This window comes from Cantharellus anzutake (assembly GCF_015039405.1).
Source record: "Cantharellus anzutake strain C23 chromosome Unknown EI90scaffold_43, whole genome shotgun sequence".
Classification (NCBI taxonomy): domain Eukaryota; kingdom Fungi; phylum Basidiomycota; class Agaricomycetes; order Cantharellales; family Hydnaceae; genus Cantharellus; species Cantharellus anzutake.
In genome coordinates, this window is record NW_024066993.1 from 547,677 (window position 1) to 682,667 (window position 134,991).

A 134,991-nucleotide genomic window follows, 5' to 3' on the forward strand; every position below is an offset into this window, starting at 1 on the left:
AGGGACTACAGTCCCAGATCGGGCCCGTCAGTACGCGCGCCCGCTTCGTCCCCCGAGAGGGTCCCTCCGCCGGGCGCTACAGCCGGGCCCCCTCCACCCCAGACGCGTCCCTGACAGTACCAGGGGAAATGGACAAAAAACAACAAAACTATGACAGACCACAGTGGGAATAATAGGGAAAAATATACTATTAAAGCGGAGAACACTAACACCTTTGTTTGTTCAATTCTTAACTCTTTTTGTTCTAAATTTGAACCATTTCATTCATTTATCATTTCAAGTCCCATTTCAACTAAATGTCACTGAATAAAAATAGAATAAATCAGCTGAAAGTCATAGTGCAGCCATACATGCAGTTGTTAGAAACCACCTCCGCCTAATGCGGGCATTTAGTGTAATGGTAACACACTCAAGGTACCTATGCAGGGCTCTGCGGTTCGACTCCCAGAATGTCCATATTTTATGCATTAAGGTTCCTGAGACCACGTGTACAAATTCCAACAGCAGTAACATGCAGTCTGAATTCAGAATGACCAAGTCATAGCAAACTTAATGGTAAACAAGAAGAATTTGAAATAAAAAACTGCAACAGATGCAGCACAGTCAAGTTCTAATAACTGGTGGGCGCCGCCTGACATGGCAGAACCTGCTACTCAACCATGTGGGTAATTCATTCGGTTCAGTATGGAGTTTACATTGAAGACAGAGTCCCACGGCGTCTAAGTAGTCCCACAATAAATCAATCACTCCCCCTGTCGATGTTTAAGGAAAAACTACCTTGTACGCACAACCAGACATCAGATGCACATTTTAAAGGATCAAGGACAGCGCAATCCTCACCAAAGAACCACCATCATCCCCGTCACCCCTCCCCCATCCTGTTCGGGTTGGAGGTGTATGGAAGTCACAATCTGTCGTGCCATTCCCTTGAGTCAAATCCGTTTCATTGTATCGAATACGCACCAGTGTAATGTGGCAATAAGAGAGCCCACGATTTTGAGTCTCAATCATGTTGCAGAGAGTGCACACGATGTGAGAGGTGCAGAATGTGGAATGGTACTCAGGTTCGAGATATATAAAGGCCCCATTACTTTGGAAACCCAGGTGCTGTCATATCCATCCCCGGCCATCGACTTCCGGTTCCTCCGTTCCCTCCGGTCTAACTCCGCTCCTCCCTCACTAACCTCGGAGCTCCCGTATTCCGCAATCCTCTCGGTACCCCTTGATGGTCACCACCCCCTCATTTCAATTTATTACCTACGCCTCCCTAAGTACGGAGCCCCGAAGACTTCTGGACAGCTCCAACGTCCGCTAGCGCACTCCCACCTCCGCTGGACAATACACTCACCTGCCCTGCAGAGCCCACCTTCGGGCCTATCCCTCCTTTCCATTTCTGGGTTATCGCCTGCCTTTCCACTAACCCTGCGACCCGACTCATCGGTAATATTCAGTCGGCTAATGTTTAAACCCCGTTAGCTCCGCTCCGTTCGGCTCTGCCAATTGCGGACCCATCTTCGCTGTAACCATATATATATCCCACTTGTACATAGGTTACACCCCAGTAATAAAATCAACTAGAGTTACCCCCCCTTCGGTTCTGATTGCCAGTCAGTAAGTTAGGGCACGGATGTGTCACTAGGCACAGCGCTCTTGGCAGAAGTCGCTGAGGCCAAAGCCCTCCGTCATGGAGACTCTCCCTCGTCTCGAATCTGGTCTCTGACAGGTGCGAGATATATTAAGTGCCCAATCGATTAAAAACCCAGGTTTGCGATATATCAATCCTCCCTTACTTTGAAATCGTAGCGGACATTTGTAGAGAGCATATCAGAGAGATTGAATTTTCCCATTACAGGTTAATACGCAAGACAAACAATCCAGTAACTTTCTTTGGGGCAACCCAAATGCCTCATTCGAAAAAGGAAACAAAAGTTGAGAACACTGGCGAACAGCCACATTGCTGCAGTATACAATGGCTCAGTCAAAATGCAAACCCAAACACCGTTCCGTAGATCTGAGATGAGATCCTTTTGATATGGGGCTTTTGGTAACTTCACCAAACCTAAACTGCCATCCCAATTTCAGCCATAGTGAAAAAGAGAGTCCGAAGAACGGTACTGACACCTAAGCCCAATCGTTTGCCATCTTCCCTTTTCCTTTCTCCTCCCCTGTGTCCATTCCCTCCATACCGGACTCTTTCTGTGAGAAGAAAGGACCCTTCTTGATGTTCGGACTTTGGAGAAAATCCTCAGCAACGCGTTTGGCCCCGGCTTTAACAGGCGAGTTGTCCACAGAGCAAAGCAGGTTGGTTTGACCGACAATCTGAATGGCCGTCCAGTGGCACTGGAAAGAGCGGATCTCCCCTCGACCGGTATTACGAGCGCGTGAGCTAAATCAACAACAATGAGTACTGGGCTAAGCCAACAGACACTCCAATGTGTTCCACTGTGCTCACAAATGCAACGTAGCGGTGCCAATGACTGCCAATCCTTCTTGAAAAGTGAGTTCCAGCATATTGCGAGGAATCTCAGCTCCGTCCTGATCGAATGCCCCCACCTCAATGAGAAATTCCACCTCCCTCTGACTGGCAGTGGAAGGGATCGCCCTGCGGAAGTGGCCATCAGGGTCCCACTCAGGCTTTGAGAAAATCGATGGTGACTCAACCATGTCCAACGTAGAAGACCTGGCAGTCGAGGGACCATCTGCGAATCCGCTTCATTCACACAAACCGAGTGGAAGTAGTGACACGTACCGTTGAATGCATCGACGACGCTAATCTTTTTGTTCTCCTTGGCAACAGGAGCTCTGTTTTCTTTGAACATAGTGTGTTGCAGATGAAAGTAAGGCACATCCTCGTTGTCCAAGTAGTTCCAACCATATTCGTCATCATGAATTTCGACCACAGACTCTGTGAAGAACTCATTAATAGAAACTACTCCAACTGGGTCATAGTATGCACCTTGGACGTGATGTCCCAGCCCTGACACGTTCTTAATACGGTTCAATGCAATGAGTTGATCGGCATATTTCGATTTGATGCTGGCAGGGGCACTACGGGGCATCCCCACATGGAGTTGGAACTTGGTGCTCATTACCTTCATTCGCTACATGAGACTCTGAATTAGCCGAAGGAGGGATGATTGATCACGAAGGACCACTTACACCTTGCTCTCTCCAAGAGTTGAAGGGAGCGGAATGCTGATTGCCATAAGGTGACAACTCCGCTTTCGTAATAATCCCGATAAAAGCCACTTCAAACACTTGCGTACGGTCGTTTGCTGCAGTCCAAGTGCCCCAAATCGATTGACCGTTTGCAGAAGCCAAAGAACGGTATGAAAGGTCTGAAGGGTCCAACATACCCAACCAATTTTCTTTCTGACAGTGTTCCAAGAGACGATTCTCAATAGCGGGAAGCATTCCAGATGACTCTGGGAGGAAGATAATCAAAGGGGATGGGGAAAGAGAATCAGCCACTGTGGTGCGATCTTATCAGAACAAATCCGCGGTCGCCCATGACCAGAATGATATACTGAGACTCATGCGCCATGGAGGTTACTGATGCGGAACGGGAAGAAATTAAAGATATGAAATCAGTAACCAGGAACAGTTAAGGTCAGTCAGATAACTCACCAAGCAGTGCATGAAATTGAAAGGCACCAGAGCATGTGAGCCGGGTCAAACACCAACCTGTTAACATCAACAGGGAGAGCACGTGTGTAAAGGGGCACGCTCACATGGACCTAATGGAAGCCACTGGATTGGACCGAAAACGTTACCCTCAGGTTGCGACCAATCAGAAGGCCACAAGTGAGGGTGGAGAGTGTTATGCATGTCAGTGCCTTTTCTGTCTGGATTCATTTGCATCGATCTCATTCTCCATTCTCGGGTGTAAACGTGGATTTGGCATGCCTACGTGGTTGCAGAGGTTGTGAGATCCAGGCCGATTCAGATAGCCAATGCATACCTTGTCCTTGTGTGGCATTGGTCAGGGAGGCCTTTCGGATCAAGGCCTCCTGATGCCGAAATTGTTGCACAGGGGTTCGCAGGATTGTTTCACATTCCAACAGTTCTAGACGATGTAGCTCCACTCTGAGATCTCCGTTCATATGAGAAATGATCCGCCTCTGATTGAAAGGGTGCAAAATGAATAACCGGTTGAATGCAGTGGCCCGAGACAACATAACATAAGCCAATTGACAGGAACGAGCACTTTCCAGGTCTACAATGACATTTGGAACTGATCGACCTTGAGCTTTATAGTCAGTCAGTGCAAATGCAGGAAGCAAAGGCAGCTGACAACATTTCACAGTCAAGCAGCGGTTGGTGAACGGATGGGTCACTTTTATGTTTATAGTCTTTGGTAGCACCATGCAATCATGTGGAGGGAGGAGTGTGAATGGGTCGGGGGATGAGTCAGGAATGGACACCACAGCGCTAGTCGCAAAACGATATCCATCTGGATCCTGGATGTAATGCATGTGTTTCACTATTCCTTGACTTCCATTGACAATTCCTCCTTTCACATCCAAATTTTCACCGATGATGACCGGCATTTGCGGTAGCAGAGGCAAACGACCGAGAGTGTATCCAGTCTGGGATTCAGAGGTTAGGTCCCACAGTGAGTTTCTCAAGTTTACGTCCTCTATCTGTTGATTTTTATGATGGTCCTTTGCATGATAAAAATGCAGGGGTACACCCTGTCAAGCAGCGAAAGAACGTACAGCGGCCTCATTCAATGCATCCTTAACGCGGTTAGAGGCTGTAATAATCGGTGCATATTGCCACTGTGGAGAGGAGAAATCATGGGTTGAGTTATTCTGTAAAAGTCGTGTATCTAACAATCTCTTATCCGCTGCTGTACAAATCCTGTACCTCAATCGATTCAACAACTCTCGGAACCTATGATTTTCCAGCCCATCCTGTCTCATATTTTCTTTTAAAAACACCACCATTTGAACGAGCATCCATAACAAACAACCTTTCAGTTTTTTTTGACGTTGATCCGATAACGAATCGGCCAGAGAGACAGTCATCATTTTGGAAGTGGTGTACAGACAGGTATTTCCAATAGGAGGTAATTGGCAAAAGTCCCCTGCAAATATGATGCTGATGCCACCAAGGAGAGAATTCTCCTTAGCGAGAGACAATGCAAGACTGATATCTGCCAACAACTCACAACCTATCATTGAAACTTCATCAATGAACAAGTAGTGGACGCCATTCCACATTTGAACTAACTCCGTGCGACTTTGACCAGTTGTTGATTTTAGCATTGCCAACAGTTGAGACAGATTGAGAGCGGAATGCAATGTACACCCATTGATGTTTCTCGCAGCTGCACCTGTAAAAGCACACAGTCGGAGTTTCCGAGACTGACCTATGCGATCAAAAAATGAAGACCATGCTTTGATCACTTGTGATTTGCCTGTTCCCCCTGCTCCTCCCAGATACATGTATAGTGGTTCACGCGCGCCATCAGTGCCACAGCAATGTTCAGCGAGTAAATGAAAAGCGTGAGATTGTTCCAAGTTCAGGGAGAAATAGTTATTCACCCACTGCATTACTTCAATGGGGCTGACATCATGTGTGGCATGTGTGTTGGAGTAGGTGTAAGCTTGTGGATCTGCAGTGGAGTTTGAGCCAGACTCAGAGTTCTCAGTCCAAATAGTGGCATCAGATGAGTGGACAGAGACCAAATTTGAGAGAGTGTTCAAGGAGGAAGAAGCAGAACTCAAGGCAAGTTTCGCTGCCGCTTTTCGTGATTTGTAATCATCAGCCCATTGGAGTTCCAGAGCCCCACTGTCCTGAATTAGTTGAGCAAATCCAGTGGGAGACATTAACAGGCCAATCACTGAATCGGGATCCAGCCTCTCACTTTCCAATTCCACAAACAGGCCTGAGGCAGTCGCATGATGCAGCGCATTGGCGATCTGTAGACTTTCGGCATGATGATTATTTGACTTCAAGTGTTCACATTCAGCTAAGTGGAGTAGCAACTGTTCATCATCACCCTCCTGCGTGTGTGCCACCAAATCTGAATCACCCACTTCAGCTGACATGTCCTTGGTTGAAGGAGGTGGAGGACGATGTGCTCTTCATTTGGCATAATCGATGTCCTACTATCCTTACACTCATGTAATACTTGGATGTTGTTAATCACTTCCTGTTGATGAACAGAAGTGGATTTGAGCCAGTGGTGAAAAGCATCAGACCATGATGAAGCTAGACCTTGAAGATCTGAACCAGAGCGCCACGGTTTGAATAGTGTGAGCATCACTCGACAGTAATACTCATAGGAGGCAGGATTGTCACGACGTGGCAATGCTGGACCAATCGGTACAGGAATCCCAGCCTGTCGACGTTTTCTCAATATGTGCGTGTGATGCTGTGGATGAGTGGAAGCCAATGAGCACCAAGGTAAGCGAAGGCTAGATTGTACATTCTCTCCGCATTCTTCCTCTATGTCCTCTGTTTCTAACATTGGTGAACGTTTGCTGACTTTGTCAACGCATGCCACAGACTCCCATACAGACATTCCTTCAAAAATGGGGGAGTGATCTTGAGCTAAGTAATCCATGAGTTGAGAGCCTGAACAATGAAAAGCCCCTGTATACTGATTGGCCTCAATCATGGTCTGGTCATCATTCCAGCATTGAGTAGTTTCATCAGTGTGTGTGGGCAGAGGAATGACTGGAGAGAATGACATAGGAGGTGCTGAGGCGTCAATTGAATCAATGTATGACACAAAGGACAACCAAAAGAGAGAGCGAAAGCGATGGCTTGTGAAACAATCTTCAAACCCTAAGAGATAAGAAGCCACTTGGGGAGCACTTAGCTCCTGTTTTGCAATTAAAGCATTGGCACATTTCACCAAAGTGCTCTTGCCTCGATCCTTGGCAGATGCAGCAAAGTCAGAACTGTCTTGCATCTTTTTCACAGCAGCTTGCACAGCAGCATATGCCACTTCTGTTTTGAGAGGGGTCTTGGTGATGTAGTACAAAATTCCTTTGGCAGACATCCCAGATCCAATGAACTTGATATCCATGTTGCAACGCACTGCTTGTAGAATGGTGTCGCAATAGTTATTGATCATGCCATTAGAAATATGCAGCTTGAGTTCTCCAGTGTCCATGTCTACAGAGGATGTGGTATTGACAACATCAGGGGAAAGACCAAATCGACAGACACCATCCCCTCGTTTGTAACAAGTACCAGTGTGACGATGTGATTGACATTTCTGGACCAACTGATGTAAATCATTCTGGATTTCAGCAGGTGTGTGAGAAACTGGATCACACTGTATGCTACAAGGATGCATGTTGCCAGGGATGCAATCAGAAGTAGGGGTCTGGATGGGGATGTCATTGCGAATGGTGTCATCCAAGAAATCTAAGAGTTGTTGGCGCCAAAGACTGTGAATATTGTTCAATACTCATTCCTTGATTTGTTGTGGATTCAGAGCCCCTTCAATCCATACCAGCATGTGACAATGGAGAGTGCCTCGTCCTTGAGCTTCCACAGTTCCATAATAAGCTTTACATGGACCTAGGATGCCGTCAGCACAGATCCCATCCATATTAGTGTGACCTAACAATGAGACAATGAATGCTTGTATGAACAGTCTAAAGAAGCGAGTGGCAATGAATGGATTACGAGCAACAGTGGAAGCTTGTTCCCAGTAAGGAGGGACATCAGAAGGCAACATGTTGTCTAAATCAAAATCATGTCCAGACAGGAACTTCACTATTGGATTATACACATCAGCAGGGTTAATGGTGACAAAGAATGATGGGGGACCACGTTCAAAGATGAGCTCTGATCTCGTTACGCATCTGTGTCCGGGTAGCTTGAGAGCCTGGCACTTTAGCAGAAATGAGGGAGACATCACGCATGAGTTTTAATACTGCACGTTCATCATCAGTAGTGGGGGGAGTGTGATCACCATGGGCGACTCGATGGATGACAGCATCAAATGTCTGGGATGAGACTTTGCTGAGCGTATGGATCACTTGGTCAAAATTGGAATGTGTGGTTTTCAGTTTGGTTTGAAAGGAGGCGATTTGCGTTGGATGATGTTAAAGACAACAAACAAGAAGGAGTAGTGCTCCTGAAACCGTTGGTCACCAAGAGAGAACAAATGTTCAGCCATTTTCTCCAAACTCAGGGTTGTGCGACGATTGTGATGGTAGCCACCAACACCGAAAGGAAAGAGAGTAGGATACAGGAGAGGGAGCAAATTGGGATCAGAGTAGTGATTGACTGGATCAGGTGAATGTTTCACCTGAATGTGGGCACCCAGTTCTCCATTGGCACGTTTAAGATGCCTGATGGCAGCAGCAGTCATTTCAGCTGTATTAGCATCTCTCATGTCTATGTCACTGACCACAACATTTTGGAAGATGGGGTCTGTGTTTGGAAGCATTTGTGAGATGGAAGGGGGGTATTTGTCATATCGAGAACCGAAGCAGCACTGGCAATTGTGGGAGACTGTGTGTGAATTGTGATGGGTGGGACATCAAATAAAGGCAGTTGATTGAGATGCTGTTCATGCAGAGTGACATCTGCATACAAAGGGTTATGGCATATTAACCATTCAAGAGCAAGTCGCACTTTCTCTCGTCTGACTATTAAGGGATGTGCATTGTTTAGTAACCATTCTTTGGATGGTGTAGTGTGACCAACAAATACCACACAAACAGGGGTAATGACATCTTCCAGAGCAGGAGGCAAAAACGTTGCCAATGCTTCTGGTTTGGCAGGGAAGACAATCACATGACCTTTCAAAGCCGCTGAGCTGTGGGATTGGAAGCAGTGGAGGGAGGTCCAATAGAATGACCTGTGGAGGAGACTTCATCATGCAAATGGACAATCCAACTTTTGGCCCATCTTCGTGCGATTAGGGCCTCTTCAATGATTGTCAAGTCGGCCAGCTGTGAGGGAATGGGTCCGAAATATAAATCATTAGCTATGGCTGTTTTTGGGAGACGACCTCGCTTTAAACAGTGGTGACATTTGCAGCAAATTCGAATCATGACATTGGAGGTGGACATATCCACAACCCCTTCAGGACATAACATAACATCTTGTAACAAAGCGTGATTGGGGAAAGGATGAGGGGCAGCTGGTGGATAATGGCCTTTAAGTAAAGAGATATCATAAGAGAAGAGTGAAATGGGATCACAAAGGACATCAGAGGGAGAAAAAGCCCCACCACAGATAGCACATACAGTCATTCTAAGAGAAGAAGAGGATAATCTGTGGAAGAAATTACTTATCATTTGTTGTTTGTCTGCAAGTGGAATTTGAGCTGGCCAACGAGCGGCACACCAGGCATGCCATTGCTGATAAGGATCATCAGATGACAGAGAGGTTGAAGGGGAACAGTGTGGATACATGGATTGCAGAAGTAAGATGGAGCGATGGAGACCGTTCAGATTCGCATTCGGCGTGGCCGGAATATGGAAATGAGACAAGACGTGATGAAGGAACTTGGCAGTTACATCAGTGTGAGCGATGTCACTCAGAAAGAGAGAAACTCCCCGCCCAGATTCAAGGGCTGACAAAAGACACACGACGTTGAAATGGGTGTGCCTCCGAAGTCACATGGTTGAGGAGAGGCAATGTTGTTATGGAAATGGGAATTTCCATTTTAGACTCTTATGGGTTCTGTATCATGTGATTTATATAGTAATATAGTTTAACCAATCAACAATTACCAAAAAACCGCTGTGCTAACATCTGTTAAACCTCATGTCAAACCATCTGTGAAACCACCTGTAAACCATTATGTCCAACCCCCTTCCCTATTCCTGCGCCAGAACGGACGAAAATGGGCGCTTCCGGCCCCATTTTTGTAACAAATGTGGTTGAACAACTGTGTGCGCATTTGCTCATGATTAAGCGGTGGCAGGCAGAGATATGGGATGCGGTGGAAAAAACAGAGAGCAGATAGATCGGGGGAAGAGATGGACTCGAAAGTTTGAATGATGAGCTTTCGATCTGGATAATATCTTGAAATTTGTTGGAAATGAAGGAGGGAACCTCGCATGTGATCGGCGTTCAAATCATGAGAGCGTGAAATGCGCAAAGCATGGCAGATGGTTTTCAGATATTGAATGGGACAGACTGAGGAGTGCGCAAAGGAAAGTACATCTACAACATACTGGTCATAGAGAGGAAATTGAGTTGAGTGCGAGACACAGGCAGGGGAAAGGGTCAGGAGGTCGAAAAGTTTATAACAATCACCCAAGAGAAGATGGGCAACTAAAGAGTCACGAATATGGGACTCATTACGAACATTGAAGAAAATGCCATGATTTTGAGCAATCGAAATCAACTGGTTGGGAGACGCCAATATGGCGGAGGATAAAAACGAAGCAGAGGCGGGCCCTAAGATTGTTCAGTGAAGAGAACTGAGTGGAAGTAGAATAGAAAGCGCACCTGGGACCGAACTTGAAGCTACAGATGAACTGGAAAGCATTGTGTGTGGGGGGGACGGGGGGAAGCAAGATAAGAAGCAAGATAACAGTTGGGTATAAGTGAGAATATTGGTCACTGATTGGCGGACCCTGGGTTATGAAAAATTGGCAATAGTGGAGGACCTTGCCAGAAAACGAATTCAGTCCCGGGCGAAAAATTTGCAGGACCCACTACAGAGTAGCAGGAATTAAAACAGTAAAATAGCTTAGGCAAGGAAGGACAATGAGAATTCTAGGCACAGTCTGACTGCAGCAGGGCTGCAGTTCAGCACAGCCAAGCTGAAGGGTTGCTTACTTATTTGGGGACAGTAACATTCCATTCCCCTGTTCGCCTCAGGCCTCAGATGGTCTGTCTAAATATAAGCTTTGATGGACTGTATATTCAATGGGGTAGAGGTAAAAGGCTGCTGGGCCTTTACAACTACTCCGAGGTATATATATGTAAATTACATATCCCAGCACAAATAAATGACAAAATAACAGCATCACTATAATTGTCAAAAACCTGGATCATAGGGGAAAATGCGTGAGTCCAAATGCAGGCAGGGCTTAACTAGAGGGGATCTGAGAGCTCCGGTAGTGAACCAAAGCTTCTCCAGGAAGCCCAGTTCTGCTGGGTGGTACAAGAGGCTCTAAGAAGGATGCAGCCTCAGCGACTCGGAGGGAGCACTGTGCCTCTGTTATGTCTCAGTTAGTCCTTGTATTTCTTATGTCTGAGGTATCTTGTAGAGAGGGGTCAGGATTCACTCAGAGGGACTTGGGGGAACATTTTAGTCGAGATTAGAACTGAGGAACTACAGGTCCTAATCTACAGGTATTTATATGGAGGGGTAGAAAGGACTTTAGTCAAAGTCCGAATGATAATAGAAAAACACTGAAAGGTGCCGAATGATACCAAGAGGTACTGAAAGGTGCCAAATGATATCCTTAATGGGGAACCGAGGTGTCGGGTCAAGGAGGGCAGAGTAAGAGGCCGGAAGATTGAATGGGAACGAGAAATGGGTAAGAGGGGGGTTAGCCAACTGAATGGTAAAAGAAGATAGTCGTGCTATGAATGGAAGGTGACTAATAAGTGATGATGTGAGTGGGGTCACCGAAGGATGCAGGTAGCTCCGAAAGCGGAGTTACGTATCCAAAGGATGTTGGGTGACTCCAATAAATGAAATGGGTGGGGAAAATGGTTTAGGGGTATGTCACAGGATGTCGGAGGTCCGTTGGGATATTGGAGCAAATCCAGAGTCTCCGAATGTTTCCGACTCAGGACCGAGCTTCCGGGATGGGAGTGGCCAAGGTTTGGTGTGCTGCAACCAGGCTGGGGCTGAGACAGTTAGGAAGGAAGGTGACCTGGGGGGTGGGGAGTCATGGTGTAGGGGATGGTGAAGTTGTTAGGAAGGTGTGGTGTGGTGTGGTGGGAGAGCGCAGGGTCGGGATTCCGGGATATGACAATAATGGGAATTATAGTGAAGTAAGGTTAATCCTGTTAGAGACCAGATTTGAGACAAGGGATACATCTCCATGGTGGAGGGCTTCAGCCTCAGCGACTCAGACCAGGAGCGCTGTGCCAAGTTACATGTCCATGCCCTAATTTACTTACTGGCAGTGTGTCAGGGACAGCTCCAAAAGCGGCGAGGTCCCGGCGTGCAGGACTCGGTGGGATGAATAGCAGCTGTGCGTAGCGGCGATCCCGTTGTGGGGTGAGCGTCCCCGACCACTTAGTCTGAAGTGGGAATGTGAGTTATCATTAAAAGGGAAGGCTACTTCTTCGGTTCCCACCCCAGCTGTTATTATATACATGCGGGATTGGTCACATGGGGTGCACCACGTCACCCTCACACACAGCTGTGGTTCTCCGGGTGCCTCCATGAGAGATCCCGAGAGGGCCCACTGTGGGTGCGGGGCGAGTGTGGCGGCGGTAGCGGCGATGTAGGGATGGTAAGATACAGGAGGGGAAATGGGCATGCATGCCGGTAGTACATTGAACAGCAGGAAAGGTGGTCCATGTAAGAGAGAGAGAAGGAACAAAAGAGAGAAAGAAAGGAAGAAAGAAAGAAAGGAGAAAGGAAGCGGTGCGGAGTGGGGAAGTGGAGCGGGGAAGTGGAGCGGGGAAGCGGAGCGGGGGTCGGGCAGGGCGTGCCGGTGTCATATCCATCCCTGGCCATCAACTTCCGGTTCCTCCGATCCCTCCGGTCTAACTCCGCTCCTCCCTCACTAACCTCGGAGCTCCCATATTCCGCAATCCTCTCGGTACCCCTCGATGGTCACCACCCCCTCATTTCAATTTATTACCTACACCTCCCTAAGTACGGAGCCCCGAAGACTTCCAGACAGCTCCGACGTCCGCTAGCGCACCCCCGCCTCTGCTGGGCAATACACTCGCCTGCCCTGCAGAGCCCACCTTCGGGCCTATCCCTCCTTTCCGTTTCTGGGTTATCGCCTGCCTTTCCGCTAACCCCGCGACCCGACTCGTCGGTAATATTCAGTCGGCTAATGTTTAAACCCCGTTAGCTCCGCTCCGTTTGGCTCCGCCAATTGCGGACCCGTCTTCGCTGTAACCATATATATATCCCACTTGTACATAGGTTACACCCCAGTAGTAAAATCAACTAGAGTTACCCCCCTTCGGTTCTGATTGCCAGTCAGTAAGTTAGGGCACGGACGTGTCACTAGGCACAGCACTCTTGGCAGAAGTCGCTGAGGCCAAAGCCCTCCGCTACGGAGACACTCCCTCGTCTCGAATCTGGTCTCTGACAGCCGGGGCATGCCCTGACACAGTGAGAACTAAAAGGGGGGATCAATTCTAGTCGATTTTATCACTAGGGTGTAACCTATCTACAAGTTATGTATATATATAGTTACAACGAGGGCGGGCCCGTGAATGATAGGGCTGAGCGGAGCAGGGCTAATGGAGTTAAATGTTAGCCGACTGAATATTACCAATGAGTCAGGTTGCAGGGTTAGCGGAATAGTGGGCTATAACCCAGAAACGGAAAGGAGGGATAGGCCCAAAGGTAGACTTGCAGGGCAAGCAAGTGAATTGCTGTCAGGGCACACACCCTGACTAGCCCGGACCCGGACCCGCATCCGGACCCGCTTCCACCTGCTGTGCTTCCCGCATGTGCGCACGCTCCGCACACCGGCCCGGTTCCTACCCCTTCATGTGACTTCCGGGTATCCCCGGAAGTTTTGCTGATATTGGGGCCACTGTGGGAAGATGAGAAGTTAGCTTCCTTCTCATCTTCTTACCCACAGTAGGATTGTGCCCTGGATAGGGCTGGCCAGACCAGAGGCTGTGGACCATAGGGGAGGGTCATGGGGACCCAGGAGTCGTCCCCTGACAATTGCCCAGCGGAGGCAGGAGTGCGCTAGCAGACATCAGAGCTGCCTGGAGACCTTCAGGGCTCCATACTTAGGGAGGCATAGGTAATATATTGAATTGGAGGGGTGGTGACCATCGGGGGGTCGGAGGTGATTGCAGAAACTGGAGGCTCCAAGGTTAGTGACAAAGGAGCAGAGGGAATCTGGAGGAACAGAGGTGGTGAGGATGATGGCCATGGATGGATATGACACTCTCCTTCCTGCCTCCTGCCTCTTTCCTTCTTTCTTTTCTCTCTTTCTTCTCTCTTCTTTACTTCATTCTTCGTATCATTCTCTTCCTGTTTATTCCTTCTATCTATATGGACCACTTTCCTTTGTATCAGTGTATCATTGACCTGTCCGGCTCAGACACCTCAGACAGCTTCCTGCTGTGCCCAGCATGCACACTGTAGGTGGGATAATTGCCCACATGCAGAGCTGGCTTGGATACCCGCTTCCACGATTAGAAAACCCCTTCCATTCATGCGACGACTCAGTACAGATTTGGTATCTAAAAATAGTGCTAATTCGTACGATTCTGACGATACCAAGAACGTCCCAATCGGTGGAGAATTGATGGAGTTCTATGCTGGGCAAGTTAAGCATGGCAGGTCACGAGCATGCATGGGCGTGGGAATCTCAAGCGGCAACCCAGAATTCCAGCCTCACTCGTTCCCACAGCGTCTAATAAATCGGTAAAAATGCTCATTGGCCGCATAATAGTTCTATTCAGTCACATTTCCAATTTCGGCTCTTAATTCTGTAAACCCATTGAGATATCGCTTATTTTCTTATATTTTCATATTTTTGCCATCATTTCAGATATTGATTGATATTCTTTTATTGTTACTGTTACCCTTTTTTATTATTTCGCCTAATAAGGTATGCAGGCACCATATGGTACCAATATTCACCATCTATCATTTCTAAAAATAATTGTTCCTTATATCCTGTACATACCGGATTCTGGAATAGAAGTTCTCCCCTCCCCCAAATTCTCTAAGGTGCTAAGATGTGCTAGAGAGGGTGTGAGTGAGTGGAATTCCAACAGTAGGAATAAGGGCAACAATCTAGCCTGCAACAAGTGGGTAGTGGATTTGTTGAGCCTGGACCTTGTGGAAATCCCAGAGAACCCACTGCAGAGTTAAGGATCGAGAGCATAGCAAGTTTAGTCGAGAAAGTAGAGTTTTGGAGAGTTGGGCCCCACGAGCTTAGTCGGCATAGAGAGCTGCTAGCCCTCTTGCAGCACCTGCAGCAGATGCTCTTGGGATCCCCCATCGGGATGCCCAGATGGCCACAGCTGTCTCCAAGGATGACGTGGCACCTGTCATGTGACTCAAGCTGCATGTACATAAATGTACCTGAAGTGGGAACCGAAGAAGTACATAACCTTCTTCTCACCTTTTCCACTTCAGTCTGAGTGGCCAGGGACTGCTGTCCCTTCCAGACCCGCCAGTACGCACACCTGGTTTACACCCTGCAAGGGCCCCTCTGCCGGGAACTACATCTGGACCCCCTCTACCCTGGACGCATCCCTGACATCATCATCCCCACTTCCCCTCATCCTCCTGCCCCTCTGGGCCTCGCCCTTCCTACCTCCTTTCGGATGTATCACAGGTCCTGCCTTATGACCTTCGGTACCGCTCCGCTCCTTCTACCCTTTGTTCCCGTTCGGACGTCTTCGTTCCGATTCAGTTACCCTTTGTTCTCCTTGTGCTTTTGCCCCTTCCATTATATATATCGGCGCTTGTACATACTCGTTTTGGTTTAGTCCGAAATCAACCTGAAATGCCCCCTAGAGACTTCCTGCTCACCTACTGTGAAATTAAGGACCAAATGGACAAACAGCAATGGCACAGCGCTCCGCTTGAGTCGCTGAGGCCAAGGTCCCTCCACGCTAAGTCTCCAATTCCACTCCAGAGTCGTCTGTTTCCGCCCGTTCTAACAGGAATAGGGTAGGACTCTGGAGGTGGTGGAGAGGGGTCTGGGAGTCAAATTGGGATCAGGTATGTATGGATATGACAGGAAGCTGGGGTGTTCTCCCCAGCTGTTAGCTCCTCAAAGTCACTGAGGGGGCTAGCCTCAGGCTTCACAGGGAATGAGCTGAGAAGAAGGGTAAGCTTTGAGGAAATTTGTATCCGGTGCAACTACTGGACTTATCTGGAGCTCCAAATTCTTATGACGTAAACCAGCGTGACTAGACAAATGACATAAAATGGACAAGCCTGGTATCAAACCCAGGACTTCTAGCGTGCATCCATACACTACTCGCCCGTTATGCCAGGGGGGGGTACCCCTTCCCTGATGGTTTGGGAGATCACTTGATCCCTTCCTCCAACAAGCTTCTCAGTCCCCTGTGAGGCCAACACAAAAGGACCCTAGGAACTATACAGTTCCTGCTTGCTGCTGACCTTCCATAATGAGTGTTAACCATGGGAAAATTCTGGGCAAGCTGCTTGCCCAGAATGTTCCCACAGTCTGCATGCATGCATCATTGTGTGAAACAATGGGGAAAGAATAGGGGGGGGGGATATGGGGAAAGGGTGGTCAGGGAAGGGGAGAGGGCATCTGAGGGTGAGTGAGGAGGAGGGCCATGCCCTGACAGGCACCAACCTGTCCAGTATCTCACAAGGCCAAGGTCCTTCCCCATTGAATCTCCAGTTTAATCTTCCAGAACCATTTCTAACAGACAATACAACAAATACATGTGAGTTTACATGCAGCCAAGCTTATCAAGATCAAATGATAGATCAACACTCAAGACTTGACCAGTTCTGGATCCAAAAGCCACCAAAGATCCAAGTGAAGCCCAGGTAGATGGTTGATAATTAGGAGGTAGAGAGAAAATATATAATGAATCAACACACAGCCATTGTCCATCCTTAACAACCACAGCAGACTTTAAAACCCCATTTTGGAACACAAAAGGGCCCAAGCCAGAATCCCCACAAGAATGGCCCTCAAGTGTCTTGAGGTTGCTCCCACTGTGAGGGTCCCACAGCCTGATGGTATGATCATTTGACACTGATGCCAGGAATCCATCTGGGGAGAAGGCCACAGATGTAACCCAATGAGAATGGCCCTCAAGTGTCTTGAGGTGGCTCCCACTGTGAGGGTCCCACAGCCTGATGGTATGGTCATGTGATGCTGATGCCAGGATGAATCCATCTGGAGAGAAGGCCACAGATCCCACCAAATGAGAATGGCCCTCAAGTGTCTTGAGGTGGCTCCCACTATGAAGGTCCCACAACCTGATGGTATAGTCAAGTGATGCTGATGCCAGGATGAATCCATCTGGGGAGAAGGTCACAGATCTCACAGAATAAGAATGGCCCTCAAGCACCTTGAGGTGGCCCCCACTGTGAGGGTCCCACAGTCTGATGGTACAATCATCTGATGCTGATGCCAGGAGGAATCCATCTGGAGAGAAGGCCACAGATCTCACCCAATCAGAATGGCCCTCTAGTGTCTTGAGGCAGCTCCCATTGCCACAGTCCCACAGCCTGATGATTGAATCATCTGATGCTGATGCCAGGAGGAATCCATCTGGGGAGAAGGCCACAGATGTCACCCAATAAGAATGGCCCTCAAGTGTCTTGAGGTGGCTCCCATTGTGAGGGTCCCACAGCCTGATGGTATGGTCATGTGATGCTGATGCCAGGAGGAATCCATCTGGAGAGAAGGCCACAGATCTCACCAAATCAGAATGGCCCTCAAGTGTCTTGAGGTGGCTCCCACTGTGAGGGTCCCACAGCCTGATGGTACGATCTTCTGATGCTGATGCCAGGAGGATTTCATCTGGGGAGAAGGCCACAGATGTCACCCGATCAGAATGGCCCTCAAGTGTCTTGAGGTGGCTCCCACTCTGAGGGCCCCACAACCTGATGGTATGATCATCTGATGCTGATGCCAGGAGGAATCCATCTTGGGAGAAGGCCACAGATCTCACCAAATGAGAATGACCCTTGAGTGTCTTGAGGTGGCTCCCACCATGATGGTCCCACAGCCTGATGGTAGAATCATCTGATGTTGATGCCAGGAAGGATCCATCTGGGGAGAAGGCTACAGATCTCACCCTACCAGAATGGCCCTCAAGTGTCTTGAGGCAGCTCCCACTATGACAGTCCCACAGCCTGATGGTGAAATCATCTGATGCTAATGCCAAGAAGGATCCATCTGGGGAGAAAGCAGGCCTTGCTGAATGAGAATGGCCCTCAAGTGTTTTGAGGTGGTTCCCACTGTGAGGGTCCCACAGCCTAATGGTACAATCTAGTGATGCTGATGCCAGGATGAATCCATCTGGGGAGAAAGCCACAGATGTCACCCAATCAGAATGGCCCTCAAGTGTCTTGAGGTGGCTCCCACTGTGAGGGTCCCACAGCCTGATGGTATAATCATCTGATGCAGATGCCAGGAGGAATCCATCTGGGGAGAAGGCCACAGAATTCACTGTGCCAAGGTGACCAACCAGAGTGGCAAGACTGAAGGGCCATTCTGCACTATGTCCAACATGAACAGTTACACTTGGACTACGGACTTGTTGGAAACCCTCTAACAGCTTGCTGTTGGTGGGAAGGGTTGGCAAGACAGACTGGCTGATATGTGCTGAGCTGGCTTCAATGGTTGGTGCATAGGTTAAAATCATCCAGAAGGCTTCATGTAAAACAAGGGCAATGTGTGCCAGGTGTATTGTAGCCCTCTAATTTGAGTCAGTACCATGATCCTCTGGTATAGAGTATGTAACTAACCATCCATGGGAGAATGTTGTATAGGCCTCTGGCAGCATCACCCACACAACCAATCATACCCATCACCCCAACCCATCGCAGCAAAAGGCCCTTCCCATCAGTCCCTAGACCAGTGAACTTCTCCAGTGCATCTCTAACTTCATCATCCACAATCTGAAGCTTTCCTAGATGGAAGGTCCAAAAGCGGCATGCATATTGCACTTCTTCCCCCACCAGTGAAGTGAGCTTCACACTCAAATCCTTCACACCCACATTGAGTGAGTAACATGGCACAATTTCATCTACAGCAGGAACAAGCCCAGTAATGAGCAGGTTCAGGCAGCGGAGAGCCATCCACCTCTCATGCTTCACCACATCAACTCTGAGCTGGGAATCCTTACACCGTTGCAGGAGAAAATCAGGGAAGGAAGGATGGTAGACCTCAACTCTGTCTTCAGGCTGTGGAGGCAGTGGTATGATGGATTGGATGCGAGTCAGCATTGATATGGGATTAGAAACCATTGCAAAAGCACCAAGTGCTTTCAGGGGCAATGGATTGTTGAGCAGAACAATGGTATGTAGAATATGGTGGAACTGGGCAAACATGCCAGGTGGAAGTTTGGCAATGCAAGCAGACAAAACCATTTCATACAGCTTGTCAAGTTCTGCATAAGGACCCACATCAGCCCCATTGAAGTCATCATTCAAGAGGCAGTCCAGTTGATACATCGGATCCTGAACATCATCATCACCAATGAATTTGATAGCTGTAGCAGCCCAGATGAAGAGGCGTCCAGCTCTCCTTGCAAGGGCTGAGACCATAACAGTTGTTGGCCATGAATCCTGAACAGTGTCCCTATACCGATCACAAATTGACTTGAGTTGATGGTGAAGATATAACTCAATGTCCTGCAAAGCAACATGCTTGTCAACTTCATGGATCACAATCTTGTCCACATTCACTGCTCGGTTCAGATCTGCAATGAGATGGGATTCTGGCCTGCTTGTCATGAGCATGCGAAGACTGGGGATGTCTGTGCAGCCAGGAATAAGGCAACGGAGTAATTCTTTCACTCCATCCACATCATCTCGCGTACACTCATCCAGGGCATCAATCACAAGGAGAAGAGGCTTGGATAAGTTGAGGCCTTGGAGGGGTACAAAGAGGAGTAAGGAGCATTGAGTGGAAAGTGAAGCATAGGGAAGATTCTCTTCCTTCTTCATTGCCTCCACAACAGCCGCACCGAATGCAGGAAGTTTCTTAGCAATGTTCCGCACAATTGTTCCAAGGAAGAACTTCGCATTAGACAATTGGGCATGCTGGCGGACAAAGAAGAAGCTAGAACCAAGGAGGCCGCGCTTGTCGGCGTACTCCGCAATAGTATGGGCAATGGTAGACTTGCCGATCCCGGCTAGACCATTGACCCAAAACACAGGTTTACTTGTATCACTGATTGGCCGGTGTAGCCACTGCATGATATGATTGAGAATTTCGGTTCGTGTTCCAGGGAAACAGTTAGATGGGGCACCGGATCGGTTGGTGTCATAACCAGCGCCGAGGATATGGGGAAGTTTGTTGAGATAGGATTCAAACTGCATTGCTTCTCCCTCCAGAGTTTCGTCGGGTTTATGTATCCAAACTAGTCAGAACATATGATTTTCATGTCCATAGATGGATAGCTACCTTGATAAGGCTGTCAAGCCGCTAAAATATTAGTTAGTTTAGGAGTTTGAGAGAGCTGGGGCAAACGTTGCCGTACCTCAGACTGAATCTGGATATCTTCCTGTACCTCCTTCACTCCTTTCTGTACCTCCTTGATTCCTAAATGGATTTGGACAACTTGCGAAGCCTACGTCCGCGACATTAGCATTCAATCTCTGGTATATGCATAGCAGAAGGATACCTACTTGGAAGGCCCTCACAGCATCGCGTATCTTCTCCCCGGCCTGGCGAACATTCCCTTCGATGTCATCACGATTCGCCCATCGGGAGACAGAATTTTTGTCGAGAAATGGTTGCAATAGTGTAGTAGTCTCGGCAAGTCGACTGGAAGGAACGATTAGGTTGTTCTGAACCCGATAAGCACCCAGAAATGTGGACACACGTCGATAAAGCCTTAATCGCCTCATCAATCCTTGGAGGAACGGGATTCTTAGAGTCATAGTGTTTGAGAGGCTCGGATACTGAATCTTTGAAGAATTCGATGTTCTCCCGGAGCTGACGAATCGCATCGGTATTCGCTCCCACTTTCTATAAGAGTTTGAACATGGTGTCCTCACTAGCGCTTATGGAAGAGCACACCTCTAATTGGCTGACTGCTTCAAGGAAACCACCGATCGCGCTTTTGAGGCCGGGAACAGGGACACTATCCAGACTCGTCTGCGCAATGCGCAGCACGCTCTTAACACCGTTCCAAATGGTACTAGCACCTGCGTCGCCTTTAGCGTCACCCTTGGTGTTTCCCTTGACATCGTCCTCGATGTTCCCTTTGGGGGCTCGTTCATTATCCGCCTTGGGGTTGACTCTGGTGTCGTCCCTAGGGTCGGCCGACGACGACGGCAAGGGTGTGGAGGAAGGCACCGAAGCTTGTTTGGTGTTTCCCTTAATGCTGCCCTTGGTGTTTCCTTTGGGATGTTCCCCGATATCTCCTCTGGTGTTGCTGGACGACGATGGCAAGGGTATTGGAGAAGGCACCCTTGAAACTTGGTGACTTTGCGATGATGCGTCTGTCTTCGAGAATATCTTCATTTTCCCTTTGGTTTCTTTAGTGCGCTTCATGTCGGATAGATTGTGATGAGGATCGAGCAAGATTCAACAGTGTCGGTGACTTTGTGCAGTTATGACCACACAGCCCTGAGGCCGACTAATTGGGAAGTCCCTCACGCAATAAGCGCCTGCTCTTGCAACGGGTGTGAACCCAATGTACAGTTACTCGATATGGTCCGACGAACAATGGCTATGATCCCACGGACAGACCGCGGACGAACCGTTCATCACCTGCGAAGCTCTGAGCACTGCAGGTCCGCAGTGGCCCAGTATTGGTCAATTGACTTCACGTGTGATAGGAGGACCGTTCCCTGGTTGGTTTAATATGTCCATCGCTTAGGTCCCCATCGCTGCACAAAAACGTAACATGCGGTTTGCCTTCTTCTTTCCCGGGTCAGCGTGCGAAGCGCAAACTGGCGCGCTTGTAGTCACCCTTACATCCACAGCGAACCCAAGATGAAAATTCCCCGATGTAAAGGGCATCCATCGATAAGAACTAGTACGAATCACTCCAATGACTTGGACCTTCTAAAACTAGGCAAGTTAAACAGACTAAACCTAAGGAACGAGTCCAGCCTCCTCCTAGCTAGGGGTGCCACGGTTCGGTTCGGTTCGGTTCTGGAACAGTTCGAACCAACTTTTGATAATTTCAATGAAATATTATATTTTCGGCGGAACATTCTAAGTGTCCATAATGAGGCCCACCCGCTCTGCGCGTTCTATCATGAGATTTGCCACATAACCCTGCCACTCTTGGACCTTTGCTGCATCTAATGCCTTCCTTGCCTCCCTCTCCTTGAAGTAGTTACGCTGCATATCGGTGTTAAATTTCTTGGGATACAAGCGTACGCTGAGGCCAACTCACGTTGTTGATGTTGAGTCTTGCGGCGCTAAGATCTACTTTGTTTCCCTTTTTTGGATCAGTTGTTACTAAAGTCAGTGCGCATTGATAGCGCCTGACTATAAAACACCAATTTTTGGACCTTACGACTTCTCCTCAGTTCACGCATAGCGGACTGAGGTGAGTCTAAGTTCTCTCCTTTCATTTATGTGTTTAACAACTTGTATCTAATATTCATACACCAGCGACAACATCGCTAGGTGAATACCTCCAATATATTTCTAGTTCACGCATAGCGGACTGAGCGACAACATCGCTAGTCCAACATTTCGTCTTATAATCGGCCTTCGCGATTTGAATAGCCCCGAGATGCTCGGGAGTGAGACGGTTCCGACTGTCAGTGTCAGTGTGTTTAGCGGCAGAAAATGCCCTTTCACATGGAATAGAGGATGCTGGGACTGAGAGCAGATCTCGGGCGATGGAGGTTAAGACAGGATATGTAGCGCCTTTTTTCTGAAAATTAGTATAGATAAGTTCGAAGTTAAAGCGTAGTTGAGACAAAATACTGGTACCACTCACCATCCAAAAGTCGAGGATGTCCATTCCAAGCAGTTCAAGTGGGTCGTTGAGATAGCGTTCAAGTTCCCCACAAGGATCATCACTTGATACTTCTATTGGAATATCAATGTCCATGCGTACTGATATTTTCTTTATTGATGTGATATCAATTGAGGATATCGTATATACCTTTTTGTCTTGATGTCCTCTTCATTGCCGGTTATAGCAGGCAGTCGCTATAAGCGATATTAGCGCTAGGTGTATAAAACACACTGTGCGCGGAAATTTTTCACACCCCCTCAGTTCTCTTGTTGGAGACTGAGGTGATATCCTTTTTCTTTTACTTTATTCCTTGTATGCGAGTTCTGACTGTATTTACAGACTGCGCATATAGGTAAAGGAACAATAAACTTAGTTCTCTTGTTCGAGACTGAGACTGCGTGTATAGCTTATTTACTTTAGGTCATGAGCCCAATGTCTTCTACTGCAGCAAACGATGCTACTACGACTAAAGGTCTCCACAGTATTGATAAGCTTAAAAATGACAGCTGCAACTATCGTATGTGGGCCGTCCGATGCCAAATGGTTCTCATTGATCGAGGACTTTGGGATTTCGTCGATCCCAAGTCGAAGACCTCAGACCCCCCTCATCCTCCTACCTCTACTTCCTCCTCATCTTCCTCATCCTCCAATACCTCCTCTGACCAAAAGGCTGCAGCTCCTGATCCTGTGATTGTTGAATGGGACAGGAAGAACAACGTGGCTTTGACTCAGATTGCACTTACCATTGATGACACACCACTCGCCCTCATCGACGGTAAACGTTTTGCAAAAGAGGCTTGGGTTCAGCTATTCAAACGGTATAACGGTGTTGGTGCCCTAGATGCTGCAAGAGTAATGACACAACTTCACCATTATCAACTGGACGATTCCAAACCGTTGGAACCTCAACTGATCCAGATGCGTGAACTTCGTGATTGATTGGCGAGTCTAGGTGATGACTACACTGACGCCAAGTTCGCCATGATAGTGTCAGAGGCACTCCCAGAATTGTATGACATGCTCAAGCAGATCGCCCTTGCGGATCTTGATGACGCCTCAACAATAGCCTGTGACAAGCTCATAGCCCAAATCCTCAGAGAAGAGAAAAGGAAGAACAAACCTGCTTCATCAACTGCATTGGTTGCCAAAACCGTAAAAAGCGCTGACAAAAGTAATGGTAAATCTGATGGGAAGAAGTCAAAGAAAGAACGCCCGCGCTGTACCAACCCAAACTGCAAACGGCAGTTGGGACATACCTTCAAACGGTGTTGGGCTGAAGGTGGAGGTTCCGAAGGGCAACGCCCAGCCAAGTCTGGCGATGGGCAGAGTTCTCAGAAGGGTGCTAAGAAAAAGGATGCAAAGATTGATGTCCTTCTCGCGGAAGAACATGCCGCGATCGCAGACAGCGATCATGCGCGAATGACTGAATGGGTTATAGATTCTGGAGCGTCATCTCACATCTGTGCTAATCGACTCTGGTTCTCGACATACTCACCTCTCCTTCCTCCACGTCCAATCTATCTAGGCGATAAACGTGCCCTCTTTGCCATTGGTCAAGGTCAAATCGAAGTCATTCTGCATAATGGAACCAATGACCGTCAAGTTATCATCAGTAACGTACTGTACTGTCCAAAGATTGGCACAAACCTCCTCTCCATGACACAACTAACCTCAGTTGGAGCACGAGTTTATTTCGCCCCCAGTAGTTGTCAACCCCTTAATCCCAGTGGTGAACTCCTTGGAATCGGGAAGGCCTCTGGCGGCCTTTATAGGTTGCCTTGCATTGTGACAGGTTTAGAATCCGCATATATCTCTAGGTGTGCCAGGGAAGGTAATGTTGAGGCCACGCTGGTTGCTCATACAACTACTGCGACAGCTTCACTTGATGTCTGGCATGCCCGCCTTGGACACATCTCGTCACAATCTATTCTAAAGATGGTCCACAGCGGTATGGCCAAGGGAATGGAAGTAGTCGGGGATATGAAGGATGGATCAGCCTACTGTGAAGAATGTGAGGCATCAGGACACACACGTTCCCCTATCCCGAAACAAACTCTTACCCATTCTGGTGAAATTCTCGGACGTGTCTTCTCCGACGTGTGCGAAGTCCAAACCGTAACTTGCAAGGGCTACCGATATTTCATCACCTTCATTGATGATTACTCCCGTTTCCTAACTGTCTATCCTATCAAGAAGAAAAGTGACGCTCTTGAGACCTTCAAAGATTTCCTAGCCCAAGCCGAACATCAATCAGGCAAGAAGTTGAAGGTCTTGCGCACTGATGGAGGCGGTGAGTACTTCTCCAACAAGTTCTCTGAATACCTTAGGGACATCGGGATTGTCCATGAGAAGACAAATCCTCACACGCCACAAGAGAATGGTGTGGCCGAGAGGGTCAATCGCACACTCGTCACGATGACAATCGCCATGCTTGAAAGTGTCAAGTCACACGTTGGCCGATCTGCCTGGCCATACACCCTCCGACATGCCGCACTCATTAAAAATATTGTTCCCCATTCCACTCTCCCTGATGGTACTTCACCGTTCCAGCTCTGGATGGGAAACAAGCCGTCAGTTTCTACCATACGCACCTTTGGCTGTAAAGCCACCCTCGCTATTCCTGAAAGACAATGAGATAAACTTGCTGCACGTTCCATCACTGGGATTCACCTGGGAATGGCTACCAGCAAGAAGGCTTTTGTGATTTATGAGCCTGAAACTCATAAAATTCACGAATCCCGCGATGTTCACTTCTTTGAGGAATCACCTGAACCCGAACAGGTGACAATTGAATCCTCGTCTGTGGATTTGTCTTCACACATGGTTGATAAGGATGATATGGCAGAGGGTGATGGAAGCGTTAGAAAGGCAGTGGAGGAAAGTGTCAGGGCACACACCCTGACTAGCCCGGACCCGGACCCGCATCCGGACCCGCTTCCACCCACCGCACTTCCCGCATGTGCGCACGCTCCGCACGCCGCATGCTCCGGGCCCGGTTCCTACCCCTTCATGTGACTTCCGGGTATCCCCGGAAGTTTTGCTGATATTGTGGCCACTGTGGGAAGATGAGAAGTTAGCTTCCTTCTCATCTCCTTACCCACAGTAGGCAAGTGTATTCTACATTGCCTTTATCTATTCATCTCCTTACCCACAGTAGTTGTGCCCTGGACAGGGCTGGTTACACCACAGGCTGTGGACCATAGGGGAGGGTCATGGGGACCCGGGAGCCGTCCCCTGACAGAAAGTGGTGAGAAGGGAATAGTGGATGGAGAAGTTGGGAATGGTGGACTGGACGAGATGGAAGATGATAATGATGGGGGATTGGAGGTTGGCACGTTGGGAGAGGAAGAGGACGAAGTGGTGCCGGAAGCTCCCCGATGGTCAACGTGCAAACGGCGTACACGGATTCGAGATGACGACGATCGATATTTTGTCAATTCATACGATAGAACAGGTCAGTACGCCAAACGAGTGGGCGAAGAGCACGCTTGCATTGCCCAAACTGAAGTCCCATGCACCTATCATGATGCCATGAATCGCCCCGACTCCGACACCTGGCTCAAGGCTTGCCATGACGAACTGATGTCCTTGAAGGAAACCCGAACTTATGTTGCGGTTAGTACTGATGAGGTAGACGTTCAAAATGTCGTTGGTTGTCGCTGGGTACCCGCGTTGAAAAAGGGGGCAGATGGATCTGTTGAACGTTACAAGGCTAGAATCGTTGCCAAAGGTTTTGGTCAGATTTATCAAGTTGACTACGACGAAACCTTCACACCTGTTGTCAAGTGGGTATCAATCCGAATCCTACTCGCTATCGCCGCACAACTCGATCTTGAGGTACACCAGATGGACGTGAAAACCGCCTTCTTGAATGGCGATCTTGAACACGTTATCTATATGAATCCACCTATGGGGAGCACCGATTATGGGAAGGAGAATGTCATTTGGAAGTTGGAAAGGAGTCTGTACGGCCTGAAGCAAGCTTCAAGGTCGTGGTATGAGAAGGCAAAGAAAGAGTTTGCAAAACTCGGCTTCCGCCGGTGCAACTCTGACCACGCTGTGTTTGTTCTTCGTGGGAAGGACAAAGTTTTTTGCATCATCGCCCTCTATGTTGACGATCTCATGATCCTTTCTAACGACCTCAGCCTTCTTAATCTCAAGAAGTCCCAGCTCATAAAAACGTTCAAGATGAAGGATCTTGGAGAGATTCACTGGTTTCTAGGACTCGAGATTACTCGCAATCGAGCTCAGCGCCTGATCTACATCTCCCAAACCTGTTATGTCAAGGATATTCTTACTCGTTTCCATTTCACTAATTGTCGTCCAATCTCTACCCCGATCGCATCTAACTTCAAGTTGCCCCGACTTGATTCACCTGAAGTTGACGTCCGCGATTATCAGTCACGAATCGGCAGCATTATGTACGCGATGCTTGGCACACGTCCCGATATCACCTATGCAGTGGGCGCTTTGAGTCAATATTCCGCCAATCCTGGGAAGGAACATCTTATCGCTGTCAACCGCTTGTTCAGATACCTTAACTATTCACAGAACTACAAGCTGGTTTACAATGGTAAAGCTCGCGATAACGACTTCACAGGTTACTCTGATTCTGATTGGGCTGGTGACCCACGTGACCACCGATCTGTTTCTGGCTTTGTATTCAAAATCGCTGGAGCCGCCGTGTCCTGGAGTTCAAAGAAGCAGTCTTCCACTGCGCTGTCCAGCACGGAAGGGGAGTATATGGTGCTTACCCATGCTGCCAAGGAGGCAATATGGATTCAACAACTTATCGGTGATGTTCTCAAATCCCGCTCTATTCCTCATACTATTCTTGGTGACAATCAAGGTGCCCTCGCCTTAGCCATCAACCTTGCTTACCACGCACGCACGAAGCACATCCGTGTTAGGCAACATTTCATCTGCAAGTGCGTCAACAACGGTGATGTGGATCTTGACTATGTCCCGATGGCTGATCAAGTAGCCAATGTTCTCACCAAAGGACTTGTGCAGATCAAACACGAGAAGTTCACCAAAGGGATGGGAATCATTAACGCCAATGTTCATTGAGTGGGCATATTGGAATATCAATGTCCATGCATACTGATATTTTCTTTATTGACGCAATATCAATTGAGGATATCGTATATACCTTTTTGTCTTGATGTCCTCTTCATTGCCGGTTATAGCAGGCAGTCGCTATAAGCGATATTAGTGCTAGGTGTATAAAACACACTGTGCGCGGAAATTTTTCACACCCCCTCAGTTCTCTTGTTGGAGACTGAGGTGATATCCTTTTTCTTTTACTTTATTCCTTGTATGCGAGTTCTGACTGTATTTACAGACCGTGTGTATAGGTAAAGGAACAATAAACTTAGTTCTCTTGTTTGAGACTGAGACCGCGCGTATAGCTTATTTACTTTAACTTCCTGAGCCCATTGAGCTTGGCTGGCTGCAAGATGGCGAGAGAGACCAGAAACTTCATCAGCTGAAGTGGCAACTGGCAGCGCATATATGGAATGATACTCAAGAAACTAGTAATAGTCTGTGACAATCAACACTCTGGGAGATGAATGGCACAACTCACAATGTTGCGCACGCTCTGCATGTGTGACATAAGATACTAGCAAGGTTTGGAGCATGACAACATTCCTACGGTTCTATGGTTCGGTTTGGTTCAGAACCGGTTCACATTTTCCCCCTAACTTAGAGAACTGTCACGACCGACAAATCCCGGGGCTCCATCAGCGGCAAACCAATGCCGATAGGCGAATCCGCCGACCCAAAACCCATCCTAACCAGCCCCCAACCCCATGTCTGGCCCCCTGCCTTACTGCGTGAGACTTGGCCAAGAATCAGAACCTAGACCCTGCCGGTATTCCAACCTTACCTCCAGTTCCTGACCCCTTGGTGCTCCTGGCATTCAGTCACGCCTGCCTTGTCTCCATCTGAACCACACTCATCGCTTCCCGCTATGTGGTCACAGCCATGCCCCGCTTCCGTCCACTCTGCACCCTCTGCCCACTCCGCACCCTCTGCCCATCTCTGCACCTTCTGGCCACTTCTGGTTGCCCTTGACACCTCTGGTCAGGTCAACACTCCCACTCCCCTCTGTACCTCTGTTGGCCTTCATGCTGTCCTTGTGTGACAGTGCTGGCAGATCAACTTCTGTTCGCGGACTTGTGTCGGCACTGCACCGACCCCGCTTATTTGCGGACTTGTATCGGCGCCGCGCGCTGACCTCCGCTTTTCCTCTGGCCATTTGTCACTTGGCAGCTTATCATTCATTCCTTGCCGAGTGCCATTTATTGTTTGCTTCCCTGCCAATATCGGCATTTGATCCCCTCTTTATTGGCACTAGGTTATTGATCTCATTCAGTTATTCATCAATAACCCTTGCCACTTATTGTTTAGTGATCTGTTCCTCCTTTCCAGTTCCCGGGCTCTTGTCCTTATTTAGTTTGACAATTCCCGCTTATCTCCGCGCCGGACTGACCGGCCTTTCTATATTCCCTCTTGCCTATTTATATACCTTGTAAATACTTTCGGGGACCCCAGTCTGAAATCAACTAGAGTACCCCCCCTGTCTGTTCTGAGTCTCTTCTTCTGCAAAGGGGCTTCCCCCCTCTGAGTCCGTGCTCGCGGAGTCCGCGCTCCTCCTACAGGTCCGCTCCGCCTGCAAGTCTTGTTTGAAGTCCGCTGTGAGTGTCAATCCGTAAATATGGGATCTCCCCCAAACGTCAAGCTCAGGGCACAGCGCTCCACCTGAGTCGCTGAGGCCGCGATCCCACTCTGCTAACCTTGAACAGCACTTCCGGACGCACCGCATATTTCCGCCCGCATATCCGCGCGCGCGCTCCAACAGACCTCTGCATCACCTCCGACCTCAACTCAGACAGAACCCAATCCATCGTCTATCTGTCTTCTGACAGTCTGCCAGACTCCAACAATATTCCCAGTCTCTGACAGCATCCCAGATCTCTGACAGTATTCCGACTCCGACAATAATCCCGTCTCTGACAAGAACCAAAACCAAACCATCAGAGAACTGGGTCAAAACCGAACCATGGTTCGGTTCTCGGTTTGGTCCTGGTTCGAACCAGTTCTCTGAGAACCATGGCACCCCTACTCCTAGCCCTACTGAAGAAGGATAAACATCGAAGTTTGCATGTCAAGGTCAAAGGACCAGACCCATATAACAGTGAAGCCAACTACAATAAGTTCAAAGTTTGACTGGCAGGAGTAAGAACTTATTTTGAACTAAACAAAGTACACAGATGAGATGAGGTCAAACACCTCCAACACATGTTGAGTGGCAAGGCCACAACATGGTTTGTATCAACTATTGCTCTGACTCTGCAAGATTGGACTCTCAAATCAGCTGTCAAGGCACTGTTTGATGAATGTTTCCCACCAGAATTCCGACAAATTCAATGAGATCATTTCAAATGTTGGATGCAACATGATTCCTCAGTTCAGGAATATGTCAGGGAAATGGACCGCATCAGAAACAGAATATGCAACATCACAGATAAGCAGTTTGTGCAACAGGTGGTTCAATGGACTGGATCAATACTATCGCATCAAATTATTAGATTATGGGTTTAGTCCTGACACTGGGAACATAGATGATTTAAAAGCGATCACCATGAATGCCTGAAAGAGCCAAGAAAATGGTCAGATATGAAGAGAATCACAAAAGAAACCAGAACCGACAAGGTGAACATGGGAAGGACAAGCACCCACCTGAGAAAGAAAACAAGAAATCCAAAAAAGATAACAAGCCCACTAGGCAGGGTGGAGACAAAAAAGAAAAAGACAGTGACAAAAGGTCTGGAGGGTGCAGGAGCAGATCCTCAAAAACAAAACTATTGAAAGAAGAAAGTGATGAGCTAAGGGCCAAGGGCCTATGCTCTAATTGTAAACAATCAGGTCACTTGGTGAAGGACTGCCCAGTAACTAAAGAGACCCACCCCCTCATTTCAATATATTACCTAAGTACGGAACCCCAAAGGTTTCTGGACAGCTCCGACATCCACAAGCACACCCCTGCTTCTGCCAGGCACTCAGTTGCCTTCCCTGCAGGTCTACCTTTGGGCTGATCCCTCCTTTCCATTTCTGGGTTATAGCCCATCACCCCACTAACCCCATAACCCAACTCATTGGTAATATTCAGTCAGCTAACCTGTAACTCCGTTAGCTCCACTCTGTTTGGCCCCACCATTTACAGGCCTGCCTCCTATGTAACTATATATACATAACTTGTAGATAGGTTACCCCTTAGTGATAAAATCAACTAGAGTTTCCCCCTCTTCTAGTTTCCTTGCCAGTCAGTAAATTAGGGCACTGTCATATCCGTGCATACCCGACCCCGACCCGACTTCCGGACCTCCACCCTCTTCACCTCCGGAGTCATAACCTACCGCTGCCGTTCCAATACTCACCTTCGGTCCTGGCAACACACCTCCTCCTTACCTCTCGCCATGCTCCTACTACTCCGCTCCCCCTTCACAACACCTCCACCCTCCCATTATCCTCCTACGCTTCCCCCGTCCGCTCCGATACTCACCTTCGGACCTGACTACTCTCCTTTCCGCCACTCCCTCTTCCTTACCTTTCCCCTCTGTTACTCCTCCGCCACCCTTCCGCCAAGTTACGACCTTCCACTGCTGTTCCGTACTTCGCACTCGGACACCGCTCGTACCTTACTCCGAGCCTCCATCATAGTCCCTACCTCGGACTTTGACTCCACCTCGGTCTTAGTCCATTGCATTGGTGACCTCATACTACATAAACACCATTGCCAATATCCCTCGGATTTTCAACCCCGCCTCCGTAACCTCCATAAGCTCCGCAACCCCTGAGCTTCATGGACCGCTGTCAGCGACTGGATTATTGTCGGAGTCGGAATACTGTCAGAGATCTGGGATGCTGTCAGAGACTGGGGATATTGTTGGAGTCTGGCAGACTGTCAGAAGACAGATAGACGACAGATTGGGTTCTGTCTGAGTTGAGGTCGGAGGTGATGCAGAGGTCTGTTGGAGCGTGCACGCGGATATGCGGGCGGAAATATGCGGCACGTCCGGAAGTGCTGTTCAAGGTTAGCAGAGTGGGATCGCGGCCTCAGCGACTCAGGTGGAGCGCTGTGCCCTGAGCTTGACGTTTGGGGGAGATCCCATATTTACGGACTGACACTTACAGCGGACTTCAAACAAGACTTGCAGGCGGAGCGGACCTATAGGAGGAGCGCGGACTCCGCGAGCACAGACTCAGAGGGGGGAAGCCCCCTTTACAGAAGGAGAGACTCAGACCAGACAGGGGGGTACTCTAGTTGATTTCAGACTGAGGTCCCCAAAAGTATTTACAAGGTATATAAATAGGCAAGAGGGAATATAGAAAGGCCGGTCAGTCCGGCGCGGAGATAAGCGGGAATTGTCAAACTAAATAAGGACAAGAGCCCGGGAACTGGAAATGAGGAACAGATCAATAAACAATAAGTGGCAAGGGTTATTGATGAATAACTGAATGAGATCAATAACCTAGTGCCAATAAAGAGGGGATCAAATGCCAATATTGGCAGGGAAGCAAACAATGAATGGCACTCGGCAAAGAATGAATGACAAGCTGCCAAGTGACAAATGGCCAGAGGAAAAGTGGAGGTCAGCGCGTGGCGCCGATACAAGTCCACAAATAAGCGGGGTCGGTGCGGTGCCGACACAAGTCCGCGAACAGAGGTTGATCTGCCAGCACTGTCACACAAGGACAGCATGAAGGCCAACAGAGGTACAGAGGTGGGCAGAGGGTGCGGAGTGGGCAGAGGGTGCGGAATGCACAGAAGCGGGGCATGGCTGTGACCACATAGCGGGAAGTGATGAGTGTGGTTCAGATGGAGACAAGGCAGGCATGACTGAATGCCGGGAGCGCCAAGGGCTCAGGAACTGGAGGTAAGGTCGGAATACCGGCAGGGTCTAGGTTCTGATTCTTGGCCAAGTCTCACACAGTAAGGCAGGGGGCCAGACATGGGGTTGGGGGCTGGTTAGGATGGGTTTCGGGTCGGCGGATTCGCCTATCGGCATTGGTTCGCCGCTGACGGAGCCCCGGGATTTGTCGGTCGTGACAGTCTTCGGCACTCTCACCGCCTGTAATGTATTTCTCGCATTTTCCCTTCATCCCTATTTGGACTACTGCTTCTTTCTATTCTAGCCAGTTAGTCATCATCCCCACTTCCCCTCATCCTCCTGCCCCTCTGAGCCTCGCCCTCCCTACCTCCTTTCGGACGTATCACAGGTCCTGCCCTGTGACCTTCAGTACCGCTCCGCTCCCTCTACCCTTTGTTCCCGTTCGGACGTCTTCGTTCCGATTCGGTCACCCTTTGTTCCCCTTGTGCTTTTGCCCCTTCCATTATATATATCGGCGCTTGTACATACTCGTCTTGGTTTCAGTCCGAAATCGACCTGAAATGCCCCCTAGAGACTTCCTGCTCACCTACTGTGAAATTAAGGACCAAATGGACAAACAGCAATGGCACAGCGCTCCGCTTGAGTCGCTGAGGCCAAGGTCCCTCCACGCTAAGTCTCCGATTCCACTCCGGAGTCGTCCGTTTCCGCCCCATTCTAACAGGCACAGACATGTTACTAGGCACAGCACTCCTGGTTTAGTCACTGAGGCCAAAGCCCTCTGCCATGGGGATGTCATCTTCGTCCCAGATCTGGTCTCTGACAGAATATGTTATTAACAACATTATTCAGATATGACAAGGTAAAAGAGCAGGGTACCAAATATGTCAAGGCACTTGATGCAGACGTAGTTGACATCTTCTTGGGGTTGGGGATAGTGGGATGGTGTGGAGGAAGGATTGGCAGCTTTGAACTCAAGGTATAGAGTAACCAGGTTGCCCAGCCGCTCTCCCCAAGCTGTGTGCAGTTACTGCTTAGGGAGTAGAGAAGACATCACCATCAGGAGTTGTTTGCTCAAAAGCCCTTCATCTTGAAACAGCCCAGCATCTGCCATTGCAGGTTCATCCACCCAGTCACCTTGATCATTAGGCTCAGGTGCAAAACCAGTGTCCTGGAGCTCCTCAAGGTCCACTCTAACTTCAACTGATGTCCCTAGTCATCAAGCTCCATGTTTGTCAGTGAGTCCAACATGCCACTAGCTCCCACATACCTTCAAGGATTCTTGCCTGAGTCTCTACCATATCGAGTTGTGCCCTCTTCTGAGCAACTAGTCCATTTTGTTCTAACCTCCCTGTACCCATCAAGTTAGTTAACAACAACGTTCCACCATTTTTTTGTCCATCCCATCAGAATGAAAGATTTTAGCAATGCCTGGAAAAATCAGTGTAGTTAATGTTATTCCAGACTGAGTTGGCACTCACGAAAAGCAGCAACTCAAGGCTCAGGGGCTGAGCTGGATCAGAGTGTGTAGAGCAGCACTGGTACTGTGAAAACAAAGCGTGATAACTGTGTGGCGATGCAATCAGGGAATGTTCAAACCACACACTGTCATGCCACTTGACACCCAACACCAAAGCACCATGTCCAAACCGAAACTGAGGGTAAATGAAAAGAAAATGGGCAGATGATAAGAACTCACCATGATTCTAGATTCCACCTTGCATCCTGAAGCCCAATGTGTGTTTAACAGTTTCGTTTGGGGCACTCAAATGAGATATGGGCTCACTGAGAAAGAGGTGAAGGGAGTTCTTCAGTTAGTTAGTGATAAGTTTGTCCAGGACTTCAGCCTTGCTTGTCAAGCCAGTGGTAAGTATGTAAACAAATGTAAAAATTCTGCAGAAACTCATGTTCCATAGACTGGATGCCCATTTGGGGCCAAATGAGCCTAGAGACAATTGAAAAAAATGTGCTGACCCATGTATTTACTACAGAGATCAGTGCCAACTTGCTGCCCAGCTTGAGGAGGTTCACATGTCTGTGAGTGATGCAGCAGTGATAACTGGTATAACTAAAGAAATTCTTGCATCATGGAAACAGGCAAATATTTTGGACCACTTGGGACAGCCAGGCATCATGTTGGTTGATGGTGGCCAAACATTGCCTGTGACGATACTGGCCTCACAAAGTGTTGAAGAAAACAAAGGGTGGGAAGCACTGTGCAGCGAGATCCTACACCAGATATCAGGGCAGATGAACAAAAACGTCAGGGCATCAACTGAACCTCCTTACCACACTCCTGCTTCTCGCCCTTCCACTCAACTGGGGATTCAACAGGCAGTCATGGGGCCCACGGCTCTCTGTGTGGACACTGCAGTAGCTTTGCTAAGGATGGGGAGGTGTGCACAGTCACAGTCATGTTGGGTGGAATCACCAGTCTGACAGAACACTTCGAGGGCCCCACTCCCTTCTTGGAAGATGCCTGACCCTTTAGCAGTGTCTCAGGTTGAAGACAGGAGACTTACAGTCTCCAGTTCATCAAGTATCCATGATCAAGAAGCAGTCTCCACAGAGCTGGCTTTGTTCATCAATGAGCTCAACCTTACCACTAGCAGTTCTCTGGGAGGCATGCCAATGAATCCCCCCAAAATCATTCCACCATTCACTCGGTCTGCCACTTCATCTTACTTGACAGAATTTGACACTGTGGCCACAACCCGAATTGCACCCAGCATCCAGTCCAACTCAGCTAGGCCCACTGCCACTCCTAGCTCCACTTTGTGGCTTCAAAGTGTCACATTATCAGACCAGGCCAGTGCCTATGCTGATCCAGAACCTAGAGTGTCAACCCAACGTCATTGTTGTGGGGACAAGTCCATGTGGGTTAAAACAAGCCTCATTGCACACTTCACCCTTTACTGCATCAGGGATTAGGATTGGTGAGTCGGGGTAATAGTAGGAGTTGTAGAGGTTGTAGAGGTGGTTCTGACGAGTCTAAGATCGTTAGATTTGGTTGGGTTGTTGAGGAGATATGACATTTTCTTTATTATCTTTACTATTGTCATTCATTCACGCATGTGACTTTCCTTTTCTATTTGTATTGGACTCTTCCGTGACCCACTGTACAGTTTGGTAGAGAGTTATCAGCACCGTACTCCCAAGGACCATCCTACCTGAGAGATAGAGAGATACCTACCCCCCCCCCCCAGACCTGAGTCACAAGTCTAGTTGGATAGACCTGTTACATTGTCTCCCATTAACTCAAGCAAACCTGGAATGGTTGACATCATCTTCATTGAGTAGAGTACCTGACACTCAGGGGGTTGCCACATGGGCAGGAAGTGAGTCAGCACTTTCATCATTTGTGAAGGTGCATACAGATTTGGGGCCCAATGAAGTTGAAGTTATTGTTCTCATTCGCAACTAAAAAACTTCAACATTGACAACTTCCACTCTATGCTCATAACACCCATACTTACACAGAAGCCAGCTTGCTTGCCAATCTGGCAGCTGCAGGGCAGAGCAAGTGATGGAGAATCAGCGATACTCCCATGTTACTGCCTCCTAAAGTCAGTGATTTGTGCTCGAAAAAAGCCTGTATTTTCGCTAAATTCAATGTCTATCATTTTTCCTTATTCCAAATATGGAAATAACTGTTTACCTCTATTTGTTTACCAGTTTGAATTCCCAGTTTATCCAACTCACTCCCAGTGCAACCAAGCCCCAGCAGATGTCAACACTGCCCACAGGTTCACTGATGCAGCCCGGATTGGGAAGTTCAAGGAGTGGGAAGTGACACGCTCTGACAAAGTCAGGGGATAACGCGTTGGTTTCTGCCCCACTATTGAACAATGTGAATGCTTTGGTCCCATTGATCTCAACAAGACCAGTCAGGGTGCGACGTAAGTCGGCACTCCGATCGGTAGAGTATTTACCTGCCTCACACAAAAGTCTGAACTTTGCGTCGAACATAGGCGGGTTTTTCTTTGTTATTTTTGCTGGGACTATATCAGTCTCCGGCTTTGGGAGAGGCAACTGCCCCTCAGTCTTAAATCAACGAACTGGTTCGTCTACCAGCTCAGTGACAATTTGCTCTTCAGAGAGGAGCGAGTTGGCTCTTTGAGCTGACGCTAACTTAAGGGCATAGTTGTCCTCAGATGGGTCAATAATACCCATCCCCTGTAAACTTAAGCGCCCGAAGACGACCTCGTCTTCAGGTTCGCTGACCGTCTCATCAGGAGGGCCAGCCGGTTCGTATGGGTCCTCGACGAATCGATTGTCAGGATTGCCATCTTCAGCGGTAACTTCTTCTTCTGGGGCCTCCCCAGACGGATCATCTTCATCTCCCTGACCCTCTGGCTCGTGGGGAGGGTCTTGGTCCTCTTCTACGCCCAGAGCGTATAATTTGGCTCTGGGTGGATGGTTTGGACACTTGAAAGAGTATCCAATCTTGCCACATTTGTAGCAGAGGGGGTTGCCCTTCGAATCCTTCAAAGGGCATCGTTGGGTGTTATAAGAATTACCGGTATTTGAAGAATACCGGTTGTTTGATGAAGAAGGGGCCTGGAGAGTCCCTTTGGCATGTGAAGAAGGTGAGCCTGTAACAGGCTTCGTCGTGGCTACAGCAGGCTTCTTATTACTAGAGTAAGAAGAGAAATTCGGATAGCCCCTCATTGGGGCTATCCTAGGAGCAACTCCCAATGATCCCCTTGTGGATGGAGTTGAGTTGTTGGATACACTCAACTTGCTAGTCGGGTGTGTATTGGTTGATTTGGAGGGGGCAAGCCCTCCTTTATACATGTTTATTGCATGCATTGAGTCCATCATGTTGTCAACGCAAAGAACAGCCGTCCACAGTTCATCTTTGGACATGAAGTCGACCAAAATTCAGTCACGTAGTACGAGCTCTTCCCTTATATGATAGGGGAGAGCATTTACAAAACACTCATTGAAACTTGCCTGGTCAGGGCAAGTGATCATCTTCTCCGATGCTCGGAGAAGCTGAGTATAAAAATGCTTAATCCCCTTTGCAGGGTCATAAGCGAGCATTTTGAAGAGTTTGGTGGCAGGTACTGCCGCTGACCTCTTCACATATGTGAGCATCAGCTTTGTTAAAAGCTGAGTAAAGGTGGGGATGGTCCCACTCTCAAATCCTAGCTTCATTTCGTGAAGCACAATCTGTTTAGGATTGCCATCTAGGGCGCGAGCAAGAGCATCTATGTGGAGCTCGTTGTAGCTCTCGCCCTTCCACCCATTTCCTGAAATCCAGGAAGTGAGTTCGACAAGCCAACTCTCGAATTTTTCGAGATTGTTCTCCCCAGACCATAGGGTCATGGGGAATGGAACAGAGTTTTTCTTTATTGCCATTTGCAAAATTCAAGGCAAACTCCGAAATTCAAAATTCCGCAAAATCTTTCGCATCACTGCTCACTCAAAACTCGACCGATTTTGGTGATTCGACATGCATTGGAAAGCGTCCGAGTAGCGCTTCATGATTGTTTGGATGGCGCAGCAATATGAGAAGATTTTTTTCTTGCCGATTTGCACATGAATGGTGGAATAGTATCGTGATTTGAGTGCAACGTTGTGCGCACATGTCCTTTATTTAGAGCTTTCTGAACATCACCACATTAATATTAGATTATGGAGGCAATGGACATGACATTAGCACTGGGGATGAGTCTGCCACCAAAATGCGCGACAAATTGGTAAATCATCTGAGTTCGGATTCTCACAACTGTACAGTTCCACCTCTCTTCTTACTCCCATCTACATGTCCACATGGTCACAACAAGAGGAATGCGACAGGCAGCAGATGCGCCACCACTGAGCGAATCTGATCCCACCACCACTCACACAGTAGTGACTGTGGCTAAGCCCATCATGGTGAATCAGAAACAACGTGGTAGGCGTCGAAAAGTGGCTTCAGAAATGCCACCGCCTGAGATCATCAACCCCCTTCCTGTGGGCCTGGCGGTTGAGGAACCAAGTGAGCCCCAGGTTGTTTCCTTGGTTCCCGCCCTTGTTTCCCCCATTCTCACCCCCATTTCTCCTATTCTCACCTCTGCCGCTGACCCTCCCGTCGTGAGGAAGACCAGAAAGTCGCACACTAAAGCCAAGGCAATTGAGGCTGACCAAACAGAGCAGATCGGCATTCCAGAGTACACAATTGCGGTCACAAATGCGCAAATAATTCAAGAAATGCCAAGGCACCCAGCAGTCCTGCCACTTTGGGTGCAGTTAACCCAAAAGAAGTTATAAATGTCAAGCACGAGAACAAAAAGCTGCAAGTTGCAGCAAAAGTTTCCGCTGTCAGAGACCCGATTCGAGATGAAAGAATGTCTCCGTAACAGAGGGCTTCGGCCTCAGCGACTTCTGCCAAGAGCGCTGTGCCTAGTGACACGTTGTAGGCGGGATAATCGCCCACACGCAGAGCCGGCTCGGATACCCGCTTCCAACATTCAGAAACCACTTCCATTCACGCGACAACTCGATACGAATTTGGTATCTAAAAATAGTCCTAATTCGTACGATTCTGACGATACCAAGAACATCCCAATCGGTGGAGATTTGACGGAGTTCCGTGTTGGAGAAGTTAGGCACAGCAGGTCACGGGCATGTGCGGGCGTGGGAATCTCAAGCGGCAACCCAGAATTCCAGCCTCACTCGTTCCCACGGCGTCTAATAAATTGGTAAAAATGTTCATCGGCTGCGTGAGAGTTATCTCCGGCTTCATTTCCAATTTCGGCTCTTAATTCCGTAAATCCGTTGAGATATCGCTTATTTTCTTATATTTTCATATTTTGCCATCATTTCAGATATTGATTGATATTCTTTTATTGTTACTGTTACCCTTTTTTTATTATTTCGCCTAATAAGGTATGCAGGTGCCATATGGTACCAATATTTCTCATCAATTATTCTAAAAATAATTGTTCCTTATATCCTGTACATACCGGATTTTGGAATAGAAGTTCTCCCCTCCCCCATTTTCTCTAAGGTGCTAGGACGCGCTAGAGAGGGTGTGAGTGAGTGGAATTCCAACAGTAGGAATAAGGGCAGCTGTCTAGCTCACAACGAGTGAGTAGTGGACGCTGAGCCCGGACCTTGCGGAAATCCCGGAGAACTCACCATGGAGTTAAGGATCGAGAGTTAAGCAAAGTCTAGTCAAGAAGTAGGAGTTTAGGGAGAGTTTGGCCCCACGAGCTTAGTCGGCATAGAGAGCCGCTAGCCCTCTTTCAACGTCCGTGCCCTAACTTACTGACTGGCAATTAGAACCTAGGGGGGGTAACTCTAGTTGATTTTACTACTGGGGTGTAACCTATGTACAAGTGGGATATATATATGGTTACAGCGGAGACGGTTCCGCAATTGGCGGAGCCGAACGGAGCGGAGCTAACGGGGTTTAAACATTAGCCGACTGAATATTACCGACGAGTTGGTTCGCGGGGTTAGCGGAAAGGCAGGCGATAACCCAGAAACGGAAAGGAGGGATAGGCCCGAAGGTGGGCTCTGCAGGGCAGGCAAGTGTATTGCCCAGCGGAGGCGGGGGTGTGCTAGCGGACGTCGGAGCTGTCCGGAAGTCCTCGGGGCTCCGTACTTAGGGAGGCATAGGTAATAAATTGGAATGAGGGGGTGGTGACCATCGAGGGGTACCGAGAGGATTGCAGAATACGGGGGCTCCGAGGTTAGTGAGGGAGGAAGCGGAGTTGGACCGGAGGGATCGGAGGAACCGGAAGTCGATGGCCGGGGATGGATATGACATCCGCAGTCATTCCTGACTCCGACTATGCGATGACGAGTGAACTTGAAGATCTGTCTAGTGATGAATCTGAGATCACTGGTGTGCTGGGTGCAGACGATGCTCCAGCGCTAGTCCAAGAGGAGGCAGTTGAAGGTGAGTGCCAACTCTCATTCCTCACCCCGCTGAGACTGGTGTCATTCGTGTTTACCTACTCCTATAGACTACATTATAGACTTCGAAGTTGAGACTGACGATGTCATCAAACTTCTTCGACTACCCATATCTATGTCATGGTGGACATTCCAGGATCAGATTGCTGAGACAATGGGCTGCCATGAGACCCGGCTACACTTGGGCTATAGGCTCAGCACTGCAAGAGTGGGAGAGAAGGCACACAGCCTTGAGACACTGGATGAGTATTCCGAAATGCAACAAGAAATAGTCTCGGAACACGAGAAACGGGTGGTCCTCCAGAAAAAGGCGTCCAAGATGAAGCCTCCGAAGGCATTGAAAGTATTGATCAAGGACAGGCAAAATAAGGCTGAAAAAAAGGTGTGAGAGTAGATAAATGTTCAAAAATCTCATGCAACGCTAATACTAACAATTTTATAAGACCATCGCAAAACCAAAAACTGCCTCAAAAACTTCTTGTGCTAAGCTCAATAATAGTGCCGATCCAGACTTGGTCGAGTCCACATCGGCAATGTATATGTGGCAACTCACAAACAAATACGGCAACTGTAATCAACATGGCTGTTTTGTCCGGCCTGATGGGACTCATCGGCACTTGACCATTGCAGAGCTCACTTTGTGGGCAATTTCCATCGTAAGTCTGATATTGGTTTGCTTGCTATGTAAAACTTATGAATACATAGGAATTGCACTGTGCAACCCTCTCAGTTCCTCCTGACTCGCTCAAACTTTCAAGTGAGAACGATACTCGTCCGCCCAAACTCAGCAAGTCTAAACAAACACCTGGTGCAACATCTGGTTATCCTCCACCACCAATTCCAGGTGCCATGTGGCCATATCCCACAGGATTTGCGCCGTTCAATACCGCCGTGCCTCAGGCATATGCAAGTCACGATGCAGGTGTAAATCCCGGTGCAATTCCAATCCATCAGTTCGCATTTTAGGATGATCTCATGTGTTGCTCACTGTTGCTTCTGTTTATAGCACTAAATTTACGCTACATGTCAATTGAAAGACTCCTTGAAGTGCTTGATGAAGAAGAACTGCCGCCAAAATCTCACCTTGCGATGAAGTACAAAGAGCAGTTTGCATCACATGGCTTTCACACCATCTACGATTTGACTGATACCGATTATCTCAGCCCCAAAGTACTCAGTGAACTCCTTGAGCCTAAACCCCCCTTTGCAACCTGTGTATGCATTATAAGGTGTGCGAAGGATGAAGTACAACACACTCAAGATGCTTATTTGTCTGGCAATAGGTCGGTTCTCATCTAGTACTTGATTTCACAACCGCTTCACACCCTCGGTTCCCCATTCACACTCTTTTCCCGTGCAAATATATACCTTTCATGTAAATACCTTGCATTTCTCATTTAGTTCGTGCTCCCCAGGTGGTGGATGATGTTTAGTAATTATGACCGATCACGTGTTACAAGCCTTGCCTGCCACTGTCACAAGCAAGGGGACATTGGAGCCACAACTCCACACCACCTCAGCCATCATCCTCCATTTCACATCATGTATCACACAGGCCCTGATGGGATGGGCGATAGCCTTCATGGCCGTGAGTTCGGAGATGCCACACAGGCAGGTTCATCAATAGCTCATGCCCGCTCATCCTCCGTAGCATCGACCAGCTCCCGTCACCACTTAAAAGGCTACCAGACCCCGTCCTCTTCATCACTAAACCTAACTAGCCATTTTATGTTGCGAAACCGGTCTCATACCCCAGATCCTCTTCCCTTAGCCACATCACCCACCTTGTCAACGTTTTCAAGTCCGTCTCACATGGCGGTTAGCTTTGCAACCTCATCCCACCTGTTGATTACCCCTCCCCCTACGTCTCCGCCTTGCCCTCTTAGGCGTTTGCGCAAGAAGTTGCGTCCACAAGATTTCGACCCCAATGCTGCGAATTCCTATTCTGGTGATTCGTCGGGATTGCGCTCATACACTCCCTTCAGCTGTGTCGATCAAGATCAAGATCAACCGTTATTCGATGATATTCCTGAGGAGCATGTATCGGGTACCATCACTCCATTACCGGTGTGAATAAAGTCTCCGAGTCCCCGACTGATGTCCAACGATTCCCCTGCTGCTTTTCCGGTTCCAATGCCATCATCTCCACTGACAAAAGCCCCATTGCTTTCCTGTATCAGCTCCATGAAACATTGGCGATTGCACCGATCTTCTCAGACCAGCAAAGATTTCGCTGGAGACATTTCTGTCGATTCCGGTACCAGCATCCCTTACCAACCACCTAAAACACCAGAGCCATCTTTCTCACAAGCTGTCACCCCAGCGTCGCCTTCAACGAGCCGAAATTGGCTTTTTAGGATTACTCCTAGCCCCAACTCAAAGCCAACGCCAGATCCCGGGCTCCATCTCAGCAACAGCAACAGTGCGTATCCCACGTCCTGTTTCAGGAAGCGGAGCTCAACCACTGCCAGTTTCATTCACCTATATGATCTCGAAACTGGCACATGTGTCTACATGAACTGTATCAGCGGCGAAACTGTCTTCGTTACTGCAGAACATGAGGCCACTAACAGTATTATCGGGGTTAATAAGCAGGGCCCGGTGTTGAGTGTGAGCACTGACGAGCAGACCGTCATCCCTTACATTCTTACCGTTCTGAACAACACTGAGCTGGCGGTCAAATTAGCTAGCCGGGCAAATTTACCTGGTGCTGACAAGCTGTACATTCAGCAGTATCAGCAGCTTTTCGCCTCCAGCCAATATAGTGAAGCTGCCAAGATTGCGGCCAATTCGCCAAGAGTGAGTGATAATTCGACACTCTTATGTTGTTACGCGCTGACGATTGCTCTCAGGGCATTCTTTGTACACTACAAACCATAGAGCAATTCAAGCAAGTTCCTGTTCAACCAGGCACTCTTTCGCCCATATTTCAGTATTTTGGTATTTTACTCAAGAAAGGCAAGCTTAACAAGCATGAGTCACTTGAATTGGCACGCCCTGTTCTTGCCCAGGGCCGTAAGCAACTGCTTGAGAAATGGCTCAAAGAGAACAAGGTAACAACTCCTCATCCAGCGTGAGCATAGAGGTTGACCACATAAATTGCTCCAGCTTGAATGCACAGAAGAACTTGGTGACATTGTTCGCTTACACGACATGACCCTCGCTCTCTCGGTATATCTTCGCACCAACATCCCCAATAAGGTTGTCGCATGCTTTGCCAAGACGGGCCAATTCAACAAGATTCTATTGTACACGAAGAAAGTCGGCTACCACCCTGATTATGCAGCGCTTCTTCAGCACATTATGCGAGCGAACCCTGAGAAGGGTGCCGAGTTTGCAGCCCAGCTCATAAACAATGAGAATGGGCCCCTTGTAGATATCGAACGCGTCATAGACATCTTCATGTCACAGAACCTTATTCAACCCGCCACGTCCTTCCTCCTCGATGCCCTCAAAGATAATAAACCTGAGCAGGGTCATCTTCAGACTCGTCTCCTCGAGATGAATTTAGTTCATGCTCCCCAGGTGGCAGATGCAATTCTCGGAAATGAGATGCTCAGCCATTACGACTGACCACATATTGCCAACTTGTGTGAGAAGGCCAGCTTATTGCAGCATGTATGCGATTCTCAAAGTTAGACTATTTTTCACTGACCAAGATTCCGCAGGCTCTCAAGCATTACGAGGATCGGATCAATATGCGCAAAAACCTTCAGGTGGTGGTCCAGATCGCAACCAAGTATTCCGACATTCTTGGTCCAGTCAAACTCATTGAGTTATTCGAGTCATATAAGAGCTTCAAGGGGCTATATTACTACCTTGGCTCAGTCGTAAATCTCAGTCAAGACTCCGAGATTCACTTCAAGTACATCCAGGCCGCTACTCAGACTGGCCAGATCCGCGAGGTTGAACGAATCTGCTGTGAGAGCAATTACTACAATCCAGAAAAAGTCAAGAATTTCCTCAAGGAGGTGAAACTTTCCGATCAACTCCCGCTTATCATCGTCTGCGATCGCTTCGACTTTGTGCACGATCTTGTTCTTTATCTCTATCAAAATGGATTGGTCAAGTTTATCGAGGTTTATGTTCAGTGCGTCAATGCGGCCCGCATGCCTCAGGTTGTGGGTGGCCTCCTGGACGTTGACTGCAATGAAGCGACTATCAAAAGCCTTCTCACCTCTGTTATCGGGATTTTCCCCATTGATGAGCTCGTCAAGGAGGTTGAGAAACGTAATCGCCTTTGAACATTCTACAAAATGTAATTACATTTACGGAACCATGAATGTGCAAGTTCAGGTGTGATACGGAAAATATATTCATGCAAACGGGTGATTGTCGCAATTTTGGCATCATCATTATCAGTGATGCACATATCCTCACGAAGCACCTCATCGCATTGAGTCAAACCTTTCAGCCAACCAAAGGATGGTTCGATTGGGCTGAAATCAGGGCTGTAAGGTGAAAGATAGACAACTTTTTTGCCACTAATAAAGACTTGTTAGCGTCACTTGTTGAAATAGAAGTAGACATGTATATACCTTGATTCGATCATTGACTTGATGTGTTCCCCTTTGTGAATACAGCAATTGTCCATCACGACAACTGAATTCGGCCCAGGAAAATCGCTCATTTGCGCCAGTAGCCCATTGATGAAATCGGTGAATAGCTCGGCAGTGAATGAGCCTTCCACAATCTTCAGCCAAATAATGCCATCGAGGCATAAAGCTGGCAAGACAGAGTATCTGAGCCTTTGTATGAGATTATTTTCCACAAAAGATGAGAATTATTCATACCTTCGACCCTGAATGAAGTGGCAGCGCTTTGTTGCGCGCTCCCCACGGAGAGACCAACCATAATCCCGATATGTAGTACGCTTATCAAATGAACTCTCGTCAATGAAAACCAGCTGCTCTGGCTTATATTGTCCAATTTCGAGTAGAAAATTGGCCCATTTGACTTCGCTGCGCTCAATTGCCACCTTCGTCATCTGTCACGAAATCATGGTTAATAAATACAAGGGAAATGGGTATAAATAGCCACCTTTTTCCATGTCAATCCAGCATTCTGTAATGCATGCCAAATGGTGGAAAGGGATACATCAAGATCCCGGAACTCATGCAGGTGAGCTTGGAGTTCTTCGAGGTAAAAATCTTTGCGGAATTCCAACAGACCTAACAAGTACTAACCTATGTACTTAGAGAGGCCAGGAATATAGTGATTGGAAAAATACTTACACTGATATCATTCTCTTCTATGAGGCGTGGCCAACCAGCTTTGGATGGCCCATGTGAAATTCTGAATGCGCCACCATTCGCCTGGCAGTTTTCATGTACATGATACACTGTCCATAAGCTCACACCAGCTACCAATGCAATCTGTTCAGGATGGACATGGAGTGCCAACATCCTTGCAACATGTCAGGAACGTGCCAGAAGCGTATCCGGGTGACCCGCAAGGCGCGCGAGGTCGTCCGGGCTCGTAAGGTCAGAGGGGCGGGACTTTAGCTTCAGCGACTCAGGTGGAGTGCTGCGCTTCGTTCTTACATTGGTGTCCCAATTTCAGACAGAAGCCTTACGATGAGGATAAGAGTTTAGAGGGGGAATCCAAGTCGATATACGAACTGAGGTACATCCGGTGTAACCTACACGCGTTATAAACACAAGTAACTAAATGAGACCGGCCCGGAAGGAGTGGCGGATCAAGCATGATATTAATGAATGAAGAAAGGAACAAATAGTTAATATCGGCAAACTTGATCAACAAAAGGCAAGCAAGGAACAAAAGGAAAGAACAATAGTCCATAAGCGGACAAAAGAGAAAAGGCCATCCGGCCGTCTAGCAAGCCATCCGGCTGGGGGCGGACAACAATGAAGCGGGCAACCTAGGTTGGTAGGTACGCGCGCGAGGGAGGAAGTGCGGATGAGGGTGACGGGTGGACGGATGGGTGGACGGATGATGATGATAGCGGGAGGGATGGACCAAGTGGCACTAGGGCGCATGGAGGGAAGTGACGGATATGTCAGGTCATGACAGTATCCCCTTCTTAGGGCCGACGCCCCTGGAGGCCCAATTGGTGCACGTGGGAATCGTTCGGCCAATTCCGAATTTGAATCCACGTGTGAAATCAAACATTCGCTCCATCAATTTGACTAAGTCCAGTCATTACTCAACAGTTCTACTCAATACCCCGCCTTCCATGTCCAAACATCTTGACCTCCTCAACATTGCGTCCTGGGAGGAAGAGGATATCCAAGAGGCGATGGATGACGAGCCTGCCATGATGCAGGCTAAGCTCAACGAACGGGTGAGGCGCAAGGCGGCCAAGAAAGTGGCCGAGGCAGCTAGGCGGGCAGCCGAAGAAAAGAAAAAGCGTGAGGAAGAGGAAGCCAGGGAGTGGGAGGCAGAGGCGAAGCGCCAACAGGTGCGGGCAGCTGGGTCGTCCAAAGGCAAGGTGAGTAGCCAGCTTCTTTAATCACTTACTGCCACGAGATCCCTGAGTCTAACACAAGTATTTTTTTTGTTTTTGTTTTTTAGCGCAAGGCCTCAGTCGACCTGCCACAGGCTGCAAGGGAAAGGCCCCCTTGTGGTCGTTGCATCAAGTCCCAGCTGGTCTGCGAGCAGGGCAGGTACCAGGTGTGCACGAACTGCACGCGCGCCAGGGCCAAATGCGACCTGGTCACGATTCGAGTGGGGACCACGACGCCCTCACAGCAAAAGAAACCGTGGGTGATCTCACCCAAGGCGCCAGTACACACGTCTGAGGATGGGGGAGATGATACGGAGGACGAGGAGGACGATTGGGACGAGGATGGGGGTGATGTGGAGAAGTGGGGTGAGGCGATCGTGGACGCCCTCAAGGAGCTGACTGACGCTGTGAGGCAGTTGCCCAGCGAGGTCGCCAAGATTACGCGGGAGGAGAGGTCAAGGAAGAAGAAGGAGAAGTCGGAGGGTGGGGGAGCGGGTGACCCGCCCACGTATACTTCCCGTGGTGTGGGCACGTCGCCCTGAAGTTCTCTTTTTTTTTTTCATTTTTGTATATACCTCCACCATGCCATACCCTAGTCAAAACATGGCCAGTTGACGCGTGAGCACTCTAAGAAAAGTGAGGGCCCGGTTTGTCAGGATAAAGCGCGTGGAAGTCAGAAACCAAGTCAGAGGCATGGCCAAGCTCCGTGGCCGGCAACCAAGAAGTCTCCTCGTCCATCCCATCATACCCAAGCCAACGTACCAGGTACAGTAACTTACAGTTACGACGCCTACGATCCAGCTTTGAATCTAGTATTTCAGCAATCTCATACTCAGGTTCACCGTCAATCTCAACGGGCGGAGGCGGAGGTTGTACGCAGTTGGGGATGGTGTTGGGGACGGCCGGTTCGAGTTGGGACACATGAAAGACCGGGTGCACGGCTCTCATAGTCTCAGGAAGGCGGATGGTGCGGGAGTGGGTTCCTGGCGCGGCGATGATCTCAAAGGGCCCGAGGTTCTTTTCTGAGAGTTTCTTCGAGGGTCGGGTGGATCTAAAATACTTAGCCTTAACAAAGACCATAGTACCAACCTCAAAGTCGGGTGCGGGTGAACGTCTAGCGTCTGCAGGGCCCTGATAACGCCGTTGCGCTGAGGACATTTCCTCACGTAGGAACTGATGTAGGGAATCGAGATCAACCGAGTACTCTTGGGCACGTACTGAAGTCAAATCTCGTTCCAGATGGATGGAGAGGGTCGGATGGTATCCCTTGTTGGCAAAGAACGGAGAGACGCCAGTAGTAGCATTAGGGGCATTGTTGTACGCAAACTCAGCCAGGGGCAATAGCTCAGCCCAATTATCCTGCTGGTAGTTGCAATACACCCGAAGATACTGTTCTAACGTCTGGTTCATCCGCTCGGTCTGACCATCCCCTTCTGGGTGATAACCCGAAGTGAAGTGAAGGCGGATGTCAAGAGCCTTACCTAGAGAGCGGAAGAAATGGGATACGAACTCGGATCCTCGATCCAAAGTGATGTGAGAGGGTACGCTGTGTTTCGAGAATACATGGAGGAGGAACAGCTTGGCGAGACCAGGCGCATCAATGGTATCGTGCGTAGGAATAAAGACACACTGCTTAGAAAGGCGGTCAACGACTACCAGGATGGCCGTGAAGCCAGAGGACGGGGGAAGCTGTTCAATGAAGTCCATGGATATCGAGTTCCACGGGCGACCGGGGACAGGGAGTTGTTTCAGCAAGCCATAGGGCTTGTGATGAGGGACCTTGGCGCGGGCGCAGGCAGTACAGGACGAGACGTAGTCCTTAACAAATGAACGGATACCCGGCCAAGTGTACTCTCGACGGACCAGATCCAATGTGCGGTTCTGACCAAAGTGTCCGGAGAGTGGATGGTCATGCTTGTATCTCAAGATCCTGAGACGAAGATCGTTTGCGTCCGGTACGTAGATACGCTTATCGAGCCTTAACAGGCCGTCCGTGTCTAGGGACCAACGAGAGTCTGCAGGGATAGGATCAGAGAGATATTCGGCAATGGAGGGGTCGGATGGCAGGGCGGTGAGAATGTCCTTGTGGATAGCTTCGACGTCAACCATAGAGCTGGCCTGGAGGACTGGAGTGGCTAGACAAGTGGCTCGTAGGGAGGCCGAGAGCTGTTCTGTGGTAAAGACAGGGCGAAAATTCTGCGGATTGATGTGGGCGTAGTCCCTATCCCCTTCTTTGGGGTAGACGTCCCAGCGTCTAGTCAACGCATCAGGCTTCGCACCAAGTCTTCCCGGACGAAAACAGACAACCATGTTAAACTGCGAGAGAAACTCTGACCAGCGCGCCTGCCTGCGGGTCAAGAGTTTGGTAGTGGTGAAATATTCCAAGTTCTTATGATCCGTGACAACGTCAATAGGAGTGCCAGAGCCTTCAAGATAGTGTCTCCAAGAGCGGAAAGCTTCAAAGATAGCCAGGAGCTCCTTATCATGGGTATCGTAGTTGAGTTCGGGCGCTGTCAGCGTTCTCGAGCAAAAAGCAACCGGGCGAATCTCATCATCCTCACAACGGATGGAGAGAATACCTGAGATTGCATAGTCGGACGTGTCAGTTTCAACTATTAGCGGACGATCGGGTACCCAGTGTGTAAGGATGGGGGCGGATGTGAAAGCTTCTTTGAGATGAAGGAAGGCGGAACGACACTCATCAGAGAAGGACCAAGCCACATTTTTACGGGTGAGTCTGGTCAGCGGAAGAACTATACTGGAATAATCATGGATGAAACGGCGATAGAAGTTTGCAAATCCCAAGAAGGACTGGATGTCCTTGACCTTACGGGGCTCAGGCCAATCCTGAATGGATTGAATCTTTTCAGGCAACATGGACAAACCAGTCGGCGAAAGGATGTAGCCCAAATACTCCATAGTGTCAGTTGAGAATTCGCACTTCTGCGGATTGGCAAATAACCCATGCTTGCGTAGCCTACTCAGGACCTCCCGGACGTGATCCTCATGCTGAGTCTCATCTTCCAAATAGACCAGGATGTCATCCAAGTAGACTACCACGCAAGTGTTGAGAAGATCAGCAAAGATGGTATTGACGAAGCGCTGAAAGGCTGCGGGTGCGTTGGTCAGACCGAATGGCATGACGAGCCACTCGTAGGATCCGTAGCGCGTGCAGAAGGAAGTCTTCCACTCATCGCCCACTGCTATCCGCACCAAATGGTACGCATGGCGGAGGTCGAGCTTGGTGTAGATCTTCGCACGGCTAGGAACGTCTAGGAGATCAGAGATACGCGGCAGTGGATACCTATCTTTCTTTGTGATCTTGTTGAGGCCCCTGAAGTCCACACAAAGACGTAGAGAACCGTCTTTCTTGCGGACGAAGAGTACTGGTGTGGCGTGGGTTGAAGACAAAGGACGGATGAAACCGGACGCCAAATGCTCGTCAAGGAATGTATGGAGAGCCTCAAGCTCAGACTGGGAAAGGGAATAAAGGGTGCCAAGGGGAGGATGGGAGCCTTCCTCCAACTCGATCTTCAGGTCATATTCACGGTGCGGCGCGAGAGTATTGGCTTTACTCTTACTGAAAACATCCGCAAACTCGTGATACGCCTTAGGAACAGTTGAGAGGTCGACGGGGTCAGAAGAGGTGGATGTCGAGCGCAACTCTGCTAAAGTGGACAGATTTTCCAGGCAGAAAGTGATGGACCCATTGAGTCGGGCAGTCCGGGCGAACACAGCCAGACTGACGATCTCGATGGTGATTGCCTGATGGACGGATGCACACTGTGGGTCGGAGGTTGGATTCCCTTGCGTTGGGACTGGGTCCACAACTACGGGAGGAGAGCTCAGGGTGGTTGGACTGGATTGCACAGACGTCCGGAAAGTTATACTGCTCGAGACCCAGTCAATCAACGGATTGTGTCGGGTGAGCCAGTCATGTCCTAGGACGATAGCGCAAGAGCCATCCAACGATGTGACATAGCATGTCGTCGGAGTAACCTCACCAGTGGCGAATCGGATGGGCAGATTGACGGCTTGGGTGATCATGGAGTTCATGGAGCTGTCAAATAGTCGGAGTTGCAGAGGCGTGACAGGGTACGTGGAGATGTGATGTTTATTGACGAAGGATGTATCTACAAATGTGTCAGAAGACCCTGAGTCAATAAGAGCGGAAAAGTTTCCAGATGGAAGAGAAGAAGGAAAAGACATATTTTTACGGGGTTCAGACCCCCCGGAAGAAGAAGACAGAGCAGAGCCGGGAGCATTCTCCCTTGAAGCGGAAAATAGATCAGAGCCGGGAGCACACTCCCTTGAAGTTGGAAATCGGCCATCATCAGAACAAGGAGAAAAAGAGATCAGAACAGAAAGAGAATGGAGAGCGGATAGCCCAGACGCGTTCAAGCACAGGACTCTAGACGTACGAGGAGGGTCAGCGTGACCAACCGGTCGTACGGGGCCCGGAGGGTCACTATCTAGTTTTTTTCCTCGTCCGAATCCACCACAGAATCCGCGACATCCTCAGCCTGGGCTGCCCTAGCTTTGGCCGCACGGGAGGAGGACTTGGGACACTCTTTGGCCACATGCCCAGAGCGCCCACAGAAGAGGCAGAGGTTGTTCTCGAAACGATGCTGGCGTTCTTCTTTGGTGAGCTTGCCACTCTTGTCAAGCTTCGAGGACAGGTCAGAGTCGGGTTGCTTTCCCTTAGACTTTTTAGGGTCCTTGGTAGAGCGATCAGCAGAGGTGGAGGGGTCAGACGTAGAGTCAGGAGGGTTGGAGGACTTAGAGTACTTCGGGTTCTTGCCTGATTTCGCATTCTGCTTGGAGGAGTCGGGTGAGGTAGCTCGATCTCTCAGACAGTGCGACAACTCGCCCTTGCGCTCCCAATATCATCCATCGATATCTTGGGCAAGAGAGCACATGTCATGCAACGAGCGTGGCTTACCGTAACAAGTGATCTCATCCTTGATCCTATCCGGCAACCCATTATAGAAATGGTGCCTCAAGGCAACCTCACCGTATCCGGGTAGCTGTGAAGCATTGCGATTAAACTCGACGACGTACTTGGCGATCCTGTGATTATCCGACATAGTCAGAGTACTCAGACGACGCTCAGCATCACCAAAGGGGTCGTGCAGGCCGAAGTTCTCTTCGAGTTCTCGGACGAAGAGTTCATAGTCGTCCATCCAACGTGGACGGCGACACGGGTTACCATGTAGAAGTTCAGGCTCAAACCAACTCAGAGCGATCCCCTTGAGGAAGGACGTAGCGTAGATGACTTTTGTACACTCGTTAACAAATGCTTGGGGGCGGTTCTGGAAGTTGAGTTCGCACTGAACAAGGAAAGTGCGGAGTTTCTGAGGGTCAGTACCGTCAAACTGGTCAGGCTCACGAAGCTTCGTCCTACGGCTGGGGTCTGGAGGTTGACGAGTGGCAGTGGTTGAGCGGGCCAGGGCGGCAATAGCATCCGTCAACTGGGCCAACACACAGCTACCTGGGTCATCTGGCAGCTGATCCTCAGGCGGATCATCACCACCGTCATCATCACCACCACCATCACCGTCACCACCACCATCACCATCACCACCACCATCACCGTCACCACCACCATCACCGTCACCACCACCATCACCGTCACCACCACCATCACCGTCACCACCACCATCACCGTCACCACCACCATCACCGTCACCACCACCATCACCGTCACCACCACCATCACCGTCACCACCACCATCACCGTCACCACCACCATCACCGTCACCACCACCATCACCGTCACCACCACCATCACCGTCACCACCACCATCACCGTCACCACCACCATCACCGTCACCACCACCATCACCGTCACCACCACCGTTACCACGGTTGGGTGGGGCATCTGGCGGGTCCAGAGGATTAGCGGGATCAGGACGTGGAGTAGGGTTACGAGAAGCTTCGGGGTCATAGTCATCAGCTTGGCTGTCCGGATCGACATCTCTCTCAACAGCAGCCGCCTCGTCATGGTCTTGGAATATGGAACGACGGAATCGACGGGAGGGTGCAGGAGTGGAGGAGGAAGTAGGGTCGTCACGGTCAGCCGTAAAGCTTTGGAATGGCGGACGTTCAGAAGGGTCTAGATCGTGTCTGCGCAAAAGTTCTTCAAGCATCCCGAGACCTGGAAGCCTAGAAGAACCAGGTTCGGTGCGTGTCTGTGAATGGGTTTGATAAGCTCTAGACATAGTTCAGTGAAACAATGATAGAGCAAGGAAAAAACGTAAGAGCGATTTGAGTTCGTATATACTGTCAGGAACGTGCCAGAAGCGTATCCGGGTGACCCGTGAGGCGCGTGAGGTCGTCCGGGCTCATAAGGTCGGAGGGGCGGGACTTTAGCTTCAGCGACTCAGGTGGAGCGCTGCACTTCATTCTTACGTTGGTGTCCCAATTTCAGACAGAAGCCTTACAATGAGGATAAGAGTTTAGAGGGGGAATCCAAGTCGATATACGAACTGAGGTACATCCGGTGTAACCTACATGCGTTATAAACACAAGTAACTAAATGAGACCGGCCTGGAAGGAGTGGCGGATCAAGCGCGATATTAATGAATGAAGAAAGGAACAAATAGTTAATATCGGCAAACTTGATCAACAAAAGGCAAGCAAGGAACAAAAGGAAAGAACAATAGTCCGTAAGCGGACAAAAGAGAAAAGGCCATCCGGCCGTCTAGCAAGCCATCCGGCTGGGGGCGGACAACAATGAAGCGGGCAACCTAGGTTGGTAGGTACACGTGCGAGGGAGGAAGTGCGGATGAGGGTGACGGGTGGACGGATGGGTGGACAGATGATGATGATAGTGGGAGGGACGGACCAAGTGGCACTAGGGCGCATGGAGGGAAGTGATGGATATGTCGGGTCGTGACACAACAACATTGCCACGTTCCTCAGTGATCCTCTGGACACCTGAAGTCACCAAAACAGTAGGCGCACTTGTAGGTGCACAGGGGACAGTGCCACTCAGAGGATGGTCCATGGTCTAGCGGGTTTGTTCAACAATGGTGACTTTGCTCTCGTGACTATGATATTAGGAGTTGTCCGAATTATATTATGCTTACGCATTGTTATGTTGTTCCCTTTGGCTTTCCAGGAATTAAACCAAGTCATATGCTCTTTGTGTAACCTGGGGCAGGGCTGATTCAGACTTTCAAGACCTCTCAGCACGGAAAACACGAGAAAAAAAAAATTTTTTTTAAACAATTTGGTTTGCACCTGCTTCATGCACTACTCGGACGCTTTCCAACGCATGTTGAATCACCAAAATCGGCCGAGTTTTGAGTGAGCAGTGATGCGAAAGATTTTGCGGAATTTTGAATTTCGGAGTTTGCCTCGAATTTTGCAAATGGCAATAATAACTCTGTTTTTACATCAGCAGGAAGAGGGGTCAGGATCCTTATCCTGATCAGGTTTGCGATTCAGCAAACCAGCTCCTCCATGAATCCCTCAGGGTCACTGGGGGACAAACTACTCAGGTCCCTTGAATAAGACCTGAGAGTGGATTCAACGAATCCGTCATGGGGGATAGTTGAGCTCACCATCCGAGGGTGGACAGAGCTTGCAACACATGGAACTTGGGAGCTAGGCTCCCTTTCCCTCTTTACTGGGGAAACCACTATGGGATGTGAAGCCCCTCCAAGAGGGTCTTGGAGGGTACGGATGGTTGGCTGTGGGGTCGAGATTTCTTGTCTCGATGCCCTGAGAGGAATTTGTTGGGCATCCACCCGACTGGGCCAATCTTGGCCTAATCTTTCAAGGGCCCCACTTTGTGGGTCCTGCGTGGTAAATCGACTGTAGGAACCTAGCCTACATCTGATCTCCCGGGCATGATTGTCCAGACCTTCAGGTCTGTGCATGTAGACAGCATCGCCATCCATCTGTGTCCCATATTCCACGGACGTCTCACTAGGTGCACAGGGAGCAAAGATGGTTCTTTGCTTTTTCTTTATTTTGCCCTGTGCGTTCATGACGAGGGCAGGCCCGGAACCGTGACATAGGTTCCAGGTCAATCGCAGATCGCGATCAGTCTCCCCTTCGTCCGTTGAACTTTCCAAAACAATGGGCGCTTCAGGTGCAGGAAGCAGCTGAGGAAGTGGCTGTGTCCTTCTGAGGACAACAGGCAGGCCCTGAGGGCCCCAATTGACACTCTTTCCCTTCAGATAAGAAGGGATTCTCTTTGGTGATGGGGTCGAAGAACTCCCAGGTGCGGGTTCATCAGCGTGAGGGATGTATGTCGTCATCCTCACACTGGGATGCCCGGGCACAGGGCGGTAGGTGGTCGTCCTGACATAGTCTTCATCAGCAGAGACTTTGTCCACCAGTGAGTTTCGTCGCTGGATGGGTTCTCTGTCCCGTCCCCTGACTGGTACGGGTGGAGGCACACTTGTTGCCTCAAACTGGGGTGAGTTTAGAGGGATTTGGCTTCCAGCCAATCCAGGGCTAGGGTGATAAATCCAAGCCCGTAAGTCCTCTATAGCCTCATCATGGCAATTCAGTCATTGATCAATGCTTCTTAGCATCATCATCAATTCATCATGCTGATCGTTCGACAATCCAGGAGTTTTCGCTTGTGGTTTGGTGCCACCCACATTGACAACTTCAACTGAGTTGTCAGGGCCATCACCAAGCCCTAACGCTTCACCCGATCTGAGAGGATCAGGGGAACCAGGCGCATCAGCGAACGGATCAGGTCCAACTGGCATGTTGGGTGGGTCTTCCTCAAGGGGAAGAGGTGCGACCACAGCAGGTACAACCGTGGTCGTGGATTGGGAAGGGCCCAGCGCATCCAGGTCTCCTGGTGGACCTGGGGATGTGTCGGGGTTGTCTGTCTCTCCTGGATCGGGAGGGATATCAGGCGTGTTAACGCTGGGAACCCCTGCACTATCCAAAGTCTGCGCGTTGTTTTGCACAGCCACCCTCGTCCTCTTTGCAGAGGGCGAACCCAAACCTTTCTTTACCATGGTGGTAACGAAAAGTCGGGAACTTCAATTAGATCGGTGCGCTTCGCGATGTTGATCGAAGAAGTTGAAAGGTTTAAATTTGTTTGCTCACCAAGTGTAAAAAAGTGTAAGCATTGTTTAGGTTGAGTTCACGAGTGATCTCGCGATAGTCAGATTTTGCCTTACACTCCCAGTCTGCTGAAGTACGCTGTATGAAGCTGTATTTATCAACGGGGGGGGGGGGTAAAAGGCTGGGGAAGCCTTTACCCCCCTCACATGTAGGTTAAATACAATGTTGTATATCCATGTGATAGTTGCAGCTTGGGACCGCATGGTAGAAATGAAGGGTTCGGGAATAGAAGTGTCGCATCGGGTACAAACCCGACGCGATAAATAAAGAATGAAGAATGAATAAGGTAGGCCACGAGTATGCGGCCTATATCCCTTACAATGACCTTATCCACAGAGTCATTACCTTGCCGCAGAGTGGCAAGCTTCTGTCATGCGGTGGCTTCCCAGTTGGGGTCTTGGAACATGGCATCAAGTTCTGCCATGAACTTGTCCATGATGATCATGGGGGACCCCACCATCAGCAGTGCAATCATGCATTGTGTCACCCATGCTCCTGCAGCTCCTCCCTTCATGTACATGTCAGGGCACAGCCCTTGACCCCACTCACCCTCAGACACCCTCACCCTTCTCCTAACCACCCTCTCTCCACATTTCCCCATTTCCCCTTATCCTTCCCCCCACTGTTTCACATAATGACGCGCACGCGCGAACCCGTGGGAACGTTCTGGGCGAGCGACTCGCCCAGAAATGTACAGCCACAACCGTGGGAACATTCTGGGCGAGCAGCTCGCCCAGAACTTTCCCACGGGTCACACCCGTTATGGAAAGTCGGCAGCAAGCGGGAACTGTATAGTTCCTAGGGTCCTTTTGTGTCGGCCTCACAGGGGGCTGAGAAGCTTACCCTTCTTCTCAGCTCATTCCCTGTGAAGGCAAGTGTACTTACCCGCTTTTCAATGAATACCAGCTCATTCCCTGTGAAGGCTGAGGCCAGTCCCCTCAGCGACTTCGAGGAGTTAGCACCTGGGGAGAGTACCCCAGCTTCCACACCCGGCCTCGCCCTCTGGCCACTCCCAGCTGGGGTCCGGATCCTGACAGTACAACAGGACAAAGAGGATCTGGGACAGGGTGTCAGGAAACTCTGCAGCGCGGACATGGAAGTAGATTCTGCATTCCACTTTGAAGCGGTTGAGGTCCTCACTCGTGCCAGTGAAAGCAGTGGGGGGGGCAACCTTGGGTGCTTTGGGCTTGGGCACAGGTTTGGCTATGGGTGCAGGTGTGAGCAGGGCTGGTGGGTTTTGGACATGACCCTCAAGGATGGCCTGCAGTTCCTGGAACCTGGTCAGCAGGTCCTGGTACTGCTCTTCAGTTACCATGCTGGAGGAGGCAGGGGAGATTAGGTTGAAGCCTTCTTCTGCTGTCAGGGACGGCTCTGAAGAGGTGGGGGTAACAGTGTAACGCTCGGTGCTAACAGCCCAGACAGTGGTGGGGCAGTGAGACTGTATGGTGGGTAGCCCTCACTCAGGCTGATGTCCCTGTGTGGCTTCTTAGGCTGAAGCGGGAATGGATTGTTATTAAGATGAAGAGCTAAACTAGGTTGAAACACTTGCCTGAAGTGGGAATGAGAAGAAGGCTGCTTCTTCAGTCCCGCTTTGGCTAAGTTTATATACATGTGAAAATGGGTCACGTGGAGGTGCCATGTCAACCTCAGATGGAGCTGGGTTGTTGCAGGCAACTCCACAGTCAATCCCAGGTGTGAGAGAGGAGAAACACAAGTAGGGATGTGCAGCGCATCCGGCATCATGGTACCCATACAGGGTGCTCAGTGTTGGACACATCTGTATAAGGAGAGAAAGGAGGAAAGGAGGAAGGAGAAAGAGGGAGAGAGAGAGAGCGGAGAGGGGTGCAGTGCAGCGTGCCCTGACATGCATGCAAGCGTGCATCATCCATTCCTTACAGAGCTGTTCCTGGACCAGCCAATCTCCTCCTGATTCTCCCAGTGCTCTCCATACTCCAGAGCACTCAGGAGCATAATGATGTTTTGCTGGTGTCGTGTATGTGTTGCTGAGGGTTGGAACCTCAGCTTTGTCTATGACTAGGTTTTCAGGCAATACTTGACTTGGACTGACAAGCAATCCCTGACACTGAATGCACATTTCAATCTGTGGATATGGTTCAGATTCTTGGATTGGGTATGGAGTTTATTAAACAAAATTTACTGCAACAAATAGATTATTATAGTCACTTTTCTAACAAGAGTGTGCTGTGAAAGCACTGAATGGACCATGAAGAATAAATTAGTATATTGCCTCTAAACACTCTGCATACAAATGAAGATGGCATATTTAATTTGGAATGTTAGAGGGTTCCTCCCAAACTGGATGGCCAAGCTCGCAGTGCAGCACCGAAGGCGCTGCAAGCTCGGCCATCCAGTTTGAGGGGAACCCTCATAACAATTGTAGCCTGGTCCACCTTCCTCTGGTCACATATTTCGGAATTACATATATAGAAGCGACAGCAAGGAATTACATAAGCATGACACAACGAATGCGATACTTTTTTTCGAAGCACTTTGACCTAGCGGTGGCCTCTTGCAACCTAGAACCGACGCCATCGACGATTCCGCCAGACTTGGAAAGGCAGTTTCCAATCTGAAAATTGTAATGAAGTATGGAAAGCATTGAAGTCAACGCTTTCCAATCTGCTCAGATATGAGGCGATGGGTACCTGGAAAACAAACAGTGTTGATGAAGCGAAAAGAAACACGCAACGCCACTTACTCCAGAGAGGAAGATGGGTAAAACCTCGGGTGGTACCTTGACGATCGAGAGTCCATCCCCCTTAAAGGTACCTTCGGCGAAGATGGATCGTGCTACATCGAGTCCTTCTTTCGCAACGCAAGCAAACTCGTACACTGCATCACTGACGCCCTTCGCGCTGCCTCCATAGCGAAAGACATCTTCATGAGAAACACTGTGCTTTGCAGTGACCTCAGTAGGTATTGGCATATATCGCTTCGAAGCATGATAAGGAAGGGAACGAATGAGAGTGATGATAGTCTGTGCAAATCCCAGATGAGATGCTGCATGTGAGAAATCGGAAAGTCGGGAGGCGCCAGGTCCCTGAGGATGAACAAGCAATGGAATAAGGATATATAATATGGTGGACGACGTAGATTCGGAGTAGGCGCGAAGAGACTCCATTGTCATATGATGTGCATTATCGAAGTCTTGATCCTAATTCAGAACCGGGGCCGTTAGGTATGTATACACATATGACCGATCCCTCAAATACCAAGTACACACCCTAGCGTCAATGATGCGATTCAAGTGATATTCCGGGATATTAGCTTTTCGCACGGCGTCGTGAAGCGCAAGTGCTACAGGGTGTTGAATGGGCGAGGGCTCCTTTAAAAACAAATGGACAAGTCAGTAACGAGATCGATAAACGAAGCGCGCCAGATAGACCTAGCTTACCCTATACAAGGTGTTCACCGTGTCTCTCCACCATTGCATACGTATACGTCCGAGCGCAGAGTTGGAAACCTGATCCTTCACTGTCGCCGTTTCTATCTTATCAGTAATGAGACAACGCCATGAGGCTGGAAAAAAAACCGATGCGAAGCTTACATTGAACGCCCGAATAGCGAAGAAAGATGGTCGAATGCTTGGAGGATAAAAATATGATGTCAGAAAAGCATCTCTGTCAAGCCTCTGAACAAGATTTTTGCAGTAATCGGCAGTCTTCACAACCCTAGGACGCGCAGAAGTCCACACTAAGCGCGAAGAAGTTCCAAGCGCGCTTGTTCGAGCACCTATTGATGACGTACTTAAGAACATCAATACTGTTTGGGCCGCAACGACCCTACACATGTGACGAGCTGAAAAGCGCGCGCCAAACGCTTGAATTGACACAGCACCGAATCGAATCGAATCGAACAGAATGCCCTGTGGATATTTGGGCAGTCGCAGAATATACCAATGTATGCACGGTCCGACTAGGGTAAAAGGAAGAAGAAAAAGAAAAAAGAACATTCGTCACTTTAAGCCTCGATCGGTCGATCAGCGAAAACTGGCCATCAGCCAAATACACGAAAGTTTAGGTAATACATGGGATGAGACTGTAAGAGAGCTTGAAGGGGACGAACCTACACAGCCTAGCCGAGAGGAATGGAAAGGATACCAAGATAAAACGCAGACACGATTTGCAGGATGCGGACAAATAAGCAAATGAGACAATTCGCAGACCCAAAGCTCCAATAGGAAGGAAGTATAGGATTCATATGCGTATTATGCTTTCATTCACCATGCATGGGGGGTCCAATGCACCGATTGCACGACTAGAAGAATGATTAGGAGTAGAGTGTGGAAAGAGGAAGCAGCGAGCGCGAGGAAAACACTAGAAGGGGACGTGTGTGTCATTGTAGGGATTACGAAGAAATGCTTGGCCTGAAAGACTTCCACATCCGATAGGCGCCTTGGTCGTATCCATTAGATCTTCCACTTGACAGCAGCACTCGGCGTGTAAGGTCCCAAAGCTACTAGGATTGGTTGCCCGGATTCGCACCCGGCGGAAGTGAGCTCTTGCGCGGGGACTGAGGCCCGCCCTGCTCATTATTTGGGGTAATGGGGGAACGCATATCTTTCAATGAAGGAGGGGCTGCGATGAGAGGCGATCCAATACTAGTCGGCTGGCGATTGGTGATGGTATTGGATGCAATGTTAAGAACGGGGCTTTGATCGTCGCTTGATGCTTGCGACAGGTCATCTTCCACCAGGGCACCATCCCCCTCTTGTCCACCCCTATCTTCGTCAAGTTCATGTAGCTGCGCCCGGAGCGAAGATGTCTGATCCCGCTGAGGCGGAGCATGAAGCCTCACCGGGCCACTAATGACCCCATTCAAACCTGCGTTGCGGAGTATAGCATGTAACGACTCCTCCGGGCTCTCATCCATGAGTTCATCACCACTGTCCTCAAAATCTTCTTCGTCATCGGGCTCGACATCGTTCCCAGCACCGAGACCCCCACCCGTGAAACTGTTTCCAAGATGGAGAGGGGAATTAAATCGGTTCCACAATCCACTGGGTCGTAACAAAGGTGTGTGTCCAGGCGAATCCTCGCCAAGACCGCTGCGTACCGCTGCAGCATGTGCATAACGGGAAGCTGAGTACAGCGGGCCGAAGGAGCGTGGGGTGTCGTAACCGACTTTCTTCTCCACCCGATCAATGATCCAATCGTACCATTGATCCAAGGTTCGCCCGTGAAGAAGCGCAACGATTAGGATCGTCATGTTATCACATCCGACACCACCAGCAACATCGGAATCGGGAGAAAGACAGCGGGTCATGCAATCTTCGCAAATCTGTTGCAACGATTTTCGCTCCGTGATCTGATGTCTCACCCAACTCATAGTATCTTGGGAAGACATACAGTCCCATATACCTAAGAAGTGCAGTGATGAGCATCACAACTGGGATTCAAAGAAGCTGAGTTATCGTACCGTCACAAGCCATCACAAAGAATTCATCATCCGAGGAAATATCATGAACTATGATGTCGGGGTCCGAAGTCACGATCTGCCTTTCGGGGGGTAGGGCGAAATTTTGTTTGAACTCAAAGTCACCAATGGCACGCGACAAGGCAAGGTTGCCTTGTGTATCATGCCGGATGAGAAATGACTCATTGCAAAAATACATCCCACTTACCGTTCACGCGATTAAACTCTACGTAACCCCCCGCAGAATTGATGCGGCTGGTTTCGGCTAGAGCAACCTTCTACTGAGTGCAGGAACTCAACAATACGGAAATTACGTACACCAGTTCTGAGGCTTGTGGTCGTAACTAAGAGGTTTGGCCTCCCTCTAATCGACAGTACTGCACGAGAATCACCCGCGTTGGCCTGGACGAAGGTTAGTTTTGTGGGGAAAACGACAATTTCGTGAGAACCGCTTACACATATTATCTTGTCTGCCGTGACGAGGGCCGCGACCGCAGTGCACCCGGATGGATCATGAAAATAGGTCGGATCTGAATTGAGGTAGGCAACGATTATTATGATCACAAAATCGGAAGTATGGTATATTACCAGCTCGAAGGTCATCATCAGTGCCCAAAAATGTTCTCTTGAAAGCCGTAAGATAGTCTTTCGCGATGTAAGCATCATCAGACGCCAATCGTTTATGTACGTTCTTCCCCGCATATCGAGCGATCGTCCCACCTATCAAAATAAAATGGTGCATGAGTACCGCGAAAGACGCGACCGAGTCATGCTAATACCTCCGTGACCATCGTACACAGCAAAGAATGAGTTATGTTCACTCTCATCAATATCAAGCTCTATAGCATGCGCATCCTCCATCGCTACAAAACCATCAGAACCAATGCGAAGCTTTCTGTGAAACGCACAGGCGCGAACTACGCACAGATTCGCCACCCTTGCATTTCCGACACAGCGAACGCTAGCCTATCGTTGCTGCCAAAAGTCGTTTTCTTCTCTTGAGCTGAAAATGAAGAGTCACCCAACGAATCACCAAAATGGTTATTCACGATTCGGGGTCGTAGCGGATACGGTATTAGTGTTGGCGCTTCTGGAACAGGGCAAAACAGTAAAGTTATATCGAAAAGTTGACGCACAAGGTTCGGAGAGTGTTTGACCCTGATCGGCAATTAGAAATGCATCGGAACACAGTCTGAAAAATGCATGCAACCGATGAACGCACCATATCTTGCGAAAGGAAGTTTCGGAGGAGGGTGGAACGTGAGAGAAAGTATCGGGGAAAAGAAATGGGAAATGGGTGCAAGCGCTCTGAGCGACTGTCTTATAACTGGACTAGATGTCCTCGGAAGGCACAGGCGCGGATGGGAGGAGAGAGACAAAGCGGTGCCAGTTGTGCACGCGAGTTGACGAGAAGACAGAAACGATCGCAGGAAAACTAAGTCAACTGTGTTCCCTCCGGATGCAACTTCGCATCCAGGCGCCCGACTTGCCTGATTTAATGTCACCAACCTTGCTTCGAGGATCAGATCGATCGTCTAGTACCTTCTTGCCTGCGTTTTGCTTGCGTAACCCTGCAGGCTTGTGTCTTGTAGTTTTACTTAGCGTTTACATGCAGTTTGCAGCATGGGAACATTCATTGATCCCTATCTCGGCCATGCCTTTCCGGGCATTGTTGGCCCCGCTCCGTGGGCGCAGTCGAATCTTAGTTATTGATGTCTCCACATAAATATGTGCCCCTGTAGGGTATCGGGAAGAGACCCCTAGACGGACATGCCTCAGCAGGCGCCAGATGCCGTCGACTTTTGTTTTGTGGATCGATGGACTAGTATTGACGACACAGCATATCACAGCCAGTAGTTCTACACGATGTCCTGGACAATGACGAGCTCATTCTCGCACAAGCACACGATCGTGAACTTGTCTAGACCGTTGCTACTCAGTAACCCGGCAACTCCCAACAGTGCTCCAGCAGTGCCACCCCTACTTTCAACACAGCCTGCTTCGCCCACTTGGCTCCCCTTTTGTCAATGCCGCGATAAACATATGCGTTTCCCCCTCCGATTGGCGATGCCGCCCCGCTCTCAAAAGCCACAACAACCTTATCACGAAGGTGAAACGTGAACCGAGTGTCTCGCTTTGAGGCAAGGACAAAAGCTAGAGCAGAAAATGTTGAATCGTGTTTCCATGCAGGAGATTTGCCTTCCACTGAGGCATCATCGCAATTGAATAATAGGCCATCAACTCCGTTCTTAATTATGATGCTCCACGCCCCCAGAGCCTTGGCATCATGGTCGGGGAGTGGCAACGGCACTGGGTGGGAAAGTAGATCGAGTGGCCACTCGTATCCACCTGGAGGCAACAGGGCAACGCCATCGTCCGCCTCCCTCCACATCATAATCAAGCTCCTACCAACGTTGTCGTCTATTTCGTCATCCACCTCTTTCCGTGAGAGACTCGGGAGACCTCTGCCTAAATCCAATCCACCGGGGTCCTCACCAGACAGGACGGCACTCGTATACTTTTCCAATGCTTCTCGTGCTGCATACAGCTCGGTCGGGTCAAGCGTTTCTGGGACGTCCGAATCTTCATCGTCCGGGGGTCGGCCATCTGTAGAAGTTGTCCCGGATGAAGCGAATACATGAGGCCAACGAGTCTTTTCGTGTCGTTTTTCCAGATACAGTGTTAATACACCGATCGTAGGTCCTCCGGCATCGAATCCAGAAGCCGCGGCATACTCTCTGTCGCCATCCTTATCCCACGTCCAAAGGCTGGCGCTCGCATCGATCTCGCCCCACCATGGTTTCTTAGCGAAGAACGGAATTTTTAAACCCATATTTTTTGCGTCCGCAAGGCTCCCAGTCGTATCGATGATCAGTAGGGATAGATCCCTGGATCTGAGGGTGGCGCGAATGGCAGTCTTTGGAATGGTAACGGGAAGAAAGAACGCGATAGTGAGGGAATCCTCGTTCTGAGTCCATGAATATGGTGGAATAGACGGAGGAATAGGCGTCTTCTCCGCATCAAGATTCTCTTGAGCTCTTGGGATTGGTGCAATCTCTTCCGGAAGTGGATCGCGTGGCGGCAAAGATGTAGTCGCCGAGGGTATTGATGAGGCACCAATGTATGCGGATTCTGCAAGGATCAGGTAACTCCGGAGCCTTGGGGAGTATCGAACGTGCGCTGGAAGGTCGTCGCCAATTGCGGACCACAAGACTGACACATTCCTTGGCCCTGTCACCTCATCCATCGCATCTTCTGCCACTGGGCGGGGCAGCTGCAAGGAGATAGCAGAAAGTCTGAACTGGATTTTATGGTGTGATCTCGCTTTTTGTTTCCTGCCCGACTCAGAAGTAGAGATATCTTGCTCTTTAACTACTTTGTGGGATATCAGGACCCGGATAGTAATTTCATTCCCTCCAACGTCACTTGGTTGCACTGTGTGCGCAACATGCAACCGCATCGGAGTGGTAGGCTCATCGATGTCATCGTGAGGCACGCTAAATGCAGCAAGGAGAACCCCAACAGGGTCTGAAGATTCGGAAGGAGCGGTTGTCTCCTTGACGATGTAGAGGTTTCCTTTACCGTCGGAGATGATCCAGGTATCTCGATCCAGCGCTTGGAGGCAAGGATACTCAGCAATCAGGGTATGCGGTCCTTGGATGATTTTTGGGATTTCGAAAAAGGACGTGAAGTGCGGTTTCCCGTCCTGGCCCTACTGAGGCCATGTGTATATGGATGAAAGAAATCTGAAGAGATGACGACACTCACCAGTCGTACGAGAATCGCCATCCCGTCTTTATCAATATATCCAAGCGTAACCCCGTCCAGTCCAGCAGAGAGGTGGTTGAATGCAATCCGATCCTGCACTTCTTTAAATGATAGTTGAGGATGGAGACCTGCATGTGTAGAATTCGAACCAGTAACTTGCGATGCCCCACCTCTGGGGAGAAGAAAGGACGAAACACAGTCATCTTGGTCGAGAGAACCAAGTCTGTACCCCTCAAATTTGGGATTTATGAGCGCCTTGTCTGGTGTGAACGGGAACCCATCTTCGCTTGACATCCCGATTCCCTGCGCAAGCGCGTCTGATCACATGGTGGCTGTGAAATCAATTGTGGCCCAAATTTCGGTGCTCTCCACCCTCCACTTGGCCACGATGAGTGGGCCACCTGTGAAAGTCCGATACAATGCTAAGGCTCGTGGAGCTGAACCGGGGACATCTGGAAAACGGATGAGGCACACAGCAAAAAAGGCCGCCCCGGTCATTGACAATGTTGATCAGAGTGTTGAAATCAATTCAAGCTCCGCGCAAGGCCCTCCGTCGGAGAATGCTTTATCTGGGAAGGAAAGGCATGAAGCTGAGTGGCAGAAACGAAAGGAAAAAATGAGGACAGAGGTATTCTTCCTATGGTTTTTGGTGAACCATTCCTTTGAAATGCTGACGATTTCCCGGGACGGTAGCTTGTCAACCCTAATAAGAAGATGTCAGGCAAGAAAAAGAAACTTCTGAACAAATATATAGCGAGTGAAAAAATTTTCCTTTCCAGTTCTTTTCCTCATGCTTTTGGCCTGGATTGATAGGAGAAGAAATTGAAGAAAGAGGAACGCCTAACGCTATTCCAGAAACTCACGTATGTGTTACCGAGATACGTTTGCATGCTTACATTATTCAATTCCCCATCGCCAGTGAGACACAAGCCCATGTTTCTCCACTGCTTCTTCAATCTACAGCTACCCTTCACTCCGGACGACCACAGACTCATGCTGAGAGGCTGGCGGTGAAAGAAGATAGACAAGTCCGCCGCGCGATAGATGGGCACGGTTCCTCGCGCAAAAAACGCCGGAAACTTGCCTATTCTGGGATATATGAAGAACCAACCGATGAGGAAGGGGAAGAACTACCATTGGAGCCAACATCAAGGGCTGACGTTCGACAAGCGGCATCGCCGGTCCCAACAGCTTCAGCGCCGGGACCTCCACAGGGTCAGCGCTGTGTATCCCCATTGCACCCGTCATCAGATGCAGGGGCTGGAGTAGCCAAACTGAAACCACGGCATGCGTCCGGGCCCAAGGTGGCCTTAGGAGCCGGCTTGAAGCGTAACGTGGACGGGACGGTCGTTGCCCCACGAGTTGTACCAAAAAAATCGAAAGAAAAATCGAAGGTTCGGCTGGCGGTATGTTTCTTCACCGAGCTGTTCGACTTCCTCCGTTTATTGATTATTATTAGGCGCTAAGGGGAAAGAAATTGCCATCCCCTCCCTCCGACGTTGACATGCTAGGCTCCAGCGCTTCCTCCGAGATTGGGAGCCATGACAAGAGTCATGACTCGACGGAGGAGGGCTCGGGGCACATGTCCTCGAATGAGGATAGCAGTGATGTTGACTCCTCCGAAGTAAGCTCCAAGGATAGTGGAAGCGAGGATGAGGGCGAGTCCCAACCAGCTCCCAGGCCAAATTTCAAAGACTGGGCCAGACGCCAGATGGAGACTGTCAAATCGGCAGATGCACCTTCCAACGAGGCTGTCCTACTCCCTGATGGTTCGGTGCAGCTTGCTGAAAACCTGTTCGAACGACAAGCAGTCCCGCAACGGAGATCAGCGGACGGGGCTGATCAAGTTCCCAAGGGACCTCTAGGCGAGGATCTGCAGCTGCCGCAATCATCATTTGCCCAGGCAATGACCACTCTGCCGCCAACCAATGCCGACGCTTCGGGTCAGGCTGACACCAAGCCCGTAATAAAATATGTTACCGTTGAACGCCCTGCGAGCATACAAGCGCAACGGCTCCTGTTGCCAGTAGTCGCGGAGGAGCAGCCAATCATGGAAGCAGTGAGACTTAACCCAGTTGTGGTGATATGTGGAGAGACCGGTAGTGGGAAAACCACACAAGTCCCTCAATTTTTGTACGAGGCCGGTTTTGGTGTTCCTGGTTCAGGTACGCTTCTTTGAACTGTTATCTTCGAGCCGACTCATTAGGATTTGATACGATTCTTAGAAAACCCTGGAATGATAGGGGTGACGCAGCCGCGGCGTGTTGCCGCGGTGTCCATGGCTGCCCGTGTCGCGCAAGAATTAAATCTGCCCCCCTCGCGCGTCTCCTATCAGATTCGCTATGATGCCACTGTTTCCCTCGCTACGTCCATCAAATTCATGACGGATGGTGTCCTTCTCCGAGAGTTGGCAACGGACCTCTTACTCACCAAGTATTCGGTTATCATCATCGACGAAGCCCATGAGAGAAGTGTGAACACTGACATTCTAGTTGGGGTCTTAAGTCGCGTGATTAAGCTGAGGGAAGAGTTGTGGGCCAAAAAGGAGAAGGGGGCGAAGGTAAGTTTGGAACCAACATGAAGCCATTTTCATTCTGACGTCGAGGCGCATTGGGTTTGTCTCCACCTTCAAAAGCCCCTTCGTCTCATCATTATGTCTGCTACGCTTCGAGTAACAGATTTCACTGAGAACACGACACTCTTCGCTAAACCCCCTCCCGTTATCGATATTGCCGCTCGGCAACATCCTGTAACTGTACATTTCAACCGTCGTACAAACGGGGACTATGTGGCAGAAGCCGTACGCAAAGCATCGAAGATTCATGCGCGGCTTCCCCCAGGAGGCATCTTGATCTTTCTCACTGGACAGAACGAAATTAATGGAGTTTGCGCCAAGTTGGAGAAGTTATATGGAAAGAAGGCGCTAGGTGCTAAACGCAAGAACAAGGCTCAGAGGGAGCGGGACAGAGTCACTTCTGCCGCAGGGGGGGCTGATATTGATATGAGTCACGGTCAGCCCGATCAGACTAAGATAGGTGCGTGAACCGTCTCTGCAGGTCGCCTCGCATTGATTTCATTTTGCAGAGATCGAACTAGAGGACATTGAGGAAGCGGGAAATAATGTTGACCAAGTGGGACTTGTTGACGAGGGTGAGGGTGAAGAAGACCCCGATGCCCTTGACTCGCAAGATGAATTGGATATTGATGAGCCTTCAGACGGTGAGTATGAGCGCAAGATACCAATAGCTATTTGCTACAACTGTTTTTCTAGAACCCATGCATATCGTCCCGTTGTACTCTATATTGTCCAGCGAGAAGCAGATGAAGGTGTTTGAACCTCCACCTGAGGGCTCACGCCTCGTAGTGGTCGCCACCAATGTCGCCGAGACATCTCTCACAATTCCGAATATTCGATACGTCGTGGATTGTGGACGTGCCAAACAGGTGAAGGGAGGGTCTTAAGGACGAAAACATCGCGCTGACTCCAGTTGATCCCAGCGTCGGCATGATATTCACAGCGGTGTCGAAAGCTTTCAAGTTAGCTTCATATCAAAGGCTTCTGCTGCTCAACGGGCTGGACGTGCTGGTCGTGTAGGGCCAGGTCATTGTTACCGCCTATATTCTTCAGCTCTCTACGAGAATCACTTCGAGCAATTTGCTCAGCCGGAGATTCTTAACGTTCCAATTGAAGGCCTGGTGCTTCAAATGAAGAGCATGCATATTGATGCAGTTGCCAATTTCCCCTTCCCAACACCCCCTAACCGCCTACATCTTCAGAAAGCTGAGACTATCCTCACGCATCTCGGCGCACTGGACTCCGGCGCGAAAGCGTTACCATGGTCCCCATATTCGGCCATTGGTGGGCAAATTACTGATCTAGGCAGGACTATGTCTCTCTTTCCGGTTTCGCCTCGTTTCTCGAAAATTCTCGCTTTGGGGAGGCAACATGGGACTTTGCCGTACGCTATTGCCCTTGTGGCTATTATGTCAATTGGGAGTCCGTTCCTGCATGAGGATGCACTGGACATGGACGACGGCGATGACGACAATGAAGTTGATGGAAATGATGCTGAAACTCACAACCTTAGCGAGATTCGTAGTGAAGACCTGCTAGCGAAGGAAAAGAGAAGGATAAAAAGAAAACGATTCTTTCAGGCGCAGCAGGTATGCAATACCTTTTACTCTCCGTGAAACGCACCCACCGCTCTGGACAGGCGCATTCGCAGCTGGGGGTTGGTACCAGCGATTTCTTCAGCAGCTTATCTGTCGTAGGCGCATACGAATATGCGGGCGGTGGGACAGCTTTTTGTGCAGAGCATTTTGTAAGGCTTAAGGTAGGACGATCTCCAAATTTAGTTGAAATGTCCAACTCATGCAAATCAGGCTATGGAAGAGATCCATAAACTCAGGGCTCAACTAAGTAGCATTGTAGAGTCAAGCTTCCCCAAGATAAACGCCGATTTCTCCCCCACTCTACCCCCACCATCTGTCTCTCAGGTAGATGCGTCCTCTTTGTTGCACGACTCTGGGCTCATATTACTCTTAATCACGACCCACATAGCTTAAGATTCTAAGGCAGCTGATTGTCGCGGGACTTATCGACCATGTGGCAGTGCGAAAGGATCTGGCAATGAAAGATTCAGGGGTTAAGTATGCCAATGCGAGGAACGTTCCTTACATGACTCTAGACGTGGATGAGGATATCTTTATTCATCCCTCTTCCATCCTTTTCGGTGGGCCCCCACCTGAATACGTGGTCTACCAAGATATTGTTCGGACAAAACGTGTGTGGATGAAATGTGGGTTGCATACATTCCTCCAGAACACTGGTTTAACACCCTTCCAGCCCTGACGGTCGTAAATCCCGCATGGCTAGCAACGCTGGGACGCTCTTTGTGCACCTTCTCAAAACCCAAGGAGGTTCCTGCAACTTTGAAAGCAGGGACGGGGGACGTTGTGATCCCCAGTTATGGCGGCAAATTCAAACTCCCACCCATGAAAATATAAAACTTGCGATACAAGATGTCATTATGAGCGGACTGCATGAACAACATTATAGGGTTGGACTTGGGGAGTGTTGGGTACTGTTCAAGGAACGTGGTGGTGTGATGCATGACCAGCTGTGGGTCATAAAGGAATAGTATTTATTTACTGTTTATTTCCTTTGGTTCTACCAGGGGAGAAGGTAAATAGTGTTACTGTTTACGACAAGATCTCGTTCACCTTTTTTGGAATGAACAAGCTAGGACCAGGTTTCTGTCGCTTCCCGTTTGATTGCCCCATTGATTGGGGGTTGAGGTTTCGAGATTCCTGCGCGTCGTCGGGTGCCTGGCGCTTGGAGGGAATACTTGACACCGTTGAACTTTCGCTCTGAGAAGCTGGGACGTTTTGTGGCGAAGCCCCAGATGCAGCATTGGGCTGGCTCATGTCACTAGGTCGCCTCAATGGCAATGTCTGTATTGTAGCTATCTTCTTGGGACTGATTCTCGCTTTGGCCACTTTCGGCTGAGGCCTCCATGAGGCCTGCAAATTCCTCGTTACACCGCCAATCTGTGCCGACTGTAGCATTTCATCAACATGGTGGTCTAAACTCTTTACAAATCATGGCTTACGTTCGTAAAGCAGCTTCGTTCTCGAGCATCTTGGACTATCTTGGCCCACATATCATTCGAACGCTCTAACGTTGCGGCATGTCCAAGGATGAACAATGAACATCTAGCACGGGTCATGGCGACATTCATCCGCCGGATATCAACCAAGTGTCCAATCCTCTGAACATTGGGTCCGGCTCGAACGCAAGACACGATGATGATGTCTTTCTCTTGCCCCTGGAAGCCATCGACTGTGCCAAAATCAATGCTGCTCAGAATGCTCCGGGAGAACTTGGCTGAAAATTGCCGTTGGAGTTCGTTCTTCTGAGCATCATACATCGCAATAATACCAACGCGTTGATCAAGGTCTACCCTCGATGAGAACACGTTGCGGAGGCGTTCGTAGAGGCTGACAGCAAACTTGACTTCAGTCCTGTTAAGCAGAGAATGGCCCTTAGCCATTTCTTCTCTTCCATCTGCCACGTCGAAAAACTGGTATGGTCTAAATAATGAATCAGAATGCCATGGCGTCAAACGCTTTGCGGCCATGTCAGGTCCATCTTTCAGTCTCCCTTCATAAAATAGATTACGGGGCAACACGCTGATTTCAGGATGCATTCTGTATTGAATGCTACGCCGATGTGCGACGTCAGCATCAACCCAACCGACAATTCGAGCACGTACCTAAGGAGGTAAGCAGGCTTATGTCTGTTAAGACGGACAAACAGGCTCTGATTGTACATGTGCCTTGCTGCTAGAGGCGAAAGGACTGTGGGCGGTAACTGCATCGGATCTACAAATGAAATTCAACATCAGGCTGAGAAAAGAGGAGCATCAACCAACCTCCAACGAGTATACATTGAGTGCACCGGTACTTGAGAGGGATCAATGAGCTTAACTCTATTGACTGTGCCGCTTCATCAATAATGACGGTCTCGAATAAATACGGGGCCAAGGAGGCATGGCCACTACTTGAAAGCGTGGAACAAATCACATCAGCCTCGTGTAAAATCTGTGCCTCGAATTTGCGAATGTTACTATCCCGAGCACGGCTAATGTTCGTATTGGCGTCCTTCGCAGCATCTAAATTCCGCCCCAATTTCGTTCGTTCACTCTTGAGCTCGTGTAGTTCACGCTGCAGATCAGAAGTTCTGGATGGATTGTCCTTGAGAGATTCCAATTCCTCCAATTTTACTCGGATTTTGTTACCAATCTCTTTCAAACTTCCCCGTAGAGCGGTGAGATCCGTTGTCGTCGGCTCTGCCCCCATTTTCGCGGCCACCAGGACATTTAAGGAAATGTCCTTGATCGAAGGGTTCATTTTCTCCTCTGCGCCAATTCTAACGATCTTGGGGATGTAGAGACTCCCATCAGATTTGCGGAAACCTTGTTTCAAGCGTTGCGCAACTTCATCGATAGCGGCGTTGCTCGGTGCACAAATCAGTAGCTTCTTGGGCGGCTCCTTATCCTCGGAGCGAGACTCGCGACCTACAAAAATTGCGGTGGCAGGCCTCCGTCGGTTCAACAAGAACGTATATGCCAAAGCCACAATGGTGGACGTCTTCCCCGTCCCAGGAGGCCTAGAACTTGACATCAGCTGAGTAAAGCAGCAGTCGCACGCGACAAACCCTTGAATAAGAGAAAAGCCACGGATCTGCAATGACCCTACAATTGCGTTCGCCTGAGGCTCATTGACTTGATGCCTCGACATGCATTCCTTAACGCGTTCGGGCGAAGCCTTAGGAAGGACTCCTCTCTTTGGATGAACTATATCTTCAAAGAGGTCATAATATTGTAACCCTCGGAGCGCTGCGTATTCCCGGTACACGGTACTTAAGCTTGTTTGCACATTTAAGAAAAGGCGATCCGTGTGCTAAGCGGCACTCACCTCATCAAACGAGTCAATTTCCATCTGGACCGAATCATAAGCAAAGAGTCAACCGACGCAAGAGCGTTTGTGAAAGGGCTGCACCGCAAGCCTATACTCAAGCTTTCACGTGCTAACTTTGATTTCTTCACTTTGCATAAAATACTCTTTGGTCCATCCGCTTCCCGCAGAAGAACAATATCGTTCTCGGTGACATACCATCCAGGGGAAATGGCTTCTGAGATAGAGACTTCGAGGTCAAGCCATTTGTCTGTGCGACCTCGTGCGGTGACTTCAGCCTCGAAGGTTGTCGGGATTTCTTCCTTCGTCTTGATGAGTTGACTCCACGTTTCGAGAAGGATAAGCGGTTCGAAGACCTTTGAATATACCTCCATAGCATTTCCAGGAGGGAAAGAATCGGGAATCTTGGAAAATTGTGGTTGGACATCAGGAGGCTCGGAGCCTGCAGAGTCATAGTCCCATTCGAGCCTGCATAATCGCAATCAACGTCTCAGGTATGGATAACTGAGATTATGCGTACACATGGCGGTAGAAAGCACTCAAGTCGGGCTTTAGCCTCAACTCAGTTCTACGAGCCTCCTCCTTCCTTAACGCCTCTTGGTCAACTGTTTGCCGAATCGATTGATTGACCACTTTTATCTGACGGCGCTCAACCTTCGCTATTTTAGGGGAGGGAATCTTTGTGCGCAATTCGTCTGCCCCTGACAAAGCAACCAAATTAACTGTGACGTCGCACTGCGATGCAGATTCAGCCCACCGTTCTCATCTTCACTCGATGTGGCCTCCGAAGACGAGGAAACAACTTCCGGTGCAGGTGCTCTCAACTTCGATTCGATCTTCGATGGAACGGACGGAGTGATGGAGGGACCCGCCAGGATGCCATTGCTTGGGATACTCTCCTTGCCAGCTTGCTGCGCCTTCCTGTAATTCTGAATAGCAATTTCGGAAGGTCGTTCAACTTCAATCGGTTTGTAGGACGGTCTCCCTTTTGAGATTTTGGAAGTTTTCGGCGCGGCAAGTTTTGTGACGAAGTTGGACATAACACCCTTGGCCCCTAGAGTCGAAGGGGGGATGACGACAGCAGACTGAGTCGTAGATTCACAGGGGTGAGTGTTTGAGGGCACACATAACAGTACTGGCCACGTACCATTCGCAACCTGGATCGAGAATCGTCCCGAGACGTCGATTCGGTACGCAGACTTTCTGGAACGACTCTTTGAGACTCCTTGCGTTCCGCGGGACCGCTTGAAGTCCCCAAGTATTCGATATCATCATCATCATTACTCGTTGACGCAGGCGTCTTTGGAGTAGATCTTAGCTTCGGAGGCTGAATAATGGTTACATCCTGGTCTAAGAACGGTTCCATGACAGCCATAAGCTCGGCCAATTTGCTGTCATCCAGCTGCGTCTTAGTACCCTTGGCCCGCATCGCGTATCGCTCCAATAATGTGACAGCAGAACGGGGAGGATTTGTCTTTGACAACGCAAAGAAGGCGAACAGAGACTTCAATAGTTGGTGGGACTGGTGCAGAGTCTCTTCATCGGTTAATTTCAACCACTCAATGAGTTCTAACAGGATCACGCAAAGATCCGCTATGAGGTTGGGGGTCTCTGCATCTGATGAGGACGCCAGCCGGGCACCTGCACGATTTGTGGCGGTTTGCAAGACCTCGACGACGGCAATCATATCTCGTCCAAAGATCAGCGCATCACGCATCCAGACCACCATCTCTTCATAGGGATAAAAAATCGACCACGACTTCACTAAACGGAAAATAATCGAAAGACCATCCGTCATGCGTCTCCAAAGCTTGGGAACATATGCAAAGAGCGGTAGATTTTCCGAGTCCCCGTAATCATCATCGAGCAAGAGTCCCGACGCTGCATCTCCAAGACACGATAAAATGTCTGTCATACTGCGGACAACATACTTTGATGTTCCACAAGCCTCAGGCATCGCGGAAGCATAGTGGTTGAATGTTGTAAGATAAGATATGAGTCCTTTGAATGAAGCCGTAGGATGGTTTTCCAGGAAAGCCTTATAGCATGCAGAACGTTCCACCGCATCATAAGCGTTCAGCCCGAGCGCCTTCGCGGCCCCATTCAAAGAGTCTATAGGGCACAGCATAAGCTGAATGGCATCCTCCGTGACTCCTTCTTTCGACAAGAATTTCACCAACGAGTCGACTCCGGCTAACTCGGCAAAGGACTCGAGGGAGGGGCCAAACGAGTCTCGAATAGTCCCCAGTGCACCCCAAACGTTATGGGTACATCGCACAAAGCGACTTCGAAGCGCCTGGTCTGTTTTGAGAAAGCTGGACGAGAACGCTTCATCCGGGCCTATCCGAAGACGATCAACGTGCGCGACGCGAGTCACTGCTGGAAGCACCAGAGCAATGCCGTCCGCATGATTCGGGTGAAGTCGACCATACACGCTTTCCCAAAGTTGTGTGTGAATCATTACACCCTGAGGTAGAGGTGAACATGCTTCAACCGACGACACTGAGGGAGCAGCCGAGCGTGATATGAAGATCCTGGAAAGATCCCTCCGCGCACGACAAAGCTCGCTTAGACATTGTAAGGCAGCCTCTGCATCCCTCATCAACAAACGTTTGAGGACTGTCTGAGCTGTCTGCCGAGGATTGTTCCATGCGGGTGACTGGTACTGTGAACCTAAGGCTACTGCCGTTATCACAGCCGAATGAGTTTCGCATAGTCGCAACATTGTGAGCTGCTGTACTGCATTCGATTCTTCTGTTGCCCGTCCGTGAAGTGTCAATAGAACCTGGAGGGGAACGATTAGTTGGATCTCGATAGATTGACATGATGATACTGACCTGAAACAATGTCTCGAACGCATACACATGGACACGGTCGCTGTATATAGCATGCTGAAGTTCCTCCCCAAGGTAGATAAATATTTTTGCGAATGAGCTCGAAAAGGCCTTCGATGACCACAGAGATTGGAGGTATGGGAGAATCCAGTCTAGGGCCCAATTGTGTTCAGCATTGCGCCCATCCTGTAGCGCATGAGGCATCGCTTGATTGTCCTTAATGGAGTCTAACACAACCCCCGGCAACTCTGGCGCGTCCTCAAACCACAGAGATTCGCGTAAGATTGCAATAACTTGCAAAAAACACCTCAATACACCCTGGAAATCTATACTCTGGTTTGAATATAATCGCGACATATAAAGATTCAGCCAGTACTTACTAGTTCTATCGGAAAGATGGCTCAGCAGGAGACGCGGAAATTGTTTACGTCGTGAATTAAAAAGCTCCAAAATTGCTGGCAGGCAAAACAGTTGGAACGCGTTTGGTAGAAGATCCCACAGTGACGCGCCTCTTGTAGACGTTTCAAGCAAAGAAGTAGGTTTGGGCTCCCCGGTCGGACCTGCGTTTCCGGATAAGGTAACCAGCACCTCACCAAATATTATCGATACGGGACCGTCGAACTTCGTGAAATATGGAAAATGGGATCTACTGGTTTCAAACCATTCACGTATATGAGGTCGACTGTCAAGAGCCAGCAGAGGAAAGGCACAAGGAGGTTGAGTTGGCTGTAGGCCCGATGCGTTAGAAATCGACCTAGTCGTTAAGAAATCCATAAGTGGCGCGTCTTGAAGAAGATACGGGCTACATAGAATGCGATATGCGATTGGAAATGGTATGGGGGTTTTGAGTTCTGTCGAGTCCTTTGAATGAATACGTTGTATGCAGATCTCCGTGACATCGTGTAATTCCCATTTGTCTATAGCTTCAAAGAACTTGTCTAACGTTGCGGGCGCATAATCGGAGAGATATCTGATAATAATGTTAATGACACAAGCCACCGACCATTCGGTATTCATGCTCACGAAGTCCGGCACAAGGGTTTTGCACATTGGTATGCATAGGAGCAGTCGCAGCACGAACTAATCACCTGCAAACACATACTCTTCCATATCGGTACATGCGGACCATTGTATGCGTGAAGGCGAATGAGGAAGATGGCAGACTCTTTCACAACTGGAGCAGCTTGATCACAGTACCAATGAAACAGATCGGGAGCTGTGGCATCTTCATTATGTCGAGTCAGGCACTTGTAGCTCTCGCGCATCAGCTCATCTAGCTCAAGCTTAGGCAAAGATCCAGGGTCGAGAGCAGAGGTTCGCAAGTGCGTAAGCAATTGAGCACTGTCATAATGTGAAGCCGTCGGCATGTGCCTTTTCCTCTGTCACCCGATGACACGAGAAACTGGGTAGCCAATCTCGCGTCCGTCAAGGTTGCTGTTGTTGAATTTGGCACGGGAATTTTGGCGTCGTCACAGTGATTTACAATTGAACTGACACGTGGTCATTTTTTAAATTCCGCCCTCAGCACGCATGAGCTAGACATGGGTTTGCTGTAAAATGTTTGCACTTTTATGACCCCGAGACCTTTTTAAGCGATAATTGGAATTTGCATTTTTTGTGAGTTTAGGTTTTTCACCTTTGTGTGCATTTTTCTCAACAACGGCCAGGCAGAATCAGCGAATAACCCCATATTTCAGGACTTTTTTCCTCTAGTCGATAGGCTGTACATTTAGTTTCAAGGCTCCTTGCTGCCCAAACGCCATCCCATTCCACCCAACCATTGTTGAGAAAATCGTGCACACACAGAATTCCGTGAATTCCATTGCCGCAGGAAACATGTAAATGACAAAAAAACCAAAAATGCGACTTATCGATAACTAAAAAAAAAAAAAACAAAGTCCCGAGGTGAAAGGCAAAACTCCTTGCTTTCGGCACATTCCACTGAGCCACTGTCAAGTAAACCATCTGCAATAGATATTATTGCCGTGGGGAGCATGTAAACGATAACAAACTAAATACACAGACTAACTAAAGAAAAAAAAGGTTGGCCGTTGTTGAGAAAAATGCACACAAAGGTGACAAACCTAAACTCACAAAAAATGTGAATTACAGGTATCGCTCAACAAGGTCTCAGGGTCATCAAAGTGCAAACATTTTACAGCAGACATACGCCTTGTTTTCAGGCGCGGAATTAAGAAAATTCCCACGTGACAATTCAATTGCAAACCGCTGGAAGTCCGTATCGGGTCCGAGATTATGTCCGTATGCACACACTGCGCGGTCTGCTTATCTGTTCGATCGTTCGTCCAACCACAAATCGCTTGCCGCTCATGCACCCTTCGAATAGGATTGCCGTAGTGCAATTTGACCCCCAGGTTGATACACTTCGAATATTTGGTATTGCCTCAACGCTCACATCAGACCTCACAAAGCTCGGAAAGGTTAGGGAAAACATATCCAAAGTCGAGGCGCTTACGGCCCAGTAAGTGTTATTCAGATATCCAATGCCCCCTCTCCAGGGTAATGATGAGGCTTCAAGGCTTCAGCCTGGATCGGTTGATCTGCTGTGTTTTCCAGAGATGGCATTCACTGGTTCGCACCCAAGCGTCATTATCATTAATCACAAAAACCCGATTGTTACCAGGCTATTGCTTTGCAAGCTTCTCCGACATTCGGCCCTTTTTAGAAGACTCCATTGACGGCGAAACTTCACGGTTTTGCTGTTCGATCGCAAAGAGGCTTCGTTGTCATGTAATTTGTGGCTATCCTGAGAAATTGTCTGGATATTCCGAGTCTCGCCAATCCGACGACTTGGCGGCTAATTCTGCCATACTGATCTCTCCGGAGGGAAAGCTACTAAGCAATTATCGTAAATCCAATCTTTTCGAGTTTGACAAGCCATGGGCTGAGGCAGGTGGGCCACAACTCTTGGTGACCACAATGCAAATGAAGCTCAAGTTAGATTTCCAGGGAATGGATTTACCACCCTTGATCTTCCAGCGCCCCTAGGACGAACAGTCATAGCTATTTGCATGGATCTCAATCCTTTCCCCCCGGCAGAATGGACAAGTTCAGGGGGCCCATTTGAAGTTGCCGAACACATTCGAGGGACAAATGCAGACACTCTCATCTTTCTATGTAACTGGCTCGACTCGGGCGAAGACCCTGACTGCGAATGGGACACTCGAACACTGCAGTATTGGGTTGCCAGACTCAAACCTCTTTGGGACGAAGAATATGACACAGATCTGAGCACTGATCGGGTCCGTACTGTCATAATATGCAACCGAACGGGGCTCGAACAAGGTTGAAGCCCCACTGTCCACATGGTGATTGTTATTGACTATTACGCAGGAGTTCTTTTTGCTGGCACATCTGTGGTATTCAGGATGTCGCGACGAGATGGTCCGGAAATTGTAGGAATGATGAAGCGCAAAACCGAGGGCGCCCGAATCTGGACTACATAAGCCTTGACAAGAAGACACATTTCTTCCATCTGATTACCTAAGGTCTGCATCACCGCGCTAGACGTGAAATCGAACGTTTTATTCATCTTAGGAATCCCCGCAAGTGCGTTCTCCCCTCGGGAAATCACGTGTGGCGCTGTATCCTTGGGACTTAGGTCTCCATCTCCAGCGTAATCCTTCGGCTCATTTGAAGCAAAAATGTGAGTAAGCCCTTTGGTAAGCATCCGTGCGCCATCTCTGGCAGCAGTCAGTCGAGTCTAAGGTGAAACTGGGACAAACGGCTGTGCCGTTGCGCCAAAAGGGGCTAGCTATGTGAACGATACGAAGGACTCCCACTCCAATCGAGGGCGGCACAGAATCTGCAAACCACAAGATTCAAGGGTGTGCGGGGCAGGCAGTGGATGTCAGGGAAATCTGGTGGAAAGCTTTCTAGCCAGAGTCGCCGGTCAAATCTAGCTGAAGCTCCTGGAAAGGATCCTTCTGAGTGTCTGGAAAGTACCGCAGGATCTCAGGCAGAGGGGATATAATGACTCTCTCATAACAGCATAGTCCTGTTCGCCAACCAGTTCGCCTCTTCAATCCTCGTCAGTGTAGCATGAGCAATCGGGGGATTGCCATGATGGATTCCCAGTGTGCGTTTAATGCCACTACGCAGTGTCTTGGACATGATGCGTGCACTCCCCGGTGCATCCCTACGCTACTCGATAACATCCTTCCCTTACAGCCATTTGCGCTGTGCGAAGGGCTTTATTCCTACGTCGGAGATCTGCGCAACACTTGCCCGTGTTGGGCCTAACATAACGGGAATCATCGGCCCCTAATCCGCTATCGCGCGATCTCATTTGATATGCGATGATGTCTTGATCGCCACTTTATGATGTTCTTTATCGTCATCCGATAGAAAATTAAAAATTCAAGCTGCTAGCTTCAGGGCGAGGCCCCTATGCATCCATCAATGCTTTAACCAATGCGATCGATGAACTGAGCTGGAGCTTCTTTCCTGTCGTTTCCAATCGCGAACTTTGGCCGAGTTGGCCGAAGAACCAGTCGATTGAGTGACATCACTTCCTCATCAGATCGATTCCTGGATGACATCGTTACGATTGATTCACTCAATAGTACTAGCCGTCGAGTCACGTTTAATCTTGCAAATCGTTTGTTGGCTACTGCCCCATTTCGTGTTCCATGGTGGCGGTGATTTTTTGACCGGAAACCTTAGTGACAGCGCTGCACACGTACTGATGAGTGTCCATTATCAAACCACCACATGTACGAGCAGAATCTAGGAAGAGAAAAGGCTACGAATAACTGCAAAGGCCACGATCCAACACTAAAGGCTGGTGTCCTGCGGTCACGATACCAAGGGCAGAGAATGCCCAAGAAAAAGTGAAGTACAACACAGGTGCGGAGAGAAGAAGGGAAGGCTGCGAACATGACATGACATTGGGCAGGACTCCAGCCTATATAATAATACAGATGTTGTCAATGTTAACAGCCAAGAACTACGTTTGGAGCTCTCAGCTCAGCTCAGTCGCTTGCCTGCGTTGGTACGTGGCGCATGGAAACCGGAAGGTTCCAAACCCAAACGAGTAAATGAGCCTTTTTCATGGGTCTATCAGTCAACGGAACCGCGCAACCGCTCAGCATCCCCTCCTTTCCGCACACACAACCCCCACCCTTGTTGTTACGTGCTTTTCCAACGGATAAGTATTGCGGGAACTTCAAGTGGTTTGTTCGGTCGCAATCATTGAACCGCTGAATTCTCACCAGAGGCCAAGTAGCAAAGACACAGGGTAGTGCATGGTTGCGATAGTTCGAGTCAATTGTGTAGAAGAGCAATGAACGAAAACGATCGATGCGAGTGTACGCAAGCGCATAGGGGAAGAGGGAGTTTTCGAGTCGAGTGACTGTAAAGAGAGAAGTGACATTAGGTGTTGAGTGCCTTCCGCCAAATGTCCCACATAATCCCTCTTTGATGGCTCCGACAGTCTCGAGATAAACTACTTACTATTCAAACTATGCCCTCATGGACCGAGTGGGACGCTCAAAGCAGAACGGTTGGGATCGGATGCGGGACGTTTGTGCCAGTGTCGCGTGGGGATTTGGCCGACGAACGAAGATGGAAACGAGGAACAAGCGGACAAAATTCTTCCGATTAGATGCGAACGAGTCCTTACCTCAACACCGTAGTTGAGGAAGTCACCAGGCAAGGAAGGTCGCAACTATTGAAACTACGGTGCGTCGTCTAATCGCTAGAGGATGCAGCGTAGGCTCCAAAACGTGCTGTTTTTATAGCGAGAAGATGGGAATGGCACTTTGGGGCATTGATATGACAGAGAAAGAAGGAAAGTGGCTAGGTAGGACGAGGAGACGAAGGGAAACCTGAAATCTCGGTCAGGTGGCGGAGGTGCTTTATGGCGGAGGGGTGCTCTGACGGGACGCGATCTCAATTGGGAGTCATTGAAATATACAGACTCAAGACGACGATTAGTTGTAGATACCTCGTTGGCTCGTTCAGAAGCGAATAAATTATATACTTTGTATCTGCAATAATGCCTGGCGAAGCATCCCCCATGCCCAGAAATGGTGATCTGCTGTCATGATTCCCTTGAGCACAGGTTCTTGCGGCCTACTTATTTTAGAGGTCTTCCGTCTCGTGGGGGGAGGCGATTCAGCGGTGTTTTCCGTCGACGACACTCCGGCTGCCACATGACTGTATTGGAATGTCTTGGCATCAAGCTGCAGTGCAGCGGAATTCATTATTCATTAGTCATCATGAAGGTCTTACGGCATGCAGACAGATGAGGGTGCCTCTGTTATTCCACTAGCAAGGTGTCATTTGAAAGATGGATTACATGAAAGGTCAAATGCTCAGGGGAACTTGTTTCTCGTCCCTTGCCATCGCCCTCTTCTGAGGCTTGAGCTCAGCGGTTGCATCTAGTCCGACCTTTCTTGCGTTGGGTTGCGCGGTAGATTTCAGGAATGTCAGCTCAGGGGCCAGTTGCACGAGCGCCCATGCCTAGGCTTCGAACAATTGGTTCACTTCTCCGCTCGACTTGCATCTTTTTCGTATTTTTCCTAGCTTTTGGAGGGGACAAGGCGTCGGCTCAACATGTACGTATCTTTGTGAACCCGATCTCATATCCGAAGAGTACCAGGTGTATCAGTATTTGATGTCTTCGTGCTAGAGCAATGTGACTTGTCTAAGTAGCTTCGACTGGGTGAGTGGGATGCCATGATGTTCTTTTTGAATGCTGTTCAAGAATACCTTTCGCCTCTCTAGTCGCTAAATACTCAGGGGTGAGCCAATGAAGTCCTCGTTAGCCTCCGCACGTTGGTGATTCAATAATGATTAGGAGGACTCCTTGCAAAGTCGCCTCAGAGCTTCAGGCAGAATGCGCTAGTGGACGTAAGCGTTATATCAGTGTTCCTCCACCCCTGCACTGACTCGCCCTTGACGTTGACTAGGATGGGACATAACGCCACTCCCCACCGGATATCGATATATTGGTAAGCGCACAAGGACTTACATTGATCTTGTGCTCACCGAGTGACAAAGGTCCAACTACGGGACAGGCTTCCTACTGTATGTGTTCCCATCCATGCAGCGACTTCGCTAATGCTCTGTACTAGGCATCTGTGATTCTGTTACGTACCAGCTAATGTCGGCATGTGGAGCATGCCAGAACGAGACGTGGATCACGTACGTCTATCATGAGTGGCTTCGGCCTGCCCACTATGTTTCTCAAGCATACCGTAGGTATCTTGAATGGTCAACGAATTGCGGGAACATCACAACACTGGTAGAGGGGGAATACCAGCCATCCTTGATTCCCCCCGGCACCCTAGTGCCCCGTTGGGCGTATATCAAGCCTTCCGACTTTGCTGGAACGTTAGTGTGTTCTCTCAATTAGTGCTTGCAATTTTTTTCCCGCGATCTCCAGTTTCAACTTATATGCTGCCAAGTCGGCCGGCGGTATGTTCCGCTTCATTATCATTCCCCGCAAGGTACTTATTGAATTGTCGCGAATCGCTCTGGCAGACACACCTGAAAGTTCCCGAGTACCGAGTATAACCTCAAGCCTAGGCCCACGCCCGCCCCCAGGTAGACATTCAAATGCTGGTGCAATCGCGGGAGGTGTAGTCGGTGGTGTGCTTGGCTTCGCCCTGATTGCGGTGTTTGCAGCATGGGTCCTTAGAGGACCAGGCGGCAGTCGTGACAAAGGCGAGAAGCCTCTCCCCATGCGTCCGATGGGTCCGGCCACAAATCCGAACGAGCAACCTGCTTTGGCATATCAAAACCCTTTCCCCGTGCATCATCAAGACCAGTATCCCGACCCGCCCCAATACAGCGGATATCCCACTCCACGGGCCTTATCGCCTATGAAGGCAGCCTGAACCAAGTGTCGATTTACGCCCCCTCGTCATCTATCATGATTCTAGGACGCCGCCGCTGCTCGCTATATTTCCCCGATCGTCGCTGAAAAGGTGTTATTCCATATTTCTCAATGCGCGGTTCTGATTTTTCCAACGCTCAACTTTTCGTCGGACTTGGCGTGATCCGCTCATTTGCGTGGCAAACAAGCCCATAACTTTCCATGCTGCCTTATTCATTGTATTTTTGGGTGATGAATGGACGTATGATGGAAGCCAGCTAGTACTTACTCACCAGTCTGGAGCGACGGCTACAGCTCTTTGAAACGCAATATTATACTGTATGAATGTAATACTACTTGCCTTGGCCGTGAGGGTCCTCATCTGATAGATGACTACCAAGTCGGAGGGCGGTTTATATACATTGATGAAAGTGAACGGGGCAGCTAGAAATGGTGGGAATAGGAAATTGCATGATGGATATGTTTAGAGATGGGGAAGCGATCTTACGATTATTGTAACATAAATAACGGAGCAAGCAACTTACCACAACAGCTGGGTATCAAGAGGGCCGGTGTTATCTACAAGAGTACGGTTTTTGAATCATTAAAACATCGAATGGGGAGCTAGCGGAGATGTTGTGTACCCAATCAGTTGTGTGTACGGACAAGCCAGAAGATCAGTACCTATTTAGGCCCGAAACCCGCTTCTTCCCTCCTCCCAGGCAAGGGAAAAACATAACACTTCGGGTCTCTCCCCATCACACAGACAAGTCCCTCTCTTCGGCTCCAATGCTGGTATATATATATGCAGGTTACCAGCCTGTATATATAGTCTCGATCTCGTTTTGGTTCGCGCTGTGTCTGGCCACCGGAGTGCACCTCAGTTTCTCCTGAGTGTGCATGTGGCATGCCAGAGGCAAACATTCTCCCACATGCGAAATTGATGCGCTGCTCCGAGAACACAAAGACTGCAACCACACTATATGTACTAGCGCGCGCAACCCAACCACCGTAACTACGTTCCAATATTTCTCTTTGAGTTATGTGATTAAGTACGCCAACCGGCACTTTAAAATGAAATCGTCATCACCAACGCACGCCCCAACTTCTTACAAGGGGGATCCAATAGGCGTCCCCTTATTTATGTAATCGCGCCATGTCTTGGGCATAGTCCGCGGAGACACCTCCGGATCATCTGTGTTGGCTCTCCAAATCGGTCTGGATCTTACTTTATGTCGGTCCCACTTTATCGATCACCAATCCTCCTGTTTTTTTGTCTCGACCAGCCGCAAAGCCATCCATGCCCTCCAGAGATCCCAGATTCGACGGCGGCGACATACAAAGCATGGTTGGACTGGGTGAATACTTTTGCACCACTACTTGAGATATGCTACCTTCGTTTGATCGAATCGATTGCGTGGTTGGGACCAGCTGATTGAATTCGTTGTGATGTTTAAAATTTGACATCCTTAGGGCTTGCATGACGTCACGGCGCGCTGTAGAAGCCAAGGACTCGATTAATCAAACGACGAGGTCGATCGGTCCGTACTGCCTCAACTGTGGTAACAAATTGAGGAAACGCCAGTCAGACCTCTAGTCCAGCCAGCCAGTATGATATGTATTGATCCGGATCACCAGTACTTGCGTTGGTGGGTTGGGCATTGGGTCGGGGTTGGGCATTGAGCGGGGGTTGGGCATTTGGGTTGGGTTGGGTTGGTTCCACCGTTGAGTCAATTCCGTCCAGAACTCGGTCTCTGCTGGGCTTTAATCTCACACCTACACCCACTTCAACCAGCCACTGCTAGCGCTATCCATGACAGGCTCCAGCAATGTACGACCAGTGAAGTCACAAAGCCACGCCACAGTCACTTATGCAAGCTCATGTGCAAACGCACACATGATCCTACCTCCAGTTACCAAATCGCCGCCTGCCACGAGATTGGTTTTTCAAGTATTCGTTCCCTGGCCCAGTGCCATGAATATTATTACGTTTCGCCTTGATGCAAAAGGGTGGTCATAGAGGGAGAGACTCCACACTTTTTCAATCCAAATTGTTGTGCGAATACTCTTCAAACCACCAGGCAGTACAGGCGCATCTTTCTTTGACTTTCGTACCCATATGGGCGTAACGTGATTACATAGAGCTCAAAGACGTGCTTTTTTTGGCCGGTGTTGACGGGGGATAGGCTGAGATCAATAAAGACAGTCCAATCCACTATAGATCCCGCATCGCGCCATCCGTCCTTGCAGGTCAAGTGTTCGCAACTCATAGCGTTGCATGTCAATGGCACCCATTCCTTTCCCCTTTGGAGAGGAGACGCTGGTCTGAAGCGGATATTTGCACCAGAATGCCGTTTCTTTCCCATGAGGTCCGGTGAAAAGGTCGGATACGATGTCAATACAGAAGATCAAGACCAAGACCATCAGCAATCGTAGTGTGGCGGATCAATCAGAGAATTCCCAGAACCGCCTGTGATCCTATAAGCTCAAGGAAGAACCGTTTGCGACAGCGGACGATTCCAAAACCAAATAGAGAGTTGTATGATCGCTCGTTCGTCTTCAAATGTGGAAATTTCGTCGTGGAGACCAGAACGAGCGCTGGGGGTGATCCAGTAGGAGGCGCTCAGAGGAGATACGGTATCCACACCACGTTGACAAAAGAACTGTAGGGCTTGGGTTGTCTGAAAGCTAGAGTAGTGCGAGTCTTCAAGAGATTAGCGACCAAATATCTCTCCCAAAAATTACCCAAGCGCCGATGTGCTGACAGCAGGGGAGCAAATGTGATGTACTGGTGAATCTGTCATCTTTGGTGAGATAGACGCCGTTCCTCCCCTATCATGGACTGCATCTTGTGCCGCAATGTCCATCCATCGGCGTTCACAAGCCCAACGACTTGGCAGTCAGCCATAAAGAGGAGCGACACACCTTTGTTTCGTCATCTAATTTCCCAGAAACGTCTTATAACCACGAAACCCTGACAACCTCATGTCGTAGCATGTCTATCTTTCACGAGAGAGGGAGGGTTGTCCACGAACTTCGTGTAGGGGATCGAAACGAATATCCGAGACCCACCCACTCATTAGCCGATTCTTGCACAAACCAAGACACGCACGCCTGTAGGCAGGACTCCAGTAGCGCGCCTGGGCAGACGCACAGCATGCGCGAACTATCGCGCTCCCTCCACACCGGAGGGGAAAGGATAACCGCCGTGGTCTTGCTTTTTCTCACGGTCCTTCCCTCGTGGACAAAATGCCTGCAAGCTCAAATAGTCCAAATGAAGACATCCTTCAAAGAGCCCATCGCTTCCTCTTCTACTTTGGAGCTTTGTATGTGGTCGTTGTGTCCCTTGTCATGGTTCCCACCGTTCAGTCGAAGTCAGTCGTGGCACGTTGCTCGCTTGGAGGATCCGTCTCACTGAAGCTGTCCTGTTCAGCATACTGTATATGCATAGAGTGCGGTGGCCGTTATTCGCCAAATATGACATCCCCCATAAATATGGGCTAGCCCGTCAGTTGCTCAATAGTGCACCGACATGCGAGGGCTCATAGCTGTCGCTTATTGTCTTCCACAGCCTATAGTACCGTAAATCTCAACATATCCACCTCGGACAATGTCCGTCTTGGTGCTTGGTTCATCGTGTCTGATTCCTATTATCAACATACCTCCAAGGTGAAGGGCCGACGTCCAAACCGACCCCTGTCTCTGCCGGAACTGACAACAGCAATGAGCCGCTACCCAACGGTGCTCTTTTTCCATGGGAATGCTGCGGATCGAGCAGTGGCATACCGTGTCTCGCTTTACTCGCAACTATCGAATCGTCTAGGAGCGAATGTCTTGGTCATCGATTATAGAGGCTTCGGAAATTCCGACGGAACGCCCACTGAAGCTGGACTGGCCAAGGATGCAAAAGCTGCTTGGGATTGGCTCGTCACCTACGGTGCCTCGCCGTCTAGTATCTTAATTATGGGGCATAGCCTGGGGGCTTCTGTGGCCACCATGCTTGCATCGGAACTATCCAGCAGAGGTGTGATATTTTTGCTAAACTATGTCCAGGTCATGGAGCTGAATTGTTGACAGGGATTCGGCCTAGGGGTGTGACGCTCGTAGCCCCTTTCACTGATACCCAAACCATAGCGAGGACATACACTCTTGGGGGCGTCATCCCCTTGTTCCGGCCACTGAGTGTCTTCCCTTATGTGCTGGAAATGGTAGTTTCTCTCATTGCTGAGATGCATGATACAAAGTCGAGGATAAACGTGAGTACAATTTCTTAAAATAATAAATGCATGCTTCATTGTCTCTAGTCAATCCAAGCTCCTATCCTATTGGTACATTGTCGCAAGGATCCCACAATTCCTTCTGCACATTCAAGGGACCTCTTTGAAACGCTGCTGGATCCGCTGCTTCCACCCCTACCACCCACTCCAGAAGGGTTCGCCCGATCCAAACTGCCGCGGGAACACTCCAAGCATCTAAACGAAGCTATCGCACGGCGTAACCAAAGTCGCGCGGGGACTGTCACTGAAAGCACCATAGGAGGTTTCGCATCCCATGTCGCTGAGTTTGATCGAGGTGAGAGGGGTCGTGGAGGAAAGGTCAAATTGGTGGAGACACTATATGGTGGACATACAAATATTGTGGGAGCAAGTGGAGTTATTGACCTTATTGGAGAATTTTTTGACATCTGGCGAACGTAATCAAGCGCTGCTACCCAACTATAGGCACTGTAATTTATGACCATTCGTTAGCGGGGTTCTAGCTGTACTGAAATTTTGTGTCTATTGATTGGTGTTGCATTGTGCCGGTGTTTCGGCGCAGCCCGCCATCCCGGATGGCCCCTCGCATATCACTGAGCTCCACCCATAAATCCGCAAAGCCATGTGCATCAGTCGCTCCAAGTGCGGATCTCAAATCTCGGCTGCAGCTAATGTTGTGTAACAGCAGGCTGCCGGACGCATTATTGGCTGATGGTTGGGTGATGGCACGTTCCGCATTGTCCGTTCCACTGTCCTTGAGTTTGCCTTCATGCCATGTCAATGATGCTATCGATCTCGATTTCTCAGTGCAGTGATGCCCGGAGCTTAACGTCGCTCATGTGTTCGGCACCCCCTTCTATATATGCCTTCCTCTGCCTCGTGCCCATGTGACAACGGTATTCCCCAGCAACCAATAGCGTCATCGGATCTCTGATAACTGTTCATACTATGCCAGCCATTAATGACATCAGCTTCATAGCGCCCATCGGCAGCTGTCTGAATGCCCCATGCTTAATTTACTCCTGAACCCCATGCCAGTGTTGGGATCATAAAACTGTACTAGCTGGGTCTAACTGGAAGATGAAGGCCTGCGCCACAGGGGATAATTCCTTCTTGCTTGGTGGGGGGCGCACCCAGTGTTAATACTTTGTGAAAGCATTGCACTCCCTTAATACCCGACAGTCTCAACATAGCCAGCTGTACATCAAAACGAACGAAAAGATGGGCGACTCAGAGCGCCCAAAGCTCACGAGCTTTTATTGAACACGTCCTGCACCGCCGCCGATGCTCATCTACGATGAGCAGAAAAACAAAAGAGCATCGGGAGGAAGATGCATATTAGTGCTGAAGTAATTATAGATTTGTTCTGCAAGCCCTTTCATCGGAGCCAAGAACAGAGCGCACATCTACGCGGCAGAATTCACAGCCTCCCATGTTCAGTTAGCCTACATACGAAGGATTCCCAGCTCGGCAGTGCGGCTCGGTTGATATGGACCATGCAGTGGAGACTCGTTGGTGCAAACGAAATGTAAATACGTGTTTCGAGATCGCGTTTCAGCAAGTACCAACATTGGATCCGATCAGAGAACTGATGCCAAAGCCGAAGCGATCAAGCGCCCAAGTAATGTTTGACGCCAGGTGCACATTGACTAAACAAGTGAATTCGTGGAGTTTGCCGACTGAACAGGTTACAACTCTCTCTCATGATTGTCACGCCGTTTTACCCCCGACCCGCTCTCCTCGGTGCTCCGGGCCGTTCATCTTGGTCCTCTGTGTTGATATCCTGTCGGATTTTATCAAACTACCTCGGGAAGAGAAGTGCAGCTCATGTGCCAACAAGTCGTGTCGGATGCTGGTCAATTCAAGGGCGATAGTGCAATTCGACATACGAATTGCGTCTGACTTACAGAAGTGCGCCCACAACTTGGGGCTTGCATCAAATATGCGCCCCATCCCCTCTCATCCTGAGGCTAGGAACAGTCTATATGACCACCTCCCCGCTAGTTCCTGGTGGGGATACGCGCACTTCAGCTCATGATGAGTGCTGCGCTTCAGGCCCCAATTCCTTTTTTCACGGTACCCATCCCGATGGGTAAAATTCCGTATTGCCTCCCTAACAATTGTTTAGGGAGGAGCGGCCTTTATTGGCCTGGGATCTGTTGACCCCAACACTTCCCCAGACGTAGTGTTACATTGACTAAGATATGGGAGAAGGTTCTGGTCCGAGGATGGTCACCTGCGGAGGCTGTGGCTGTGCATGCATTCGTGCTGTTCTGTTACGCCTAGCTGATTGCCGGCTCCTGTACACCTTCAACCAGGCGATAGGCCCGATGGCTCTGGTTTGCACCACGAGTTTTGGGCTGGATAAGGTGGTCCAGTCCTTGACGCTCTCTGGACGCCTTGGTCTGGATGTCTTGAGTCCCCGGCCCCGCTTCCCTCCCATATATCTGTTCAGGGGATCGCTTTCAAGATTTTCCGGCTCAAATATTACCTGAGTTTGGGATGCACCTCACCGAGAGCCAGTAGGCTCTTCCGGCATTCTTTACAGCGTCCAACATAGGCATTGAAGCAGGCTAGACGTGCGCAAGATACACTAGTATCACCTGAACCATTGTAGACCAATATGATGTTCAGTAGAGGGCTTTCATCAGCCTTCAAGCGATTGACATGAGGACAGAGCCAAGAGTAAACAATCTCGTGGAACTTATGGCGATTACTGTTCTTAAAGTTGTACGCAGATTACTCTCGCTCTCCCGTCGATTTTCCCGAGAGGCTTCTGAACACCCCTACTGATGCGCCCAACTCTACTTCGCCTTCCGTAGTAGGTGGCACAACCTCCACATTACCATGACCTCATGGCATCTTTCTTAGTGCCCCGTTCACTTACCTATCAAATCCCGAGTACACTTCGTCGGCAAGCGCAAACTTCGCCGGTCTAATATCATGGCTGGCCCCGGAGCCGATCTGGAAGGAAGACAACCCAAGATCTGGTCAGGTCTCACATGCGAGAGGGATCATAGCAAGCATTGGGGAACTTCGATCACATTATCTTTGGCTCGGTGTCTCAGCATTGTCGCTATCTCTAGGTCCCCTTACGTAAAAGGTAAACCAGGAATTGTCTATGGCTCCTTTCGGATGTGGGTGTCGAGTTATCTGAGAAAAGGCTATCGGCTGCTTCCACTCCGTTTGCATACTCGCATCCCTCATTTCTTTGCATTGTACGTGTGCACTTCCAGGGTTGCATGCAGCGAATTCGTCATACGTCCTCTGTACTGATTGAAACTTCCTAGTTGTTGGACATGTCAAAACTTACGGACCCTGGCTTCTATTGTAATATCACTATTATACGTACAGGCGGATTCTGAGATGGGAAAGCGGAGCAATATTATCAAAAGAAGATAGTTGATAAGGAAGTAGAGCGCGGGCGCCTTGAGAGGTGTTGCAAGCATTGCGTATGTTGTCAGCAGCCGATCGTTCGTACCATACCGGATACCGAAGGAACGGACGAGGTGTGTTGCCGATAGTATTCTTGGACACAACCGGTTGGCTCGAATTTGGATGGAACGAGGTGGGGAGTGTGGAAGAATCGTCGAGCGGGATCAAAGAGTCCGCCTGACAACTGGTGGACTAGTGGAGGTGGGTAATAGTTCACTTGTGCTCGGTTAACATATGCACAGAAGCGCGTGGACGCCCGGAGGGAAAATGGTGTTGCGCTCGGCTCCAAACCCGAAATGATACGCGGGTTCTCCCATGCTACTATAAGATTGGAAACGAGCAATACACACCACACCATCCCCTTTCCACGCTCACAACCCCGGCTTGCCTCCCTGTTTTTGGTTAGTTGGATAAATCTGATCCGCCGATAAACAGGCAGACGTGGTGGTGGGTGTAGGGCCCGGGGCATAGGATGGCGCATGGTCGAGATCGAATTGGAGCGAACGGGAGATCAAGCCCAGTGATGGAAATAGGTAGGAGGCGAATGAGGACGGCGACTCCACGAATCGATCGGGAAGCGACTTACGAGCTTGCTAATGGGAAGTGTCAGTTCCCACTGATGGATAGGACGCGGCGGAAATGATAAGCGAAGTGAGTAACATTAGACAGGGAAATGAGACGAGGAACGACGAGACCCAGACACCGGGAGGTTGCGCCGCCTATCCTTCCCCCTTGGTTCATCGAACTGGGTGCAAGACTCCCAGTGCCAGCCGGCGTGCATCGTTCATCGCCGCCGAACAAGCAACCTCACTTACGTGGAGTCCAGAGTAAGGAGGTCGATTCTGCCGGAAAATGCTATGCTCAGCAATTCAAGAACGGTGAGTGTCGAGTAAAAGGACTTACGGAACTACTGACGCAACAATATCCTCCAGGGATTCTTTTACTAGCGCTGCTGGTCTGTGAACATCCGGCTACATGAATCCCCGTCGTACAGCAGTTATTAGACCGTCAAAGTCATGAAAGGAAAACACCAAAGGAAGTGAAGGGAGTGGAGATGCAAAGTTGCGAACAGTTACAGCAGAGCAGAATCCCCGGTCGTCCAAATCAATCGCGCGAAAGGAACGTGACAAGCGTGAGCAAAGGTGCAAGAGAAGAAGAGGGGGTCAGCGAATTGAGTGATTGGTTGGTTGTCTGGGGGGCGAAGGGAGGATTGTGGACTGCGTACCCTGCGCCACATGTCCCACAACACTCCTCGTTTCATCTTCTTGGCTGCCTCATCCCAGTACGTCACCCTCCATCCGATCTATGCCCAGGTGCAACGGACACACGATCCGTGCAGGCAACATTGAATGGTCGAGACCAAAGGGGCGCGACATTTGCATGGTTGGCCAACGAATGAAGGGTGGATTGGGAAGAAAATTAATGGCGATTAGTCCAGCACTTGAAGCTTCCTATCAAAGACGATATACTCACTTCGACCCCGTAGTTCGCCAGGTCGTCGGGATGGGAAGGTTGGAGTGGTGGGGTCATTATTATTTTGCGATGGAGGGTCGGTCGAACGCAATTATAAGCGTTTCGCGTACCCCTTCATCAGGGCAGCAGCCTGACGTCGGAAATTAAGTGCACTTGTCAATAACGCAGAATTTCATTTATTTTTATTTTTTCCCATCACGTATGTAACAAACCAGAGGATTGGTGCTCTTATTTCTCCCACGCAAAGGAGAAACGACGTGCATTGGACCCGGCCTTTGCTAGCTAAGTGTGTCGTGGCGGCCCTCGATGCAATCTACCACACTTAATGCATGAGATCGCATTTTCGTTTGTACAATGTCGACTTCTTTACTGAGACAGAATGGCCAACTCCGTCCGGTGACGCGAGAACAATGCGCTGTTTCGAGAATACAAACGGAGTGATCTGAACATCAACGCCTCCCAGTTGATTGCGCCTCACAAGATAAGGCACGTCCTATGTATTTGCCAATTGAGTGATGATCAGTACCAAGTTTAGTATCGCGATATTCATGCGGTCACACTGACGGTTCTCTATCGTCGATCATCCTATCGGGAAATTTGGACAGTTGGCTTTCAGGGATGGGATCCTGTGGCTGGTCGGAACAATGCGATATGTAGCATTTGCCTCTTTGAGCTTCACAGTGACGTTTTCCGTAGCACCACAGTCAGGCGCGTTCTACGTCTTCGACGTCTAGACCTCCTGGAATGGTTCGTCCTTGATACCTGCTGGAAAGGCTGCTAGCTCTGAAACACGCAAGTCACGACTCTCGACTGCTATAGTCTCAGTGCGCCTCTCAAACTCCCAGGCGGCACTACGGGAGCTGTAAGAATACTATAGGGCTAGACAAGTCCTCTCAAGAGACAGGCTACTAGCTTTTATTGGAATCTTCTCAACCGAATTACAGCCATCGCTTAGCCTCTTTGTTGATTTGCCATACCTATCAACTCATCCTCGTTTGCCGCCCACTTTGAGCTAGAAACATCAAGAATCTCCAAGAGCCCATACGTAGAATGTCTCAGCCAAAGATTTGCGCTTTGCACCCGAAGTTGGACGGTAGTTTCGAAATGAAATCAACGATGTATCTTCGTACGACGTAAAGCATATATAACGCCCGTGCGCTACTATTTTCTGTTTCCAAAACGAATCATGAATCGTGGCTGGTCCGATTTGAGCCATTTGCACTTCACCTCAGTTCCCATCAATTGCCCCATCTCGAATCGTATATTCCCCAAAACGGTAGTAGTTATAGGCACAGTCCGTGGTGGGACTTCGCGTACGTCCCACCTGAAAAACCGTTGACGTTGATCGGGTCAAGCCTGAAACCATCTTGCTTTCAACCGGCTCTACCTTGTCCCCCATGAAAACTCTTCATTCGACCTGCTGATCAATTATTCATACACGTTGTTGCGGATCTGATGTCTAAGATATACAAAGCTTGCTCAGATATGATGAACAGTCATCGTATCGCATGAACAACATTACCTCTGATTGACCCGAGCTCGTTTACGTGTGAATAAAAGAATCTGACCAGCCGATTATTGATCAAGAGGTGGATTTAGAAAACATGTCTTCTCCAGGGGGCAAGATTTCGCATCACCAACGCTGAGCTCATCGTGTGCTTGGGCCTACATATGTCAAGTCCCAGACTCCCGAATCCAGGTGATGTTGCCTTGTACTGACGTGATAGGGCCCTAAGATCATTAGGTGACAACTCGATCTATCTGCGGACTCTCCGGATTGAACGCCCCAAATACCATCCCGTCAATCAATGTTGGTCAAACCTAGTCAGTTACAACGCATAACTTGGGTACCAAATCGCCACCATCGTGCCACGATAGGCATTTCCATCAAATAAATGGCGTTTTGCGCAGATCGGCCGCGGAAGCACGTACCAATTCGGTGTATTCCGAGGAAAGACATGCCAGGGCTCTTTGGTGTCCGATCAGCGTTATATGCTGCATCAATATTGCTGCATGTTGTTTGCACTTCCTAACCGGGTGAGAGTATTACGTCTTTCCAGCGCACAGCCTCACAAGGCTTCCGAATGTACAGGACACGAGCATGGATCTCCTACTTGGAGTCCAAATCGAGTTACAGTAAGTGTATATACCACCCTCGTGAGTCGTGATTGCTTTTCAGCCAGCGTTATTGGCGGGCAGGCCCGATTGGTGATGACGAATTCGAAATAGCCAATATTAATTTTCCCTTCGGATAGGCCACGACGTAGCGCTCCAACTCTTGCAGAATGGTGCTCCAGTTAATGGCTCGGCAGGCGGCCTGGCGCCGAAGTGGACTGGCTAACGCTTATTCACGTCGTCACTGTCGTTATCGATAGGCAGGTTACCAGCCTCTATAGACGTTATCGAAAGGAGGTCCTTCGCATCGTGAAAGTGGTATAAAATTTGCACTGAACCCGCTGGGACTGTTGACCCCACTACTCGACTTAAATGGCCCGCTTTGGATCATGCCTCAACTCGTTTGGCTGATCACTGGGACAACGTGAGCCGTTCACCTCACATAACATCTTCGAGTCACCTGCCCTCTAGTCCTGGTTTCGGACGTGAACGTGCTCTTGCCGCTCGCCAGCGAGGCGACAGGGTCATCGCCACCGCATGCTGACTTGCTGCCATCGATGGAAGGATACTAGTCAGTCCACACTGTGTTAATAAGGCCAGTGTGCCTGTAAAGTGCTGAACTTCCCGATGACATTGGTTGGTAGTTGCCTGCGCCAGTATCGATGCTGTCGCAGTGACGGTTGAAGTGCCTGTGTTAAGTGTGATGATATAGGGTCATTGTGCGGTAACTTGTGTACGGCCAGATGGGACACCGAGAGGATAGTGGGATAATTAATGAAAGGGGTTGTCGACGGGCCGGCAGCCTTTCAACATAGTTTCTAGCAAACCAGGCCTTGAGACACCATGGCCAATATTAGCACAAATTTGCATCATATCGTGCTGCTGGTGCTTAGCTTCAGATACTACTGGCTCCTAAATTCGGATTATTGTCTCTATTGTCCAGCTGAGTGGCAGAGACAAATTTGTCCGCAGACTACAGACACTTTTCGTTCTGGCAACCATCTTCACGGAAACCGGATAAGGGCTCAGAACCATCCAGTGTTCGTGATGATGCCGCTCCTAAGTAGTCATCATGCAGTTGCTATATGCTCTCGTGCCCCGACAAGTAACCCCTCTCTGCTTAGCCGAGAACTCGCACAGCAGGATACTCCGGTGCTAGCCCTCCCAATTTGACGACTTAATATCTGACGGAGCGGGGAATCAGAGAACTCGCGCAAAGCTTCATCATTGAAGGCATTCTTGCTCCACTAGGCTACCGTCAAGGATCACCTGCGACGAGCGGAAAAACCAAGCACATGGAAAGAAAGCGGAGCACTGGGTCTTCAGGCAAAACTGTCTTTCGCTCATGCCTCGGACATGAAAACGAGGACTTCATGGCCAACTCACGTCGAGTCACGAACGGTGCATTGGTTGGAGGCTTGCCAATGATCCCCGAAACACTTTCAGCAACAAGGAAGGTGCACAAAATGTCCATTAGAATGCTGAAACTAGTTGCACGTAATGATGCCTCAAATTCTGTTGGAGATATGGTCAGAAAAAAGCCCCATGTCAACACATGGCTTTGATTCCCACCTCCAATAATCGGGATCCGAAACTTGAACAGCGAAGGCGGCCACAATTCCGCTCTTCCCGGGAAGATAAGCCCGGATGGCACGCGTGGCATTTCTCATGAAATCACAGCTATTCTGAGTGCGATTCTTGCAGACCGAAACTTCGAACGAGTCCACAAAGTGCCCTGCGCCACATCCTGGGACGATAATCTGGACGAGGAGGCGATAATCATTCAGATTGGCACGCCCCCCCCATGACAATGCAACTCACCTTGTGTAGTGTTTTTGAGGGATGCCCTGTAGACCGAACAGATCCAAAGGTGCCACTTGTCTTGGTTGCGTTCCCCTCCATCCATGCACAAATTTGGGTGACCCCAACATAATTTGGCCTATTAGACTTAGGGGAAATATGAACGTTGTAGATGGAGTTGTTTGAGGAGATAGCAGTTGCGATAGTGTTCTGAGATGGAAGGACGTTACTTGGTGGTCTCAGCTTTGTTTCGACTGGCTCACCGAAGGTGGCCCACTCATGAGATCTCGAGCTGGTCCAACGGGTCCATCGACCAAGGAGCATTCCTAAGGGAAACAAACTAAGAAATGGCAATGCAATCTGACTCCAGGCATACCGGTGCTATGTGGTACCACCAGCAATTTGTCAATCCTCTGTTACCCCACTTGCCCTGGAAGCTGAGCCACGAAAATGTACCTGGCGCCAGCAAAACGATATCAGAGATGCCGCGAATGGAGAAAGAACAGCTTCCCCACCCTTGTAAGCTCCCCCTGGGATATACATCATGGGGAACAAGTTTGCCTTGGCATCCCATTTCGGACCACCATTAGCCGTGACATCGACAAGTTGGTCGGTGAGTTGACCGTAGCTGACCTGTCATGAATGGTTCGTCTGAGCATGCACTGCCAGCTGCTGAGAGACTCCTACATTCTGGTACACATGCTTTCCAGGGGAGTCCCAAATGCCGTGTGAGCCCTGTGCTACCCACCCAATAGGGCGATCCTCGCCAGGTACTTTTGGGACGTCAGCCCAGCGTATGGTCCTGGAAGATGAAATGGTAGAAACACTTCGGCATGAGTTATATTTGTAGGATAATATTTCTCGTACCCGGTAGACTGACTTCCTCCCGAATGAGCATTGTAATCCGCGCTCACGGCAACGCCTAGAAATCGAAGAATCGGCGATCAGGGGACAGACCCGCGTCCCCAGCGCAGAGCGCACCGTTGACAGTCCGAACAGACATTCTCTCCCAGTCACTCACATCTGGACGATCCACGTCAGTTCGAACATAATATCACACCCAAGCCTGGATGGCACGCTCACGGTCATCAACTTCTCCAACCACTTTTACTATCTTGCCTTGATTCCACGGATAGTACGTCCAATAGTAGAAGTCTACCACTCCATTTCCTTTGGGAGCGATGAAGGTATAGACGGGAACACGAGTCGTCTTTGGGTTCTTTCCAGCAAGGAACGTCCCCAGAGCGTTCGTATAATTTTGGACGGTAAGGAAAGTTCCTTGGCCATTGCTTGGCAAGGACGACGCAAGGTTCGTGCTCGTAAGGAGAGGTGGCTGGTTGGGGACGAGGTTTCCTTTGTCGTCATACACCTAAACAGTGGTATTGAACGCTCCGCCCAGACTGTCCACCAAGTGGCAGCGCTCACCTTGAAGTTCGGAAACATAAACTCGATAGAGCTTGGCAAGAAGGCTTCACTTGGACTAAGGACTTCATTCAGCGGAGCGCCAAATGTGCGTAAGAAGTGAAGTAAACATACTGCAAACGAAACTGAGGCGCATACTTGCGTGCGAGATCCTCATGCGGAATTGTAGCGCAAACACAACCCGTGCAAAAAAGTAGAATGGCCACGCTGCAAGCAAGAAAAGAGGGCTGATTGCATTCAAGGGGTAAGAGACAGCTGCCATGCTCGTGCATCCACAACGTTTACTGACCATCCTAATAATAGTCGTAGGTTGTGGAGGCGAAGGGACGTTGATCAATTACCTTTTAAATGCGTCCCTAAAACCCTTCGAACCCTGTCAGATGGACAAGTATAGGCTGGCGCTCACACCGCCGCATGATTCTTTTCTTTTCGTCCCCATCATCCCGTGAAGCAAGCAACGAGTAGGTCTGTCTGGTGGCAGTGTAAGGTCTCCGAACTTCCGTCGGCGAGAGCAAGGCTGTTACTATTAGATCGACAAGTCATGACTCACGACACCACCCGGCCCCGGCGCGAACACACTGTGCACCATGCACCGCCTCGTCATTGCTTTTCCGTACAACGACGCCAGGGTTGGACTTGATGGTCCCACGGCGAAATAACAGAGGTCTGTCTGACGACGACAGAGCCACACGTTAGGGTCCTCGCACAATGTAAGGCCACTCGGAAGAAAATGGGCCCCAAGTTCGTAAGTGGCAAGATTGAATGAAATGCCAATGGGTGACGAATGGAAGCCCAAGCTTTGTTCCGATGATTGCGCGAGAATCGCACAACCGTTATCTGAGACGGCGGTTCCAGCAGAATATAAACCAGTGGCAAGAGCGCCGAGCTTCACAGAGGCCATTTCATCGCCGAGGACTGTTACGTTCCCATCGATATCTTCCATTGACGAATCTGATCCAGACCGAGTTCTTGACAGAATTGGGCCGCAATCGACAGATTTTACGCTGATGATCGATGTCAGCGATTTCGATGACGCCATGATCAAACCCTAGTGCAACATAAAGACCATCTAGGGAGAGTGCGGCGCAACTTCACAATGCCACTACGAACATCATTTCCTTTATATATAATTTAATCCTTGGTACGACCGCATGATGCTCGTGTCTATATTAGCCAAATTGTTTAGCATTTACCAGTGCGCTCGTTGGCAGTGCTTACTAGCTCGTCACTCCCTTGGCTATCCACTCGATGCCTTTTGTGCTGCAACATTGCTTAGAATTGTGGGGGAAGTTTCTGATGTGTGTACCATTCACTATTTCTGCAGCGTTAGGTTTGGCAATATACATAACATTATTGTGAGTGTTTGGCGGGCCTCTGGCGTCCCTGCGGAAGTACAGCAAGGTGCTACTGGTGAGAGGGGAATAAGTTAAGTGGGAATTGATGATGCAGCCTTTCGAATAAGGATTCAAAGACGCGTTGTCGACTTGAGCCAAGCCCATCATGGCATGCATACATTGCATTCAGGCCGCCGAATGAGATATTAGTGATTCGTAGATTTTTTATTGGTTGAATTGCCTGCGCTGGCAATTGCACATCTCATCATGGCCCTTCCCCAATTCTCTTCCCAATATGTACCCACTTCGTCGCGTTACATAACCACGAGATGGAGCCGGGTAGTTATGGCCATCCGAACAACTGGGGATGAGAGGGGGTGGGACGAGGCTTGGGAGCAGTGCGGCATGCACGACGGAAGCATGGGTCAAAAGAAATACACCTGTACACTATATCGAGCTACGATGTGTACGGCTACATACACTGGAAGCATAGTATCATAGAGGTTGAGTGTGAAGACATTGTCACCTCATATTCCTTAACAACTGCACTCAACTCCAGTCCGAAACGTCCAGGGCGCCCTTCCCAATCGCGTTTTCCAGACGCGATTCTGTGAATTACGGAGTGATGAACAATAAATGGGAACTATACCTCTATCTTGCATGCATCGCTGATGATTTCCCCCGGATGACCGGTGAAGGAAACAACCAGAGCCAACTCCCCACGCTACATGTCCAAGCTCCCAGTCGCTTCTGACCGACGCAGCTTTCCTCAAGCTGGCCGCCAACTTATTCGTGGAATGGGCTATGACGCGTCGTTCTACACATTGGTCCCAAACGGATGGAGTTGCAGGAACACCTTTCGGATGTGCAGTTGACCTACCTTCTCTTACTCCTGCTGTGGGCTGCCTCGCGGTAACCTACAAAGCACCAGGTGAAAACACATTCTGAAGAAATTGTGTAGAGGATGAGCGATTAATAGAGATACATAAGGTGGCAAAGAAAGGATCAGAGGATAAGTAGGGATAACCGATTGAGAGACAGAACATAGAAACGTTAATTTGAGCACGCATTGCTTTACGTTGCTCCGCTGTTAATTGGCAAGGTTCGTACTTGTAATTTGGAAAAAGTGGCAGAAAGCCAAAGGAGAAACTGGAAAAATAAAAGTAAAAATAAAACTACAGCACTCAGGATTCCCATGTAGTCCCCTACCATGGTACTAACTAAGCGGTACTCAACTTAACTTCGCAGATCAGACGGGATGCGGTGCTTTCCGAGTCCTATGGCCGCAGATGTCCAGGTCCGCATTTCTACCTCTGATGAATATAATTACATAATAGGGATCAGGGCTGATGAATCGACACTATTAAAAAGCACATGTATGAAGACGAAACGATGTGCGATAAATCTGAGATTTCGACGATAATCTGTTCACCACTGTTACCGTGTGAGGTGCCATTGGAAACAGGAGACCGGCGATTGATATGGAGACGAAAATGAAATGGGAAAAACAATGAGAGGTAAATTGTCGAGATAACCAACACGCATGTAGAAAAATGAGGGAAAGAGACAAAAACAAGGAGATCCGAGGATAAACAGGTAAACGACTGGCGCGCGTGACGCGCAACCACGTAATTTTGACGACTAATCCATTCAACATATTCGCCCTCGGCCGGTGCAAACATTTCATCGCAACGATTGATACGATCGTGTTTCGCCTAACGAAGTGCATGCTGACGGTGATTGCCCACTTTGTAGATCACGGGGGTAGTAGAGGGAACCATTATTGAAGGAAAGATCTGTTACGAGCTGGTATCAACTTGACTGGTGCATACCCCAATTCTTCGACAAATGCATCTTCATTGCTTGTGTACTAGGGCCTCTGTGCTGGCCGTGCGCTGAACATAACTTGTTATCGAAGGCGGGCCAAATTACATATGTAAGCTTCGGGGGAGACATGAGGGTTACGAACCTCAATCATAGCCAAAACAAGATGATGTTGCGGAAATTGAATTTTCGAGCCCAATGCAGTGCTGTTTCCCTTCTGTGAATTTTAGGGTGGGAGTCAGTGAAATCCCAGCGAGGATTGGCCATATAAACCATAAACGCGTAAAGGAGAATCATGCCTAATTCATGAGAGAGCGTCAACTTTCAAAGAAGGGGTCCTAGAGCAAGAAAACTAGATCTCGAAACCCTACAGCCCGTCACGCACCCTTGTTGAACAACGAGAGCTACAACGCCCACATTACAATTACATGCGAGTCAGTCAAGGCTCCATTTTGTTTCGACAAATTCTTTTATTCTCCGTGGGCAGACGATGACCGACACATCACTCGCCGATTTACTAGCCCCATAGCAAAATGAGTGTGTAGGCTCTTCAAAATCAGCGTATGCCGATAATCATGTTTATGATCAAGAAACTCACTGGGATTCACGCAGTAGGTCACTATCTGGAGAATTCGATTGGAAAGATATAGAGGGAGAAGAACTGTCCGTTTAGCGGACTTTCAAGCCAAGTTTACATACTCGGTTAATTGTGCGTTCGCGGCCCTCGGAAACTCTATGGCTCGAGGATGGATTGTTTGAGATTTGACGCTTCGGCCCGCGCCAGTCACTGTCCTAAGATTGGCTAGAGGTAAGATGCGGGAGAGAGGACAGAAGAGTTCAGGCGATGTGCCGTGTCTAGCGAGCGTTCACATTGCTGTTACGTGATGTATGGATGAAGGAAAGATAACGCACTCATCAAAACTATGTTTCCTACTGCCTAAATGTCAAATTTGGTCCCATTGACCCATATAGCGGCAGTCGTCCGTTCGTGAACGCGGTCCAGTTGAGGAGATGGAGCACGTATGAATCAACGGCTTTCCGTAAAGATCCAAAGGCGTCCCGTGTAGCTCTTGAACCTCGGGTAGAATGCGAGTGGGAGTTAGGCGTTGTCGTGCAGATGCAAGCTAGCAGCTTCTACACACCCCGTTAGAGGGAGAGAATCCTGGGGCGCAAGTGCTGCGTCGAGTCTACTGAGGCTGCATGCGCAGGAGATCTAGATCCACATGAATCTCGGATGAGGGGGCTACGATGGCGCACGTAGTTGGTGGGCGAACCAGCACACTGTCATCGTCCAAAAGACCGTTTGGGAGGGAATGCGGAAGCAAGCGCAGAGCAGAGGGACTTCCGTTTACAGTATGAGTCGCCACATTCATTTCTCTTCTCACACATCTGAGTTTTCGTAGAGTTTTCGCAACACCCAACGCTCGTTATCTATATCCCTCTTGATGGGATGCAGAACGAGCTAATACCTTCCACTCCAAAGTAAGAGCCTGAAGGAGTACCTCCGAAATCATTCCCCGCGCACGACCATCCAGGTCCATCCGATCAGTCCTGATCGCGGTGGTAAGCTCATGAGTGCCCTGAGCTGAAAGTTCCTTCCTCAAAGAAGCCCCCAGTGCGGAGCCAGCGAAAATTTCATAGCCTCCTTGTCATATACTTGGGGCGTACGCTGTAACGCCCGAAGCAGGCGCCTCTCGATTGCTCCGTGATCGATTATCCTTCCCCACAAAAATTTGGGGGTTCCCGCTGGGATTACAGGGACTTGTTAGTCACCCAAGCTTACGGAACGAGTGGTTTGCTGCCAGTAGGCTGAGTCCTGGGTTACTCAGAACAGAGGGACTTCATCCTTTTTCAGGGGTTCGTGATGCTGACGTCCGCATCTCCTCTGTGCGCTGGGACGAGAAGGGGTTCGTTGGGATAGGCATGGATACAATGTTCCCTTCAGCCACAAGCTGATATTGTAGTGAGTATAGTGAGACACAGTCCTCCGGCCGTACTCCCACCAGACGGGCAGTATCATCAGGCATCAGGATACAGCACCAGTCCTCGCTAGATCCAGTGCCTCGCGATGCCTAATTACCCCTGCCTCTGTAGGTAGTTGAGCGCCGGGTGGATGGTTGGGATGTTGGTTACGTATTGGAACCGTTTAGTCGCATGCCGGGCAACCTGTACCTCCTACAGGATCTGTACCCGATATTTGACAGCATCCCTGCGTTTCAGTGGATACTTGTGAGTTAGCGGACTGCAGTTGCTATGAGATGGATGGCAACTACGTCGCTGACACTGCAAGCTGTACTGGGGCTGTCATCATCGTAGAGGTGAATGCACCTGGCATCGATAACCGCCAAACGCAATGAAGATGCATGGGCAGGGAATGAGAGATCTGCTATGCTGTTGAGGGACCAGCTCCCTTAGCCCTAACTGGTGCGCGCAATCGAAGGTTAATGTCGAACCTTCTGTCCGCATTCTAACTTTCATACCCGTAAGTAACGCTGTTCCCCAACGCATTACTATGGGCTTCACAATGGCATGACGTGGTCAGACATGGGAAGCCGTGTACGAGCGATGAAATGGTCTCGCCACACAATGAATTGGAGTTAAGCGCCCAGTGCAAGATTTTTCCCTTGCATTTTCACCCAGATGCTGGCTCCTGTGTCTGGCCAGTGCGCGTTATTGGCGTGCTTTCTCTGCGATCTTGGCCTGTCTGGTGCTGTGCGTGCCTTCAGATCGTGCTTGCCTTTGGGCAACGAAACACGTGGCGGAATTTATAGACCGTTCATCCGGCGCAGTGCAGCCGGTGAATCGAGCCTTCCCCATTCGTTAGCATAATCAACTAGCTCTCAATATGCTTGTTGCATATAAATACTTATTGATGAATTAAACTCAATTTTCTGATTTTTCGACTGTGTTCAATGGTGCATCCTCGCAGCATCGTCAGACTTCTCCTCATTTTTCAGCCCTTTTCAAACCCTTCTACTCTCTCACTATGCCTGCGGCTGATGGCAGGAGTTGGTTCATGAACCCCTGTGTCGAAAAGATCCCTCGAAAACAAGGAGAACCGAACCGGCTAAGAAGATCTGGTCACCCGATCTAATGAATACCATCACTACCTAATGACAGCACCCCTATTCAGCTGAAATGCTCATTCTGCGTCTGCGGAAACGTCGACGAAAAAGGACGGGAGGGATTCTCGGTTCCTCTCTAGCCCTAGATGTTGGCGACACTGCGATAAGTACTACACTCTTGAGCAGAAATCCCAACATCCTCGGGACATGACGGACTTCGTGCTCCAGCGCGGCGACAGCTTTGGGCCACAGTCTCATCAGGACGCACGAGACGGAGTCAATTGGACCAACAACAAGCCATAAATAGCTTATTCGGCTAATATCCTGATGCATCTTCCTGATGAGCGGGTGTTTCCTGCCGTGGTTTTTCGACGCGCCTTCTTTCGCCCTCCTTGCATCGACTTGGCTTGTCCCCTCACCCCCTGTTCACGGTAATTGTAGCGGTGCACTGCTCCAGCAATTTCGCGGTTGAACGAAGCCAAGCGGTCTACTAACAGATGAGAAATCGCAAAAGTTGTGAAATATCAGCTAGGCGATCTCTGATCGTGTTCATATTGTTAGGTAGAACTTCGATGAAGAAAACCACTTAATTTGGAAAAGCCATTTAATGCTGAAGTGCGGTCATGCGAGGCGAGGATTGAATGGTCGTGAAATGCATAAAAGGGCGGCCTGAGCCTTGGTCTCCCCGTCAGCTCCTCGCCCCCTTCTCTCATGCATAGATCACGGCCTCCATCCCTGCTGCGGATCACCCTCTGACGCTCCTCGGCAGCTCCGAACCCTTTCGCCTCACGGATGGGGCCCTCCCAATCTCTCTCCGTTGTACATGCTATGATAGGCTCCGCCTTTGGGGTCCCTTCACACACCGGTTCGCCGTTCACGCATGGTTCTACAGCTGCGAGCCACCTCTAGGTAAGCGACCTGGACTCTGCCTTCACCTTCCAACTAAAACGTCCTCGTAGCTCCCATGTCCTCGCAACCTGGCCGTACCCATATCCTCGGTGAATCCGCTTGCAGATCAGTCCTCTTTCCGCGCTGGCTATCTTGGCTACCCGACTTAACCCCCCTGCGAATGTTTGGACCGAGATCAACTTATTCCTGCAATAGGAGGGCTATGACGAATCGTTCTACACATTGGCCCCTCGACACTTTATGACGGGAGAATGGCCAGCCCAAACGGATTGCATGTGGGGATTCATATATCGCCTTTCTATCCACTGGATGCATAGCTTCAGAAAACGGCCTACCTTCTCTTACCGGCTTCAACAGGTCTGCTTCATCGATTCAACATATTCTATGGCACGCTTTGCTCGGGGCTCTCGGCCTTTTCCTTTCGGGGTGCAAACATTTCATCGCAACGGACGGGGCTGCTTGTGGTTAGACCGTTGTTATAGGCTCTCCCTGTGTCTTTCGCCTTTCAACTTGGGGCAATCGCTGCGTCCTCTTTCTTAGTGTGCTTATCGTTCAGTGCGTATTACAGGACCACGTGGCGTTGAATCGTAGGATTGTCTTGTTATGCTCGGCTCTGCTGGCTCCGACTCTGGAGGCATTCGCGTACAACATGCTGTGGACACACTGACTCCGGGCCACATTTCCAATAGGAGTGATAAAGACATCGCCTCGGCGCACAAGCCGTACGCGCCATGCCCTTAGTTAGCCATGTTCTCTCTAAGCTTATTTGTGCAATTTTTCTTTCCAGGTGTCGAGCGGTCCGTCTCTGATTGCATTGGGAGAGAGGCACTCCATCGGGGCGCTCCAACGGCGCCGGTATGTACCATGCTTCCACGGGCGCGAGCGTCCGTTGGTCATACCCCTTTCCTGTGTTAGGGTGGGCATCAGCCCTGCAGATCGGTTGCACTGCATGATGTCCACCCAGCAGGTTTGGCCGTAAGTCACATTTTCCCTCCCGGATTCGAACTACTGCTGATGTCCCCATATGCCCAGGAATATCTATCGCTGCCCTCCTTGGGCAAGGCTGCGAGTTATGGTGCGTGGACCAAAGGTGCTTTGTATATCCCTTGACCATTGAGGGTTCGTTGTATCAAGAGGCCGGCTCACCCCGCAGGCTCCAGCCTCGACTCGATGACAGACTCGGCGAAGCCTACGGAACGAGTTGACGTCTTTCCCAAATGGCGCCAAGGCTGGACGAGGAAGCAGTTCCTGGCCGTGCAGGGCGAGAACCAGGACGACGAGCATAACATACGCTCCATCCTACGACGACAAAGGAAAAGCACGTGTCATACTCATTTCTCATGCTTATAAATTTGCCAGGGTAGTCTGGCTGCCACATACCCCTCTTGGACAACTCACAGACCCTAGTTTGTTTTATTTTCGATACTAACATATTTTCCCACCATTGTCCGCTTGCCCATGACAGGCCACATGTACGTAGCCTGATAATACATCGCAGCTTCACTGTTTACATCGCCCGCCTCGTGTTTATGCGCCACCCTGAGTTCGACTACTGAACATAGAAATGCATTCCGTATGTTGTACTTGACAGTGAATCAAGAAGTACCAACCTCGAACTCGAGAGAACCAAAAATGCCAAAGAACACAGCAATCGGAGGTCCCATGGAGGATTCTGGTGTCGTTTTCCAAGTTGGGACGAAGCTTCTGTCTTCTGGAGGAACAGGAGTTCGCTATCCGGGTGCAACTTCTATTCCTGCCAGGTCCCACTTTTTAACCGTATTTTCACCCGTTGACGCCGCCCTAACTGTGTCTTCATTCCAATGTTATAATGGAGGCTGGCCGCCTGTCCGTGCCTTTCGACCGACCTGCACTTGACTTGATTCTCGCGCCCTCGTGCTTAAGTCGCCCCCGTCGTAGGTGAGGCCAGTCATTGGCCACTGCCACAATGTTTTTACTCACTGAGGATGTGTCCGTCTTAGTATTGGACCTCGTTGCCTACTGTCAAGCCGCAAAACTGTCCCATATCGGATCCAGCTTGGCCTTCTACTACTGACGACACTTATTTCCCCAGCAACTCCCTTCGTTTCACAGGTCCGCGCTTTCGCCGTGTCTACGCCACATTTTTGTTCGGATGTTCACAGTCCTCCCGATTTCATAAGTCACTGTCATTCCAATAGTGTCCTCCTCTCAGTTGAAACTTGCCGGAATACATGGGCCCGTAGGCCGATCCGACCAAGTGTTCCCTTCAAAGGGACAAGCGACATGGCTATGATGTGTATGCTGTACCGCCTCGCTCCCAATACAGAGCAAGGAGGTGGTGAAATCGGCAAGGGGCGGGTAATTCTGTTCGCAGCATCTTCTCCGAATTTTGGGTAGCGCCAAGGACGACATGGGCCCCAGTTTATACAAAGGCCGAGTCACATGTCACGGGGGTTAATAGGTTCATGTCCGATTATCTCCATCTTTGCCCCGAGCACTACCCAAAATTCGGAGAAGATGCTGCGAACAGAATTACCCGCCCCTTGCCGATTTCACCACCTCCTTGCTCTGTATTGGGAGCGAGGCGGTACAGCATACACATCATAGCCATGTCGCTTGTCCCTTTGAAGGGAACACTTGGTCGGATCGGCCTACGGGCCCATGTATTCCGGCAAGTTTCAACTGAGAGGAGGACACTATTGGAATGACAGTGACTTATGAAATCGGGAGGACTGTGAACATCCGAACAAAAATGTGGCGTAGACACGGCGAAAGCGCGGACCTGTGAAACGAAGGGAGTTGCTGGGGAAATAAGTGTCGTCAGTAGTAGAAGGCCAAGCTGGATCCGATATGGGACAGTTTTGCGGCTTGACAGTAGGCAACGAGGTCCAATACTAAGACGGACACATCCTCAGTGAGTAAAAACATTGTGGCAGTGGCCAATGACTGGCCTCACCTACGACGGGGGCGACTTAAGCACGAGGGCGCGAGAATCAAGTCAAGTGCAGGTCGGTCGAAAGGCACGGACAGGCGGCCAGCCTCCATTATAACATTGGAATGAAGACACAGTTAGGGCGGCGTCAACGGGTGAAAATACGGTTAAAAAGTGGGACCTGGCAGGAATAGAAGTTGCACCCGGATAGCGAACTCCTGTTCCTCCAGAAGACAGAAGCTTCGTCCCAACTTGGAAAACGACACCAGAATCCTCCATGGGACCTCCGATTGCTGTGTTCTTTGGCATTTTTGGTTCTCTCGAGTTCGAGGTTGGTACTTCTTGATTCACTGTCAAGTACAACATACGGAATGCATTTCTATGTTCAGTAGTCGAACTCAGGGTGGCGCATAAACACGAGGCGGGCGATGTAAACAGTGAAGCTGCGATGTATTATCAGGCTACGTACATGTGGCCTGTCATGGGCAAGCGGACAATGGTGGGAAAATATGTTAGTATCGAAAATAAAACAAACTAGGGTCTGTGAGTTGTCCAAGAGGGGTATGTGGCAGCCAGACTACCCTGGCAAATTTATAAGCATGAGAAATGAGTATGACACGTGCTTTTCCTTTGTCGTCGTAGGATGGAGCGTATGTTATGCTCGTCGTCCTGGTTCTCGCCCTGCACGGCCAGGAACTGCTTCCTCGTCCAGCCTTGGCGCCATTTGGGAAAGACGTCAACTCGTTCCGTAGGCTTCGCCGAGTCTGTCATCGAGTCGAGGCTGGAGCCTGCGGGGTGAGCCGGCCTCTTGATACAACGAACCCTCAATGGTCAAGGGATATACAAAGCACCTTTGGTCCACGCACCATAACTCGCAGCCTTGCCCAAGGAGGGCAGCGATAGATATTCCTGGGCATATGGGGACATCAGCAGTAGTTCGAATCCGGGAGGGAAAATGTGACTTACGGCCAAACCTGCTGGGTGGACATCATGCAGTGCAACCGATCTGCAGGGCTGATGCCCACCCTAACACAGGAAAGGGGTATGACCAACGGACGCTCGCGCCCGTGGAAGCATGGTACATACCGGCGCCGTTGGAGCGCCCCGATGGAGTGCCTCTCTCCCAATGCAATCAGAGACGGACCGCTCGACACCTGGAAAGAAAAATTGCACAAATAAGCTTAGAGAGAACATGGCTAACTAAGGGCATGGCGCGTACGGCTTGTGCGCCGAGGCGATGTCTTTATCACTCCTATTGGAAATGTGGCCCGGAGTCAGTGTGTCCACAGCATGTTGTACGCGAATGCCTCCAGAGTCGGAGCCAGCAGAGCCGAGCATAACAAGACAATCCTACGATTCAACGCCACGTGGTCCTGTAATACGCACTGAACGATAAGCACACTAAGAAAGAGGACGCAGCGATTGCCCCAAGTTGAAAGGCGAAAGACACAGGGAGAGCCTATAACAACGGTCTAACCACAAGCAGCCCCGTCCGTTGCGATGAAATGTTTGCACCCCGAAAGGAAAAGGCCGAGAGCCCCGAGCAAAGCGTGCCATAGAATATGTTGAATCGATGAAGCAGACCTGTTGAAGCCGGTAAGAGAAGGTAGGCCGTTTTCTGAAGCTATGCATCCAGTGGATAGAAAGGCGATATATGAATCCCCACATGCAATCCGTTTGGGCTGGCCATTCTCCCGTCATAAAGTGTCGAGGGGCCAATGTGTAGAACGATTCGTCATAGCCCTCCTATTGCAGGAATAAGTTGATCTCGGTCCAAACATTCGCAGGGGGGTTAAGTCGGGTAGCCAAGATAGCCAGCGCGGAAAGAGGACTGATCTGCAAGCGGATTCACCGAGGATATGGGTACGGCCAGGTTGCGAGGACATGGGAGCTACGAGGACGTTTTAGTTGGAAGGTGAAGGCAGAGTCCAGGTCGCTTACCTAGAGGTGGCTCGCAGCTGTAGAACCATGCGTGAACGGCGAACCGGTGTGTGAAGGGACCCCAAAGGCGGAGCCTATCATAGCATGTACAACGGAGAGAGATTGGGAGGGCCCCATCCGTGAGGCGAAAGGGTTCGGAGCTGCCGAGGAGCGTCAGAGGGTGATCCGCAGCAGGGATGGAGGCCGTGATCTATGCATGAGAGAAGGGGGCGAGGAGCTGACGGGGAGACCAAGGCTCAGGCCGCCCTTTTATGCATTTCACGACCATTCAATCCTCGCCTCGCATGACCGCACTTCAGCATTAAATGGCTTTTCCAAATTAAGTGGTTTTCTTCATCGAAGTTCTACCTAACAATATGAACACGATCAGAGATCGCCTAGCTGATATTTCACAACTTTTGCGATTTCTCATCTGTTAGTAGACCGCTTGGCTTCGTTCAACCGCGAAATTGCTGGAGCAGTGCACCGCTACAATTACCGTGAACAGGGGGTGAGGGGACAAGCCAAGTCGATGCAAGGAGGGCGAAAGAAGGCGCGTCGAAAAACCACGGCAGGAAACACCCGCTCATCAGGAAGATGCATCAGGATATTAGCCGAATAAGCTATTTATGGCTTGTTGTTGGTCCAATTGACTCCGTCTCGTGCGTCCTGATGAGACTGTGGCCCAAAGCTGTCGCCGCGCTGGAGCACGAAGTCCGTCATGTCCCGAGGATGTTGGGATTTCTGCTCAAGAGTGTAGTACTTATCGCAGTGTCGCCAACATCTAGGGCTAGAGAGGAACCGAGAATCCCTCCCGTCCTTTTTCGTCGACGTTTCCGCAGACGCAGAATGAGCATTTCAGCTGAATAGGGGTGCTGTCATTAGGTAGTGATGGTATTCATTAGATCGGGTGACCAGATCTTCTTAGCCGGTTCGGTTCTCCTTGTTTTCGAGGGATCTTTTCGACACAGGGGTTCATGAACCAACTCCTGCCATCAGCCGCAGGCATAGTGAGAGAGTAGAAGGGTTTGAAAAGGGCTGAAAAATGAGGAGAAGTCTGACGATGCTGCGAGGATGCACCATTGAACACAGTCGAAAAATCAGAAAATTGAGTTTAATTCATCAATAAGTATTTATATGCAACAAGCATATTGAGAGCTAGTTGATTATGCTAACGAATGGGGAAGGCTCGATTCACCGGCTGCACTGCGCCGGATGAACGGTCTATAAATTCCGCCACGTGTTTCGTTGCCCAAAGGCAAGCACGATCTGAAGGCACGCACAGCACCAGACAGGCCAAGATCGCAGAGAAAGCACGCCAATAACGCGCACTGGCCAGACACAGGAGCCAGCATCTGGGTGAAAATGCAAGGGAAAAATCTTGCACTGGGCGCTTAACTCCAATTCATTGTGTGGCGAGACCATTTCATCGCTCGTACACGGCTTCCCATGTCTGACCACGTCATGCCATTGTGAAGCCCATAGTAATGCGTTGGGGAACAGCGTTACTTACGGGTATGAAAGTTAGAATGCGGACAGAAGGTTCGACATTAACCTTCGATTGCGCGCACCAGTTAGGGCTAAGGGAGCTGGTCCCTCAACAGCATAGCAGATCTCTCATTCCCTGCCCATGCATCTTCATTGCGTTTGGCGGTTATCGATGCCAGGTGCATTCACCTCTACGATGATGACAGCCCCAGTACAGCTTGCAGTGTCAGCGACGTAGTTGCCATCCATCTCATAGCAACTGCAGTCCGCTAACTCACAAGTATCCACTGAAACGCAGGGATGCTGTCAAATATCGGGTACAGATCCTGTAGGAGGTACAGGTTGCCCGGCATGCGACTAAACGGTTCCAATACGTAACCAACATCCCAACCATCCACCCGGCGCTCAACTACCTACAGAGGCAGGGGTAATTAGGCATCGCGAGGCACTGGATCTAGCGAGGACTGGTGCTGTATCCTGATGCCTGATGATACTGCCCGTCTGGTGGGAGTACGGCCGGAGGACTGTGTCTCACTATACTCACTACAATATCAGCTTGTGGCTGAAGGGAACATTGTATCCATGCCTATCCCAACGAACCCCTTCTCGTCCCAGCGCACAGAGGAGATGCGGACGTCAGCATCACGAACCCCTGAAAAAGGATGAAGTCCCTCTGTTCTGAGTAACCCAGGACTCAGCCTACTGGCAGCAAACCACTCGTTCCGTAAGCTTGGGTGACTAACAAGTCCCTGTAATCCCAGCGGGAACCCCCAAATTTTTGTGGGGAAGGATAATCGATCACGGAGCAATCGAGAGGCGCCTGCTTCGGGCGTTACAGCGTACGCCCCAAGTATATGACAAGGAGGCTATGAAATTTTCGCTGGCTCCGCACTGGGGGCTTCTTTGAGGAAGGAACTTTCAGCTCAGGGCACTCATGAGCTTACCACCGCGATCAGGACTGATCGGATGGACCTGGATGGTCGTGCGCGGGGAATGATTTCGGAGGTACTCCTTCAGGCTCTTACTTTGGAGTGGAAGGTATTAGCTCGTTCTGCATCCCATCAAGAGGGATATAGATAACGAGCGTTGGGTGTTGCGAAAACTCTACGAAAACTCAGATGTGTGAGAAGAGAAATGAATGTGGCGACTCATACTGTAAACGGAAGTCCCTCTGCTCTGCGCTTGCTTCCGCATTCCCTCCCAAACGGTCTTTTGGACGATGACAGTGTGCTGGTTCGCCCACCAACTACGTGCGCCATCGTAGCCCCCTCATCCGAGATTCATGTGGATCTAGATCTCCTGCGCATGCAGCCTCAGTAGACTCGACGCAGCACTTGCGCCCCAGGATTCTCTCCCTCTAACGGGGTGTGTAGAAGCTGCTAGCTTGCATCTGCACGACAACGCCTAACTCCCACTCGCATTCTACCCGAGGTTCAAGAGCTACACGGGACGCCTTTGGATCTTTACGGAAAGCCGTTGATTCATACGTGCTCCATCTCCTCAACTGGACCGCGTTCACGAACGGACGACTGCCGCTATATGGGTCAATGGGACCAAATTTGACATTTAGGCAGTAGGAAACATAGTTTTGATGAGTGCGTTATCTTTCCTTCATCCATACATCACGTAACAGCAATGTGAACGCTCGCTAGACACGGCACATCGCCTGAACTCTTCTGTCCTCTCTCCCGCATCTTACCTCTAGCCAATCTTAGGACAGTGACTGGCGCGGGCCGAAGCGTCAAATCTCAAACAATCCATCCTCGAGCCATAGAGTTTCCGAGGGCCGCGAACGCACAATTAACCGAGTATGTAAACTTGGCTTGAAAGTCCGCTAAACGGACAGTTCTTCTCCCTCTATATCTTTCCAATCGAATTCTCCAGATAGTGACCTACTGCGTGAATCCCAGTGAGTTTCTTGATCATAAACATGATTATCGGCATACGCTGATTTTGAAGAGCCTACACACTCATTTTGCTATGGGGCTAGTAAATCGGCGAGTGATGTGTCGGTCATCGTCTGCCCACGGAGAATAAAAGAATTTGTCGAAACAAAATGGAGCCTTGACTGACTCGCATGTAATTGTAATGTGGGCGTTGTAGCTCTCGTTGTTCAACAAGGGTGCGTGACGGGCTGTAGGGTTTCGAGATCTAGTTTTCTTGCTCTAGGACCCCTTCTTTGAAAGTTGACGCTCTCTCATGAATTAGGCATGATTCTCCTTTACGCGTTTATGGTTTATATGGCCAATCCTCGCTGGGATTTCACTGACTCCCACCCTAAAATTCACAGAAGGGAAACAGCACTGCATTGGGCTCGAAAATTCAATTTCCGCAACATCATCTTGTTTTGGCTATGATTGAGGTTCGTAACCCTCATGTCTCCCCCGAAGCTTACATATGTAATTTGGCCCGCCTTCGATAACAAGTTATGTTCAGCGCACGGCCAGCACAGAGGCCCTAGTACACAAGCAATGAAGATGCATTTGTCGAAGAATTGGGGTATGCACCAGTCAAGTTGATACCAGCTCGTAACAGATCTTTCCTTCAATAATGGTTCCCTCTACTACCCCCGTGATCTACAAAGTGGGCAATCACCGTCAGCATGCACTTCGTTAGGCGAAACACGATCGTATCAATCGTTGCGATGAAATGTTTGCACCGGCCGAGGGCGAATATGTTGAATGGATTAGTCGTCAAAATTACGTGGTTGCGCGTCACGCGCGCCAGTCGTTTACCTGTTTATCCTCGGATCTCCTTGTTTTTGTCTCTTTCCCTCATTTTTCTACATGCGTGTTGGTTATCTCGACAATTTACCTCTCATTGTTTTTCCCATTTCATTTTCGTCTCCATATCAATCGCCGGTCTCCTGTTTCCAATGGCACCTCACACGGTAACAGTGGTGAACAGATTATCGTCGAAATCTCAGATTTATCGCACATCGTTTCGTCTTCATACATGTGCTTTTTAATAGTGTCGATTCATCAGCCCTGATCCCTATTATGTAATTATATTCATCAGAGGTAGAAATGCGGACCTGGACATCTGCGGCCATAGGACTCGGAAAGCACCGCATCCCGTCTGATCTGCGAAGTTAAGTTGAGTACCGCTTAGTTAGTACCATGGTAGGGGACTACATGGGAATCCTGAGTGCTGTAGTTTTATTTTTACTTTTATTTTTCCAGTTTCTCCTTTGGCTTTCTGCCACTTTTTCCAAATTACAAGTACGAACCTTGCCAATTAACAGCGGAGCAACGTAAAGCAATGCGTGCTCAAATTAACGTTTCTATGTTCTGTCTCTCAATCGGTTATCCCTACTTATCCTCTGATCCTTTCTTTGCCACCTTATGTATCTCTATTAATCGCTCATCCTCTACACAATTTCTTCAGAATGTGTTTTCACCTGGTGCTTTGTAGGTTACCGCGAGGCAGCCCACAGCAGGAGTAAGAGAAGGTAGGTCAACTGCACATCCGAAAGGTGTTCCTGCAACTCCATCCGTTTGGGACCAATGTGTAGAACGACGCGTCATAGCCCATTCCACGAATAAGTTGGCGGCCAGCTTGAGGAAAGCTGCGTCGGTCAGAAGCGACTGGGAGCTTGGACATGTAGCGTGGGGAGTTGGCTCTGGTTGTTTCCTTCACCGGTCATCCGGGGGAAATCATCAGCGATGCATGCAAGATAGAGGTATAGTTCCCATTTATTGTTCATCACTCCGTAATTCACAGAATCGCGTCTGGAAAACGCGATTGGGAAGGGCGCCCTGGACGTTTCGGACTGGAGTTGAGTGCAGTTGTTAAGGAATATGAGGTGACAATGTCTTCACACTCAACCTCTATGATACTATGCTTCCAGTGTATGTAGCCGTACACATCGTAGCTCGATATAGTGTACAGGTGTATTTCTTTTGACCCATGCTTCCGTCGTGCATGCCGCACTGCTCCCAAGCCTCGTCCCACCCCCTCTCATCCCCAGTTGTTCGGATGGCCATAACTACCCGGCTCCATCTCGTGGTTATGTAACGCGACGAAGTGGGTACATATTGGGAAGAGAATTGGGGAAGGGCCATGATGAGATGTGCAATTGCCAGCGCAGGCAATTCAACCAATAAAAAATCTACGAATCACTAATATCTCATTCGGCGGCCTGAATGCAATGTATGCATGCCATGATGGGCTTGGCTCAAGTCGACAACGCGTCTTTGAATCCTTATTCGAAAGGCTGCATCATCAATTCCCACTTAACTTATTCCCCTCTCACCAGTAGCACCTTGCTGTACTTCCGCAGGGACGCCAGAGGCCCGCCAAACACTCACAATAATGTTATGTATATTGCCAAACCTAACGCTGCAGAAATAGTGAATGGTACACACATCAGAAACTTCCCCCACAATTCTAAGCAATGTTGCAGCACAAAAGGCATCGAGTGGATAGCCAAGGGAGTGACGAGCTAGTAAGCACTGCCAACGAGCGCACTGGTAAATGCTAAACAATTTGGCTAATATAGACACGAGCATCATGCGGTCGTACCAAGGATTAAATTATATATAAAGGAAATGATGTTCGTAGTGGCATTGTGAAGTTGCGCCGCACTCTCCCTAGATGGTCTTTATGTTGCACTAGGGTTTGATCATGGCGTCATCGAAATCGCTGACATCGATCATCAGCGTAAAATCTGTCGATTGCGGCCCAATTCTGTCAAGAACTCGGTCTGGATCAGATTCGTCAATGGAAGATATCGATGGGAACGTAACAGTCCTCGGCGATGAAATGGCCTCTGTGAAGCTCGGCGCTCTTGCCACTGGTTTATATTCTGCTGGAACCGCCGTCTCAGATAACGGTTGTGCGATTCTCGCGCAATCATCGGAACAAAGCTTGGGCTTCCATTCGTCACCCATTGGCATTTCATTCAATCTTGCCACTTACGAACTTGGGGCCCATTTTCTTCCGAGTGGCCTTACATTGTGCGAGGACCCTAACGTGTGGCTCTGTCGTCGTCAGACAGACCTCTGTTATTTCGCCGTGGGACCATCAAGTCCAACCCTGGCGTCGTTGTACGGAAAAGCAATGACGAGGCGGTGCATGGTGCACAGTGTGTTCGCGCCGGGGCCGGGTGGTGTCGTGAGTCATGACTTGTCGATCTAATAGTAACAGCCTTGCTCTCGCCGACGGAAGTTCGGAGACCTTACACTGCCACCAGACAGACCTACTCGTTGCTTGCTTCACGGGATGATGGGGACGAAAAGAAAAGCCATGACAATCATGCGGCGGTGTGAGCGCCGGCCTATACTTGTCCATCTGACAGGGTTCGAAGGGTTTTAGGGACGCATTTAAAAGGTAATTGATCAACGTCCCTTCGCCTCCACAACCTACGACTATTATTAGGATGGTCAGTAAACGTTGTGGATGCACGAGCATGGCAGCTGTCTCTTACCCCTTGAATGCAATCAGCCCTCTTTTCTTGCTTGCAGCGTGGCCATTCTACTTTTTTGCACGGGTTGTGTTTACGCTACAATTCCGCATGAGGATCTCGCACGCAAATATGCGCCTCAGTTTCGTTTGCAGTATGCTTACTTCACTTCTTACGCACATTTGGCGCTCCGCTGAATGAAGTCCTTAGTCCAAGTGAAGCCTTCTTGCCGAGCTCTATCGAGTTTATGTTTCCGAACTTCAAGGTGGGCGCTGCCACTTGGTGGACAGTCTGGGCGGAGCGTTCAATACCACTGTTTAGGTGTATGACGACAAAGGAAACCTCGTCCCCAACCAGCCACCTCTCCTTACGAGCACGAACCTTGCGTCGTCCTTGCCAAGCAATGGCCAAGGAACTTTCCTTACCGTCCAAAATTATACGAACGCTCTGGGGACGTTCCTTGCTGGAAAGAACCCAAAGACGACTCGTGTTCCCGTCTATACCTTCATCGCTCCCAAAGGAAATGGAGTGGTAGACTTCTACTATTGGACGTACTATCCGTGGAATCAAGGAAAGATAGTAAAAGCGGTTGGAGAAGTTGGTGACCGTGAGCGTGCCATCCAGGCTCGGGTGTGATATTATGTTCAAACTAACGTGGATCGTCCAGATGTGAGTGACTGGGAGAGAATGTCTGTTCGGACTGTCAACGGTGCGCTCTGCGCTGGGGACGCGGGTCTGTCCCCTGATCGCCGATTCTTCGATTTCTAGGCGTTGCCGTGAGCGCGGATTACAATGCTCATTCGGGAGGAAGTCAGTCTACCGGGTACGAGAAATATTATCCTACAAATATAACTCATGCCGAAGTGTTTCTACCATTTCATCTTCCAGGACCATACGCTGGGCTGACGTCCCAAAAGTACCTGGCGAGGATCGCCCTATTGGGTGGGTAGCACAGGGTTCACACGGCATTTGGAACTCCCCTGGAAAGGATGTGTACCAGAATGTAGGAGTCTCTCAGCAGCTGACGGTGCATGCTCAGACGAACCATTCATGACAGGTCAGCTACGGTCAACTCACCGACCAACTTGTTGATGTCACGGCTAATGGTGGTCCGAAATGGGATGCCAAGGCAAACTTGTTCCCCATAATGTATATCCCAGGGGGACCTTACAAGGGTGGAGAAGTTGTTCTTTCTCCATTCGCGGCATATCTGATATCGTTTTGCTGGCGCCAGGTACATTTTCGTGGCTCAACTTCCAGGGCAAGTGGGGTAACAGAGGATTGACAAATTGCTGGTGGTACCACATAGCACCGGTATGCCTGGAGTCAGATTGCAATGCCATTTCTTAGTTTGTTTCCCTTAGGAATGCTCCTTGGTCGATGGACCCGTTGGACCCGCTCGAGATCTCATGAGTGGGCCACCTTCGGTGAGCTAGTCGAAACAAAGCGAATCACCAAGTAACGTCCTTCCATCTCAGAACACTATCGCAACCGCTATCTCCTCAAACAACTCCATCTACAACGTTCATATTTCCCCTAAGTCTAATAGGCCAAATTATGTTGGGGTCACCCAAATTTGTGCATGGATGGAGGGGAACGCAACCAAGACAAGTGCCACCTTTGAATCTGTTCGGTCTACAGGGCATCCCTCAAAAACACTACACAAGGTGAGTTGCATTGTCATGGGGGGCGTGCCAATCTGAATGATTATCGCCTCCTCGTCCAGATTATCGTCCCAGGATGTGGCGCAGGGCACTTTGTGGACTCGTTCGAAGTTTCGGCCTGCAAGAATCGCACTCAGAATAGCTGTGATTTCATGAGAAATGCCACGCGTGCCATCCGGGCTTATCTTCCCGGGAAGAGCGGAATTGTGGCCGCCTCCGCTGTTCAAGTTTCGGACCCCGATTATTGGAGGTGGGAATCAAAGCCATGTGTTGACGTGGGGCTTTTTTTCTGACCATATCCCCAACAGAATTTGAGGCTTCATTACGTGCAACTAGTTTCAGCATTCTAATGGACATTTTGTGCACCTGGTTGCTGAAAGTGTTTCGGGGATCATTGGCAAGCCTCCAACCGATGCACCGTTCGCGACTCGACGTGAGTTGGCCATGAAGTCCTTCATCTGTCCGAGGCATGAGCGAAAGACAGTTCTGCGTGAAGACTCAGTGCATGGCGTTCTTTCCATGTGCATGTGCTTGGTTTTTCCGCTCATCGCAGGTGATCCTTGACGATAGCCTAGTGGAGCAAGAGTGCCTTCAGTGATGAAGCTTTGCGCGAGTTCTCTGATTCCCCACTCCGTCAGATATTAAGTCGTCAAATTGGGAGGGCTAGCAACAGAGTATCCTGCTGTGCGAGTTCTTGGCTAAGCAGAGAGGGGCTACGTGTCGGGCCACGAGAGCCTATAGCAACTGCATGATGGCTACTTAGGAGCTGCATCATCACGAACACCGGATGGTTCTGGGCACTTATTCGGTTTCCGTGAAGATGGTTGCCAGAACGAAAAGTGTCTGTAGTCTGCGGACAAATCTGTCTCTGCCACTCAGCTGGACAATAGAGACAATAATCTGAATTTAGGAGCCAGTAGTATCTGAAGCTAAGCACCAGCAGCACGATATGATGCAAATTTATGCTAATATTGGCCATGGTGTCTCAAGGCCTGGTTTGCTAGAAACTATTGTTGAAAGGCTGCCGGCCCGTCGACAACCCCTTTCATTAATTATCGCACTATCCTCTCGGTGTCCCATCTGGCCGTACACAAGTTACCGCGCAATGACCATATAACACAGGCACTTCAACCGTCACTGCGACAGCATCGTTACTGGCGCAGGCAACTACCAACCAATGTCATTGGGAAGTTCAGTACTTAACATGCACACTGGCCTTATTAACACAGTGTGGGCTGACTAGTATCCTTCCATCGATGGCAGCAAGTCAGCATGCGGTGGCGATGACCCTGTCACCTCGCTGGCGAGCGGCAAGAGCTGGTTCATGTCTGAAACCAGGACTAGAGGGCCGGTGACTCGAAGATGTTATGTGAGGTGAACGGCTCACGTTGTCCCAGTGATCAGCCAAACGAGTTGAGGCATGATGAGCTTGTTTAAGTCGAGTAGTGGGGTCAGCAGTCCCAGCGGGTTCAGTGCAATTTTATACCACTTTCACGATGCGAAGGACCTCCTTTCGATAACGTCTATAGAGGCTGGTAACCTGCCTATCGATAACGACAGTGAGGACGTGAATAAGCGTTAGCCAGTCCACTTCGGCGCCAGGCCGCCTGCCGAGCCATTAACTGGAGCACCATTCTGTTGGAATATCAACAACAACCGAGCTGCAGCGTGGATTGGGGAGTTTTTATTATCGTCGTGACTAACAATGACTATACCTTTTTGTTTCAGAGTCGCGGTACCACGCGCTCCCAATTTACTTTGTCTTATATTGCCAGTTGTCACTGGCAATCACTTTAAGCGATATTGGCTCCAGTCATATAAGTTACGCTGGATGCCGTAATTTTTCTCCCTCCCTCAGTTCTCCATTTCGAGACTGAGGTGATACCATTTCATTCCTATCTGTGTTTGCGCATAACTCATTGTATTTTCATGTTATAGCTATGCGCGATAGGTAAAAATCTTAATACTAGTTCTCCATTTCGAGACTGAGTTATGCGCGATAGCTCCTATTTCATTAGGTTATGAGCCCAGCCATGGCCACCTCAAACGATAGTTCTAAGAATATTTACAACATCGAGAAATTAAAGAACGATGGTCGTAACTATCGAATGTGGTCTATTTGCTGCCACATGATTCTCATCGACAGAGCACTCTGGGAATTTGTCGATCCCAGTTCCAAAACCTCCGACAAACCTTCCTCATCTTCCTCCTCCTCATTGTCCTCTAGCTCTTCTGGCAAAGTGGCTGCTACTTCTCCTGATCCTGCTGTTGTCGAATGGGATAAGAAAAACAGCAACGCTCTCACCCAGATTGCACTCACCATTGAAGACACCCCTCTATCTATGATTGAAGGGAAAGACTCCACTAAAGAAGCCTGGGTTGCCCTGTTGAAATGTTACAATGGAGTCAGTGCACAAGATGCAGCTAGAGTGATGACTCAACTTCATCATTACCAACTAGACAATTCCAAACCTCTTGAGCCTCAGCTGATCGAGATGTGGGGACTTCGGGACCGACTGGCTAGTCTTGGTGATACTTATACTGACGCCAAGTTTGCTATGATAGTGTCCGAAGCACTACCAGAGTCATATGATACCCTTAAAACGATAACATTGGTGGATCTTGACAACGCATCCACGATTGCCTGTGACAAACTCATCGCTCAGATTCTCTGAGAAGAGAAACGGAAATCCAAACCTAGGTCATCTACCGCTCTAATTGCCAAATCTGGAAAGGTTGCTAGCAAAGAGTCAGATAAGTCGGATGGGAAGAAATCTAAAAAGACTAAAGATCACCCACATTGTACAAACACTAACTGTAAATGGAGGTTGGGACACACCTTCAAACAGTGTTGGGCGGAAGGTGGTGGATCTGTGTCAGGGACGCGTCTGGGGTAGAGGAGGCCCGGGTGAGACGCCCGACACTAGGAGCCTCGCGGGGTGTGGAGCGGGCATGCGTACTGGCGGGCCCGGCTCAGGAGGCAGTCCCTGGCCACTTAGACTGAAGTGGAAAAGGGTGTTATTGTTATTAAAAGGGAATACTATGTTACTTACCTGAAGTGGAAAAGGGTGAGAAGAAGGCTACTTCTTCGGTTCCCACTTCAGGTATGTTTATATACATGCGGCTTAGGTCACATGACGGGTGCCACGTCATCCTCGCATACAGCCGTAGTCACCCGGGTGTCCCCGTGGGGGATCCCAAGGGCGTCCGCTGTGAACGCGCGAGCTGGACATAGCGGGGGTCGCCCGAGGTGCCTGGGCTGGGCGTGTCGTGAGTGCGCTGCTGGTGGGTCAATGGTACATTGATACAAGGAAAGGTCGTCCATGTAGAATAAAGAGAAAATAAAGAGAAGGTGAGATAAGTAAAGAGAGAGTGGAATGGAGAAAGAAAGAAAGAAGAAGGGGGGGAGGAGGTAGGGGAAGACCGGGTGGCGGGGTACCGGGTGAAGTGGGGCCGGGTGGGGCCGGGTCAGGTGGGTGTGCCCTGACATCACCCCCTCCTTAAGCCGCTTCGCCTCGAAGCGGCCAGGTGGTTCTCCCTCTCTCTTCCCGGGGCCTGGGGGTGTGTCCTGTGGAATTCCTCGATCTGGTCGGGGGCGTGGACTAAGTGGTCCCGCTGGAGCCATTGGTTCTCTGAGTTTGGCCAGCCAGCAAACTTCACTAGATACCAGAGTTTCCAGCGTAGCCACTTAGAGTCTAGTACTTTCTCGACTTCATATTCTTCGTCTCCATCTACGAGCTCTGGGCCCGGGCGTGGGTCGGTGGGTCGTTCCCTGATGTCGTCCGGGTGGTATGGTCTGACGTTTGTCATGGATACGACTGGGTGAACTCCTTTCTGTCGTGCGGTGAGTTGAAGTTTGATGGCAGCCGGGGAGACGACTTTGACGATCTTGAAGGGGCCAAGCCATTTGTGGTCCAACTTTTTGGTCGGGCGGTCGGTCGTGTAGTTTTGCGCATTGAGCCAGACTTGGTCACCTTCTTGATACTTTGGGGCCGTCTCGCGATCTCGGTCGTAGTAGCGGGCCATTTCGTCCGCTGCGTGTTCCAGCGCTGCTTTCGCCTCCTCCTGCATTTTCATCATCCTTGACGAGAATGCATCAGTGGCTTCCACCTCAGACGTGCGTGTGGGTTCTGTCCCCATCCTGGGGTGTTGGCCGGTGTCGAGTTCGAAAGGGGTTCGGTGGGTGGAGGAGTGGATGCAGTTATTATAAGAGAATTCCGCTAAGGGGAGCCAATCCGCCCAGTCATCTTGGCGATGGTTGACAAACACCCGGAGGTAGGCCTCGATCTCCTGATTGACCCGCTCCGTCTGTCCGTCCATCTGGGGGTGGTAGGGCGCAGAGGGGGTGAGCTTGACACCTAGGAGGTCCGCGAGCTCTTTTGAGAAGCGGGAGACGAAGGCGCTCCCTCTATCGCTGAGGATCTCCTCAGGGAGGCCGTGGTGCCTCCAGACATGCTCTAGGAAGAGCCGTGCGATACCCTCCGAGTCCACGGTCGTCACAGTGGGGACCGCGTGGATGCGTTTGGATAGGTGGTCCACCACTACGAGGATGGCATTGTATCCTTTTGACTCTGGGAGCTCCCCTACCATGTCCACTGAGATCACCTGCCAACGATGGGTGGGGACTTTGTTTGGGGTGAGCTTCCCAACTTTTCGTGAGGGGAACGACTTGACGCGGTTGCAGGTATCGCACCCGCGTACATATCGCCCGACGTACTCTGCCATCCGGGGCCACCAGTAGTCACGGGAGACGAGTTCCAAGGTTTTCCATCGCCCTGGATGCCCCGTCGCCCGTGCGTCGTGGTGTAGCCGTACCAGATCGTGATGGAGTTGGGGGTCTTTTGGAACGTACACTCTCCCCCGGTATAGGACTAGGTCTCCCTGCTCCTCCCACTCGTCCGATCTTAGTGTCCCTTCTCTCAGCTCTCATATAGCTTTTACCACCCTCTCATCGTGGTCTTTTGCCCCGCGTATTCTCTCTAGGATGCCTGCTTCCTCTCCTTCTACTGAGACCGCCTCCGTCGCGCGAGCTTCGAACCAGGCTGGTTGGAGGAGGGTCAGCCCTTCATTGTCGTCCTTCCCTTTCGGGTGGTCGGCTCGACGGGAGAGTGCGTCCGGCTTCCCCATGAGTTTCCCTGGGCGGTGGACGAGGGTGAAGTAGAAGCGGGAGAGGAAGAGGGTCCACCGGGCCTGGCGCCGGTTTAACCTCTGGGCTGTCCGGAAGTAACTCAGGTTACGGTGGTCAGTGTAGATTTCGACCTTCTCCCCGGCACCTTCTAAGAAGTGTCGCCACTCTTCCAGGGCTCGGACGATTGCGAGCATCTCTTTGTCGTATATCTCGTAGTTACGCTCCACGTCCGTGAAGCTCTTGGACATGAATGCTACCGGGTGGAACTCCCTGTCCGCTTGGAGTTGGGAGAGGACTGCACCGGTTGCGAAGTTAGAGGCGTCACATTCAAGCCTGAAGCGGCCAGTGTCTGTAGGGAAGGAGAGGACAGGGGCGGTGGTGACGGCTTCTTTGAGGGCTCAGAAGGCATAGTCCTCGTCTGGGCCCCAGTTCCAGGTTTGGGTCTTCCGGGTTAGCGTGTGGAGGGGCCGTGCTTTCTCGGAGAAGTCTTTGATGAAGCGACGGTAAAAGTTCACGAACCCCAGGAAGGACTGCACTTCCTTCACCTTGGTTGGGGTCGGCCAGTCAAGGACTCCACGGATCTTCACGGGGTCCATCGCGACGCTGCCCTCTGAGATGACCAGGCCCAGGTAGTCGATCTGCGTCCGTTCAAATTTACACTTCTCCGGCTTCAGGAAGAGCTTTCTCTTCCGTAACGTCTCTAGGACTTCTCGGACTACCCTCCGGTGCTCCTCTAGGGTGGCTGTGAAGATGAGAATGTCGTCCATGTAACAAATGACGACCTCCCGATTGATGAAATCCCGAAGGATGTCGTTCATCATGGTCTGGAAGGTCGCGGGTGAGTTACATAGGCCGAAGAACATCACCATGGGCTCGAACAGCCCTCGATTGGTTGCGAATGCTGCTTTCCACTCGTCGCCATCCTTAATCCGGACGTTGTTAAACCCCCATCGTAAGTCCAGAGCTGAGAAGTACTTGGCGTTGCGGAGGCGGGCAAGAACGTCTGAGATGAGTGGAAGTGGGTACAAGTTCTTTACCGTGATCTCGTTCAATTTCCGGTAGTCCTGGACCAGGCGTAGCGACCCGTCCTTCTTCTTGACGAAGAAGACTGGAGCCCCCATCGGGGACTTGGAGGGTCGTATGCGCCCATTCTGCAAGTTCTCGTGCAGGAACTCGTCCAACTCTTTCTGCTCCGGCCGTGAGAGGGGAAAAGTCTTCCCCCTGGGTAGTTTGGCGTCCGGGACTAAGTCTATAGCGTGGTCCCAGGGCTTCCAGGGGGGTAGTTGGTCGAAGGCTTCTTTCGAGAACACGTCTCGGAAGTCCTGGTAGTGCTCTGGCACCAACACTTCAAACGGCACGGGTTCTGCCCCCGGGTCATGGGCTTCTTGGGCCATCCGCTGGGAGGGTGTCGTAGTCGCTCTCAGGTCATGCCCCCACCCCGGGGGAATGATCGCGGCATAGATCCCGTCCCTGGGTTCTAGGGCAAGGTCCGGGTCGCTTCGTGCCTCTGGCAGCTTGCAGGAGGATGGGCAGCGGGACATGGTGACTTTCTGTCGTGCCCAATCCACTTCCGGGTTGTGGTGCAACAGCCACGAATGTCCTATGATGAGGGACTGTCGCCCAAGGTTTGCAACCATGAACCGGGCTCGCTCTGTGTGTCGTCCGAATGTCAGGAGGGCCTCCAGTTCCTCAGTTATGGCTCCATTCTCGTTGGGGGTCCCGTCGACGTTGCGGACTGGGATGGGCTGAGGGAGCCGGGTGGTCTCAAGGTTGTGCTTCCGGATGAATTCGGGGCTTACGAAGTTCCCGGTGGCTCCTGAGTCCAGGAGGGCTGACATGGATACAGAAGCGAGGGAGGTCAGGGCGGTCAGCTTCACGGTGAGGCTGAGCGACCTGGGGGATTGTTTAGAGAGGGCGTAGATGGTGGGTGGGGACACCGCTACCTCAGGTGTTACCCCTGGGGTTTGTCAGGGCACACCCGCCTGACCCGGTTCCACCCGGGCCCACCTGGGCCCACCTCACCCGCTCACCTGCTCACCCGCTCCCCGCTACCCATCCTTCCTCCCTCTTCCCTCTTTTCTCTTCCTCCTTTATTTCACTCTCCCTTTCTGTTTATTCTTTCTATTTACACGGACCACCTTCCCTTGTATCATTGTACTGTTGACCCATCCGGCTCGGACACCCTGGGTGACCTCCCGCTACGCCCAGCATGCGCAGATGCCCTCGGGATCCCCCGCGGGGATACCCGGATGGCTGTGGCCCTCTCCGCAGATGACGTGGCACCCGTCACGTGACCCAAGCCGCATGTACATAAATGTACCTGAAGTGGGAACTGAAGAAGTAACCTTCTTCTCACGTTTTCCACTTCAGGTAAGTAGTGTAGTTCTTCCTTTTAATAACAACTCACGTTTTCCACTTCAGTCTAAGTGGCCAGGGACTATAGTCCCAGATCGGGCCCGTCAGTACGTGCGCCCGCTTCGCCCCCCGAGAGGGTCCCTCTGCTGGGCGCTACAGCCGGGCCCCCTCCACCCCGGACACGTCCCTGACAGGGTTCTTTCACTCTCTTGTGCTGGAGATGCGCTTTTTCTCCTTTTCTTTGCGATAACTCGGTGAAGCTTTGGCATTGCTGGCTTACGCGCTTTGCGGTATTTACACGAGTTATGCTCTACGGGCGCCCGGGACGCATCCCTCACCGGCCGCCTTCCTGAAAATCCTCCTGAGGCCCTGCCTCTGGCTCTTCCCCCTCTCCCTCTGGTTCCTCAGTCAGCTGCCTCTTCAACCCCTCCATCAGTGCTCGAAGGTCTTCTGGGTGGAGGCGTCGGACTCGGTGGACCTTAGGTTGCGGGCAGTCTCGTGCGATATGCCCTGGGGCGTTACAGTTGTAACACAGCCCGTTCCTCCTGTGGTCAGTCTTCGAGCGGTCGAGGTCCATGGGTTGCGGGCCCGTCCCTGTAGGGGGGCGGGCTGCAGGAGTTGGGGGCGGGGCTGTGGGCCCAGGTCGTGGGGCTGCGGGTGTGGGACGTGCGTGAGGGGGGTTTGTAGTTGGCGGGGGTCGCGTCAGGGTAAACGGAGGCCTGGGCGGGGGCACGCGGGGTTGTGTCGCCTGGAAGCGTCGCCACTGGTTGTCCAGGAGGGTGGCTTCACGTTTCCATTCGGCCCAGGTGGTAGGCATGGGGTGGAGGCGGTATATGCTTTCACGGAGCTGGGCGTTGATTGCTTGCTCGAAACGGTCGACAAGCCCAATGTCGCCCAGCCGCGAGGCGGGTCCCAGTATCTCGAACTCCTGGATGATTTTGTCCACGGAGTCACTCCCCTGTCGGATGCTTGCCAACTTCTGCCGGGCAGTGGCTTCCCGGTTGGGGTCTTGGAACATGGCATCGAGTTCCGTGTTGAACTCGTCCATGGTGAGGGTGGGAGAGTTTGCCGTCAACAGCGCGATGGTACGCTGGGTCGCCCATGCTCCTGCGGTCCCCCCCTTCATGTAGGACAACACGAAGAGGATCTGAGAGAGGGGGGTGGGGAACTCGGCCGCATGGACGTGGAAATAGATGCCACATTCGGCCTTGAAACGGTCAAGGTCCTCGCTGGCTCCTGAGAAGGCAGTGGGGGGGGCAACCTTAGGCCCCTTGGGTCTGGGCGCAGATGGGGGTGCAGGGGCGGGTGTAGGTGTGGGCATGGGGGCGGGTGCCGGCTGGTTCAAGACCTGGCTTTCGATGATGGCCTGTAGTTCTTGGAACCGGGCCAGCAGGTCGTCGTACTGCTCTTCGGTTACCATGGCAGGGGAGGGAGGAGGGATAGGGGAGACGAGGTTGAAGCCTTCTTCTGCTGTCAGGGACGCGTCCGGGGTAGAGGAGGCCCGGGTGAGACGCCCGACACTAGGAGCCTCGCGGGGCGTGGAGCGGGCGTGCGTACTGGCGGGCCCGGCTCAGGAGGCAGTCCCTGGCCACTTAGACTGAAGTGGAAAAGGGTGTTATTGTTATTAAAAGGGAATACTATGTTACTTACCTGAAGTGGAAAAGGGTGAGAAGAAGGCTACTTCTTCGGTTCCCACTTCAGGTATGTTTATATACATGCGGCTTAGGTCACATGATGGGTGCCACGTCATCCTCGCATACAGCCGTAGTCACCCGGGTGTCCCCGTGGGGGATCCCGAGGGCGTCCGCTGTGAATGCGCGAGCTGGACATAGTGGGGGTCGCCTGAGGCGCCCAGGCTGGGCGTGTCGTGAGCGCGCTGCCGGTGGGTCAATGGTACATTGATACAAGGAAAGGTCGTCCGTGTAGAATAAAGAGAAAATAAAGAGAAGGTGAGATAAGTAAAGAGAGAGTGGAATGGAGAAAGAAAGAAAGAAGAAGGGGGGGAGGAGGTAGGGGAAGACCGGGTGGTGGGGTACCGGGTGAAGTGGGGCCGGGTGGGGCCGGGTCAGGCGGGTGTGCCCTGACAATCTGAAGGCCAACGGCTGGCGAAGTCGAGTGACAAACAAGCCATGAAGGATAAGAAGAAGGACACCAAGATCGACCTTTTTCTGGTAGAAGAACAGGTGGCGGTTGCAGGGAGCGATCGTGCACAGATGACTGAATGGGTTATAGACTCTGGGGCGTCATCACATATCTGTGCTAATCGCAATTGGTTCTCTTCATACTCACCTTTACATCCTCCTCGTCCTGTCTACCTTGGCGACAAACATGCACTTTTTGCCACTGGTCAGGGCCAGATCGAAGTCATCCTCCACAATGGGACCAAAGATTGTTGCATCATCATCACTAACATTCTTTATTGTCCGAAAATCAGCACTAACCTTCTCTCCGTGGCATGCTTGACCTCAGTTGGGGTACAAGTTCATTTCTCTGTCCACAGTTGCCGGATCCTCAATCCAAACAACAAAGTACTTGGCATTGCCAAGACTTCTGGTGGCCTTTATAGGCTACCTTGTATCGTAACTGGTTTAGATTGTGCGTACATCAGCAGAGATGTCGAGGATGGGAATGTCGAAGCCATGCTGGTTGCTCGAACAACCACAGCAACAGTGTCTCTTGATGTTTGGCATGCCTGACTCAGACACATCTCGACGCAGTCGATTCTGAAGATGGTCCGGAGTGGGATGGCCAGGGGAATGGAAGTGATTGGGGATGGGAAGGGAAGTTCTACCTACTGTGAAGAGTGTGAAGCGTCAGCCCATACACGTTCCCCCATTCCAAAGTCGACACTTACCCATTCTGACAAAGTTCTTGGATGCATTTTTTCAGATGTATGTGAGGTACAGACCATGACATGCAAAGGGTATCAATACTTCATCACATTCGTTGATGACCACTTGTGATATCTCACTGTCTATCCTATCAAGAAGAAGAGCGACGCCCTCGAGAAGTTCAAAGAGTTCCTAGCTCAAGCTGAACATCAGTTGGGGAAAAAGCTGAAAATCTTACGTACTGATGGTGGTGGTGAGTACTTCTCTAACGACTTCACCCAATACCTCAAAGACATCGGCATCGTCCATGAGAAAACCAATCCCCACACCCCCCAAGAGAATGGTGTAGCCAAGTGTGTTAACTGGACTCTCGTTACGATGGTGATTGTGATGCTTGAGAGCATCAAATCCCTTGTTGGATGGACCGCTTGGCCATATGCCCTCAGGCACGCTGCACTCATCAAAAACGTCGTTCCCCATTCCACCCTTCCTGATGATGTTTCTCCCTTCGAGCTATGGACAGGCAACAAGCCATCAGTATCCACGATACACACCTTTGGATGCAAGGCTACTCTTGCTATTCCTGAAGGTCAATGGGATAAACTTGCTGCCCAATCCATCATGGGAATCCATCTAGGTCTCGCTGTCAGCAAAAAGGCCTTTGTAATATATGACCCTGACGCTCGAAAAATCCACAAGTCTCATGATGTCCACTTCTTCGAGGGTTCACCTGATTCTGAACGTGTTACGATCGAATCTCCCATAGTGGATTCTCTCTCGCATGTGGTTGACAGGGGAAGTATGGTTGGATCTGGTGACAGGGAGGTAGAGAGGGAAGATGATGAGCGCAGAAGTGTCAGGGCACACACCCTGACTAGCCCGGACCCGGACCCGCATCCGGACCCGCTTCCACCCATGGTGCTTCCCACATGCGTGCACGCTCCGCGTGCCGCATGCTCCGGGCCCGGTTCCTACCCCTTCATGTGACTTCCGGGTATCCCTGGAAGTTTGCCTGATATTGTGGCCACTGTGGGAAGATGAGAAGTTAGCTTCCTTCTCATCTTCTTACCCACAGTAGGCAAGTGTATCTACTTGCCTCTTCATTTATACATCTTCTTACCCACAGTAGGATTGTGCCCTGGGTAGGGCTGGCCAGACCTGAGGCTGTGGGCCATAGGGGAGGGTCATGGGGACCCAGGAGTCGTCCCCTGACAAGAAGTTGCATGGATGGTGATGAGAACGGTGGGGAAAGGGACAATGGTGATGATGGACAAGTGGATGGATTGAATAGTGTGATCGGTGGAGATGTCGGGGAAGAATCTGTACCAGAGGGACCACGATGATCGAGATGTGAACAACATGTGCACACGAGAGATGATGACGATCAATATTTCATGAGTTCCTATAGCTGATCCAATCAGCCCCATTCCACAGACACCCAACCAGTGGGCGAATCCCATGCCTACGTCGCCCAATCTGATATTCCACTCACCTACAAGAGCGCCATGAACCGCCCCAACTCTGATGCCTGGCTTGAAGCTTGCCAAGATGAACTATTGTCCTTGAAGGAAACCCAGACCTATGTTCCGGTTAGTACTGATGAAGTTGATGTTTGAAATGTCGTCGGCTGTCGTTGGGTATTCGCCTTGAAGAAGGGAGTGGACGGCTCTGTTGAACGTTACAAGGTGTAGGGAATGGATGTGTGGTGATGTGTGCTGTGCACGCTTTCTTTATTCATTGTTTATTACTCTTTATTTCTCGATGTAAACAATGTATATAAATTGCGGGGAAGGGTGAAACAGGTTTTCACTCTTCTCCTCCCCTGTCAAAATAAAGCTCTATACTGCCTAACTTCTGACAGCTTGAGGATAGCAAGAGTCAACACCAAGGTCGGAACCTCAACCGACCTTACACTTTTTTAGGCATAATAGGCTTAAATTCTCACGTTTAAATCACCCGTGCGCGCTTCGAGGACGCGCGCATACTCTTTTTAGTATATTCTCGTGCCCAACTCACGCACTTCTCTCCAGACGCGTCTATACGCTCTAGGAACCTTTCCCACATGCAATCCACACGTGCGCGACTCTCAGACGCGCGCCTGTGTTGATTTGGCCGTTCTCACTCGAAGTTCACATGCCCACGCACACCTAGAAAACGCATGCTTGCATCGACTTCGCTTACTTCTTTTGTGTCCACGGCTCCCTAGGCTCACACTCAGGATTTCTGGGTCTTCCTCACACGCTTCCCATGTCCACATACGCTTTCTGGCAACACACACAATATTCGCGCCCACGCACACTGAAACACTCATGCCAGCACACTCCTCGCGCGTTATTCACATGTTGGCAGCATTCCAGACGCTCACTTGCATTCCTTACATGCGTTTTTCGATCCCGCATTCTCACACGCGTGTGTGCGACTTATACTCACCATGTATTGGCTTGATGGACGCGATCTCGATTCGAATGGAATTCTGCTGCGAGACTTGGCTCAGTACTGGGACAAACCCAGATGCAGAGAAGTGGAGAATAAGACTATAAGTGCAATAGACGTGCTCGCCAGCGGTCTCAGATCCGTGGTTGCTGCAGATGATCACCAGCGATGGTTGATCTCTGCCAGCAAGTATGTTGATGCCATTATTTGGTTTGCGCAGCAACAAGCTCTGTGGAGTTACGAGGATAAGGGTGTTGGCTTTGGGTCATGTCATGAGATGTTCGAGTGGCTGGATTCCGTTCATGCCAAGTGGGTTGCGACTCCGATGCCGCGCTTGTATGCGCTTGCTTGCAAAAGATACATCAAATCCCTACCCACAGAATCCCTAGGTCCCTCGACACTCTCCATGTCCCAACAACCTCTATCCCCCTGCCCACTTGGGTTTTTCACCAAACCCACACCCAATGTCGCGTCAACGTCCAATCCCGGACATGTTAACTTGGAGACGCCTTCGGCACATCAACATTGTGTTGATTGTGTGTGTCAGAGACCAGATTCGAGACGAAGGAGTGTCTCCGTAATGGAGGGCTTCGGCCTCAGCGACTTCTGCCAAGAGCGCTGTGCCTAGTGACACGTCCGTGCCCTAACTTACTGACTGGCAATTAGAACCTAGGGGGGTAACTCTAGTTGATTTTTCTACTGGGGCGTAACCTATGTACAAGTGGGATATATATATGGTTACAGCGGGGACGGGTCCGCAATTGGCGGAGCCGAACGGAGCGGAGCTAACGGGGTTTAACCATTAGCCGACTGAATATTACCGACGAGTCGGTTCGCAGGGTTAGCGGAAAGGCAGGCGATAACCCAGAAACGGAAAGGAGGGATAGGCCCGAAGGTGGGTTCTGCAGGGCAGGTGAGTGTATTGCCCAGCGGAGGCGGGGGTGCGCTAGCGGACGTCGGAGCTGTCCGGAAGTCTTCAGGGCTCTGTACTTAGGGAGGCGTAGGTAATAAATTGAAATGAGGGGGTGGTGACCATCGAGGGGTACCGAGAGGATTGCGGAATGCAGGGGCTCCAAGGTTGGTGAGGGAGGAGCGGAGTTGGAACGGAGGGATCGGAGGGACCGGAAGTCGATGGCCGGGAATGGATATGACAGTGTGGCCTCCAACGATGATTCAAGCCGCACTGCTGCGTGTGCTGATGCTGTTGCATCGCCGGCTGCAACTCAACATCCACATCAACCCCCGCTTCCTCCCAAGTTGACGCCCACATTGTCAACACCGTCCAATGCATCGGCGCCGGCATCGACTGATGCGCCACTGTCGTCCAGCGCGTCCATGCCCTCCTCTGATGTGTCGGCAACATCGAAACGTCGTCGTCGTCGAGGCCGGAAGAAGCGCCAATCCGAGCGTCATTCTGCTCCCATCACTCCCGTGCCATCCATTTCCTCTTCCGTCCATTCTCCAATCCCCTTTCCCCCCACTTATTTTAAATGGAAATCACCAAAAAATTTCACATTTCCATTTCTTACATATGCTGCTGTTGTTGGTGGCAAAACAATGCAGCCATGTATTCCATTCCCAATTCTCGCCACCCCTGATACACATCCTCAAAGGCCATTTAAGGATGTCCATTGACACCGAACTAAGGATCCACCTTAGTTTAAGTCCACCCATCATTCCTTCTCGATTTTCGAACACCCAATGGTTGTTCTAGTGGGGGAGGATGTAGGGAATGGATGTGTGGTGATGCGTGCTGTGCACGCTTTCTTTATTCATTGTTTATTACTCTTTATTTCTTGATGTAAACAATGTATATAAATTGCGGGGAAGGGTGAAACAGGTTTTCACTCTTCTCCTCCCCTGTCGAAATTACAGCTCTATACTGCCTAATTCCTGACAGCTTGAGGATAGCAGGAGTCAACACCAAGGTCAGAACCTCAACCGACCTTACACAAGGCAAGGATTGTTGCTAAAGGTTTTGGTCAAATCTTTCAAGTTGACTATGATGAAACTTTCGCACCTGTTGTCAAATGGGTCTCTATCCAGATCCTACTTGCCATCACTGTGCGACTCGATCTCGAGGTCCACCAAATGGATGTAAAGACCGCCTTTTTGAATGGCGATCTCCAACATACTATCTACATGGATCCACCAGCAGGGAGTGTGGACTATGGGAAGGAGAATGTGGTATGGAAGTTAGAGAGGAGCCTATACGGTTTGAAGCAGGCCTCACAGGAATGGTACAAGAAGGCTAAGAAGGAATTCGCAAAACTCGGCTTTCTCCGGTGTGATTCAGACCATGCCGTGTTCATCCATCGTGGGAAGGGACATGTCTTCTGCATTATCGCGCTATACATCGATGATCTGATGATCTTATCCAACGATGTCAAGGTTCTTAACGCCAAGAAGTCCCAGCTCATGATGGCCTTCAAGATGAAGGATCTCGGTATTGAAATTATGAACTAGTCGCGTATAAGCGCTCAGTTCCAAGTACATGAACTAATAAGATTGATAATCACCTAGTCGCATATAAGCGCTAGGGTAGTATGTACAATCATCAGAAAGACATACAGGATGCAAAGAGATAGATATCTCACCTCAGTTCCAAGTATGTGAACTGAGAAGAGAAGAGGGAAAAATTGCACGAGGCGGCTTTTAAGCCATCCTCGACTGCGTCCATCAACATGGTCGCCATAAACGGTAGCATCGGGCAATCCTACAAGGAAATGTCCGTGTGCAAGAAATATAGTCCATTGTATTCAATGGTCGGTCCACAGCGTACCAAGAAACAAGAATTTCAACACTCGGGGACATTCATTGGTTTTTAGGACTTGAGATCACACGCAATCGATCCCAGCACCTAATCTCAATATCCCAGACCCACTACGTAAAAGACATTCTCTCACGTTTTGGTTTTGCTGACTCTCATCCGATTTCCACTCCCATTGCATCCAACTTCAAACTACCCCACCTTGATGCTCCTGAAGTCAATGTACGCGATGCTCAGTACACGTCCTGATATTGCGTATTCAGTGGGTGCGCTGAGCCAATACTCTGCCAATCCTGGGAAGGAACATCTCGCTGCCGTTAATCGTGTATTCATTTTAAATATAAGGCTATGGCGCGTAAGTGTCTCAGACTCATGTTAGAGATCTATAAATTGTATGTACCTATGGCGCGTAAGTGTCTGCGCCAACAGTTAGACAATTTTTGTAAAGAATGATAAAATCTATCTCACCTCAGACTCGTGTTAGAGATCTGAGGGAGAGGGAGTCCAAAAAACTCCCTTCTTATACACGAACTACACCAGTGGCGAGCCGTCGCATAAAGAAGAAAAATGGGGTGCAAAAGACGTGCCCCAAAACTTCACTTCCGCCACCAACGATCAACACCGTCCTCGCCACTCCGTCGTCGGAACCGATTGTTGATATTCCAACAATTCAGATACTTGAACTATTCACGAAACTACAAGCTAGTCTATAACGGTAAAGTTTGCGATGATGATTTTACAGGCTATTCTGACTCCGATTGGGTGGGTGACTCACGCAATCATCAATCCATTTCCGGCTTTGTGTTCAAGATTGCTGGCGCTGCCGTCTCTTGGAGTTCAAAGAAACAATCGTCAACAGCCCTTTCCAGCACAGAAGGTGAATACATGGCGTTGACTCACGCGCCTAAGGAAGCCATTTGGATTCAGCAGTTTCTTGGCAACGTCCTCAAACCCCCTT

At 49.9% G+C, this 134,991-nt stretch overlaps 26 protein-coding genes and 1 non-coding gene across 27 annotated transcripts; 12 read left to right on the forward strand and 15 right to left on the reverse strand.

Moving 5' to 3' along the window:
* The first annotated feature begins 383 nt into the window (after positions 1–383).
* EI90DRAFT_t180 lies at positions 384–456 on the forward strand. The gene has a single exon. It is a non-coding gene; the product is annotated as a tRNA-Tyr (tRNA).
* Positions 457–2,121: 1,665 nt separating this feature from the next.
* On the reverse strand, positions 2,122–3,979 carry EI90DRAFT_3018387 (uncharacterized protein; the record flags this gene model as incomplete). Its single annotated transcript, XM_039057226.1, has 7 exons — positions 2,122–2,386; positions 2,453–2,699; positions 2,750–3,092; positions 3,160–3,425; positions 3,628–3,684; positions 3,732–3,906; positions 3,962–3,979. The coding sequence occupies 7 exons, from the start codon at positions 3,977–3,979 to the stop codon at positions 2,122–2,124; spliced, it is 1,371 nt and encodes a 456-aa protein (XP_038913277.1).
* Positions 3,980–4,100: 121 nt separating this feature from the next.
* On the reverse strand, positions 4,101–4,292 carry EI90DRAFT_2857748 (uncharacterized protein; the record flags this gene model as incomplete). The annotated part of the gene is made up of 1 exon (XM_039053780.1): positions 4,101–4,292. A coding segment is annotated over one exon (192 nt), but the record flags the coding sequence as incomplete, so codon positions are not given.
* Positions 4,293–4,337: 45 nt separating this feature from the next.
* Positions 4,338–4,568, reverse strand: EI90DRAFT_2849708 (uncharacterized protein; the record flags this gene model as incomplete). The annotated part of the gene is made up of 1 exon (XM_039053739.1): positions 4,338–4,568. A coding segment is annotated over one exon (231 nt), but the record flags the coding sequence as incomplete, so codon positions are not given.
* A 15,648-nt stretch (positions 4,569–20,216) lies between these two features.
* EI90DRAFT_3018388 (uncharacterized protein) lies at positions 20,217–21,335 on the reverse strand (the record flags this gene model as incomplete). The annotated part of the gene is made up of 5 exons (XM_039057227.1): positions 20,217–20,261; positions 20,317–20,406; positions 20,465–20,603; positions 20,662–20,807; positions 20,859–21,335. The coding sequence occupies 5 exons, from the start codon at positions 21,333–21,335 to the stop codon at positions 20,217–20,219; spliced, it is 897 nt and encodes a 298-aa protein (XP_038913280.1).
* Positions 21,336–34,360: 13,025 nt separating this feature from the next.
* EI90DRAFT_3018389 (uncharacterized protein) lies at positions 34,361–36,084 on the forward strand (the record flags this gene model as incomplete). The annotated part of the gene is made up of 7 exons (XM_039057228.1): positions 34,361–34,530; positions 34,652–34,697; positions 34,758–35,056; positions 35,114–35,536; positions 35,592–35,596; positions 35,924–35,998; positions 36,038–36,084. The coding sequence occupies 7 exons, from the start codon at positions 34,361–34,363 to the stop codon at positions 36,082–36,084; spliced, it is 1,065 nt and encodes a 354-aa protein (XP_038913281.1).
* A 2,354-nt stretch (positions 36,085–38,438) lies between these two features.
* EI90DRAFT_3127516 (uncharacterized protein) lies at positions 38,439–38,918 on the forward strand (the record flags this gene model as incomplete). Its single annotated transcript, XM_039064017.1, has 1 exon — positions 38,439–38,918. One exon carries the CDS (start codon positions 38,439–38,441, stop codon positions 38,916–38,918), a length of 480 nt encoding a protein of 159 aa, XP_038913282.1.
* A 4,613-nt stretch (positions 38,919–43,531) lies between these two features.
* Positions 43,532–43,871, forward strand: EI90DRAFT_2880122 (armadillo-type protein; the record flags this gene model as incomplete). The annotated part of the gene is made up of 2 exons (XM_039053915.1): positions 43,532–43,624; positions 43,680–43,871. Coding segments are annotated over 2 exons (285 nt in total), but the record flags the coding sequence as incomplete, so codon positions are not given.
* A 10,614-nt stretch (positions 43,872–54,485) lies between these two features.
* EI90DRAFT_3127521 (uncharacterized protein) lies at positions 54,486–56,027 on the reverse strand (the record flags this gene model as incomplete). Its single annotated transcript, XM_039064018.1, has 2 exons — positions 54,486–55,544; positions 55,656–56,027. The coding sequence occupies 2 exons, from the start codon at positions 56,025–56,027 to the stop codon at positions 54,486–54,488; spliced, it is 1,431 nt and encodes a 476-aa protein (XP_038913284.1).
* A 2,362-nt stretch (positions 56,028–58,389) lies between these two features.
* On the reverse strand, positions 58,390–59,945 carry EI90DRAFT_2998898 (isoprenoid synthase domain-containing protein). The gene is made up of 5 exons (XM_039056274.1): positions 59,705–59,945; positions 59,552–59,647; positions 59,381–59,482; positions 58,856–59,311; positions 58,390–58,802 (listed from the first exon to the last, which is right to left on the reverse strand). Exons 1-5 carry the CDS (start codon positions 59,912–59,914, stop codon positions 58,674–58,676), a joined length of 993 nt encoding a protein of 330 aa, XP_038913285.1. The 5' UTR covers positions 59,915–59,945; the 3' UTR covers positions 58,390–58,673.
* A 417-nt stretch (positions 59,946–60,362) lies between these two features.
* EI90DRAFT_1857937 (uncharacterized protein) lies at positions 60,363–61,545 on the reverse strand. Its single transcript, XM_039052274.1, has one exon. The coding sequence runs from the start codon at positions 61,501–61,503 to the stop codon at positions 60,616–60,618; it is 888 nt and encodes a 295-aa protein (XP_038913286.1). The 5' UTR covers positions 61,504–61,545; the 3' UTR covers positions 60,363–60,615.
* A 1,792-nt stretch (positions 61,546–63,337) lies between these two features.
* On the reverse strand, positions 63,338–65,672 carry EI90DRAFT_3156380 (uncharacterized protein). Its single transcript, XM_039066049.1, has 2 exons — positions 65,341–65,672; positions 63,338–65,284 (listed from the first exon to the last, which is right to left on the reverse strand). The coding sequence occupies exons 1-2, from the start codon at positions 65,632–65,634 to the stop codon at positions 63,509–63,511; spliced, it is 2,070 nt and encodes a 689-aa protein (XP_038913287.1). The 5' UTR covers positions 65,635–65,672; the 3' UTR covers positions 63,338–63,508.
* An 18-nt stretch (positions 65,673–65,690) lies between these two features.
* EI90DRAFT_1858075 (P-loop containing nucleoside triphosphate hydrolase protein) lies at positions 65,691–70,453 on the forward strand. The gene is made up of 14 exons (XM_039052275.1): positions 65,691–65,968; positions 66,034–66,093; positions 66,154–66,203; positions 66,260–66,746; positions 66,800–67,505; positions 67,566–67,900; positions 67,976–68,375; positions 68,425–68,559; positions 68,612–68,784; positions 68,839–69,504; positions 69,555–69,674; positions 69,724–69,837; positions 69,902–70,139; positions 70,187–70,453. The coding sequence occupies exons 1-14, from the start codon at positions 65,729–65,731 to the stop codon at positions 70,345–70,347; spliced, it is 3,885 nt and encodes a 1,294-aa protein (XP_038913288.1). The 5' UTR covers positions 65,691–65,728; the 3' UTR covers positions 70,348–70,453.
* A 58-nt stretch (positions 70,454–70,511) lies between these two features.
* Positions 70,512–77,144, reverse strand: EI90DRAFT_1858141 (SEN1 N terminal-domain-containing protein). The gene is made up of 12 exons (XM_039052276.1): positions 76,677–77,144; positions 76,034–76,623; positions 75,657–75,979; positions 73,967–75,604; positions 73,577–73,904; positions 73,340–73,520; positions 72,820–73,287; positions 72,560–72,769; positions 71,775–72,511; positions 71,616–71,724; positions 70,953–71,562; positions 70,512–70,899 (listed from the first exon to the last, which is right to left on the reverse strand). The coding sequence occupies exons 1-12, from the start codon at positions 77,018–77,020 to the stop codon at positions 70,543–70,545; spliced, it is 5,895 nt and encodes a 1,964-aa protein (XP_038913289.1). The 5' UTR covers positions 77,021–77,144; the 3' UTR covers positions 70,512–70,542.
* Positions 77,145–77,983: 839 nt separating this feature from the next.
* EI90DRAFT_2928955 (hydrolase) lies at positions 77,984–79,120 on the forward strand (the record flags this gene model as incomplete). Its single annotated transcript, XM_039054977.1, has 6 exons — positions 77,984–78,028; positions 78,086–78,135; positions 78,193–78,245; positions 78,298–78,567; positions 78,624–78,959; positions 79,008–79,120. 6 exons carry the CDS (start codon positions 77,984–77,986, stop codon positions 79,118–79,120), a joined length of 867 nt encoding a protein of 288 aa, XP_038913290.1.
* A 2,760-nt stretch (positions 79,121–81,880) lies between these two features.
* EI90DRAFT_1858604 (uncharacterized protein) lies at positions 81,881–83,752 on the forward strand. Its single transcript, XM_039052277.1, has 10 exons — positions 81,881–82,234; positions 82,309–82,341; positions 82,404–82,420; positions 82,477–82,529; positions 82,589–82,630; positions 82,680–82,706; positions 82,754–82,823; positions 82,881–83,012; positions 83,065–83,096; positions 83,163–83,752. Exons 1-10 carry the CDS (start codon positions 82,103–82,105, stop codon positions 83,516–83,518), a joined length of 894 nt encoding a protein of 297 aa, XP_038913291.1. The 5' UTR covers positions 81,881–82,102; the 3' UTR covers positions 83,519–83,752.
* Positions 83,753–86,787: 3,035 nt separating this feature from the next.
* EI90DRAFT_3068908 (Alpha/Beta hydrolase protein) lies at positions 86,788–88,301 on the forward strand. The gene is made up of 5 exons (XM_039061122.1): positions 86,788–86,870; positions 86,930–87,003; positions 87,068–87,520; positions 87,574–87,752; positions 87,801–88,301. The coding sequence occupies exons 1-5, from the start codon at positions 86,848–86,850 to the stop codon at positions 88,191–88,193; spliced, it is 1,122 nt and encodes a 373-aa protein (XP_038913292.1). The 5' UTR covers positions 86,788–86,847; the 3' UTR covers positions 88,194–88,301.
* A 791-nt stretch (positions 88,302–89,092) lies between these two features.
* EI90DRAFT_1859495 (uncharacterized protein) lies at positions 89,093–89,873 on the forward strand. The gene has a single exon (XM_039052278.1). The coding sequence runs from the start codon at positions 89,242–89,244 to the stop codon at positions 89,788–89,790; it is 549 nt and encodes a 182-aa protein (XP_038913293.1). The 5' UTR covers positions 89,093–89,241; the 3' UTR covers positions 89,791–89,873.
* Positions 89,874–90,789: 916 nt separating this feature from the next.
* Positions 90,790–91,851, reverse strand: EI90DRAFT_3068916 (uncharacterized protein). Its single transcript, XM_039061123.1, has 3 exons — positions 91,774–91,851; positions 91,105–91,603; positions 90,790–91,019 (listed from the first exon to the last, which is right to left on the reverse strand). Exon 2 carries the CDS (start codon positions 91,543–91,545, stop codon positions 91,213–91,215), a length of 333 nt encoding a protein of 110 aa, XP_038913294.1. The 5' UTR covers positions 91,546–91,603; positions 91,774–91,851; the 3' UTR covers positions 90,790–91,019; positions 91,105–91,212.
* Positions 91,852–96,709: 4,858 nt separating this feature from the next.
* On the reverse strand, positions 96,710–98,396 carry EI90DRAFT_1859554 (uncharacterized protein). The gene is made up of 9 exons (XM_039052279.1): positions 98,112–98,396; positions 98,001–98,055; positions 97,659–97,944; positions 97,557–97,598; positions 97,443–97,497; positions 97,263–97,377; positions 97,091–97,208; positions 96,952–97,031; positions 96,710–96,901 (listed from the first exon to the last, which is right to left on the reverse strand). Exons 1-9 carry the CDS (start codon positions 98,267–98,269, stop codon positions 96,815–96,817), a joined length of 996 nt encoding a protein of 331 aa, XP_038913295.1. The 5' UTR covers positions 98,270–98,396; the 3' UTR covers positions 96,710–96,814.
* Positions 98,115–98,742, forward strand: EI90DRAFT_3068936 (uncharacterized protein). Its single transcript, XM_039061124.1, has 3 exons — positions 98,115–98,225; positions 98,258–98,428; positions 98,449–98,742. Exons 2-3 carry the CDS (start codon positions 98,258–98,260, stop codon positions 98,635–98,637), a joined length of 360 nt encoding a protein of 119 aa, XP_038913296.1. The 5' UTR covers positions 98,115–98,225; the 3' UTR covers positions 98,638–98,742.
* A 1,863-nt stretch (positions 98,743–100,605) lies between these two features.
* On the reverse strand, positions 100,606–101,073 carry EI90DRAFT_3068940 (uncharacterized protein). The gene has a single exon (XM_039061125.1). It carries the CDS (start codon positions 101,058–101,060, stop codon positions 100,695–100,697), a length of 366 nt encoding a protein of 121 aa, XP_038913297.1. The 5' UTR covers positions 101,061–101,073; the 3' UTR covers positions 100,606–100,694.
* Positions 101,074–105,699: 4,626 nt separating this feature from the next.
* On the reverse strand, positions 105,700–106,450 carry EI90DRAFT_1860335 (uncharacterized protein). Its single transcript, XM_039052280.1, has one exon. It carries the CDS (start codon positions 106,241–106,243, stop codon positions 105,731–105,733), a length of 513 nt encoding a protein of 170 aa, XP_038913298.1. The 5' UTR covers positions 106,244–106,450; the 3' UTR covers positions 105,700–105,730.
* A 1,155-nt stretch (positions 106,451–107,605) lies between these two features.
* EI90DRAFT_3291167 (uncharacterized protein) lies at positions 107,606–108,443 on the reverse strand (the record flags this gene model as incomplete). Its single annotated transcript, XM_039067261.1, has 3 exons — positions 108,137–108,443; positions 107,891–108,002; positions 107,606–107,790 (listed from the first exon to the last, which is right to left on the reverse strand). Exons 1-3 carry the CDS (start codon positions 108,404–108,406, stop codon positions 107,606–107,608), a joined length of 567 nt encoding a protein of 188 aa, XP_038913299.1. The 5' UTR covers positions 108,407–108,443.
* A 428-nt stretch (positions 108,444–108,871) lies between these two features.
* On the reverse strand, positions 108,872–109,234 carry EI90DRAFT_3127531 (uncharacterized protein; the record flags this gene model as incomplete). The annotated part of the gene is made up of 3 exons (XM_039064019.1): positions 108,872–108,949; positions 109,007–109,066; positions 109,127–109,234. 3 exons carry the CDS (start codon positions 109,232–109,234, stop codon positions 108,872–108,874), a joined length of 246 nt encoding a protein of 81 aa, XP_038913300.1.
* A 4,803-nt stretch (positions 109,235–114,037) lies between these two features.
* On the forward strand, positions 114,038–114,505 carry EI90DRAFT_3068967 (uncharacterized protein). Its single transcript, XM_039061126.1, has one exon. The coding sequence runs from the start codon at positions 114,051–114,053 to the stop codon at positions 114,414–114,416; it is 366 nt and encodes a 121-aa protein (XP_038913301.1). The 5' UTR covers positions 114,038–114,050; the 3' UTR covers positions 114,417–114,505.
* A 1,863-nt stretch (positions 114,506–116,368) lies between these two features.
* Positions 116,369–118,880, forward strand: EI90DRAFT_2975411 (uncharacterized protein). Its single transcript, XM_039055856.1, has 12 exons — positions 116,369–116,831; positions 116,894–117,006; positions 117,063–117,117; positions 117,174–117,459; positions 117,520–117,561; positions 117,621–117,675; positions 117,741–117,855; positions 117,910–118,027; positions 118,087–118,166; positions 118,217–118,279; positions 118,331–118,519; positions 118,579–118,880. The coding sequence occupies exons 1-12, from the start codon at positions 116,829–116,831 to the stop codon at positions 118,807–118,809; spliced, it is 1,350 nt and encodes a 449-aa protein (XP_038913302.1). The 5' UTR covers positions 116,369–116,828; the 3' UTR covers positions 118,810–118,880.
* The last annotated feature ends 16,111 nt before the right edge of the window (positions 118,881–134,991 follow it).

Bases quoted from the DNA above. Each gene is read 5' to 3' on its own strand.
- EI90DRAFT_2975411 (XM_039055856.1), top strand. The intron at 117,118-117,173 runs GTGGGCGCTGCC...ACCACTGTTTAG, and splicing joins TTATGTTTCCGAACTTCAAG to GTGTATGACGACAAAGGAAA. The intron at 118,520-118,578 runs GTGAGTTGCATT...CTCCTCGTCCAG, and splicing joins CCTCAAAAACACTACACAAG to ATTATCGTCCCAGGATGTGG.
- EI90DRAFT_3068936 (XM_039061124.1), top strand. From the start codon at position 98,258: ATGCTCGTGCATCCACAACGTTTACTGACCATCCTAATAATAGTCGTA.
- EI90DRAFT_1859495 (XM_039052278.1), top strand. From the start codon at position 89,242: ATGGACCATGCAGTGGAGACTCGTTGGTGCAAACGAAATGTAAATACG.
- EI90DRAFT_1860335 (XM_039052280.1), bottom strand. From the start codon at position 106,243: ATGGTCAAGGGATATACAAAGCACCTTTGGTCCACGCACCATAACTCG.
- EI90DRAFT_1859554 (XM_039052279.1), bottom strand. From the start codon at position 98,269: ATGCACGAGCATGGCAGCTGTCTCTTACCCCTTGAATGCAATCAGCCC. The intron at 97,599-97,658 runs GTGAGCGTGCCA...TGGATCGTCCAG, and splicing joins GGTTGGAGAAGTTGATGACC to ATGTGAGTGACTGGGAGAGA. The intron at 97,209-97,262 runs GTAGGAGTCTCT...CATTCATGACAG, and splicing joins GAAAGCATGTGTACCAGAAT to GTCAGCTACGGTCAACTCAC.
- EI90DRAFT_3156380 (XM_039066049.1), bottom strand. From the start codon at position 65,634: ATGTCAAGCGAAGATGGGTTCCCGTTCACACCAGACAAGGCGCTCATA. The intron at 65,285-65,340 runs GTGAGTGTCGTC...TGGCCTCAGTAG, and splicing joins TGGCGATTCTCGTACGACTG to GGCCAGGACGGGAAACCGCA.
- EI90DRAFT_1857937 (XM_039052274.1), bottom strand. From the start codon at position 61,503: ATGTCTTCCCAAGATACTATGAGTTGGGTGAGACATCAGATCACGGAG.
- EI90DRAFT_1858075 (XM_039052275.1), top strand. From the start codon at position 65,729: ATGAGTGGGCCACCTGTGAAAGTCCGATACAATGCTAAGGCTCGTGGA. The intron at 68,560-68,611 runs GTGAGTATGAGC...CTGTTTTTCTAG, and splicing joins TATTGATGAGCCTTCAGACG to AACCCATGCATATCGTCCCG. The intron at 68,785-68,838 runs GTGAAGGGAGGG...AGTTGATCCCAG, and splicing joins ATTGTGGACGTGCCAAACAG to CGTCGGCATGATATTCACAG.
- EI90DRAFT_3068967 (XM_039061126.1), top strand. From the start codon at position 114,051: ATGCACTTCGTTAGGCGAAACACGATCGTATCAATCGTTGCGATGAAA.
- EI90DRAFT_3068940 (XM_039061125.1), bottom strand. From the start codon at position 101,060: ATGCACTTCGTTAGGCGAAACACGATCGTATCAATCGTTGCGATGAAA.
- EI90DRAFT_3068908 (XM_039061122.1), top strand. From the start codon at position 86,848: ATGGTTCCCACCGTTCAGTCGAA. The intron at 87,004-87,067 runs GTCAGTTGCTCA...TGTCTTCCACAG, and splicing joins CCATAAATATGGGCTAGCCC to CCTATAGTACCGTAAATCTC. The intron at 87,521-87,573 runs GTGTGATATTTT...AATTGTTGACAG, and splicing joins ATCGGAACTATCCAGCAGAG to GGATTCGGCCTAGGGGTGTG.
- EI90DRAFT_3068916 (XM_039061123.1), bottom strand. From the start codon at position 91,545: ATGGTGTGGTGTGTATTGCTCGTTTCCAATCTTATAGTAGCATGGGAG.
- EI90DRAFT_2998898 (XM_039056274.1), bottom strand. From the start codon at position 59,914: ATGTTCTTAAGTACGTCATCAATAGGTGCTCGAACAAGCGCGCTTGGA. The intron at 59,648-59,704 runs GTAAGCTTCGCA...ATTACTGATAAG, and splicing joins TCGCTATTCGGGCGTTCAAT to ATAGAAACGGCGACAGTGAA. The intron at 58,803-58,855 runs GTAAGTGGCGTT...TTTGTTTTCCAG, and splicing joins TACCCATCTTCCTCTCTGGA to GTACCCATCGCCTCATATCT.
- EI90DRAFT_1858141 (XM_039052276.1), bottom strand. From the start codon at position 77,020: ATGCCGACGGCTTCACATTATGACAGTGCTCAATTGCTTACGCACTTG. The intron at 73,905-73,966 runs GTACGTGGCCAG...TCTACGACTCAG, and splicing joins CTCGATCCAGGTTGCGAATG to TCTGCTGTCGTCATCCCCCC. The intron at 72,512-72,559 runs GTTTGTCGCGTG...GTCAAGTTCTAG, and splicing joins GGCTTTTCTCTTATTCAAGG to GCCTCCTGGGACGGGGAAGA.
- EI90DRAFT_1858604 (XM_039052277.1), top strand. From the start codon at position 82,103: ATGTCAGCTCAGGGGCCAGTTGCACGAGCGCCCATGCCTAGGCTTCGA. The intron at 82,235-82,308 runs GTACGTATCTTT...TCTTCGTGCTAG, and splicing joins ACAAGGCGTCGGCTCAACAT to AGCAATGTGACTTGTCTAAG. The intron at 82,824-82,880 runs GTACGTCTATCA...AGCATACCGTAG, and splicing joins CAGAACGAGACGTGGATCAC to GTATCTTGAATGGTCAACGA.